General features: G+C 37.3%; 6 protein-coding genes, 2 long non-coding RNA genes and 1 other non-coding gene across 18 annotated transcripts in view; 5 read left to right on the forward strand and 4 right to left on the reverse strand.

Moving 5' to 3' along the window:
- Positions 1–6,117: 6,117 nt before the first annotated feature.
- Positions 6,118–8,131, reverse strand: LOC148874821 (uncharacterized). Its single transcript, XM_088942273.1, has 5 exons — positions 7,910–8,131; positions 7,741–7,822; positions 7,139–7,623; positions 6,463–6,736; positions 6,118–6,368 (listed from the first exon to the last, which is right to left on the reverse strand). The coding sequence occupies exons 1-5, from the start codon at positions 7,913–7,915 to the stop codon at positions 6,349–6,351; spliced, it is 867 nt and encodes a 288-aa protein (XP_088798399.1). The 5' UTR covers positions 7,916–8,131; the 3' UTR covers positions 6,118–6,348.
- Positions 8,132–26,106: 17,975 nt separating this feature from the next.
- On the forward strand, positions 26,107–29,768 carry LOC148874822 (uncharacterized). Its single transcript, XR_016112151.1, has 3 exons — positions 26,107–26,907; positions 27,179–27,257; positions 29,555–29,768. It is a non-coding gene; the product is annotated as an uncharacterized LOC148874822 (long non-coding RNA).
- Positions 29,769–32,166: 2,398 nt separating this feature from the next.
- On the reverse strand, positions 32,167–38,986 carry LOC148874823 (uncharacterized). Of its 5 annotated transcripts, none has more exons than XM_088964731.1 (5): positions 38,701–38,958; positions 37,456–37,705; positions 34,154–34,231; positions 32,606–33,818; positions 32,167–32,509 (listed from the first exon to the last, which is right to left on the reverse strand). In XM_088964731.1, the coding sequence occupies exon 4, from the start codon at positions 33,806–33,808 to the stop codon at positions 32,624–32,626; it is 1,185 nt and encodes a 394-aa protein (XP_088820857.1). In that variant the 5' UTR covers positions 33,809–33,818; positions 34,154–34,231; positions 37,456–37,705; positions 38,701–38,958; the 3' UTR covers positions 32,167–32,509; positions 32,606–32,623. The 5 variants fall into 5 exon arrangements, with proteins under 5 accessions (XP_088820857.1, XP_088820856.1, XP_088820858.1 ...); XM_088964730.1 differs by having other exon boundaries at positions 33,919–34,231; XM_088964732.1 differs by having other exon boundaries at positions 37,456–37,700; positions 38,701–38,905.
- Positions 38,987–59,339: 20,353 nt separating this feature from the next.
- On the forward strand, positions 59,340–60,346 carry LOC148874824 (uncharacterized). Its single transcript, XR_016105477.1, has 2 exons — positions 59,340–59,498; positions 59,568–60,346. It is a non-coding gene; the product is annotated as an uncharacterized LOC148874824 (long non-coding RNA).
- Positions 60,347–68,081: 7,735 nt separating this feature from the next.
- On the reverse strand, positions 68,082–68,168 carry LOC148874825 (small nucleolar RNA snoR14). The gene has a single exon (XR_016105999.1). It is a non-coding gene; the product is annotated as a small nucleolar RNA snoR14 (small nucleolar RNA).
- Positions 68,169–71,121: 2,953 nt separating this feature from the next.
- On the forward strand, positions 71,122–72,121 carry LOC148874826 (18.2 kDa class I heat shock protein-like). Its single transcript, XM_088963784.1, has one exon. It carries the CDS (start codon positions 71,402–71,404, stop codon positions 71,882–71,884), a length of 483 nt encoding a protein of 160 aa, XP_088819910.1. The 5' UTR covers positions 71,122–71,401; the 3' UTR covers positions 71,885–72,121.
- Positions 72,122–80,111: 7,990 nt separating this feature from the next.
- LOC148874827 (uncharacterized) lies at positions 80,112–80,873 on the reverse strand. The gene has a single exon (XM_088962821.1). The coding sequence runs from the start codon at positions 80,871–80,873 to the stop codon at positions 80,112–80,114; it is 762 nt and encodes a 253-aa protein (XP_088818947.1).
- Positions 80,874–95,422: 14,549 nt separating this feature from the next.
- Positions 95,423–104,463, forward strand: LACS8 (AMP-dependent synthetase and ligase family protein). 3 transcript variants are annotated; one of them, XM_088963770.1, is made up of 12 exons: positions 95,423–95,609; positions 97,430–98,016; positions 98,110–98,190; positions 98,324–98,599; positions 98,907–99,038; positions 99,128–99,301; positions 99,639–99,868; positions 101,007–101,124; positions 103,215–103,346; positions 103,428–103,562; positions 103,804–104,010; positions 104,215–104,463. In XM_088963770.1, exons 2-12 carry the CDS (start codon positions 97,483–97,485, stop codon positions 104,377–104,379), a joined length of 2,184 nt encoding a protein of 727 aa, XP_088819896.1. In that variant the 5' UTR covers positions 95,423–95,609; positions 97,430–97,482; the 3' UTR covers positions 104,380–104,463. The 3 variants fall into 3 exon arrangements, with proteins under 3 accessions (XP_088819896.1, XP_088819897.1, XP_088819899.1); XM_088963771.1 differs by having other exon boundaries at positions 95,537–95,717; XM_088963773.1 differs by lacking the exon at positions 95,423–95,609 and adding an exon at positions 96,517–96,668.
- A 33,809-nt stretch (positions 104,464–138,272) lies between these two features.
- Positions 138,273–144,179, forward strand: part of LOC148874829 (serine/threonine-protein kinase D6PKL2-like) — an 8,484-nt gene continuing 2,577 nt past the window's right edge. The window contains exons 1-3 of one of the 4 annotated variants that reach the window (XM_088963775.1): positions 138,663–138,989; positions 139,620–139,710; positions 140,005–141,120. In XM_088963775.1, coding sequence (XP_088819901.1) covers positions 140,144–141,120 — 977 coding nt within the window. In that variant the 5' untranslated portion in view covers positions 138,663–138,989; positions 139,620–139,710; positions 140,005–140,143. Of the gene's footprint in view, positions 138,990–139,292; positions 139,375–139,619; positions 139,711–140,004; positions 141,121–144,179 lie in introns of all 4 variants that reach the window. The other 3 variants (XM_088963776.1, XM_088963777.1, XM_088963774.1) reach the window with 3 other exon arrangements.

Consider the following 144,179-nt stretch of genomic DNA (forward strand, 5'->3'; position numbering starts at 1 on the left):
CAAGCTTGACCCCAATTGGGAAGGCCCCTACAAAGTTAAGGAAGTTGTCTGCCTCAACACATTTAGGCTCGAACACTTAAATTGAAGAACAATCCCTCAACCTATAACAAAATTATGCACTAAAAATAGTCTAAGTACCTCGCAAAGAAGGAAAAGATAGGCCAGGTCGGCCGAGGTATTACACCCCTCGCCCCGGTCTACAGTGACAATAGGCTACCTTGTCTTCATAATACTTAGCGCGATAAAGGTTAGGTGAGAGACAACCCTGAGAACCTCGACGATTCACCTTGACCTCGCCCAACCAATCCTTAAGGGGATAGAGCAGGCGAAGAATGCTGAGGCAACTCCCCTTCCCTCGCTAAGGTAAAGGGTCCTCATCACCTTGGCAACAAGGCTTAGCCTCGGTAACCCCCTTTTTATTTCTTAGGCAAGCGACTAAGTGACAGGCCACCTCGAACTTTAGTTTTTTGCTACTTGTGACCTCTCAAAAGGGGACACTAACCCCCAAGACAAAAAGAGAGAAGAAAAGAATAAAGAAGAAGCAAGATCAAATAATAAAGGCACAAGATTTGCAAAAAGCAATGTTTCATTATATTCACTTTTGACCCTAACAAAATATAAGGCCTTAGGTGGAAGGACTAGGCCTTTTACAAAAAAGATGAACAAAAAAGGGGAAAGAGTAGAAGAGCGAGTCGCCTACACATTGCCCCCAATGGAAGGGGTAATTGAGTCCTCAATTGCAGCAGTGTCGATGGGAGCCTCAGGAGGGACCTTGAGGAGAAGGGTGTCGACATCTAGGAGCACCTTTAGCTCATCCATCTGGAAGCCTGGCATTAGCCTCAGCAACTCCCTTTTTGTATCTAAAAGAATGGTAGGATGCATCGTATGGACACCAAAAAGGTTGCGGAATGGGTGGGCGAATTTTAAATTTTTTTTTACCTTCTTCCAATTGGGAATCATATTCCCTAAATTTAGAATACAATATTCAAGGATCCTATTTGAACCATAATCGAACCAGATCTGAACCAAAAGACAAGAGATGAATTATACATGATCTAGAGAAGCAGTATCTCCCAAAGTTGGTGTTCATGCCCAAAGAGGACACCAAGATCCGCTCCTGCTGAAGATGACACAGCAATATGTGGAATGGAACCAGTACAGTGCATCCTACACACTGAATCCTTCGCAAGAATCCTCTAGAAACTCTGAGCACCAAATCTTTTCAATTCTTTCTACAAAACTGATATCAAGAACTGATTTCTTGATTTCTTTCCTTCAAAGATCCAATCTTTTCAGAGAAATGGTGGCGGCTGGAGGAGAATTCTTGAGATGAAGATGGTGAATATTGCTTCTCTTCTCTCTGGAGAGTTATGAGATCCTATCTCAATTTGCTGCAAGTTTTCTTGCACCAAAAACCTAGGTTCAAATTCTGTTGATATTCTCTTAGGGTTTCTCCTCTTTTCTTCTTGATTAAGAAACCTCATAATGAGGAGTTATCCCAATCCAAATCAATATCTAGATAGGGGATGATCTTAATCCTATTTACAGATTAGGTTAGCTTACTCCTGATCTTATTAGGAGGTTACCAGATTTAAATCTGATTTGAATTTGGTCTCCTAGAGTGGATTAGGTTAAAGGCCCAATCCTTTTTCTAACTTTAATTTCAGATCTGCGCCTTAAGTGGGTGATCATATCTGTCCAGTTTGAAATGGGCTTTTGGCCCATTAAGTGTTCAATGCTTAACTAGTTTTCAATCTGCTGCCTAGTTGGGCTTCTTTGTATGGCGTAGAACCCAAGCATTGATTTACACACCAGCCACATGGGTTCGGCCCAACCTTCATTACAAGGCCTAGCCGAATTCACTGAGAAGCCCAGTGAACCCCTGAGCCCATCACATGGATCCTATGGGCCCAACACTTACATTAAGTGGTCCATGGGCCAAGCCATTTTATAAAAACCCAGGGACTGTGGGCAGGTGCAAGATTAGCCCATTAGGTATTATCCTAAATGGCCTTACACTTAACCTCTCAGCCCATAATGATCAAGCACTGCCCGACAAGAAAGGACCTCTCCCTTGGTTGCAATGAACAATGCTGCACTTTCCACTCACATGGATCCCGAGAATTAAAATCATTTGCAAATGTTTTGAAACTGTACAATATATATATATATATATATATATATATTACATAAATTTTGCAAAACAAAATTCCAACGATTGAAATCAACTGTCGGCAGGCAGTTTGGTTTCCATCAAAGAGAATACATTCCCGATCATTACCTTTGTTCGACAAAGGGGCTGATCCTGTCACTATGATCACCCACTTAGATGAATTCTCAGCCTGCCCCAACATGCCCAGGTTTTGACCCCTGCTAAGGATCTCACTGATTGGTATATCAAAGACAGCCCAATCTGACACCTAGTGAAGTATCATAATCGAGTATAGGGGTCAGGTGTAACTTTCTAGTTTTGCCCATCTGTCTCCAAGGTCTAGGGCAATACTGGAAATCTGGTCCGGTTTAAGGATTCAAGTAATCCCATACTGCATGTGCCTTGGGTCTTACCCTGGTGGCCGAGACAGGCCATCCCAACACTTGGCGGCACACCAGTATCAGCCTTGGTAGGATAAATCTCCCCAGACTTATCCAATGGCTGTGAACATTTAAAACTAACACGAGTCTCAATAAGTGTCCAGTTTTAGGGTCTTACACAGAATTATACCAGACAACATGAATCAAACATGCACTTTATTTATTTACACTAAATATCAAAAGTACATCAAATCAGATTGAAGCTAAGGGCATACAAAACTGTCCAACAACTTCCACTTGCACTTAGGTCCAACCTAGTACAAGTCGGAGTCCCATACTTTCCACGTGTTTCTCAAACACTTTTTGTATCAGTGGCTTAGTCAATGGGTTTGCCACATCATCCGCTGATGCTTCCTTCTGAATTAGGACGTCCCCTCTACCAACGATCTCCCATAGTACGTGGTACTTCCTCTCGATGTGCTTTGACTTCGAGTGGGCCCGAGGCTCTTTAGCTTGGGCGATCGCTCCATTGTTGTCACACAACAACGGGATGGGTGATGTGCTGGACGGAATCACTCCCAATATATTTTAAATTAAATTACTTGTATTTTTTTACTTTATTTAAATTAATATATTTTATATTTTTTAATAATTTATTAATTTTTAAAGAAAACAAGTCGAGTCGGATCGGATCAAATCCGAAGATCCAACTTACCGATAGGATTCAAGAAGATCCTCATGGGCATTATAGTCAGAGATCATGAGGGTTCCTTTGTCTTTGATCGAGCTATTCCATGCAAAGCTTTAATTAATTCCTATTGTATATGAAGCCACTGCACTTTTGGAGAGTATAAAATTTGCTATTTCTTTGGGAATCTCTCACACCATCTTTGAAGGTGACGATGATGTTATTGTCAAGAACTTGTTGGAGGAGTTCTCCTCCTTGGAGTATCTTTACTCTAATAGCCAGTTGCAAGAGGCCTGGATGGTTCCTCAGTTACTTTCACTCCTAGATAAAGCAATCAAGTAGCACATCATCTATCTAGATTTGCCATTTCTTGTAACTTTGTACAAACTTGGTCATTAGCGCTAGTTTTATCTCTTCTCTTCTGATCAAAGATGCAACTCGGTAGTTGAATGAATTTTCCCATGGGCTTTCAAAAAAAAACAAGGATGAGATGGTTGATGGTCACTTAGCATCATTCCAAACATGGAGCCGTGGGATCGAACCTGTGCGACTGCAGTCTCTTTGTGGTAAAGTAAGTGGTCTCAAAGAACCATTCAACCTAAAAGCTTAAGCTGTTAAGTGAGGTCCTTGAATAGGTTTTATTATCTAGCATGCTCCCTCACACGAAAGCTCATTGGGCTTGAAGCGAGGACAACACAGGTCCACCCATACGTTGTGCTGAAACTTAATTAATTATAATGGGGTGACAAGAATCGAACACTAAACCACTTGGTCAAAATGACTCTAATACCATCTCAGAGAACCATTCAAATTTCAACTTAAAAGCTTAAGTTGTTAGGTGAGGTCCTTGAATAGGTTTTACTCTCTAATATATATAATTGGGTATTTTAAATAACAAAATATTTAACATAACTAGATTTTAAATAGTTAAAATAAAGAACTTATGTGATAAATTTAAAAAAATTATGAGAAGTAGAAAAATAATTATGACATAATATTGAAATTAATAATAATTTATTATTTTTACATAATATTGTAAATAACTAATTTCACTTATATCAAGTAATAATTCGAGAAAATGACTTTCAAAAAAATAATATTTATTAATAATTTTAAACTCTTAATTTGTATTTATTATAAAATTATATATACTAAGATTAATATTTAATGTATTTCAGTAATTATTTATTGTTTTTGTGATAAATGTATTTTCAATGATTATGTATAAATTTATTTTGTTTTGTTATTTAATAGAAAACTTTCAATATTTATTGGTGATTAAACTATTATTAGTGAAATTCTTAAATTTAATTTAGTGTACTTATTGTATTTTTGTTATAACTTATTGATTAATATTTATTAGAGATTAAACTATTATTTGAGATTATACTATTTATTGACTAAGTTAATATATTTTTAGTACTTATTGTATTTTTTCATTATCAATATATTTTCAATAATTGTGTATTTTTGCTATAAATTTTCAATAATTATTGGAGATTAAACTATTGTTATTTATCGGAGATGAGACTATTACTTAGCTGAACTTATGAGTGCTCATGAGTTGGTTCGGTTCGGTAGTAGGCTATTTGGCCAACCAAATTGACTTGGTTAGGTTGGGGACTTGGTCAGCTGAAACCGATTGACCTTTTGTGAAAACCGACCCACTCAAATTGTATCGATTTCGGTCAATTTTTTGGTTTGGTCAGCCAATTCAAAAGATTTAAACTTAAAAATTAAATTAAATTTTAAAAAGTATATTGTAATTATTAAAAATAAATTAAAAAAATAGATTTATGATATATATCATTTTAGACTAAGAAATATGGGAAAATTTCCACTTTTTCTTATTAAAAATTATATTTAAAATATAAAATATTAATATATCTCTATGGCTAGGTCGTCTGATTTTGGTTGGTCTACAAATGGCCAAAGTAAAATTAATCCAACTGGTCGAATTGGGAAATTTTTTTAACCAAAGTTGACCTAAAATACTAGAAAACCGACCAATTGGGGTCGAGTTGATCGGGTTGGTCGATTTCATGAGTTTGATGAATAAACCTAACTGAAATTAATTATTGTTATTTTTTTATTATAAAAGAATTATTAAAAGTAGTATATAAAAAATGAATAATTATTAATTATTTAAAATTTTGAAAATATAAAATAATTGTATATTCTTATGTGATTCTATTAGGGTCATTTACTATAACACATCTTATATTTTACATATTTACTTAAACCTATCTTATAGTTTTCATTTTATTAAAACATCTCATATATTTTACAACTTATTTATTTAATCAACCTTTCATTGAGGAGTGTTTGTTTTGCCATTAGGCCCATGCTTTTTTATTCCAAAAATACCCTTAACACTTTTTTTATACAGAAAACAAAATTAACCAAATATAGTCAATAGAGTGGTTGCACGTGTCTAAGGGCAAAAATAGTATTTTTATTTTTTATTTTCTTTTGATTAAATTTATTTAAATGAGCATTTGATTAAATCAATTACAAATTATAAGTGGTGTTCTATATGGTAGATTTTAGTAAATCCATGAAATTATAAGGAGTATTTTAGTAAATGACCATTTCTATTGCTTAACTTTCACTTAATAAATTCGGTGCATAGCATGGGTCCCCGCTAGTATTATACATAAAAACAAGCTTAAAGCAATAAATGTTAGAGGATATATAACAGCTATTAAACTCTTTGTGGGTTAACATTTCTTAGAACAAAGCAACCATAAAAACTATTTTTCTGCCGGTTCTTGATTCTGATGGCTCGACCATATGGTCCGGTCCGAGTTGGACCACATTTTTTTTCCCACTCAGTAACACCTCTCTGTTTTGTTGCAATAACCATCATAACATGGAATGTGCGAAGGGTAAGAATGTTAGAGAAGTAGGCCCATAGTAGCCCTTAATTGGATATTACAGATCTCTGAAACTAAGATTACATCTTTGGTAAGATTAAACAGAACCCATTCAGCAGTAAATGATAGAACAATGTCCAATGGCTTCCCTGATTGTATTAATTCATTGATGCAGACATGACATGGACAGAGAAGTAGTTGATGCAACCATGGACTCCGTCTTCTCTTGGATTCTTCTATTTGCTTCAGAGTTCAGAGTTCTAGCACCACAACTGTATAGACAAAGGAAAAGAGAAAAACTAAGTACAGAGAACAGAGATTGGATTGAACAGGAGATATCATGGAGACAATAGATAAAAATCTTACAATCTTCATCTGTTGTGATCCAGTTTCCTCTTCTGGAGGGCCGCCATTCTTCATCCTGGTTAGCTAATGTTGTTTTCTCCTTGTTGCAATCTGAAGTTGAAATGTCCTCAGATGTGGGACTGATCGATGTCCGACCATTTGTAGAAGATGCCAATGAGAACCCGGAGTAAACAGAGGAAGAGTTTGAACAACTGCCCACCTCCCATCTGAAACTGATCTTGGGAGAGCTTTCATCACCATGTTTGAGGGCGCCTCGGTTGCGGAATAACAGAACCTGTAACATGACAACAGTGAAGAACACCATCAGAAATCACTCTAGGACTAACATCACAGCCTCTGCTAAAGAATAACTCATTTGGGTCTTATTGGTGGGTAAATAATTTCTGTACCCATGAAGATAAACAGGTCAAAGGGAGATTCATGGGTATGGTTAGAAGTTCTGTCCTTGATCTTGAAATTTGCAGATCTCCAGTTGGGGAGGAGGGTCGGGCTAATTTGATAATTCTAACCAACCAACCCAAAGCTGAAGAAAGCAAAATTTTTAATTGGAGGCATTGATATGTCTTGTTGGTCATTTTTTATTTAAAATCGTCATGATCTTTGTGCAACTTCTCATTGGAAACAAAAGATTAAACAAAAGCAGGAACGACTGGAAATCAGGAGAAAGGATGATCACCTTCCGGCTGATGTGCTTTCCTCCTTTCTCAGACTTGGCAGCAGAAGCCCATCTCAGAAGCTCCTTCATTCTAGAGATGGCTCTGGTTCTTTCTCCTTTAGGCTTATCTTTCTTCTCAGACGATCCACATTGGTCATTCATAGTAGTTGAGGCAGATGCAGGAGCATCACAGAATGGTAGAACCTTATTCCCTACATGGGCAGCCAAATCCACCTTGTGACCCATCACAAGTTGGCGAGCAAGTTCTTCTTCTTTCAGTCTCAATGACTGCATCCAATTCTGCCCCTTGCCCAAACTCCCCAGTCTCTTCAAGTTAAGAGTGCTATAAAAGCATGCTTTTGCATTGCCTCTGCTATACAAAATTGTAAACGAATCTGAATCCTTCAGTTCCACCTCATCATCTTGGTATCCTTTTGATGATCTTCTTCTGTAAGCATCACTTCTTTTAACCAAAACCAGATCCTTTGATTCGGTTTTTTTCTTGACTGAAAGTGAAAATGAAAAAAAAAGAAAGAAAGAAAGACATAACAGAGACCAGTCAGAGCTTATGCTTTTATTTAGATATATATTGAGATGGTTTGCGAAGAAATTTTCTTCTTTACCTGTTCCAATTATTTCCTTATCCGTAGGAGTAGTCTCTCTGGGCTGTTGCTCTTGTGTCACCTTGAAGAGCCACTGAAAGATCTGTGGTCATTACATTGAGACATCAGTCTCATCACAAATGCAATAGATAAACCAGATAACCAGGGGTCACGAGATTACAAAGCTCACCTGCATTTTTTATGTGCTATATAGTGTGAGAAGACGGATGACTGATTGGTCAAAGCGCAGACAGCAGACCAAGTGACTCAGTTCTGTCTGTATTCTAAGATTCTTGTGTACTCTTTCAGGCTTGTGAAGGGAGGATGAAGACAGTGGGAAGTTGGACTGAGTCTAACAGAGATGGTGAGATAACCAGGCTGTGAGAATGGGGCCTATGGGGTGGCTGGCCTCTTATTCTCAGTCTCTAAGTGATTATTATATAAGGGTGGCCAAGTGGGGTTTAAGGGACTGAAGATTTAATTAAGGGAAGGAGTTTTTTCAGCCCTGGTGTCATTAATACCTACCATACACTTGTGGGGGTCAGTGGTTCATCCTTCTAGTGGTCCCAATCGATGGACCATGCATCAAATAGATGCACTTGCCCCTAGGTTAGCTTGGAGTTGGATTTCTGGAGTCATCTGATTCAATTGGTCAGCTCTTGGGTGTTAGTAAAGGTATCTAGGGTTAAAAAGATAATAGCAAGTTGATTTGAAAGCTTTTGAATGATTTTCCCAATTGGGTGTTAGTTTTCTTTTCCACACATGGGCATTTACTGAATGATCAAAGATTCATCTATAAGTTCACCATGTGTGGCTACAGTGTTGAATCAGTGGACATGGATAAGCTATATTACAAGCTTTTTAATTATGTACATATTCCCCCATTGTTTAGAGTGAAAGGAATTTTAAATCCTTTTTTGCTCCATGTCTCTTGGTCAAAGCGGATTTGGATCAATCCAAGCTTGAGTATATGGTTTTGTTCCTTGAGCAATGAAAATCTATATTGGTATTAGCAAGATAAATGACATGGCAATGGTTGTCATTTAAATGGTTTCATAATCACATCAGAAATTCAAATTCCTGGGCACTGAATTTGGGCATTTTGTGTTGAATGGTATGGATAGAGACTTCACAAATTACAACCCATGGATCTTATCCTCATTCTATTTGGGTTCCTTCATCTCTGGCCATTATGCCTTGGAAAAATCTGCACCATTAATTATTCCTCTCTCTTTTGCAACTATTTTATCCCTGTTCCCACACATGATTTTGCCCTTGAATGCAAAACGTTAAATCTATTATTCATGTGTTGATCTATAAAAATCATATTAATTGCCGACTAACCAAAATTATTTCCATTATTTTCTGCATATTAATATATTTACACCAAAGTACTTAAAAAAAAATTTAAAACCAAGAGGGTATTTTACCAATTGACCAACACAGAGTGAGTGAGGAATATTGGACCAAGAAATCCTACTACTACTTCATTATGATGCCATGATGGGGTATGTGAGATAAAGAAATCTCCTCAAAAGGCTTATTTATCTTGTGGATTGGATTTGGCTGGGCCATACATTCCTTGGGTTGATGGGTCCGGATGGCACTGCAGCAGATCATACATAGAAGCTTCCATGCATGTGGTCATTCATAAATTGCCAAGTGGGGGCTTTACAAGGAATGTGGCCTAGCACATAGCTACATCATCAGAGCACACAAACTCCTCTCTCTCCTTGTAGATACTATGGGCAGTAGCTTGCCTATGACCGCGGATGATAAAGTGTAAAGTGAGAATTGGGTTTGCAAACAATTTCTCTAGCCCCAAAGTCTGTCCAAGTAGCTATGACCTTTATAGTTTTTTTTTTAGGAAAAATTATAAATCAGTATTTCTAAATTTTCAATTGCAATTAGGGGAAGTGAAACCAAATATTTGCAATTTTCAGACTGTAAATTTCATCATGTAATTAGGAAGAGACTAGAGAGTGTGATAAGGCAGCCCATGTGCTTGCCCATCAAGCTATTCTAATGGGTCAATCCATTGAATGGAGAAGTAGAAGTATTCCTCCTGATTTTGTTGATTGTTTTTTGAAGGAGGATGCTTATATAATAGCATAATTCTTCTTGTTGTTTTTTTTTTTTTGTACAAAAAAATTCCTCCAATGTAAACTTGTTCCAACTTGCCCTTCAGTTTTGGTGAGGTCAAGCTTCAGTTTAGATCCATAAAAGGCTAGACCCAAACCCTAAAATATTCAGGTTAAGATTGACTCATGGGTCAATGGTTCATTTGCCTGGGGCAGCTGCGTTTTTATCAAGTGAATGATTTTTAACAAAAAAAAAAAAATACAGATATAATAATGAAGTTTGATTGTCTAAATCAATGCTGGTTTGAAAACATTGGTGTGAAAAGAGATGACCTGTGACCTGACCCAGCCCGACCCAATACAGATTCTTTTCAGGTCAAGTCAGGTCATGTCTTCTCCTAGTTCAGGTCACTAGATAGGAGACACTAACCTGCTTTTTTTGGGTTGGGTCAGGTTAGGCTCATAGATTGGGTCAATTTTTTGCCAGATCTAACTAGGGGTGATGATGGGCCAAATGACTCTGGCCTTGAAATATAAGCCAGTGGCAAGCCGGGACAAACTGATGGTGGCTCAGTTAGTAAGTATTATGAGTGGCAGAGACTTTGGATTAAATCTTGCTGCCACCAGGGTTGGGGAGTTATGGGTTTGGTGGACGGGCTACCCCCATTGTGTGGACTCACAATCGGTCTAAAAATGATAGTCCCTACTATAGCCAACCATATGAGTATATGACACAAGAAATCATGGTTTTCATAACCGGACCTGACTGGACAGTCAGATCAGAAAAACTGGGAACCGGTCAGGTGACGTTCCATTTTACCACAGAACCGTTATTTCTCCAAAAACCATTGATTTGGTCAAAAACCGCTGACCTGGGTGGTTGAATCGTTTGAACCTTTCAACAATTTGGCCAGTTTTTATTATTATTTTTTTATCTTTTTGTCAGAACGAACTATCTATTTGGTTCAAATGGTTAGATCATTCAACCCAAGACCCCTGACCGATTTGGTTTTAAAAACCTTGCAAGCAACCCATCTTTTATTCTTTGATGGATAGAAACCCTTCTTTTGTGCAGCTATTTAAATTAAAATTTTTGAAACTTCAACTAGTGGTGTCAAGAGGATAGGGCTGCAAAGAAATCGAATTGAATCAGATATCAGTAGATCTAAATTTGATTCGTTTATATTCAAATTCAAATAGTATCTTATTCCTCATATCCAAACCAAATTGGGATTATAACAAATATTTAATAACATAAGTAAATTAAATTAAAATGATCAAAATATTATATATTATTAATTAAATGGATTAAATGCTTTCATACTGTATTCTTTTGAATAAAATGTATTGAAAATTAATTGTATGCAACGTAAACTAATGAAAACTTAGTAAAAATATAAATTCCAACCCATCTTTACTAATAAATACAATATAAATTTTAAGTATATATGATGAGTATTGTATTTAAATCAAATTGGATCGAAATGGGTTTGATTCAATTATAAACAGATGAGATTTGAATCACCCTTAATTGGATCGTTTCGAATTTGAATTCGGACAATCAGATACTAATTGCAGCCGTGAGAGGGAAGAAACTCAGAAATTCCATCCGATACACAGCAGCAATTGCAGCTGATAAGGATAGAAGCATGAAAGATGAATGTCGAACTTGGCGCCCACTTGACAGGTAGTCACCGTCGGCCCCATCATCACTCCACGTGTCAAAACAGATGAATTTAGACAATCCTCTAACTGTCCATCTCTATAATATATATACGAACATCTTTGCGCAATAAATAAAAAATTGATGATCCAAATAAGTAAGTTGAGAGCATGTGGAGGGGATATTTTTGACACTGAGGAGTGCAGTGTAGAGATGGATTTGTGTTGTGGACACAATATGAAAGGCCGTGGGCTCACATGGAAGCCAAAGCATATACACCAGAATCTTTCATATTTTAAGCACCCGAGGCCTAATTTTGCTCAGCCTGTCATGTGTTTGAGCTTGCCTTAACTTTCCCTTTCACAGGTTTTGAGGAGAACCCCTTGTGGTTACGTGGCACTCTATCATCCAGTTTAGTGCATTGCCAACGTGGCTCAATTAGATTCATTGGATCAAGAAAAAGGAAATGCCCTTGTTGAGAGAATTTAGGGAACTGTCTATGCTCTCTGTAACTTATTTATATTGAGCCCTTTGTGGTGGGATTCTATTCCACGTTCAATCTCTTTCTTTCAATAAAATTTAAGGCATTTGTAGCAATTGAAATGGAGAAGAAAAATGGGTAATGAATGAATGTAGGATATAGAATTTAAGGCATTACTTAATTTGCAATTTGGGTTTTTTGAAATATTTCAAACAGTTTTGAAAAGTAGGGGAGATCAGTTAATTTTTCTAAAGCAAAACTGTGTTAGTGTAATTTACCCTATATTTTGTTTATTTAATATAAAGTTCATGAAGTATTCTTTTCCAAAGCTCTAATTAAGCATATCTTTGTTCATTAAGAAGAAAAAAAAAAGTTAATGGTGTTGATTTGGGCACACCCCAGAAGTTAAAATGACCTTAAAATAGTAGTCCAAAAACACTTAATATGGAAAAGGACTTTTATATATCAAGTGTCATCAAGGGTGCCTTCTGTCTTTTCAGAGGGAACATATGTGCCCATTTTAGAACCTCATTGTTGATTGTCAAAACTGAGGGTCCAAACTCTGTTTGGTTTGCAGTTGGAGTCAGAATCAGAATTGGAGTGGTCTATTCTCATAACTTTTTGGTTCAGGCAGGAATTGGAATTGAACTAGGAATCAGCTGGAATGGGATCTCGTTCTTAAGGGAGGGGACCATTCCTTCAAATGAGGAAAAACAATTTTATCAGAAATGAGAATGAGATTCCAATTCCGCCCAACCCAATGGTTAGACTCTAATTCCGATTTCAAACCCCTATTTTTGCAAACCAAACGGGCCTGAATTATAATGAACTAATCCCATACAGTAAGGAAATTTAAAGTAAATACAAGTTAACTAGCCATGACAAGAACAAGCAACCACATTCTCTAGTCCAATTAGGTTAATTAATTGAGGGGATGTGGCAGGTAGAGGAGTTAACTAGGCAAGGATCATCAAGTGAAAAAGACCCTAGTCAGGTTGTTGTAGCAGAGAAGGAGCAAGTTAACCCATATTGTCTTGCTCATGAAACCTTGTTAAGATGAGTTTACATCTGCTCCCCACGAAGGGGTCCCCACAATGCCCTACAGCACATCCCCACCTTATATTGAGAATATTTTCCATTGATGTTTCATCATCTTTCATACTGTTTCTGAGAGATATTCTCAATACATAGTGGGGATGTGCTATGGGGCATTGTGGGGCACCTCCTCGTGAGGCGCAGATGTGAAATCTGTTAAGTTATTAGTTAACCCACACTTGCTCCACCCACTACATAGCTATATAGCCAGTTGAGGTGGTGTGATCGAGAAGGTTAGGATCATTAAATGGTTGGTGAGACCCTTTAGCCAATAGTCCTTATCCCAAGTTGGGATTACTAAAAAGATTATGGGCCTATTAAAGAATACCTCTCAAGGGTAAATTAGACATTTTCATTCTCTTCTTTAATTATCATTTTTTTTCTTGTTCTTGGCTAATGACCAGTGATTAGCATGGGAAGCAACTCTTTTTTTAATATAACCAACCATAATTTTATATTTCTTAGATACATTGAAGGTGTAACATTTGAGCTTTTGTTAGAAAAAAAATGAACTAGAAGGTCATGTTTTTGCACTAAGAAGAGTCAGCTTCTGAGGGAACATCCTGGTGAAACCTAGGGTTGGTGTCAGACAACTAGGTGGGCATGAAGAGTAAAGTATCTTTCTTTCGTTATTTCTTCTTTTAGCTTTTGAAGAAGAAAATTAAGATAAAACTAGTTAGTTATTTTGTTTCTTTCTTAATTAGTGGTTTAGAATATTAGATAAATCAAATCAAATATTAGTTTCCCAAATCTTCTATAAACAATTAGTTTCTTCAAAGCCACAAAATTCCTCTGGTAATCCAACAACCACTGCTGAAATAATCCAACATTTTCCTAAGATTCTATTGGAAAGAACATTGGATTAGGACCTTTTCTAAGAACTAATGAGCTAGCCTCACTGTCCACGTGGCTAGTTATGGTGTCCAAAAAGATAACTTCAGCACATTAATCTTTCTTCCTTTATAATATGCACTTGATAAAAATAATTAAACCTCAACTCATATAGAATTTTCCATCAAAAACTGATTGGCTGAGGGGGAACACAATGATAAGAAGAAAAATGTTGTAACTGTTTAATGGTGCATGGGAGATGAGAAAACAGGAGGAGGCAATGTACTGTACTCCAAAACCATGATGGAATGTCTTCAATGTGCTTTGACCATATATAGCCTTAGTTTGTTTCTTATGGTTACACTAAAATAATTGTGGGAAAGGAAATCATATCTTTCTTATAATTATTTTCTGTGGTTGCAGTAGAGAATCATTGTGCAAGGAATTTACTTTTCAAGAGAGTAAGGATGACACTTCTGCTCTGCACAAAAAAATAAATAAAAAGAGATTGAACTGTCCACTGTTGTGCAACTTTTCAAGATATCAACAAGCTTGTTGTGGGAAGTGGAAGAAAGCATCAAATTCCATCATATCTCTACAGGGAAGCAAATCAATTTGTGGATTTCTTTTAGGTTGTGTTTGTTTTGAAGGAAAAAGTAGGGAAAGGTAGGGAAAGCTTTACAAATGGTTTCCCTACCTTTCCCTACTTTTTCCTTCAAACCAAAGCCTTAGTCAACCAAGGGCATGCCGGTTCAAGTAACTCTCATGATTTCATGTGGGGAGTCCGAAAGAATTAGGTGGCCAGAGGACCTTTGAATTTGAATCTTCCCTTCTTTGTAATTTGTATCACCCTCCTCCAAGAAAATTGTGAAAAACGAAATTGGATGGTATGTGTATGCATGGAGAAGTATTGAAAAAGAAATAAAGAAACAAATGAAACTGATATGAAAGAAAAAAAATCTTTGGACTTTATGTTCTTTTTCTTTCTTTCTATTATTATAATTGTTGTTGTTGTTATTATGAGAGAATAGTTTTTCCAATGTTTGTAATAGAGTATGGTTTGAATAGTAGCATTTAGTATTTGATTGAAACTAGGAAGCTTTATTCAGTGCTAAGAGGTGTTAGGAAAGTGGGAAATTTACAAGGGAGAAACATAGTTCCTTGAGGAGACCCATCTAATGAGAATTACAACATTCACATGGAAACCTTTCAATGATTAAATTAAAATATTTTTTCCTAATAATTAAATTAATAATACTTTTAAATCCTTTTTTTCTTGAGAAAATAGCTATGCATATCTCTGAGCAAAATAACTCCAATAAAAGATTGTGGGAATAACCACCAAAAAGGAGTTTAAAGATAAAGAATAGGATTGTTGAAAGAAAGAAACTATTTTTAATTGGAGAGAGAAAGTAGTAAGAGATTAGAAATGGGAACAAGCTAGCTAGGGAAGAAGAACAGTTGAATGGGAGAAAGAGAAAGGGAATTTAGGAATTGGTAGTGGTTGAAAGAGAGGGTACTTGTATGTCAGTTCTAACAAGGGAGATAGCTAATTAAAGAGAGTTTCAAAACTAAAGTTTAGGACTCTTAACTTCCTCTTTGATAGAGAAAATGTAAAGACTTGGACCCATGTGGAGGAGATTAAAGGGGGAAGGAGAAACAGAATATTCTCTATATAATTTAATAAAAAAGAAAAGAAAAGGAGATTTCTCACACTTAAGTGCCCATGTGTGAGAGAAATTTTAGAAATTTTCTAATTAATAATCCTTGCTTTCCCATGTGGGGACTACAATTTTTGGGATTTTTGGGCAAGGTCCCATCTTTACAGTCCCCTCCATGTGGACAAAACAAACTCCCTTATTTTGGTCATTTTTTAAACTAGTAAACAGTTTGAAACTGAGATTTGAATAGTACCATCACTTTAAACAATTCCAATTCATGGTGAAATGTAAAGATTGTTTTGATGGAGAAAAGGAAAACATGTCTGATCTGTAGGGTTCTTCATTTGATAGCTGAGTTAATATGACCACTATCATCCTTCCACATAGTTGAAAGAAATTAAACAGAAAGGAAACATCTTCTTTTGGGCATCTAAAATCCAACATTTTCTTAGTGTTACTTGATAAGAAATAATACAAGACAAAGGTATAGAGACAAGAGAATTAGATCAATATCTTAGAATTTGTGGTGATAGAAAGGATTTCTAAGGTATACAAGAAGAAAGAATTGATGTGCTTCAGAATTTTTGCTTGGTGGAAGTATGAAAACCCCTTAGTAGTTAGTAGACAAGACACTGAAACTGATGTCTGATCCACATCTTTATAATATGAATATCTACCTAGAAGGGCATTAATTAATTTCTCTCCCTCAAAGTCATCAACGAGAGTAGCTTAATGTTGTGCTTTAATGGCATTCCTTAAACACAAATGACAGGTGGAGGATTCCCAGCTGCTATCAAGTCTTGATTATGCCAACACTTGGAGATATTATCTTGAAGATGCTTCCCATGTTCTTGGCAGACTCGATTTGCACAATTTCTTTGGATAAAATATTTCTTTATTGAAATTCTCATATGGATCTAGAAATCAAAGGAGGAGCTTCTCGAAAAGATTGGAGCTTTAGGTACAGCTATAAAGTGGGTCTTTTTCACGAGGGTTATCTTTGTAAGGATCCCTCAATTGACATGATAGATGGATCCCATCTGTTAGGCCTCAATAATTGTTCATCAAGTGTGTGACATGTTATGTGTTGAACCATTCATTTGTCTTTGTTTTCTTAGCAACAAAATAACATGGAGACAAGATCAATAAATTTTTGTAGAAGCAGTTCGCAAGTATTTGTTTTTGATAGATATTCTAGTTATATAAAGAAATCCCTTATAACAATATAGAAAATCTCAAAACTAGACTTGATCATGGGCCCAGTAGCCCGACGGTCTGGCTTGGCCCGTTATAAGTTGTGTTTGGTCATAATTTTAGGCTTGCGGGCTCGGGCTCGGGCCTAAAACATTGGGCCCAACTTTTTTTCAGGCCAAGTTTGGGCTTTTTCAAGAAAGCCAACTTGAGCCCAAGCTCGACATGATACTATGTATTAAATAATATATATATATATATATATACAATATTGTTTCTTTGTTCTTCTTCTCTTTTTTTCAAGTAATAATGAGATGTTTATTATTTTTGAGTTTTGAAGGTTTTTAATATAAATAAAACACCTTGGAGAGATATTTGTTTTCAAGATTTGAACTTTGGTTACATAGCAACTATTGTGTCAAGACCCACTCTCAATATTGATCAAGGTTTAAAGTATCAGAAATATCAAGTGTATAGGGAAGGAAATTTTAAGAGACATATATATAGGAATAAGCCTTGGACACTCATGTATTGGAGAAAAATTAAGAAACACATGGAAATACTATAAATACTTCAATAAATCATAGAAATACATAAAAAACTAAGTATAAGACCTCAATAAGATATACATATATTAAATTAATACATTATACTAAGTTTTGTAAGGAAATGCATCGTAGTCAATTATATTTTTTGTCAATAACCCTTTGCTTAACTATAATTTATAAATTATAATTCTTAAGTTTTAAGGGATCAGCAAGACACCCAACTATCCTATCCAACCATAAAACAATCATTGGCACAACTTCTAAATGAAAATATAGTCAATAATTATTTCTTATTTAAATAGTTATTATCTATTTTTAATTTAAAAAATTATAAAAAATAAAAAATAAATAAACATTGTACAATATATTAAAAAAATTATTGAAGAAGAAATTTCAATTAATCTATGGATATGATGGACCATTTATAGGTCTACAACATACATAGTCATCATGGGTAATTCACAAGAAAATATAAATAATTAACTTTTACTATTTAATTCTAAAATTACAAAAAAAATAATATATATATATATATATATTATAAAAATTTCAATTTTTGTGGATATGATAGGTCATGCATAGATATAAAACATATGAAGTCTTTATAGGCAAATAAGAAATACATTTTTCAATTTTTTTGTTATTTTATACATTTTCTAATTATTTTATAAAATTTTCATAAATCTATTCATAACACCAAAATAATTGTGGTTTTCAACACAAAAAAAATATAGATAAACATAAATTTAAAAATTTTTAAGCACTTAAGAGAAAAAAACAAGAATTTACAAGATATTATGAGAAACTTGAAATACAACTTACCTAGCTTTGCAATATTTTCTAAAACTTTAGGTTTAGAGTTTTAGAGTCGCAACATATTCATATCCATTGATACGCTATCAATATGTTTGATACACCACCAATATGGGCTAATATGGGTATGATATGGTCGAAAAAGATGATACTACCTATTTCCCAATATATCCCATATCGAGCCTTCAAATATATGATATGGTGCGCCCTGTATCGGGCATATCATGTTGAAATTTAAAACCATGATACTGATATTGTTGAAAAACCTTACTTAGTTTTGTAATTTCTAAAACTTGAAAAATCTTCAAAAACCTTGATGATTTACACTTGTTTCTTATGTTTTTTGTTGATCTAGCACTCTAGGAATAAGGTTTGGAGTTTTAATCATTTGGGAGGGTGAAAGAATGCTTATTTTGGAGAAAAGAAGTTTTTTTTTTTCATTTTCTATTTGTATCTTTTTTTTTTTTTGCACAATGTATACATTGATGCACATCTAATATGCCATTGAGACAAGCTAATATGGCCACAATACGATGGAAAAAGATGATACCACCTATTCTCCATTGCATTCCGTATCAAGGATTCAAAGATATGATATATGATATGTCCCATATTGGATGTATCGTGTCAAAATTTTAAACCTTAATACTAATGGTTGTGTATCAAATGCTTTCTTGTTTTCTTAAAGAAAGAATTGGTGTATTAAAATACTTTTTTTCTTAAACAAAGAATCGGTATAGTAAATATCTATGTACATTAGTCTATGGCAAATTGAATGCTAAGTTGGAGAGTTGGAACAACTTTCCAACCCCAACTCTCCAACCCTAGAGAGAGAGAGAGAGAGAGAGAGAGAGAGAGAGAGAGAGAGAGAGAGATTTTAACCATTGTCTCCTTTGTCACCCCTCAAAAAATGGTTTTTTTTTTTTGTAAAATAAGGAGGAGCTACACAAGATGGAGGGTAGATTTGCCCTAGAAGTTACTCTTACAAATAACAGCTAAATCATTGGGAAGGGAGGAAGTAATAAAAGGAAGAGGATTAAGAGGGAAAGAGAGAGCCTGATGAGCCATCCAATCTGTGTTAGACAGTGTATGCCCTTAGATCCAATCAAATTGATTTATATAAACATTTATCAGTAAATGAATAAAGTACATTATTGTTTAATGTTCTTATTGGCTTGTTTCTGTGAATTACTCTTTAAACTGGACACTTATGAGACTCATGTTAGTTTGGAATATTCTCAGCCATTGGATAGACTTATGGTGTGTTTGGTTTCTAAGAAACGAATGGGAAGAAAAACCTGGAAAAAGAAGGGAAACACTAGGGACGTGGGTTCCCAAAGGTAAGCTTAGATCTGTCTCACAGACATTGTCTATGAGACCTCACTGAGAAAATAGGCACGTGGGTTCCCAAATCTCACCATTTTAGTGCGACCATGCTGAGAAAAGAAAAAATAGGCAAGTTGTGAGAAAATATTGTCAAGAGCCATTCTCATAGACATTGTCTCCTTTCAAGCCATCCAACGGTAACATCTCTAGCATTTTCGTTGAATGGTAAGCTTAGATCTAGCACTATCTCGTCATTTTCATTGATTTTTATACCGTTTTTTACTTGCTCTGTTGGATGGGTTCCCCTCAAAATCTCACTGTCGGCTCCCTCTGTACTTGGTCATCCAGATCTAGCTTTTGGCATGTTTGATCCAGATCTATCTTTTATACAAACGACCATTTGAGTTCGTTTGCCCGGAGCTCCAAATCTGGCTTTTGGAATATGTTTGTTCCAAATCTGGAGTTCCTCTTATCACCAGATCTGATATTTTTGTGCCCAGCTTTTGATTCAAACCATTTTTTGGTTCGATTGATCTCAGATATGATATTTTTGTGTTGTTGTTATTATTATTATTATTATTTTATTATTTATTATTATTTTTTGCTTTAGGCCTTCACAAACTACAAAAACAGGCGATATGTTTCCTATTAAATTTTCTTCAAAACAAACATAGGAAAATGAATTTTGATTATACTATTTCTCGGGAAACAATCACTAGATGCAAAAATGGGAAAAAATATATTCCTTTCTCTTCCCATTCTTTCTCATCCCATTATATGTCGGAAACCAAATGGACCATTAGGAAGTTTATCCTAACAAAGGTGACACTAGCGTACTGCTAAAATGGTGGAGTAGCTTGTCTCAGTTGCTAAGGTTAGACCCCAACCACAGCCAGTGGGTGTTTAGAAGAAACATTGAATGCAGATGAATTTCTAGTTATGCCTTGGACCTTGGAAATAAATGGGCAAAATTAGAAAGTTGTACTTAACCCCAAACTTGATTATGATAGTACACTAGGTTTTGGACTGAGTTGTCTTTGATATGCTAACCAGTGAGATCCATCAAGGGTCAAACACCTAGGCATGTTGGGGCAGTTTAGGAAATTACCTAAGTGATTGATTATAGTGATAGGATCGACCCATTTTCCAAACAAAGTGAATATCGATGTTTATACTCTCTCAGATGGAAACTTAAACTGTCGACAGTGGATTTCAATTGTATTTGAAATTTGATTTGCAAAATATATTTATATGTTATAAAAAAAATTGCAAAAGGTTCTAATCCTAGGATCCATTTGAGTAGATAGTGTGGCACTGCTTTTTGTAGTCAAGGAAGTGGTTCTTTCCTATGGGCAATGCTTTGATGATTATGGGCCGAGAGGTTAAGAGACTATTATATGGCTGATTACCTGATGGGCTTTATTTTACACAAGTCCATTATCTAGGAGTCTTCATAGGGTGGTTGAATTCAATGATCATTTATGTGTAAATATTAGGCCCAAACTGAGCCCAAGTTGATTGGTTCAGGGGTTCCTTGCTCCTAAACAGTGAATTTGGCCTAACCTCTTCCAAAGGTAGGGCCAAACCCTTATGGTCTTGTGTGAGACCTTTGTGAGTCCCACTCCATACAATATTCAAGCCCAAAGTGGCCATACAACACCTTGTAACGTGAACCATTAAAGAATCTAGGCCTAAGGCCCATTATTAATATGATTAGTTAAGAAATCACATGACAACTTAAGTCGTCACGTGATTTGGGTTGAAAATGGAAATGAAGCACCCATTCTCTTAAGAAGATAATGCTTATCAATTAAAGATAAAGTCTTAATCTAAATTTGATTTGGATAAGCTCCTAATTAGATTAGGAGAGTGCTCTATATAAAGGACTAAAAGGGAGAGGCAAATTCACTAGTTCTCTCTAATCTCTTGCTCTTTTTTCTTCTCCCTTACCTCCCAGAAACCCTAATTCGACCCAACTATGATAGGGACTGATTCCCATCAGTTTTCTAATGTGTTTTTGCAAGAAAAAAACATAAGAGGATATCAGTTAAGATGGCCCAAAATGCTCTTATTCCAAACATCAGAGGATATCAGTATTTTTTTGTGTATTGGGAATTAGAGTAATAAAAGTCTCATTAAAGCTTTTGTTTAATTTGCTAGAATGGAAGAATGCTTTCACAGCGTTACAAACATAATCTCCAATAATTGACCAATATTTTTTGAAAAATAATGGATTAAGTCCATCCGGTCCTGGGCTTTTAAATCCTTCATGGACACATGAGCATCCCAAATTTTCTTATTTGTTGTTACTTCAGCGCAGATGGCTCTATTTTGATCAGACGAGATGCAAGGGATAATACTGCTAAACATGGCCTGAGATCAGGCTAAACATGGGTTTTGGTTACAAGTGCTTAGAATTTTGCTACTGGCTGAGGGTCATCGGCTTGGTAGGAAGATTTTACATATAAACCAGATCCACCAGCCCAAGCCCATCTTATATGGTTGGTTATAAAAGGTTGATAGTTCAACTGGGTGGAAGTTCTTATTCTTCTTTTTTCCATCACAGCTCATCAGTGGTGAGCTTGCGATTATGGTATATCAACTCATCTGGTAATTTGGCACCTAAGAAAGCCTAGATACGTAACTGGTGGGCCTAAGAAGGTCCAAGCCCAAATTTGCTCAATTTCGTTAATGCCCAAGCCCAAATCCACTCCCCCAATGGGTCCCAACACCCTCCCCCGGCCCCCCCGCCCGGCGGTTGGCCACCCATTTGCAACGCTAAAAATGATTGAGCAAGTTCAATGAATTGCTTGAGCTGTAACTACCTTTTAGTAAAACCAATGTTGTCAGACTTGGTCCGGACATAAAACCATGTTGGTGATTGGATTTTGGGTCAAACAGTTTGACCATCTATTTATCAATCAAGTTGTTCAAATAAAAAATAAAAAAAAATGAAAATGGTTCTAAATTATCCTTGAATCTTTTTACATTAAAGTAAACATAAAACAATAAATATTAAAAGGGTAATGGCCTTTATAACACCTACTTAAAATATATTAATTGGGTAGATCCCAAAAAAATTACATATAAATAAAATGTGACCAATAAATAAATATTTCTATTAATCAATTAATCAAGGATTAAAATATCAATACGATATATCTTATATCGAGCATATCATATCTCTATCAATGCACCTAGATATGCGTAGATAAATTGATAGCAGGGCTTTTAAAAATTTGAAGTTTGTGATGACAACTCTAATGCCAATACAATAAAAAAACTAAAAGAAAACCAAACCACCGAATTGGCTGCAAGTTCCCAGTTCTGATGGTCCAACCGTTTGGTCCGGTCGAAGTCCAAAAAACACTGGGTTTAAACATTGAAGTGCAAGTGGGAGGACACTAATCACAATGACAATGGGGTCACATTGATAACTGGAATTGAGATCTCATACCTTCCTTCACTATGTCATCACCACCTTTCAGGTGGTGGAAAAGCCTGGACCTTATTCTGAGAAAAGCCTTAATGGCCGCTGTCTTCTAATTCTGATGGATGCTTAGAAGAAAGAAAGCCCAAGACATAGGACATTCTCATCTGAAAGGCTGAAACCATGAAGGTCATTTCTTAATGACACATTATCCCAAAAAAGTAGAAAAGTAAATATTCTTTTGAATCGCCATTGAATGCCATTCGATGTTGTCTGTCATTCAACCTTAAGCTTTCCCAAGTATTCTTAGCTGTTATAGCTAGTTTTATTTATTTTTAGGGAAATTGTCTAAAATTCATCATGAATTTTTAGCATTTCTCTTAAACTCGCCATAACTTTTCAAAATGATCGGGAGCCCCATGTCAGTGAGTTTTTATTTTCCAAATCTCACCATCCCTTAGAGCATCGTTAATGTACATCTACAGAAGTTGTCCACAATTCCACATCAACATAAATACAAATGTCATGACCAAACTGCCCCTGAATGGCAAGTTCGCTTTATTAAACATATTTTTATGATTAAAATGCCATTAAACACCCAACTGCCTTATATATAAGATTTCTACTGGTTGAGAGATGTTTTGCTCTCATTGTGATGCATGAAAGTATTACAAGGAAGCTGAAAAATGGGTTTGGGGTGGAATAATAACAGGGATATTTCTGAAATATTGAAAAACGAGTTGAATATAACAAAGGGTAAAATGGTAATCTACTAACACCCATTAGTCTGTTTAACGTCAAGTTACCAACATGTGGTTCCCTAGACGTTTTGAAAAGTTATGGTAAGTTTAAGATAAATACTAAAAATTCATGGTGAATTTTAGACAATTTCCCTTATTCTTATGCTTTGATAATTGTAAGGCCTATTATCTGGTTCTGTTGAGGATGATGCTGTTGTGCTAGTCTGGGATTATGCCTGATCAACCTCATTTTGAAGTTCCCAACAACTGCTAAAGTATTAGCATATCAGTATAACCTATTGTTGATCTTGCCGGTTGGACTGGTGACCTAGTGGCCCAGTCATGGTTCTGCTTCCAATCAACCCATAACCTACCACTAAGGCCTCATTTATTTTGTGTTATTCGGGCAAGGTGTTTTCCAAGCAAGTGATTCATGGGGAAATGCTACCCAAGTAATCACAAATACAATGTTTGGCTTGGCTAAAATTACCTAGATAAGATGCAAAAAAATAAGGCAATTGACATTTTCGACAAGTAGGTAAGTAACTTATCCACCCTCCAGGAGAATATTGATTATTACCTGGATATAACCAATACTTTATGGGAAAAAAAATTTACAATGGCCTCATTGTAACGGTAGCCAAACACGAGATTATTACATTTCCATGGGACTCATGGTTCGATTAACTGAACCGTGGGCCTATTTTTGAAATTGAACCAGGGTTACCGGTTTCTTGAAAACCGGTAATCAAAACCAAACTGAAGCCAGCTGATTAATCGGTTGACTGGTTTGTGAATCAATTTTTTGATTTTTTTATATTTACAATATATATTATGAAAAATATAAATATATATTTTTATATATAATGCATATTTATTAATTTATAATATATAGAAAATATAAAATATATATAATATACATAAATATATGTAAAATATATAGAAATATATATATACCGGTCGATTTGATTAACCACTGATTTTCTATATTGGTTAACTGAAACCGAACTGGTACCTTCAGTTTTTTAAAAAATATCAAACCGAAATCAAACCGACCAATTCAGTTAACCGGATTTTTAATTCAGTTTCGGTTAATTTTTCGGTTCAATTCGGTTTTTCAGTGCTCACCACTAACGGCTTGGCCAACAACCCATTTGACTGCTCCACCGAGCTAATGGGTTTTTTATATTGTTTTACTTTATTATTTTTTAAATTCTCTTATATTGTTATAATATCATAGCTTAACCCATTGATCTAAACGGTTTAACAATTAGCATTGTATATGAGAATCTTCTCTCTCATTTTTATGGGCTGGGCTACCATTATCGCTGTGGGGCCTCAGTAAGGACAAAAGTTCCAATTAAATGGCTTTGGCCCAAGGACAAACCTTCTCTGTCCACCAATACCATGCATGCATGAGCCTAAGCAAAACTTGAATGACTCATTCCATGTACTCTCTCCCTCTCTACATTGACTATCTATCCATCCATCTACCTACCTAGCTCAGCCTCAGCCCAATCCAAGTGGTAACTGTTGCAGCAGGACAAAGGTTGGCTTTCAAATGGACAAAGAGGTTGGATTAGATGGAATCTTGCATAGACGAGCCTTTTCTCCATTGTCCAATTTATGATTCCCACTGTATCTACATGTTTCTCTCTAATACCAAGAATAATGTTACTGTGACCCTAGGATTGACATGAAAGGTAAACAGTAACCACAAAAGTATTGTTGTTAGAGGAAGTAATAGACTATACACCTTTTGCCATAGTTTAAAGGACAATCTCCTCAGTCCTCAACAGTTTTCTTTTCTTCTTTTTCTTTCCCCAGTTCAACTTTTAACACATAAAGTCTTCCTACACAGTTCTCTTGTTCCTTTCACTGTACCAGCCTATCAGGTTAGATAATCAGACTGTGTTAGATTCTAACCTCTCTACATATAACATTGTAGCCAAATATGTTTGATGGATCAACCAGTACTACCACATAATGTAATGGTACTAGCTAGCCAAAAGTGTTCATGAATATTAACTAATTATGCACATATCTAAACAAATTTTAGGGTCTTTACCAAAATGTTGGCCCTAGCTCTATCTGGGGTGAACTGGGTACAGATCTAACCTTGGGCATTTTCTTGTATGAAGTGGCCGCTCTCAAACTCAAAACCCATGTTTTTTGACTTAGATACATTTGATGGGTGTTGAGCTCAATCATACAACTTGAGGAGAAAGTGATGTAGCAACCGCTTCCCTGCACAGACTGCCTTGGGGAGCCACATATATACAAATTACGAAGTTAAAGTTTCAGACATGATGGCCTCCGCAGCTTTGTTTGAACCATCTCCTTTGCTGCATCACATGGAGGTGGACTAATATAATAGGCAATCTGCTAAAGAAGTAATTAATGACAATACATGGTCGTGTACAGTATTGACAAGTGGAATCCCCTGTCCAACTGGTTGCCAGTGAGCACCATCCACATGTTACAGAACAAGAGGGAGTAGAAGAGATGCCTAGAACTGATGGGTGATGCTGTCATTTACCTAAAGTAAAAGAGCACCCCTATCCTTTTGTTTCACCCAATTCACTTCACTCATGAGTGCTGGGACAAAAGCAAAAGAAAGCAGCTCATAGTGGACAAGCATGAACATGATGCCTATCCTGTTTCCTTTTTTAGCTTTTCATCTTTTCCATCCTACAATCCCACCTCTCAATTGAACCCACTGTCTTAGATGCTAAGCAATTATAATCATTTGGAGTTTGTCCATTTTTATATCATAGGCATCTCTCTCTCTCTCTCTCTCTCTCTCAAGTTGATGGTAGTTTCAAGTTTGAGTTCTGATGAAAATACAGCTCCAACTAGTTCTGATGCAAGTCATGGCATTGTAATTCAGATAGAGCGAGCAGAGAGAGACTATACCCTTATCATCTGTACTCCTGGCGGCGTCGGCGCAATACAATTGCACCTCTTTAGTGTGCTCTTGTTATGCACCGGCAAGGCACCCAAACCACAAGGGTGAGGACCACAGTAGAAGCAAGAATAGCAACAGCAGCAGCAACAGCAACAAGCAGTCCGGTGCAAGAAACAAAGATGGAGTCCTTGAAAAGACCGATGGTAATAATGAATCACAAGATCAAGATAAGAGCAATGGTTGCAGCAACAGTAGTAGCAATGAGCCCCATGGACCTCTCACAGTACCCCATCCTCTCAAGAGTAATCTCAAGAAAACTATAAAGGTGGACAAATCTCAACTGAGTAATGGGAAGAGGAAAGTTAGTTGGCCAGATGCCCATGGAAAGGATCTTGCTCATGTTCAAGAATTTGAGGCCAGGTAGAAGTATTCCCCACATCTTTTTCTTTGCGCATCATGGATACATTTGGGTTGTAATTGTTTCAATCTGATGAAGACTCCAAACACTTTTAGGGGGAGTTTGTTTGGTTTCTAATTCTAAACTCCTCATTGTGTTTGATGATGACTTGAGTTCAGGAAGTACAGTAACATATATCAAACAACCCTTTTATATTTTGTTTGCAAAGTAATTTCAAGATTTTGAGTTTCTCACCTGTTTCTCTTCTAACATCTTTCATTGTGAATATTTTAGTGTATCTGAGGAAGGGGAACTTGAGGGAGTGCAGAATTCTTGCATCTGTGCTATTCAATAAAAAAAGAAGAGGTTTAAGGTATGGTTCCTTTCCATAATTCCATCTCAATGTAATAACTGATGTTATATTTCTTTTTGCACGCACATAGATATGATGGGGTTTCAGACACAGTAGATTTTATTCAGATGTTGATGATTTCACCAAGTTTTCTTGTATATATAAAGCGTATGTGCTTTCAAAAGTGTCAATTTTCTATAAACTGTTACAGCTTTTTCAGTTATTACCAACAGAAATGATTTCTTTTTCTTTGGAGAGGGGTCATCCAGCTATCCTTCCATGGGACATGAGAACAAAATTAGCAAGAATGTAAAGTGATTGGGAAGTTGGTAGAATTGTAATGGTCCAAACATGAAGATCTGATTCAAGCATTCACTTTCACATTGATCAATATTAACTAAGTTGAGTTGTGTTCCCTAGTGGCCACTCGGTCTAATAGGCTGAGCTCATAACAGGATGGAGTCTATGTAGTGATCACTGTTTTCCTGAAAAGTACACAAGAAATGGAGTAACAGAGGGCCCAGAGAACAAACACTTGGCATTTCATTGTTATATATTAAAAAAACCTTAAAAGAACTAGTCTAGTCTCTAGACATTATTATTATACATGCATATTATATTAATAACCAAGGCTTATCTGTTTGTAGTGGTTCTTATTGAGCATAGGAAGGATGAAATGACAACAAAAGTGGCTTTTTTGTTGAAACAATATAGAGTATTCTAGCTAGGTCTTGTTGGTATTTTTGAGTACTACCAACTTCATTTAAAGTCTAAGTACTATTGAGTATTTTAGAGGATGAGGCTCACTGATATTCTTTTGGTGTTGATAGTCAAGGCAACAAATGAGTAAGCATGGCTTTGTGCAGTGATGGAGACAGTTTGGTTGATGTTGGAAGTGAGATTCTCAGAAAAAAAAAATTCATTATAAGCTTTAAAAACAATCCAACTGTAAACTTTTGCAGACCAACTCCAAAGCCCAGTCACTGAACATATTCTTTTGGCACAGCAATTTGTAATGGGGCAATACCCTTATCTAGTTAGACAAAGTACTTAAAGCATTAAATGGTCCTCTCAGTTTATCATATTGGATTTTGGTTGATGTTGGAAGATGGAATTCTGAGAAAACACTTCATCCATTATGGATTTATCAAGAATTTATCTGTAAACTTTTACAGACCAATTCCAAATCCTGGTCACTGAACACATATGGCTTTGAGACAGCAATTTGTAATGAAGCATTATCCTTATCTAGTTAGATCAGTACATGAAACAATGAATGGTCTTTTTAGTTGCTCATATGGGTTTGAAACCATCCATTCAGCGACAGTACGATACCCCCACAAGAATAGGGTGTCAGTAGAAAAGGTCAGACTAAGAATGTAGTTTTCTCTTACACAAGGGTGAAGGGTGTAATATCCTGTACCTGTAGATCTTACACAACCAGAGAGTTCTCTCATCCAAACAAGTCAAAGACTTGGCTTTCCAATATACTATTTAATGCAGGATTAGGGTGGTGTTTGATAAAACTCAAGTCTTATAGCTGAAAAGCATAAAAGATCTTTTTTATAGATTTGATATCTGAAAACAGCAAAAGCTGTTTTCTGCTTTTTAGAGTCTCTGCAATATTAAAAAAGACGGGCATTTTAATCATTATAAGCCATGAAACATGTCTGAATGTGTTCTGTGCATGGGTCACCTCTTACCAAATCAGATCAGACATATTTTCAATTTTGGGAATATGATTCAAATTTTAACACAAACGAGATCCTACCTTGGAAAAGCAAGTTCTCAGATATCACATCCCATTTGTGTTATCAAACGCCACCTAACTTAATTTGGTCCCAGAGGCAATTGTGGACTTATTTGGTTTATGTCCTTGGTTCTGTAATTTGTTTCAACTTTTATATACTTACATTTTATTCTTTGTATAACCCCCTCAAAAATTCCTTCTGTACTCTGTTTCTTACATTTTATAGATTTCTTCGCTAACACTTTCACTCATTCTCCACAAGGGTCCCCGTGTCCTCTGCCATGGGCCCCTATTTTAGGGCCTAGTGGATTCCCACAAGAACAGCTAGCCCTAAAATTTACTCCATTTCTGTTATGAGGCCTTTCAGCAGAAAGGATGAACTCAGGGCATGAAAATTTGGAAATTTTTAACACAAGCACACTCCACACAGACTCCAAACATAGTTTCAGAATATTCATATTTTGCAGCATGTGTATCTGCAAATCTATCAAATTTAAATACTTAAGTACCTAATTGTTTCCTCTCCTCAAACAATCAGAGATCAAACTAACTGGTCATTCACTTGCAGGTGACAGTCATTTAGGTCCAATCTCAAACATCTCTGTGAAGATCTCTACTTACAGATGTGATACAGATCCATCTCAACCATGTAGAATCCTTTAGTTTTATTTTATTTTTTTTCATCCAATTGAGAATTACATAAAAGTTCAATCAGGCAAACAGCCATGTAATAGAAAATGAATGCATTTATTCTATTAAAGGCAATCAATCAATTGAAACAACCAGAAGGCATGTGCAACAGCCAACAGTTTTGTTTTGACAGCCTGTTTGGGAGGGCTGAAGCGCAGCGACTTCTAGCTTTCGAAGGTGGGACTCACACCAACAGCCTATAAGCTAGGTTTGGTGAAAAATCTGGAGAACCCAAATCAGCTGTCTGTTCAAAGCATTCCTCCAAAAGAAGCTTTGCAAATCCATTTGATAACGACTGAAGTGGCTAAAATGAATGACTTGTTGCCTTGTATTTTAGTGAATAAATTGTTAAAGGGGTTGTGAGCTCCTTAGTGACTAATAATCGACTAAAAGAGAAAGCAATGAGTCAGTCAGTTCAGCCATTTCAGCCTTTACAACTTGTTTGTAGTTTGGCCACCAACCTCTGGTAGGATAGTAGTCACTGGCCAGCTAGATGCTTGACTTAAATAATAAGCAGACTAAATGCGACTTATTCAAAGGAGGTCACATCACATGAATACCAACCAATGAGAAGGTAGGAAATTGGATTCACTCAAAAAAACAAGCATGGACCTTGTGAATCACCTACAAACTAAGGGAGTGTTTAATTTATAGTGTGGCTGTAACTAGACCTGTTCATGGGCGGTGTGGCTGTAACTAGACCTGTTCATGGGCCGGGTAGCCCGATGGCCCAGCCCCCCGGCCTGACCCACACTTCGGTCGGGTTTGGTCATGTAATTAGGCCCGCAGGCCTGACCTCGGGCCTAACATAGTAAGTCCGACTGTGTAACAAGCCGAGCTCGAGATTTGTCAAAAAAACCCGGCCCAACCCGACTCAACATTATGTATTTTATATATTATATAAAATATTAAAATAATATAATATTTATTAAAATATATATATTTATAATTTAATATATACATTTTTTCTTTATAATATCTCTCTCTCTTTCTCTCTCTATTCGGCCACTTCAGCCGTGTAAATACAGAGTGAAAACCCGGCCCAAACCCAGCCCGACCCGGCCCATGAACAGGTCTAACTGTAACCAATTTTGCTTGGTTCTAGAACGCACCACATAAACATTCTTTTACGCTGTAGGATATTTTGGGCTGAATTACAATGTGTTTTAGAGCTGAATGTATCGTAATATTTTCATCAAACCAAAATCTCGTGTTCTAGAACCCATCACACCTTGAAACACTCGTCGAACAATATTTGAAATATTATTTAAAATAATAATAATAATTTATGCATTTCAAATCTCAAGTCTTTGGATTACACCACATAACCACAATACAGAATGCTTGTTGTGGCAAGGTGTATTTTAAAATATCATTTCAAACTAACCATGATCCATGATGGAGCCCACCAACTTCGGCTGCAAAATAAATCGAATCACATCGGATTCGAATTGATAAGAGCCAAATTCAAATATCTCCATTGATCCTATCGGATGGTTGTGAAATATTGTGTTACATAAATAATATAATATATCATAAAAATTTCCATTACAATTCTAATCTGATTGGACATCCCATAAGATATTCGAATTCGAATTCGAATCCAACCAACGGATTCGGATCAATCCGATTCTACCGAATCCGATCCGAAATGTAACAATCATTAATTATTAGCATTCATGAACCAATCTGGCATCTGCCACTTTATCAATCATTACAGAAACAGTTAATAAATAAAAATATGATTTTAATACTGAAAAAGAATTACTTATCGATCACTGGGTCGTGGGCTCTGACGAGAAGTATATATTATTTGCTCGATGCTCATTAATCATCATTGCCATGAATCCATTTTGAAATGACAACGGATTCATCCAAACGCTGTATACATACAACAAATTACTTTTGGTTTTCCATTTGGTTTCTAAAATCTCCTTAACATCAGCCTATTCTGGTCTAGACAATCTAAACGATCTGTCCTTGTTATGTGCCATGTAAAGAAGAAAACCAATGGTAGTATCCAAGTTCCCCCAAGAAACAATTTCTCTGAATTCCCTTCCTAATTAATTTGACAATGACTCTCGGCAGCTTGTTTCATCTCCAGTTTTGCAACACCATATAAATCGAACTGAAGGGTAACAGGAAGCTACAGCTCAGAATTCATTCTAAAATGGGGGAGGGGATAAATGGGATTATGGGAATGATGAAGGGTCTAGGCTCCTCTTAAGAATTGCAGTCAAATGTGCACCCGTCTCCTGGCAACAGACAAGACAATTACTCCCCAGATTGGCAACCATGAACCAACCCACCAAGAAGCAAAGTCTTGACATGGCGCCCAACTCCACCAAGAACGGACCCGTTAGCTCATCCTTTTTACAGCTGCACTACTGCTTTTAATGATGGGCATCTCCCATCAACCTGCGTCCATGAAGGTTCCCCAGCCCAAACCAGACAGGTTCTTACAATTCAGGACAACCAGTAAAATACCACTGCCGTCATAATTCTGTACATTGATTATAATGCAAACAATTTGAAGAAATAATGTTTTGACTGCAATCAGCAGATTGCTTTGGGAGTGTAACATCCAGACTGAATTGAGACCAGAACCAAACTGCAATAAAGCACACCATTATATTGGATTCCCTTCACCCACTTTTGTAGGAAGGAACTCTAATATGGTGCAAAATGCAAACACACGTCAAATTCCAAATCCAACACATCAGCTTCTTTTTTCTGCTTTTGATACCTCAAAGCACAGTTCTTCATGGGGTAGGTGCACCTGTGGACAATCTTTTTCATTCGGGGCAAATCTGAACAGTTGTTCTGCAGAGTACTGAAACAATAACAGGGGAAAAATAACAATTTAGTCTATCATAAGTAATTGTAAAAGCAATCCCTTTGAGGTTAGTAGGTGATAAGCTTAAATTACCAGAACTATTGGCGGTTCTCATACTTGATCTTCATCTGGCCTGGACCTTGTGAACCTCCTACGCCTCCTTGGAACTGGAGATAAATCCTCACCCATGTCACTAGTCAGGTTCCAATCATCATCATCTTGCATACCAAACAGGTTCTCGCCCCACATGTTTCGACGACTGGAGAATGTCCCAGTTGAACGACGATGCCTAGTCAAAGACCTTGAAAGGCCCCTTGACTCAGAAACAGGTGACGTAATCATCTGTAGCAGAAAAAATCTAGTCAGCCATATGCTATTGCCTCCTTCACCTGAGCTGCTTTCCCTGTCAATTGAGATCCCACCATCTCCATTCTCAATGACATAGTCTCCAACTACAATAGCACCTGGTATAGCTGAACGGATTGCACTGACAATATCGCCATATTCCCTCTGGTGTTCAAGGTGACGCCATGCCCGTTGCCTTGATGGGTCAATAACAGAAGGTCTTGTGGTTGGGTGAACCCTCCTAGCATGCCTACGAAGCTCCCTGTAATTACCAACGAAGGAGCATGCCTCCCGTGAGCAGCTTCTCTGTTTCAGATCAAGATATTGTCTAGCCTCCTTGACAATCTTCCAGCCTGAGACAGTTCCTCGGCAAAGGGGGCATTTCAAGTTCAAGCTTGGATTTGATATACTCTCTACTCCAAACTCTTCAAAAGCAATCCTCTCCCTGAACGTTCCAGGGCCACTAGTTTCTGTAATGTTGTCAACCTGTGTTTCCGAATACCTATCTGGTTCTTGGTTGTTATTGTCTCCTAATGCATCCAATAATCCAGCTGGGGTTCCATTGTTGTTTTCATCTAAACTGAAGCCTTCATGAGTATCTTCAATGCCATTTGTCATTCTCAGATCTCCCAAGTTAGGTTCGGATGTATTACCATGTAAGGACCTCTGATCAGGTATTAAATTATTTGGGTTTTCAGTAAAAGATGATCTGGGTTGTGAGGGGCTGTTCCTATGTTCAATTCTCATCTTTTTAAAACGATCTAAGCAATTTGAGTGCCTGTAACTTGTGTCACAGATATAAGACCTGCAGCCCTTGTCATGTGAACTGCAGAGGAGGAGAACAGCATTATGTGGATGGTCCATGCAGATTGGGCACAAAGCCTCATCCCATTCCTTGTGCAAAGCAAGGATATCTGTGCCAGTGGAGGTGCTCCCTTTCATATCTGACATCTTGGGTCAACTGTATTAAGTTGTTTGAAACATTAAACTGGTCAGAATGCCAGTTGCTTCTCTTGAAACAAAGAAAACATGATCAGAGAATGAAATGATTATGGAGTAACCTTTTCACAGAAATATAGGGAGTTGTACCACATCAGTTATTGGTCAACAAGAATGCCAGGGAGAAAACTTGCATTCTCAACAAGCAAACAGGATCATCAGTCAACCCAATCGGGCTAACATGGTGAGAAGATAGGAAACAAGTTCCCAGCTAAGCTGCTTTCCAGCAAAAGAGTTGATAACATTCCACATCTCTAACAGTTATGATTATGAGAAGATATAGGGCACCAGTCTTACGTAAAAAGAAAGGAGAATCATATGCTCCAGTTCCCATCCTCAATTATGTGGCTTGTGTGAGGTCAGACATTTGGAGACCTACCATTTCAGGATTATAAAGGTGGACTATGAGAATGAAATCAACAAAAGGAGGATTCATGTTCTCTACATGTTGACAAAAAGACCTTCACAATGGACCAAAGATAATGACCACTTGATCTACATGCCAGTTAAAAAAAAAAAAAAAAACGACATCCTGGATTAAAATGTTATCATGACCCCCACCTTCATCATTATCATAATCATCAGTGAAGCCTTGTCCATACAACTTGGTATGTTGCCATATGACCTTAATCCAAAGCCTCAAATCAGGGAAAACCTACTGCTAATATGATGACCACTAACAAGTAATAACTTCTAATAATATTGAAGTCATCAGTTTGAAGTGTTTATGGATGTATGGGTGGAAGACAATTGGAAGCACAGTAATGCAATTAGGAACTCCATTTTTCTTTTTGTGGAGTATCTTGCACCAACATCATAGATATACATGGACAGCAAATCCCTGAGAAATTAAGATCTCAAATGGACTTTCTGGAAAAGGCATTGGCAACATAAATTGCTCTGGAGGATATGACTGAAAATCAATTCTATATAAATATCTAGAAAAGCCCCAAACTTCACCAAGGATGTTTGGATAGAAGATCTCCAAGATTTCTTACCCTTTGTCATAGAAATTTCACCTTTCACTGCTAATGCGGAATTTGAGTACCCTTCACCAACCACCAATGTATTAGAAGACAACAGCAAAGGTGAGGCAGTTGGGCCTAAAGAGGCAAGGATTAAGAAAGCCTTGATGCATATCAAAGCATAAGCTTATGAAATCTTTCAAGAAAACATGGAAAGATTTATAAATCATAAAACAACGTAAAAAATAAGCACTTCAAAAAAAAAACATAAAAAAAGAAGCTAATAATTAAACTGATAATGTAATCCTGCCAATCCACTACACAGCTTCTCAGTTTTTGTAAACCCTTCAATTTCTATGCTATACTTCAGTGAAGCTCTCTACAAGACCCATCTTGTCCTTCATTGTCATCAACAAGATTATTAAAAAACAGAAAAAACTTACATTTCTCATCTACTAATGTACACACCTTCAGTAACAATACTTTATTGAAAATTTTCAATATGATTATTCGCTGAAACCATTTCATATGACACCTTTTGATCTTCAATCAAATTAAAAATAAAATAAAATAATGGGTCAACACAGAAATCTTCAACAATCAATCTAGCAAATACTGATGCTAGAAATCTAGAACACAAACAAAAACTAACATTTCTTTTATGGTAGACCATGAAGGACTAGCAAGATCATTTCAAACCAATATTACAAAGAAAATAAGCAAATAAATTGAAGGAAATAGAGATTAAAATTTGGTAGATTAATAAAGAAAGAATAACCACATCCCACAGATTTAAGGTTTCTCTAGTGTGTAGAATCCATTGCAAGAAACCCAATTTGATCAGAGGAGAACAATTGAGGAGTCAATTGCAGGTTTCACAAGCCTTCTATCATGTAAAGAGAAGAAAAGAGAGAACTAGTTTATAGCTCCTGAAGTCTGTGCTACGGGCATCCTTTGACCTCAATCAAAAGGGCCACCATCAAAACATTAATTTATGAAGTAACAGTTCATAAGTCTAAAACTAACCATACTTCTAGTTTCATCGTGATTAATGCAACAACAACAGCCACTTTTTTCAACTGAGTTATAATCCGACTATTGAAAGTATTCATTTACTCTGGCATAATTGAGGTACCCACAAACTCTAAGCTAAGTAGGTAATACCTGAAAAATGTGCCCATGAGTATAACCCTAGGATCTAGATCGTACTCATTCTACAAACCCAATAAAAATCACCACTTCTTGAAAATTCCTCTCCACTGCTCAGATTTACTAAGCATTTGCACCCAAGAAACAACAATATAGTAAGTGGATAGATAGGTTGATAGCAAACCCTCTAGTTTATTTGTTGAATGCCTTGCAGCGTTCATAACTTCGAAGGACATGAACAAATCCTCCATAGTGAGGCGTACACTCCAGAATCCAGATATCTACACAACTTAAAGTGATGTTGCAAGTCCTACAGGCCCTCACCACAATCTCTTATCCAACTAATCTCCATCTAAGAGTGACCTTCAATCTCCACCAAGAGAAACCCTAAATAATACCTCAACCTTAGTCCCTGAAGAATTGCCAATACTTCTAAAACTTGTTCTTCTACAAGCTCCTTTTCATAATGCAACGAAAAGAAAAATGTGTTAAAGGAATTAATAGTCCATAAAAAATTGGCATACTAAAACAAGGCATCATTACTAAAATCTGATCATACCCAAGAAAAGAATCACTGCATCCAGAAAACACAAGGGAACAACTACAAGTCTGGAATGCAAGAATAACTGTAAGCAGAAAGCAGAAGTCTCTCCACCACCAGGAACACTGCTGTCATTGTACATCAATTACTTTTCACCCATCAAATGCCCAATGTTGGAACTTGACTGGTAGTAGTTTTTTTTTTTTTGTAAATTTGTAAATTTGGAATAAAGGCTGCACATTGAACTCCAACTCATGGCAACAAATTTCCTAACTTATTAAAGGCAGGTTTCTTAAAAGCATTCCCCAATGAAAAGATGATAAAATTACTTCATCTTACCCAATTAATCAAGACATACTACTTCCAGCTGACAATTTTTTTTTTCCAACCACTTGCACAAATGCATGGGATGCACATCTTTGACTTACTGCAAAAATCTTGGCAGCACCAAATGCACGTATTGAAAGAATGACAGGCATTTAAACATCCCATTTGCTTCAAATGGGAACAAGTTGTGGAAAGAAGAATTAGCATGATTAAGATACCATTACATGGTTTAATGGTAAAATCTTGGGATGGCAAGTGTAAGAAAGCAGGTTCAAGTCTGAGAGCAGTCACTTTATGCTAAAAATACAAAGATTAGGACCGTAGACAGTCTACCCCTCCCAAGACCCCAGATAGCTGCAACCAACAATGGGTAATGGCCTTTTAAGGTAACATAGGGAGATGATCCTTTGCAGGAAAAAAATAAAAACTTAATCAGTTTACTCAACAGAAAATTTAAAAAGAAAAATAACAACTGAAGAACAAAAGTTTTGGCATATTGACATATGAGGGAGACAGTCAGTTCATAGCAAGCCAAGCCAAATTTGAATTAACACAAAAGAGACATGGTTGGATATTAAAATACAATGCCGAATTTCTTCAACAACACCAATACTCACCCAGAGATTGAACTCGAACTTTATTCCCTTACTTGTAGCTTCTGAATCTTTACGACAATAATCAGCTTTTATATGTGATAAAGATGGAAATCTTGTTGGAGTAAATTACATACAAGCCAATCTTCAAATAGTGCTCCAAAGAATGTAAGAAATAATCCAGTCCTAGAAATCTTGAAGGAATTACAGCCTTTTGACTAAAGCATTAAGCACTATTTCACGAGCCGCACAGGAATCAGTCCTAAGACCTGCACTTATGTGGTGGAATAAAGATGACTGTCATATACATACCACCAAATGCTGAATACAAAAGGAAAAACAGGAATACACCTTACGCATATTGTCTCAAAACAGAATGTAGCAACAAAAGAAATAATTCAGAGCCCCTTTATGCATAAATTCAAAAGCCACCAATGCATAAAATGGGCATTACGAAATCAAATTAAGCACCCCTTTGGAAAGCATAGTTTACCATCAGATCAAGGAGAAACTAATCTATTATGACATGTTGATAAGAAAGATACTCAAAGAAAAGGAGTATCTTCATACTTATAACACATCTATCGCCTGGAAAATCCTAAATATGGTAAAGATAAAGCATCCAAAACCCAATCGCCAAATTATCACAGATGCACCAGTTTCAATAATTTCATTTCACGCAAAAGATTATAAACAGCCATTAAAAACCAGAAATAAAAAGATCCTAAAGAACCATTACCACCCGTAAATAAATTTAAGAATTATTTACCTTTTAGCTAGAATGAGAATTACAAATTAATGGAAAAAAAAGTAGAAACCCCTTCTTGAGAAAGATTTGAAATCGGGCACCTTGAGGCAGGATAATCAGCTAACCCTTAAAAGGATGAATCTTTAGAACCCCAGCAAGATACCATTTCCTTGAACCCAACAAAAAAGATTCCAAATCCAAATCTAAACCCTAAGTTTAAACAGATACCCAACAATTCTATACGGAAAAGAAATCAAAAACTTGCAGGCTCTCAAGGAACCTGCGTTTATCCAGGGAAAAGAAAAGAAGAGAAAAAACCATAGAGATGGCAGATCAAAATAGAAAAAGAATCCATTGTTGGCAAAATCAGGAGGTATAGAAACAAAATATATCAACAGAGATGCATACGATTAGCAAGATGAATCAACCAATAAATTCAATTGACCAGTTAAGTCCTTGCAACCCAAAAAAAAAAATCTGGAGATTGAAGAAGAAAAGTAGAAAAAAGGTACGGGTTTTACAGTATTGGAATCGGTGGTGCAGAATCCTTCCCCCTTGGTTTTTGATGGGTTTTTTTTCGTGTTCATGTATATTTTGTAATTTTCTTTCTTTTTTTTAATATGAAAAAATAAATGGTGGTCTTCTTCCTCTGTTCTTCTCTTCTGGTTCTTGGGTTCTGGTTGGGGAAGGATGAAAACAAAAAGTAAAATGTGAGAAATGAAGATCACATCCACATCTCAAAGACTTTATATATATTCCCATGCTCAGTTGCCCACCCACATCCACATGCGAGATGCAGAGGAACCTGAAAATTAAAAAGAAATAAAAAAAAAAGAGAGAGAGAGAGAGAGCAAGCACAACCGTTCGGGTCGTTCGGGTTTATGGGTGACCCGTTAAAAACCCGATTCTTGACAATGTAACCTTTTCATTCCCATGTTAAACCCGATCCGGCCCGTGTTAAATCCAATTCGTAATCAGAATGGAATGGAAATCGGCTGGAATGGATTGATTGGATTCTCATTCCTGAGGGAGTAGGAGGGTGGCCATTCCTTCAAATGAGAAAGTACCATTTCCCAGGAATATGAATCATATTCCAATTTCACCCAACTAAGGATTTCAATTCCAATTACAAACTCCTATTTCTATGGACCATAAAATATTGGTATTATAGTCAAGGCCATGCACGGGCTGTGTATTAATATAAAATTAATTATTTAAATTAATTTAATAATAAATTCAATTTTTAAATATATTAATTATTTGTTAGTAATAATTAAATTTTGATTACTTTTTAATTAATTTTAATATATTTATTTTTCAATAAAATCAAATTTATTCAGTTTTTTTTGTTATTGATATATAAACTTATAAATTGCTAAAAATCTCCCTAAAATTTTTTACCATTGCTGAAACTAGGGTTATTCACAAACATTGCCAAACCGATCAAACTGGCCCAACCCAACCCGATTTAGTCATTTTTTTTTCACCACCGATCGGTTTCGGGTTGTGAAGAGGGATAAATTGATAATTCAGTTCAATTTTAGTTTTCATAAACCGAGTTAGTTTCTGATTTCCTAGTCTTTCCTTAACTAGGTAATCCCTATCCTAGTTTTTTTCTTTCTAGTTAGTTACTTATTTTTAACATTAAAGAACAATAAAAAATTAGTTAAATGGGAATTACTTTTGTCTTTAGGATTGTTTTCCTTTTTTAGAGTAGGAAATTTTACACTAAAATAGGGCTATTCACAAACAATGCCAAACTGACCCTTCATGTTCGGGTTAGTTTTGCTTAATGGCACGGTGGTTCCAATTTGCTCTTTAAGTAACCCAACCAGGTCGGGGCGTTGAAAAAAAACTATTAAGCCAATCCAACCCGACCCGTAAACAACCCTAGCTGAAACCTCTCCTAAAGTCTGATAATTACAATCACCTCCCTTGAATTTTACAGTTGCAAGTAGACCCCCTTTATTAGAATCCATTAACAAAGACATGAAAAATGTCCAAAGTACTCATACAATTACTATTTAGACTATTCAGGCTGGTTTGTATAATAAAAAAATAATAACAATACAAAAAAAAAGAGAATTTAAAGTTGTAACTTTACCTTTGAGTAATTGATACGATGGACAAAGTTGGAAAATAAGTCAATTTCATGATTCTTTTTAGAGGGTTTACTAAAGGAGGGTTTTGTCAAAAAATTCAGAAGAGATGATTACAATTATCAAACTTCAACAGAAATTTCAACAACAACTACAAACTTCAGGGGGTTTTAGTAATTTGTCCTTAGATATTATTATTTTCAAATTTTAAATAGAGTTTCAATTAATACAAATCAATTTTAAAATTAATAATATTATTACTTGTAAATGGAATTTAATGTGATAGTTTTAAATGAATTGTGCTGATTCGGTTCTGAATTGGCCTAAATACATTGAATGGAACAAAGTATGGCAGGGTAAAAGAAATTTAGATCAGCTGAACGTGGAAACCAATGATAATGCCACACGTCAGTGAGAAATTAAAAGATGGTGGGTCCCAATGTGAAAAATTATCATTGGTCATATAGCCCACTAAATTGATCCTTACTCCAACAAAAACGACCCGTGTAGGGCATGAGTGGTTGGAACCCATGGATCAAACCGAACCCATATTATGGGACTCGCATAAACCCGATAATTACAATTTGTGTACTATATGGTTGCACGAAAATGGATCGCAAAAAACACCCGATTAGACCGTCTGGTTGGCGTACAGGTGAAGAAGACGGTCCAAAACCAACGACAGTTTGAATCTGAAATTGGCCGGTGTTTGTTCTAAAAAATTATTCCATACGCTTTCTAAAAACCCAACAGTTTCGTGCACGGAAATGATCAAAACGATGACGGTATTAACTTTATTTGTGAGATTAAAAATGCATTAAAAAATAAAACAGAATGAATTTAATAGCGATTTGGTACAAAATTCTTTTCAACCAGTAGATAGGTGAAAGGATAAGTTTGGGAGTGCTTAAAAATAAGTGATTATTGGAATAAATACTTATTTTAGGCTCTAATCACACCAATAAACATTTATTTGCATTTGAAAAATAGGTTCAAATAAATATTTATTTAAAGTATTTATTGATCAATAAGTATTTCTTTTATATATATATATATATATATGAATAAGTATTTTCAAGGAGTTCTCAAATACTCAAAGTTAGTAACCATTGTAACTTTGTAAGTGATGGTCGGCTAGGTTGGCTGTGGAAAAGAGTTAAGCAGGATATGTGAGTTAAGAGTTATGTTTGTGTCATGGTTGAATTGGTCTTAAGAGACATGTGGCTGCTCAGTCATCACCCAGCCACGTCAGTATAGCTCGATCGATCTATGCCATTATTGTGCCCCCCCCTCATCTTATCCTTTCAGCTACATCAGCTACACGTCACACGGATGAACACAATTACGGATAAAGAAGAGTAAGGAATACGACTCCGCTGGGGAATAGGATTCTATCTTGAATACCTCGGTGGCTAACCTCATTCCAACAACCCCGGAAGCCCAATCCGACCAGGACATGGATCTTCGGCTATAAAAATGTACTCCATGCTCAAGGTAAGGGACCCAACTTCTGATACCAGTACTGCTACTTAGCTCGGACTAGCATCCTTATAAACTTGGCCTGATCATCTACCACCTCCTACTGACTTGAGCATTGGAGTACTTACCTGGGGATAACTCCTCAGGCCTCTGACTTCTCCTTTCTTGATCATAGGTCTTGAAACGCGGTCTCCTCCTTGTAGCTCAGCCCCGCCCAGCCATCAAGGACTATCTGGTTGCTCTCCCCAGTTTGTGCACCACCTTGGATTGAGCAGCATCAGATTGGCATTGTCTATGACAAACACACAAAAAGTCTTTCTCGAAAATCCTCCATTCCTCACCGCGCAATCAAGAAATCGATCAAGATGCCCAAGAACCAGCCCAAACGATCAATAGGCCGATCCCCATCTCGGGAGTCTTGGCACTATAGCCCTCCGCATCAAGAAATTCCACATCCTCTAGCCACGGTCGATCCTATGTAGTTCCGAGCAATGCAAGAAAAGGTTGATAAGATCTTTAAAATGATGCAAAACCTAGGATTCGCAACACCGCCCAGTAAGACTGTCCCCCCTTATGCCCTGACGCGTACGAAGGATGATCATCACCTTGAGGACACCAAAGCGAGCCGAGCAAACAAGGGTGTAGCACGATCCAACTAAGAAAAGCAAGATACAACAAGAAGGTCAACCCCCTCCACCCACTCTCACAGTAGAACACACCAAACCACACGGATCCCCGCCAAGGAAAGGCTCGACAGATGAACGCCACCTCACGTGGTCTCCATTGCCGAATCCAGCTCCATGAAAGACCGCATTGCGTGCCCCAAGAAGGAAAGGGCAACGCACACCGCAGTCCCAGACCATAGGGATAGCGAGATTTAGGAACTTCAGTAGCACTTGAAAGAGCTAGAGCGCAGCCAAGACTAGAGAAGCACAACGCCAGTTGTAGATCAGCCTGCGCAACCAGCTGCACCCACTACCAAGGAACCACCTTTCACCAAGGAGATTGTGTACTAGGTACCTCCCACAAGATGGCGGGCACCTCAGCTTGACAAGTACGATGGAAACACTGATCCCATCAACCACATCGAGGCACTAAAAGCTCATTTAATGTTGCACAGATCTTTAGAGGGCCTGATGTGCAAAGCCTTGGTAGCCACCCTTATAGGTCCAACCCTAACCTAGTATTCCTCTCTGTCTCCACGCTCAATAGCGTCATGGGAGCAGTTGGAAACTCAACTCTGTGCACAATTCACAACAAGTCAAAAGCATTGGAAGACCTTGGCCAATCTCATGCAGGTACAATAGAGGAAAAACGAACCTCTTAGGGACTACCTAGCGAGATTCAACAAAGAGGCACTACAGGTTAGAAACCCAAACCAGTTCGTGGCTGTCACCGCTATTCAACACGGCCTCCGTCCATCGCCATTCAACTTCTCCATCTCCAAGAACCCTCACAAACCATGGCTGCACTAATGAGCCACGCGTAGAAGTATATCAATGCAAAAGAAGTGCAGACAAAGTTGTGGGACGAGGAAGAGAGGCCCGAAAAGAAGAGGAGAGATACTGAGGAGCGAAAATCAGAAAGATCAGACTAGGACCATAAGAGATAAGACTGCCGACCCGACCATAGACTATAGGCACCCCTAGCGACCTATTGGAACTTCACATCACTCAATATGCTGCGATCTGAAGTCTTGATGCAAATCCATGATCACAACTACGTTTGTTGGCCCGAGAAGATGAAAATGCAAAGCAACAAAAGTAACCACGATAAGTATTGCGAGTTCCATAGAGACCATGGCCATGACATAAAGAACTACTTTGACCTGCATAACCACATTGAAGACCTAATCAGGAGTGGATACCTTGGTTGATTCGTTGACAAGAGCGAGAAGCTGGCATAGAAGGAACAATGCATGGAGAATGCTCAACCACCACCCTGAGCCCTCTACTGGTGTGATCCATGTCATATCAGGAGGAATCGCCGCAGGAGGGGAAAGTAGATCGGGAAGCAAGAAGTATGGATGACTATGCAAGATCGACAACCGGGGGCATAAGAAGAAGCACGACCAATCCATTACATTCACTAACGATGATCTCCGGGGGGTTCAAACCCCGCATGACGATGCCCTGGTGATCACAGCCGAGGTTGCCAACTTTGAGATAAGGCGGATCCTAGTTGATACAAGTAGTTCTGCCAATGTATTCTTCGAGGACGCATTTGAGAGGCTCGACATCGACAAAGAGCACCTCACCCTCGTCAACACTCCTCTGATGGGCTTCTCTAGGGAGTCTCTCCTGCCCATTGGGAGAATAACCCTTCCCCTATTGATCGGAGATGGTGACATTACTGCAATGACTATGGTCTCCACATTCCACCTTGCCATGAAGTTCCCCACCGAATTGGCATAGAGGTAGCATGTGGGGACCAAAGAACTGCACGACAGTGCTATTTGCTCTCCTGCCAAGGACCACACCCAACTACGAAAACATTAATGGTAGAAGCTTATGATCTAAGGGATGAGGTGAGGGCACAACGCGGCCAACCTGTCGAAGACCTCATCCGAGTGCTGCTCAACGAAGAAGACCCCGAGAGGACAGTCCAGGTCGGCTCTCTCCTAGATAGACCTGTTCATGGGTCGGGTCGGGCTTTTACTATGTATTAACAGTTTTTTCTAAGGCCCGAGCCCAAGCCCGGCTTAACCATTGGGCCTACAACTTGGGCCCGAGCCCGGCCCTCATAAAAAGCTCGAAGCCCGAGCCTAGGCCCGAGCCCAAAATTTAGCCTATACTATTACTATTATTAATGTTGAAGCACTTGAATAGAGAGAGAGATTAAAATTATAAAGAAAAGAATAAAATATGTATATATATATATTAAATTATAAATATATATTTTAATAAATATTATATTATTTTTATATTTTATATAATATATAAAATACATATTATATATTTTATAAAATATATAATACTGAGTTGGGCCGGGCTTTTTTGACAAATCCCGAGCTGGCTCGAGGTCAAGCCCGTGGGCCTAATTATATGACCAAGCCCGGAAGGGGTGCGGGCGGGGCCATCGGGCTACCCGGCCCATGAACAAGTCCTAGATGACCGCCTCTAGGAAGAGCTTGTGCAGCTGTTGAGGGACCATGCCGACGTGTTCGCCTAGTCGATGGTGGATATGCTGGGAATCGACCCCAAAGTCATCACACACCACTTGAACGCCGACCCCCGCTAGCGACCTATCAAGTAGAAGAAAAGGAGCTTCGCAATAGAACGATGGCAAGTGATCAAAAACAAAGTGAAAAAGTTGCTCGACCCCGCCTTCATTCAGGAAGTCAAATACCTTGACTGGCTAGCCAATGTGGTAATGGTGAAGAAAGCCAATGGGAAGTGGAGTATATGCATCGACTTCACTGACCTAAACAAAGCCTGCCCCAAAGACAACTTTCCTCTACCAAGGATCGACCAATTCATTGACGCAACGGCAGACCATGAACTCCTCAGCTTTATGGATGCCTTCTCAGGGTATGATCAAATCCGAATGCACCCCAACGACCAGGAGAAAACAACTTTCATCACTGACTACAACTTATATTGCTACAAAATGATGCCCTTCGGCCTCAAGAATGTCGATGCCACTTACCAACGGCTGGTGAATGAGATGTTCAAGAATTAGCTCGAACGAAACGTAGAAGCGTACGTCGATGACATGCTAGTGAAGAGCATAAAAGCCGAGCATCACCTTACTGACCTAAAAGAAGTCTTTGGTACCCTTAGGAAGTATAAGATGAAGCTGAACCCAACCAAATGCACCTTCGGGGTTGGCTTGGGTAAATTCCTAGGGTTCATGGTGGCACAAAGGGGGATTGAGGTGAATCTAGAGAAAATACAGGCCATCCTCGACATGCAATCGCCCCAAACTCACAAAGATGTACAACGACTCACCGGTAGAGTAGCCGCCCTTAGCAGGTCATGTCCAAATCCACGGACTGGTGTCTGCCCTTCTTCAAAGCCCTTAAGAGACCAAAGGACTTCCAATGGACCAAGGAATGCAAACGATCCTTTCAAGAACTAAAGCGATACGTAAGCTCGATATCTCTCCTCACCAAGCTAAGCCCAAGGGATGAGCCATTGCTCTACCTCTCGGCCGAGGATGAGGTCGTCAGCTCGGTACTAGTTAAGGAGGAAGACCGGGTACAAAGGCTGATCTACTACACCAGCAAAGTCTTTAGTGGCGCGGAAACCTGGTACTCCAACTTGGAGAAAATGGCTCTAGCTTTGGTCACCTCGGCCAGAAAGCTCAGGCCATACTTTTAGGCCCATAGTATTCGAGTGTTCACCGACCAGCCACTCAAACAACTTCTCCAAAGGCCGGAAGCATTTGGCCACTTGATCAAATGGAGCGTAGAGCTAAGTGAGACAAGAATGCCCAGTTGGCTCGGAGAATAGAAGCCTTCAGTGATTCTCAGTTGGTAGTCAACCATATCCACAAATAGTTTGAGACACGAACGCCCACAATGGCAAGTTATTTGCAGAAGGTGCAAGAGCTCATCCAACGACTTAAGCACTTGAACATCCAGCAGATTCCTCGAGTCGAGAACATACGAGCTGATGCGCTATCCAAGTTAGCTAGCTCTCCGAAAACTGACCTCGACAAGACAGCTTGGTTGGACACATTGGCCCAGCCGAGCATCGCACCGATAGCTCTCCTCTTCCTCCCGGTACAGCACAACCCATTATGGATGGACCCCATCGCACAATACCTCTGAGAAGGTACACTCCCAAAAGATCGGACAAAAGCGAAGAGACTCCAGCATAGGTCAGGTCGGTACTGCCTTATCCAAGGTCAGCTCTACCTCTCCCCATCTGAAGCAGACTACGTCCTCAGGGAGATCCACGAAAGTATCTGCGGAGACCATCCTAGCACACGCATCCTAGCACACAAGGCACTCCAGAAAGGGTACTTCTGGCCGACGATGAAGCAAGACGCAACCCAGTTAGTTTGGAAATATGACAATTGTCAACGATACTCCAATCTCCATCACCAACCTACAGTCCCCCTGAAGCCGATCACTAGCCCATGCCCATTCGCACAGTGGAGGATGGACATCCTCGGCTCCTTCCCCACCATGGTTGCTCGAAAAAGTTCCTCCTAGTGGTGATAGATTATTTCACCAAATGGGTGGAAGCTAAAAGTCTAGCACGCATTACTGCACACAATGCCTGGAACTTTTTCTGACAAAGTATTGTCTGTCGATTTGGTATTCTGCGCATACTCATCATAAACAACAAGACATAGTTCACCGATCGAAAGTTCAAGGACCTCTGCTTCAACCTGAAGATCGATCATCGAACCACTATTGTACACTGACCTCAGAGCAATGGGCAAACAAAGGTAACCAACCGAACCTTATTGCATGGCCTGAAGACTCGGTTAGACCAGGCCAAGGGAAGGTGGGTTGAGGAACTACCGAGCATACTTTGGGCATACAAGACTACTCTGTGGACAACCACCAGAGAGACACCCTTCAGCCTAACCTACAGAGCCGAAGCTATGGTACCTGTAGAGATTGGCTGTCCAACCCTCCGGACTGCGTTCTTCAATGAAGGCCAAAATGATGAGGACCTCTACACAGAGTTGGACCTGATCAAAGAAGCCCGGGACCGAGCACATGTCAAGATGGTAGCACAGCCACAAAGGATGGAAAAATACTATGACACCAAAGTTAGAAGACGTGAGTTCAAGATAGGTGACCTCATCCTCTGAAAAGTCATAGTGCCCGTGCTCGGAGAGGGCAAGCTCAGACCAAATTGGGAAGGGCCATATAGAGTCACCAAAGTTCTTGGTCTGGGCACCTATAGGCTCGAAGACCTTGATGGCCGACCAATATTGAGGAGTTGAAACATAGGAAACCTTCGGATGTACTATCAATGATTCGATGATAATAAAGAGCACCTTGTTCAAGCAAAGTGTTGATTGCCTGACACAGCACACACACGCACACCACACACACACACACACACACACACACACACACACACCACTGCACAAGCACTGCGTTGCACAACTGAGCTGCAAAACTGGGCTACACGATTGAGCTGCAAAACTGAGCTACACGACTGCGCTACGCGACCACACAACACATGTGTAGCTCGGTACAACTCATCGACTCGGCTGGCCTCCGAATGGCCTGAGCCCACATTGTATAGCTCGACAGCATATTTTCGACCAACCTGACTCAGTTGATGTCCGAACGGCCTGAGCCCACAATGTATAGCTCGACAGCGTATTGCCAACCAACCTGACTCGGCTGACCTCCAAACGGCCCAAGCCAACAATGCATAGCTTAGCAGCATATTGCCAACCAACTTGACTCAGCTGCCTACGACCTGAGCCTAAAGTGGAGAAGAACGCCCCTGCCCATCAAGGCTTGAGGACAGTCAATCAAACTCCGCTCACCTACTAACTAAGTCGGTCAAAGCTAGTTGAGCAATGGCTAGCCCTCGAAGGGCCCCAAAGGCTTCCGAGACTGGAAACTGAGCATCCCAAAGATGAGAGCTCGGAATACACTCCCGCTTCACCAGTCGGAGGTTGAAGTCAGCCAACTCAAACCTTGGCCAAGACAAGGCCGAGGAACCCAAAGAATAAAAAAAGAAAAAAATGATTATACAAATTTAGAACCAAAAAATTTCATTAAGTTAAATAGCAAATATAGCAGGTGAAAGCTTGGCATACCGAGCCATTACAAGAACAAAAAAAGAGAGAAAGGAACCTGCAACAGTTCAATCCACGGAAAGGAGATTTGCAGCCTCGTCACCACCATCTTCATCATCATCACCGCCTCCGCCCTCCTCATCAACAAGTTCATCCGAGGTTGGGGATGTTTCGTCGTCATTGGCCTCCCAAGTCTATGCAACATTCGCTAGCTTGGAACAGTGAAGTAGTACTCTCCGTTGGAAGACGTTGAAACCAGCCTCGAAGGAAGCGGAAGCATACTGATCTATGTCCTACCGAAGCTCTACTGAGACCTTGTACCACGCCACTGCCTCCTCGGTGACCTCTTGCTTTAGTCGTTCCCTTTCTGCCCTCAGTTCGGTGATCTCATGCTTCAAGCCACAGACCAACTCCACTTGCTCGACCAACCGAGCCTTCTGCTCGGCCACCTCCTTCTCCAGTGTACCAGTTCTCTCCCCAGCTGCCTAAAACTCAGCCAATTGTTCCTTCAGTTGCAGGTACTCAGAATGCTCCTTCTCGTACCAGTGCCACAACTCACGAAGGCAATCAACTACAACAATGGTTGAGCATACATTCTATAGACACAAGAAACATTGTTAGTATGAGGAAACATACTAAACACAATGAAGGCACTTAAGTACAAACTTACCTGAGACATAACCCGAATGAGTGAGCACTCTAAGGTGCTACTCCCGATATCCCAACCTCTTCGGTGATGTAGGCCGTCATCATCCTGTAGAGTAGCTGCTTGGGAACCCTAGGGGTCTCCAGCTCATCCCGGTTGCGGATCGTTCAGTGTGGCACATGAATATCGGAGTTACTGCTCCCCACCTCAACTCGTGAAGGGAAGGCAGCCTGACGAGCTTCCCCAACATCCACAACCACAACATCCTCATTGTCATTCCCCTACTTTCGAGCCCTTTTCTGGCGATGAGGCACCCTCTCGGAAGACCTCGGAGGAGGAACTACCTTGAGACGAACTTGCGATGCCATGCTAGCCCAGTTCTGCCTCTGGCAATTCTCCTTCATCCGACGTACGATTTCCTCTTCACTTGCCATTTCTACACCTGCATCGCAAAAGCATGATAATAAGTACAAGATCATATAAGAAAAGACAGTACGGGAAAATAAAACAACGAAAAGGACAGACCGACCACCCTACGCATCAGCCCCCCAAGCATCAACATCTCCGAGCATGTATACGTAGCTACGTCTATCTCGTGGATCTTGCTCAGAGCCGACCTTTCCTCCCAAGTAAGTGCATACCATTGAGGTTGGGGCACTCTTGTTCTTGGCTTTTGTAGTGTGGCCAGAAGGGGAGGTCCATGGGATAGTGCACAAAGAAGAAAGTTTCCTTCTAGTGCTTCATAGAAGAGGGGGCCCCGACCAACGCTTTGATGTTCTTCCTAGTCGGGAAGTAGTAGTAGCCCTGTTGGTGATGTTTGAGCTGAAGAAGGAAGCCCACCATACCCAGGGTCAACTCGATATCACGAACGACACAATAGGACAGAAGGATGACCAAAAACCTAAAGGAGTTCAGCATCAGCTGCACCAACAGTACTCGGTACCATGCAAGTACCTCGACAACCCCTTCATTCAGAGGAAACCTCAGCTCGACTTCTAGAATACTCTTGTACACACAAATTTCACTGAGCCAAGCATCAATTGCCATCTCACCGTGTTGCAGGCACCTCATTCGGAATTCCTTGGGGATGTCGTACATAGCTCGGATTTGAGCCATGTCCTCGAGGTCCAACATGCAGGGTGTGGTCCTAAACTGACGACTAGCCCACAATGGAAGCTCAGCTTCTACCCTAGAGGGACCAACCTCAGCCTCCTCAACCTTGGCATCCTTGAAAGCCCCAACCTCAAACTCATAATCAGACTCACTAGAACTAGAAGAGCTAGAAGTGGAAGAAGAATGGGAAGATGAGGAAGACATCTTACTGAGTTTGAAGCCGAGGAATAAAAACAAAATGTCGAGCAACGCAAACAACACCCTATTGAGCTATCCAAGCAACTCCTCTTGCAAATGGCAAAGGGGAAATGCCCATTCACCCTTTCTTATAACTCACAGGAACACGAATCAACACCAGATCTGTGGTGAGGATCAAGTGCCGCCCTAAAAAAGCTTAGGAAAACCAATCGACGTGACTATTGCCTCAGGAATCGAAGCAATGACCTTGACAAGTAATAGTCAAGGCATTAATTGCCTTGGTCCACCCTATAGTAGCAGCCCAACCAACGACATAGATGCTCAAGGTTCGCCTAGTCCCATTGGGTTAACTAGCTCTTCTGGTTTCTTCGGGATGCCCAACAGTAAATTCCAACCAAAGGAGTCCTTGCTATGCCTCAACTGAGCACCCCTCTCTTTGACTTCAGAATTGGGGAAGTGGTGCTCAGAATTCAAAATTTCATGTGCAAGTTCCTCAGTAGAAGAGCAGAGACCCCGACTTCGTAGCTCGGTGCACCATAGCCGAGCATCACAATAGCTCAGAACCTGCGAGGCCCCTAACTTTGAAGCTTGGCATACCATAGGCAAGCATCACAATAGCTCGGCACCTCTAAAGCCCCCATCTTCAAAGCTTGGCATACCATGGCCGAGCATCACAATCGCCTCAGCTCTATAGATCGACACCTCTAAGGTCCCCAACTTTGTAGCTTGGTGCACCATGGTCGAGTATCACAACGACCTCAACTCCGAAGCTTGGCCTCCCACCGGCTGTAGAAACCCCTTCCTCGGCACCCGATCGAGATAAGCCCCAACTTCGGAGCTCGGCACATCATGGCTGAGCATCACAGTGATCTCAACACCGGAGCTCAACTTCCGCTATGAATCAGAGCCATTCCTCAGCCCCACCAGGAAGACAGACCTCAAAGCTCAGTTCGACACCTCGGTGCTCTGTCGAGCTACGCGACTGTGCAACACTTCAGGCCAAGCATTCCCCATCCTCGGCTCTAGAACTGGGGGAGTGGTGTTTGGATTCTGAAGTCAAAGTTCTTGGAGTTCTACAGTCGATGATGGAAAGATTCCTCAGCCATGTTCCATATTGCCCATATCCCAAGTTTACGGTAGTCGCCAAGGAACAAATTGGGACTACTTCATTCATCGACTTCAGAATTGGGGGAGTGGTGTTCGGGTCATGGCTAAGCTGGTCCTAAGAAACACGTGGCCGCCCAGTCATTGCCCGGCCATGTTGGCATAGCTTGGCAACATTGGCATATCTCGGTCGAGCTATGCTATTATTGTGGGCCCCCCATCTTATCATTTCAGCCACATCAGCCATACGTCACACAGATGAGCACAACTATAGATAAAAGAGGAGTAAGGAAGACGACTCCGCTGGGGAATGAGACTCTATCCCGAATACCTCAGCAGCTAACCTCATCCCGATAATCCCGGAAACCCAATCCGACCAGGACACGGATCTTCGGCTATAAAATGGTACTCCATGCTCAAGGTAAGGGACCCAACTTCTAACACTAGTACTGCTACTTAGCTCGGACCAGCATCCTTATAAGCTCAACCCGACCATCTACCACCTCCTATTGACTTGAGCGTCAGAGTACTTACACAAGGATAACTCTTCGGGCCTCTGACTTCTCCTTTCTTGATCACAAGTCTTGAAGCGCAGTCTCATCCTTGTAGCTCGGACCCACCCTGCCAACAAGGACTATTTGGTTACTCTCCTCAATTTGTGCACCACCTCAGATTGAGCAACATCAAGTTATAAGTACAAGAAGGTTTGGGGAATCAAAATGGATAGAGTGTTATTTAGGGCATGGTTTAAACTATTGATACGCCTTTATGTATCGTTAAAGGTGTATTCATACTTTAATCATATATATACATATATATGATATCGAAAATACTTGTATCAGAAAAGATTTGACCAAACAAAGCACCCTCGTGAATTTATTGAATACCACCTAATTGGGCACCTCTTTTATGATACCAGTTGATTGGTTGTAAGTTTATCCAATATGATGTCTTTTTGGTATCATAGTCGGACCCTATATATTATTTGAGTTTATAAAAACACCACTAAATAGGTGTATCAAAGCCCAAAGATACAATATGATACACCCCATACCAGGCATATCATATCAATACTTTGCCTAGTGATCTAGAGCAGTGTGCCCTTATATAGGTGTTTGATGATCAGCCCACTGAGTCTCCCACTTGTGGGCTACAAGAAATATGACCTTTAGCTACGGACAAAACCGTGGCTAAAGGTCAAAAAATCCGTAGCTATAGACCTATAGCTACGGTTTAGCTACAGATAGAAAACCGTAGCCCATGTTTGCATGGCTATAGCCTACGACTACGATTCAACTAATCCGTGACTATAACCTATATATAGCTACCGTATTTGTCCGTAGCTAAAGGGCTAATGCAAACTAGATGAACCTTTAGCCATGGGCTAAACTGTAGCCAAAAGATGTATATAGCTACGATTTTTAAATTGTCCATAGATATATACCCAAATCTATAACCACGATTTTTTTTAAAACCATAGCTATAATTCTTCTATTTATAGCTACGGTTTGCTACAAAACCATAGCTAAATGTACTAACCTATAACCACAGTTTTTTTGCTAAAACTGAAGTTAAATACTCTAACCCATAGCTATGGTTTTTTGACAAACTATGGTTAAAAGATGCAATATATGGCCACAATTTCTTGGAAAACTATAGCTAATTGTTTCAATCTATAGAAAAATTGTGGCCATATTCCAAATAAAATAGTAAAATAATGACAATTAGGACTTCCACATTAAAGCAACACCTATTTTATTCATACATCACATAAAAATTATATAATAACTTCTAGAAAATACTTATATTATTGTTATAATTCAATATGTGTCACATATAATTTGAATATATCCATTGTTCTACCAAAACAAATACATCCATAGTTTAAAACGTATTACAAATGTCAAATTTCTCTCAATGAATAAAGTCTACATGAATTTCAAAAAAAAAAAGGACATTTTTTAAATATAAAAGAATTATCAATTGCCTTCAACTATGCTTTAAGAATCACTCGTTGCATCTTTAACCTACAAAGAAAAACAAAAAAAAAAAAGAAATTAGAACAATGTTTACTTTGATGATCTAATTAAATATGCAATATACAATGAAAAAATGTGAAGAAAGATTGGTAACAAAATCTCTGATAGACCCACCTATAGGATGTTCCCCTAGATTCTCCAAATTGTATCCATTAATGATCAACTTAAATTCACCAAAAAAGGGTGGAGAGACGGGGACCACCTCAAATATATTAAATCTCTTTGGATAGGTGCTTGGTATTAATGTATTATACCCCAACTCTTTGGCAGATCATTACTAGAAAAGTCATCAATTTCATATAATCATTTTATTCTTTAATGGAAGAATGCATCAAAGGTGAAGTGGAGGGAGATAAAATGTATCATTAAAGGACAAAAATAAGCAAGGGTAAAAGAAAATGAAAATGATAGACAAGGATCCACACAATGTTGGAATCCAACACTTGCTTGATAGATGCTTCATCCAAATAGAGGAGAACATGTGAAACAACTTAAAAAAATTAAGTAATTTACTCTCCATTAGAACCACCCTTCTCTAATATGTTCAAAGAACATCCTTACAATCTCTTTTTTGCTAACACTAATTCCTTGTATGCATCTCTACTTAAATTGATGCAACAGAGGAAAACACCAAACTTCAGCTTTCCATTACTCTATCATATTCTTGGTTAAAGTTCTAATTTCAAATAAAGGAGCCTTCTTTTGGATTATTGAAACTTCTATTAGGGTAAAAGGGAAAAGGAAAACGAAAAAACGATGAGAAGACCAACAAAAATGAAAAAGAGTTGAGAACCAAGAATTTCAATAGACTTAACATGAGTAAACAAAAACCCTAAGTAACGTGTAATCAGGAGCAATTCCAAATCATTTAAACCACGGGGAGGCCATGGAAAGCGTAGGAGTAGATAATCTGTTTATGAGAAAAACAATGCCTCAAAAGCATCATACCACCTGTTTTGTAGAGCAGAAGTCGTAGCCATGAGAGATAGGCCTGTCTCCACAATAATATGATGTTGACAATCTACAACACCATTCTGTTGGTGCGTATGAGGACAGGAACGCCGATGAAAAATTCCCATAGAATGAAAAGCATCAGTAAGAGGCTTGATTTTACAGTCCAAAAAATTTTCAACATGATTTTGAATGAAAGAAATAAGGATGGCGCTTGAGATTTAGCAATCATAGGAAATATCCAAATAAATTTACTAAAAGCATCCACAAAAGATAAGTAGTATTTAAATCCTTCAACCAAAGTAGTGGGTGCAGGACTCCAAACATCAGAAAAAATCAACTCTAATGGTTTCATAATGATTGAAGTACTAGAAGAAAAATGAAGAGAATGAGCTTTCCCTCTAGGACAGGCCGTAGAGAAGGAAAATTTTTTATTGGAAATAGGTAAATCATATTTGGAAATAATGTGAGATGTAATCCTATGACTGGGATGCCCCAAATGCAAGTGCCAAACATCCTTAGAGGTGCGTTCTCCAATTAAAGCTGTAGGACTGCTACAAGAAATGGATTACACCTTGTATAAGCCATCTTTAATTGGTCCTCTGAAGAGAGTCTTCTCCATCATTTGATCCTTTACAAGAAAACCACAAGCATCAAATATAAACACTGCATCATTATCCTTGCAGAATTGGCTCACTAACAATAGATTCCTAGTGATTCAAGGTACATACAAGATATTATGTAAATCAAAGGATCCAGATGAGGTGTGAATAGTGGAAGAACCAATGTGAGAGATATGTAAATGCATACCATTACTGACAATGATTTCCTCAAAACCATTGTATTGATTATGTAAGGACAAGTTATTGAGATTTGCAATAAAGTGATTCGTGGTGCTAAAATTTGGATACCAGTCTGAATCATGAGAAGACCCTACATAAGAGGTAGTGCAAGAAGCCACATTGGCATTCTTGTTTGAAAATTTCTTCACCCCTAGAAGCTCCAGATATTTCTTGCAAGTGGCAGCAGTGTGTCCAACATGTCCACAAATCTTACAAACAATAGAAGTATCCTTACCATTGGGTCGTTTAGAACCATTGTTGGGATGTTTCTTGTTGTCCGAAGAAGAGAACTTCTGAGGTTTGTTTAAATAATGCTATTGTGAGTGGCCAGAGGTATTCTCCCCCTTCTTGCTTGCAATATTAGTAGAGGGAGAATCAATAGACATAGCATGGCGAATTAAGAACTTTTCAAAAGTAAGAAGTAAGCTCTGCACTTCTGGCATGGTCAAATCATCCAAAAAAAGCAGTAATAGTGATAACAAAAGTGTCATACTCTGGTAGCAAACCACCAAGAAGATAGTGAATGAGATTTGAATCTGATATAAAGTAATTAGACGCAACAAGAGCATCAGAAATCCCTTTAATTTTCTGAATGTAATCTGCAACTGACAGATCGCCTTTTTTAATATGTGCTAACTCCAGCTTCAAATCATGGATCCTGGATTTGTTAGTGGAACAAAATAAATGGCTTAGCAGGTCCTATACTTCATTAGAAGTTTTGCATCCTACCACTTGAACAAGAACATGCTCTATGAGAGAGGAAAGGAGCCAACTCAATATGAGCTGATCTTGTTCATATTAGGAGATGAATTTAGGGTTGATCTGTTGATCATTAGTGTCAGGAAGAAATTTCGATGGACATGGTAGTGATCCATTGATATAACCAATGAGTCGATACCCATTGAGTGTAGGGAGAATTTGCATAGAGCATAAGAGATAATTGTATCTATGTAGGCATACAGTGCTGACATTCACGAAATTGGACAGAGTAACCGATCCATTATTTATGGAAGAGGACTCACATTGAGAGTTGATCGAAGAACTTTGAGAAGACATGACGTTAGTCTTCAGGCTCTGATACCATACAAGAGTCAATGAAAGTGGCTAATTCTCATTGATTAAATTGCAGAAGTTACATGAGTTTATATAGGTGAAGATACAGATTTTGAAATTCATAATTAAATGTACAGATAAAGTGATAAGTACAACAAGATAATGATTATCATAAGCTATAATAGGATAATTGTTATCTGGGATTGATAAGTCCACAAATAATAAACTATTGTTGTTGTCTAACTGATGACGTGGCTGATGGAGTGGAAAGTGTGGATTTATTACAGTCTCTCCATGGATGTCTCAAGTGAGTTGAAACTGAAATGGGAAAGCAATGTCAATTACTGGGTTGGTGGGAGTACTTCTCTTTCAGCTGTTCAAGCCATCCTCACCTCTGATGGAGCCCTGCAACTTCTTGACAGAAGATCTAGATCAGTGTGGTCACTGCTTGGAAAAGATCACAATGATTTATCGATTGGTGCGTTTTTGTTTTCTGAGACTAGATATAGATGGAAATTTCCAAATATATTCATGGGTTGAAGCATTAGGGTCATGGCAATTAGTATGATTTGGGCTTCAACAGTGCAACGCCCGTTCAAACAGCCTTTACAGCCTTGCATTGGGAACATCTTTGTATTTATGTGCTTTATTTCATAGGAAGATATTTCCAATGCAAGGTTGCATGAAGCTGTTGGAACAGTATGAGCTCGGACTTGCACTGAGCAAGATGGTCTGTATGGCATCTGTGTTTTCATATATAGTAGCAGGGATCATTGACTGCAAATGCCCTTTGCTGGGCTGATTTTAATTCCAAATGTGTGGCACCATATAAACAGAAGTGTGAATCTGGTACCACCATGCTCATGCTTGATCACACTTGCATGCTATGGTGGAATTAAAGCAAAAAAACTTCCTCTCTTCTTCACTCATGGAGTTTAGGTGACTGAGTGCTTCCTCTCTTTTTGACTCGATGGAGTTGAGTTTTAGGGGTGAGAGATTGAAAGAAGACGGTTAATGAGGTATTCTAAGTTAAAGTTTCAGAATTATTTAAGTAAAATTCTTTGTGAAATTATATACACAAGGGTAAGATGGGTATTTTAAAAAAATAATGCATAAGTGGAATGTTTTCTGTCTAGGTTAGTAATGGAAGGGAGGTTTGTGTTGAGTTTTCCAAAAAGGGGACGTTTTTCTTGAAGTGAAATTTGAGGGGAGGTTTTTATGATTGACAGAAACCTAAGGGGAGGTTTTTATATTAAGTAAATCATTTTTTTTTTTCAACAGAAACTTTTGATTAAAATGGAAAAAGAATTCGAGGAATTGGGTCCTCGATGGAGAGAACCCATCACCAATGGGGATCGGGGATGGGATTCAATTTTCTCCCCAACGATCAAGGTTAGGAATGGGAAGTTACTTAGAAATCGAGGATGGGGAGTATAATCCCTACCCCAAACCTAATTGCCATTGCTAAAGGAAGTTACTTACTTTTATTTTTAACTTAAATTAACTTCACTTACATAGATTAAACCTCCACGCTTTGATCAACCTTCCCCTCTACTTATTTGTCCTATGCAACTACCTCTCCTAAACTAACATAATTAATTTTAAGTTACTAATATATTAATTTTAATTAGTGTGTTCTTTTCTTTATATAAATTGCATCATTAGGTAGGTTTTTTAGTCAAATAAGTTCTTAAATTACTTAAAACTTCCCTATAGTTTTACATCTACGAAAATTGCCTCATATTTGTGGTGCAAATGCCCTTATTAATTATTAAAATCATTGAATAAAAATTTTAAAATTAAGGCTGCATTTGTTTGAGGTGTAAATTCAAAATTTACACCATAGAAAAATGTGAACCGGTTTAGTGATTGATGGAAATTGGGACTGGTTGATTTTGAAAATTTACATCGATCATGTTTGGTTTTTTATGGTGTAAATTTTCAAACTGGGTCTCGACGGAAAAAGGTGAACAAGCAATGCTTATGCAGTGCTTTAATGCGTACACCGGCAAGATTTGCACTGTTACGCCACTCGCTGCCGCCGAAACTAGATTTGATACATCGGAACTGGGTCTAGACGGAACTCTAATATGCCACTCGCCGCTCACTAATACGCTGGAGCTGGTTCACTTTCTTCTTTGATCGAACTCTGATACGCCGCTGCCGCTCACAACTCATACGCTCACCGCTCACTGATACTTTCTTCTTCGATCGAACTCCGATACGCTCATTGATATGTCGACGTTCACTGATACACCGGAGCTTGTTCACTCTTTGGACAGAACTCTGATATGCCACTGTTGCCGCACTGGTTCACTCTCTTCTTAGGTCGAACTCTGATACGCCGTTGCCACTCACCGCTCACTGATACTCTCTTCTTCGATCAAGCTCTGATACGCTCACCGCTCACTGATACGCCGCCGCTCATTGACACACTAGAGCTAGTTCACTCTCTGGACGAAACTCTTATATGCCACCGCCGTCGCACTGGTTCACTCTCTTCTTCAGTCGAACAAAGATATGCAGCTATTGGACAGAGGAGACGCGAGGTAACTATTGGGCAGAGGAAGAGGAAGGTAAAGTCTTACATCAATTTTATCGATGTAAACTTTCCACTGATTTTCGATGAATATACTGACAAGAATGGACTTTTTCACCCATTGATGAAGTATATTAACACCTCTACCAAATGTCTGCAAAATCGAACAGGGATGTAAAGTTTACCCCAATTCTCATTTACACCTCTACCAAACGCAGCCTAAATGGAAAGCTTAGTTCATAAAATTACAAAATCCGTGCATTGCACGATTAGTTTGACAATAATTCAAGAAAGAATTAGGTAAATCTATGTGTGGCTATTGCATTGGTGTTTGCTAATTAAATTAATATATATGTGTGTGACGTATCATTTAAATCGAACTGCTAAGAAACGCATCAATGCCAACACCTTTTTTTTTTTCATTCTCTTCTCAGAAATCCATATATAAGTGATGATTTGGGTTTGGTAGGAGATCTATTCCACTCTCCCTTTAGTTAATTTTTTTTCTTCCAAAGCACTAAGTGAATCTCTGTAAGGTATGTTCTTATCCATCTTTCACGTACATCTATGTTCTTGCACGTTGTTTAATTTCTTCAATCTTTCAGGGCCATAGCGCAGTCCGTGGAATAATGGACAGCCAATATGATTCATCAGGAGCAAGCAGCAGCAGCGAATCTGATCATCACTCAGAAGGAAGCAACGGTGAAGAAGAAATGAAGATCATGGAGGCCCAGATGAGGCTAGAAGTAGAGGGCGCCAACCACAACACCAGGCTGGTACCACGCGTCCTACTTCACTGGAGCTCCAGCGTCGTCCCTCAGCAGCCATCAACACCACCTGGCTACCATCCCGACGTCACCGTTCGCTACGCCGAGGCCCACTGCTGGGTCTCCTACGGGAGCCTTCTGTCCATGATCCGGCAGATGATGCTGGCCCATTTCAAGGATGACACCAGCGTGGCATTGCTTCGGCTCCAGCTCCAAGACCTGATGCGCACACCGTGTCCCTTCTCTTCCACCAGTCGGTTTCCCGTCGGCGAGGTGTACGTCTGCTTGGACAGGCTGCCTCTCAGCGGTGTAATGTCGAAACTCATGGAAGCCATGGCCAAGAGCATGGTTTCGTCTTTTGATAACAGCTACATCATGGCCTATCACAAGGCAATTCGTGAGGCGATACGCCTTTTGTCGATAGATGCTGAGGGACCTTTTCCCTTGTTGTATTCCCGCGACATATTTGAATCAGCCTTTTTGCTGCAATGGATTGATTAATGTGTTGAACGACTGGTAGTTGTGGAATTCGATCGAAATCTGCATTCATTATCTTAATGCTGTATTAATTTGAAGTTGAATAAAATTTCAGAATGCTCTGTTGAAATTTCACTGCATTATGGCCATAACAAAATTTCAGTATATATGAAAAGTTATGATTGGATTATCACGTCGAAATTGTTAAGTGTTCGACTATGGTCCCGGAAAATTTTCATCGTCGACTAAGAGTTCAGAATATGTTCGATATTTAGAACCCTAGAAATCCCCCAAAAATAATGAAACAGAATCATGGAAAGCAGAAGCTTGAAGCAAGGCATAAGTACATAAGGCATCACTTTGACAACTGACAAAAAATGGCAACTTTACTTCTTCGTTTGTCTTCTTTTAATGGAGAGGGTGTGTTTGGGTTGATGGAAAACAAGACATAAAAAGAAATATAATTGATGGAAAGTATTTTAAAGAATTTTTTGTTTTGAAAATTCTTCCCCCAACTTTTGTTCTTCTCTTATTTAATATCAGAGAAGGTTTTGTACATTCTAGACCCTATTCACCTCCTTATACCTCCTAACTTTACCCTCAAAATTTGTAGTGGGTTGGATTTTCAAAATCCAAACACCCCCCCTCCTCCCAATATTTCCCATTAAATATAAGCAATAAATAAGTAAAATAACATGAACAATAATAAAAGATTCTTATTATTTGATTAAAACATGTAGAAAACGCAGAAGCTATCAATTATTATTCACATAAAACTCAAAATATTATTATAGTAAATTCCTTATTAGTACCCTATACTTTGAGTCTATTGCCATTTTGGTCCCCCAAACTTTAAAATGCGACAATTTAGTACCCAGACTTTCAAAACGTGACAATCCAGTACCTGTTGTTAACTTGCTATTAACCAGCTGTTAAGTGGCATTGGAAAAAGACACAAATGCCTTTGAGTGTCATCTAATTTTCTTTATCAACATTCCAAACATTGACAAAAGATTAATAGTCCCAAATCCTTGCCAAATCTATTGAAAAAGTTGGGGTCACCAAAATGCCCACACAAACATGACCCCAACTTGTTTGCATGGAACATGCAAGGATTTGAGACTATTAATTTTTTATCAATGTTTGGATGGTTGATAAAGAAAATTAGATGACACTAAAAGGGAATTTGTGTCTTTTTCAAATGCCACTTAACGGTTGGTTAATAACTAAAGCTGCAAGTCGAGTCGGGTTAAGTCGGGTTGAGGCCAACCCTAAGTTCTAAACCCCTACCCGACCTTCAACCCGACCAACCAACCCTCACTAAATTCCTTCAACCCTAACCCAACCCAACCCAACCCATAGTCAATTTCGGGTTGGGTTGGGCCCAACCCAACCTTCTTCCCATCCCTTAAAAGCTCATAGAATTTCTCAATTTTAGATCTTAACTCAACTTTTACTACATATATTAATCCTATATTTCATTAGTATTTATTTGTTGATGTTTTTTTTTTGTTCTTTTGGTACAAAATTCAGATAAAAAAGTGTTAGAAATGACAATAGTTTATTATGAGTTATGACTTACGGTAGATCTTTCTTGGGTGACAAACAACATAGAGGAGATAAAGAATAAAATTTTCAAAAAAAAAAAACAAAAAATAATGTTATTAAGGTTTTAGTCTTTTTGATTAGGATTAAGTGAAGTGATTATCTTAAAAGAAATACATGATACTATGTGGTGGGGGCTATACAAATATCATGCATATAAACAAATCAATGTAAATTATATATTACATGTACTATAGAGTCGGGTTTGGGTTGGATCAGGTTGGCTAAGGGGTCAACCCAACCCAACCCAAAGTAAAGTTGGGTTCATGAATTTCAACCCTAATTAACCCTAACCCGAACATCAACCCGACCCAATCCAACTCGAAACCCAACTTTTTCGGATTGGGTTAGGGTTGGATTTGGGCCAACTTGGCCCAAGTTGTAGCCTTATTAACAACTAATTAACGACAGGTACTGGATTGTCACGTTTTGAAAGTTCAGGTACTGAATTGTCGCATTTTAAAGTTTGGGGACCAAAGTGGCACTAGACTCAAGGTACAAGGTACTAATTGGGAATTTTTCTATATTATTAAATTCAATACCTAATACATAAGTTCACATGCCTTCCAACAAAATGCGGGCTGGGGAGGTTCAAGGTTTAGCCTAATAATGTACTCTATCTATACCCATGCGGGTTATAAAATCTCAAAAAAATGTACTCACCCCAAAATTTATTTTAAAGCAAAAAAAAAAAAAAAGCCCCATTGAGGCACTTAAGAGTAGGGTGTCAATGGTATTCGAAAACCCAATTTTGATTTCGATGTTCGACATAATCAAATCGAATTCGGATAATTCAAATATCTAGTCAGTCGAATTTGGATATGACCTGATTCGATTTGATAAATATCTAAATTTGACTGATTATTTAATTTTTACATATAATATATAAACTATTTTATATAATTTATACATATAATTAAGTTATTTAAATAATTTATATATTTATATACTTTATATCAATAAAAATATTTATTTTATATATTTATTAATTATCTAAAATAATTAATTAATCAAATTCAAATCAAATCGAATATTCAAATATTTAATTGGATTCGAATTCAGATATTACCTGATCCGATTCGAATTCAATCCTGATTTTGATTTGTTTATGATTGGATTAAATATAGATCCACCGCTATCCGATCCAATTTAAGTTGATTGAATTTGATTTACATATATATATATATATATATACATGCTTATATATACTTTATATGGTATCTACAAGTAAAGTTGATTTGAATGTCATATTACTATTCTACTATTTCCATAATTGACAAATTGTACCCTTACTATTTAACTATTATCTTAAACCACCATTACTATTTTTGACAATTGTCATTGCCATTAAATTGTACCCTTACTATTTTCTTCTTCTTTTTCAACCTTTTTCGTCATTTTTCTTCCTTTCCCTCAGTTTTTCGCTCATCCTTCTCTCCCCCTCTTCTCCTTCCTCTCTCCCTCATCTATGCACCCTGTTCATTGCCCCCACCATCCCTGCCGCTGCAAGCAGCATTTTCTCCCTTCTTTCTCCGCTACCTTTCTTTCCCTCTTGTCTCCTTATCTCTCGTTCTCTCTTTCCCGTTATCTCTCTTTCTTTCTCTTTTCCCTCCTCTTTCACTTCCCTTGTTCCACAACCGCCGCTGCAAATTGTAGTAGGCACTAAGGTTTGCTCAAGCATTGGATCTGTTCAAGAACTGGATTTGCTCAAGCACTTAATAAAGGAACCGACAACACTCCAATGACCTAATCTTCTCTCTCTTTTCTTTATTTGCCCTTCAAAATTTGCATCAACTTTCTGATGTCGTTAGTGATCTAAATGATATCAATCACCGATGACAGAAAAAGTAGAGATTGACAAAAAAGATGACAGTCTAGCACTACGTTTATGGAGGAGATTTATCTACTGACTGTTATATGGTGTTAAGAAGCCGATTTGGAAGTCTGGCACAGTTTTCGTCACTGACGTCTTTGTCTTTGATGCTGGGGCTGGGTTTGGGTGAGCTAAAACCATTGTTTATGACACTCTACTGCTTTATAATCTAGTGTGGGTTTTCCTTTTTAATTATATGGAGATTTCATCAAGATCTCTACTTCTGACTCGCCTTCGAACTCTAGGGACCGTGTTGGGAGTGTTGATTAGAGTGGTAGCACGCCCATAGCTGATGCTGGTTTTGGTGGTGTTGCTAGTGGTTATGTCCATTTCGCTCGGCCGAAACAACTCAGTCACGCTCGATTTCTTCCATTAATTCTACGCTTACTTCTCTTCCTCGGTCGAATTAGAGAAGCCTTCTCCTCCCCAAGGTAATGTGTCTCACCTTAACGTGCCTTTACTCAGTCTCATGGTCTCAATTTCTATTAATACAAAGAAAATCATTATTAACACCCGATTTTTTGCTTGATTTGCCACCCGAACTCCCAAATTGCCCCGGAATTCTTGATCAGACCCTTTCAATCCCTCTGAAACACTAAAATACCTAAAAAGCCCAATTTTTAATCCAAAAGCCTTCAAATCCATCATTAAACCTACCCGGTACCAATGTGATGGCCCCGATTACACCTCAACCCTTGGATCAGACACCACCAGACCTCCCAAAATACCTACACAGCAAACCTCAACTCAAAATACCTTATTTACGCCTTCATAGCATCTAGATTTCATTTCGAAGCCCAAAATTGACTGAATCAATACCCTTCTAGATCTGTCCGATTCAAGCTTAGTTGGGCCAATCTAACCCCACCATTCAACCCGGAATGCTCAAAAACCCCATCCTGTCAAATTTCAACCAAATATACTCCTGTTTACCCATCATTTTAAAAAGATTTCATTTCAACTAATCTTATTAACTCATATATACAAAACCCCTCCATGCGGTCAGACCCATATCAGCCCATTGATCTTTGACCCAAAAATCCCAGCCATTCAATTAATAACCCCAGTTTGACCGCTTAGACCTGATTGAACCAAAGTCCGTCTCGGCTTGGTTAAAACTAGTAAATTACCCCATGATATGAAAAGAGTTTTGACCGATCAAAATCCACTATTGAATTTTGATAAATAACACCTTACCCAACTTTCTTATTCCAGGGAGGAATTCTGAGTATTCATCGTCTCCTTCCTTGAGACGAAGAACAGAGTGGCGGCAAAGAGAAAAACCCCTCTTCCCCGTTTTTCCGATTTCCTTACATTGCTCACCCACTCTCCTTTCGATCTTCCACTTCTACCATCAGTTCCCCATCCACCTTCCCCTCTAACGAAGGTGGAAGAGCTGCACATCTGGTAAGCCAACCGAAATCTAGAACGGTCGAGTCTCTACATCTCCTCGTCCATCGAACCAAACCGGCGCTCGGACAAGCAATCTGAAAGGTGAAACTAACAACCTAGACGTATTCCCTTCTTGTTGCAGCGTTCGTTTTTCGGGCCAAAAATAAGATCAGGTAAGCCTGATTATCACCACGTCTTCGTTGTGATTTTGTGTTTCATTTAGTTATTCAAAGAGAAAATCGGTGTTCTCCATGTTGTTCAATTAAAGATATTGTCGAAGATAATACTATTAGCTTCATTATGTCAGTATTCCTTGATCATTGAATGCAGTATCCTGTTAGAATGAGGTAGTTAGTGAGTCAGGTAGTTTATTGCCGCCTTCCCTTTCAACAATTTCATTGCAAAAATATTTATGTTTGCTTTGTTTGGAGATTGATCTGAGGTTGGGAGTTACTATGTTTATATTTTGCTAGTCGGTATTCTAAATTAGTATTTTGATACATTGATACTTCATCTCTGTTCAGTCAGTGCCAGGATTGATTTGTCTCTCTAATTAGGTTTCAACTTTCACGATGATGTGATGAAGTATTACTGACCATGCTGTTACTCTTGTCCCCTGAGCTGAGAAGACTACCAAGTTATTAAGCAGTTTGATCCTCATGGTCTAAAAAGATAATGAAAGAAAAGAGAGTGAGGAATGAAGATGAGATATTAGAGCTTAAACAATTCTCAGGACTGAATTGACCTAAAAATAAACAAAAATAAATAACAATTAATGAATAGGTAAAAAATAGAATAATAAATAAATTGGGGAAAGGTGAAATGGGGGAGGTTAGTTCGCTAGGCTCGGACACTTGGGAGACATGGAGGAGATAAACGGTCGAAAGGGAAAAGTAATAAAAAATAAAATGTAAAATAAATGTGAAAATAAAAAAGTAGAAAATGTAAAAATATTGGAAAACAAAAAGCAAAAAAAAAAAAAGAAAAACTATATATATATATATATATATATATATATATATTAAAATTAAAAAAGAAATCAAATGAGGTTCCGTGAGAAAATAATGTCAATAATTAATAAAATTAAATTCAAAACAAAAATAATAATAATAATATATAACAAAACGGAAAAAAGAAAATAAACAAAAATAAATAAAACATGATTAGAGTAGAATTCTTATGATGTGTTATTCTTTTTTTGTTTCGCTAGGTTGGATAATTGTTTATCTTTTTATTTGGCTATTGGACCTGGGAGAGAGGGGTAGTTAACCCCTTCCCTCTCTCCATCCAAGTCTTGTTTGGACTGGTTTTAGCTAGTGCATCGGGCTTATTAAGACAAAAACGTTTTGGAAGTTCATTTGTGAAGGTTCCATCACTTCCATTTCTTAAACTAATGGGTGGTGATTCCAAACCAGCCTAGGTGAGTCACTTTCGGACGCTCGCAACCATGTTTGCTCTTATATCTTCATTTTTTATGAATAAGTTTGTGCTTGATTAGATGATATTGTTTCGTTATGATTGAAAGATATGGATTGACTTTGTTTTAGTTTATTTTTGTAATTTGGTTTTGTATGCATAGACTGGTGCGGTGGTGCCATCTGCTACATCAAGGACACCCAAAGCCATTCGGTCGCAGAGGCAGACATGAGCCACAACGGGAAGAGCCCAAAACTAGACTTGAAGCTGAACCTATCACTACCAAGAGCCAATCCGCAAGTTGAGTCACCTGATTGGTCATCATCACCATCTCCACCAAGCTCCAGTGTGTCATCCGAGCAAAGTCCAAGACAGACCCACTCCCTGCTACTCTTTCTGAAACAAGGAAAGATTTTTGTTTAGCCCAAGCTAAAACTAGATCTTCGATCCATTGGAGCAAAACCCATTGTCTTGATGACTGAGATGAACGCTAAGCCCCTTGTCTTAACGATCCTAGTCTAGGATTCGAGCGGAGGAAAGAAAGAGAGACCTTTAGGACAGGGGTTCTCTTTGGGGATATAGAAGAAGTATAGTAGTTGGACGATTGGTTATTGTTTATGATGATGATGCTGAACCTTTGTGGCCATTATATAATGAGAGAGAGAAAGAGATAGAGAGAGTGAGAGAGAGATTGGAGGAAGGGGGTGCTGGTGTTATGCGTTACGTTGAGAGGAAGAGAATGATGATAATATTAGGTTTTAAACAAATTTTAAATGTCACATGGTGTCACTTGTTTATGGATTTTGATGGAATATTAACAGATGCTAACGAGATGGGTAGAATTAGTCAGTTATTAGAAATAGTAGGGGTAGTTTAAGACAATAAGGATATAGTTTGTCAATTAACTAAATAGGGATAATTTAAAAAATTTGCCCTTTACTAAATTGTTGTAAGTTCAAGTTTCATACAAGTAATTTTTAATTCATCTTGTTCATGAAATATAATATCAAAGTCAATTTTCATTCATTTTATCGACAATATATAATCTTTTTTATCATTTTTTAGTTTAACTTATCTATTGTATCTTTCAATATTGAATTGCAATTCAAATCTAATATAATTCCAAATAATAATATTCAATTTTAATTTGAACAGAAGCAAATCAAATTTGGATTTAGAAATATCCAATTCGATTTGATCTATTCGCAAGCATGTGGAGAGCCTTTAACAAAAGGAATCTAGAGCAAAATTTGAATTACTTTTAGGGTAAATTACAAAGACTCCCCCTGTACTATGGAGTCTGTGACAAAGACCCCCTTGTACTTTGTTTTGCGACAAAGACCTCCTATACTATGATTGTGAGACAAAGACTCCCCTTGAACCATTAAGCCAGATGACAAAATGCATTAAATTACCAAAATACCCCATTAAATTTTTCCCCTCCATCACCATCCAAAATACGAAAAAAGAAGGAAAAACTACAAATTAAAGAAAATCAAACCCCAAGTAAATAAATTAAAAGGAAAAAGAAACAAAACCTCCAATGGCGTGTTGGAAATGAATTCAAGGTATTAGTTGTTGTAGAGAAAACGATCAGGGCTTGTTGGGATTCATGATTAACATCACACTAATAATTTCAGTGGATTGACAGACCATGAATTTCATCGTCACCTCGTCTTCCCCCAACATCCATCAACACACCATTAACCAACGTTTTGAAATAAAGAAACTAAAGAGAGTGGAGAACAATCAGAAGGTAACCTTTTGCGGAGAAGGTTTATTTGACTGAAGCAATTGCCAAAGTTTATTATGAAGGTTAGATTAGCCATCGTGTTTTCCTACCAAATTGTTTTTTCTTTTATTTGGAAACTTCTACCAAAACATTCTCCCTCACTCTAACCTTCAATCAACTTCTGCAATTGATTGAAGCAATTGTCAATGGTGCCAGCTTCTACTATGAAGGTTCTCCACTCTCTTCGGTCATGATGGCGCCAACTTCTACTATGTATGTTAAGAAGAGTACCCATCTCCCGAATGTTGCCAACTTCTGCTATGAAGGAATGGCTATCTGGGTCGTGCTTGGAGATGAAACAAACTCAAAAATCACCTCGGTTTGTTCTGAAACGGAAGTCAGCCTCTGCATCAGAGAAAAATGGGAAGGGGAAGAAGAGAAAGAGGGAAAGAGAGAAAGGACTTCCGAAGTCTGCCGTCATTGCTGTTCGTGTATCGTGAGATCTAAGAAGATGAACAATGTTTTTCTCCCAAAGGTAGTATGGGGATTAAAAAATATTGTAACGGCATATTTCGACGGAAGGCTAATAGAAGGGGGTCTTTTTCACAAAATAAAGTACAAGTGGGTCTTTGTCACAGACCCCATAGTATAGGGGGGTCTTTATAATTTACCCTTATTTTTATTTTTGAGTTTTTACTACAATATATAGATATCATTAAGGTAATGATCATGTAAGAACGTGCTCTAATTAAATTGTTGGGTTAGGATAAGGATTCAATGGGATGTGTGAACTTAGGGCTGCAGCTTGGACCAGGTAAGGATTTGTTGGGTTGGATTAGGATGAAGTTTGGGTTAAGGTTGAAAATTATGAAGGATTAACTTTAAGTTGGGTTAGGGTTGTGGTCATGACCAACCTGACCCAGAACAAATCCAACTTAACTTCATTTGCATGTACAAATATTAGCGGTGAGCATAGGTTGGTTCAGTTCAGATTTACCTTTAACTTCATTTTTGGAATTGGAATCTACCTTATACTGAGGTCTACTGCATAACCTATTTGTTCATTACATCTGGCCCCCTCCCAAAAAAACAGAAAAATGTTCTTTAAAAACTTGATTTTCAATAATAATAATAATAATAATAATAATAATAATAAAATAATAATAATAATAATAATAAATATTACCTTTAAGTTTTGTAAATATTACCTTTTACATTACTTATTATACATATTTGTTAAATATTGAATTGAAGAAAAATGATATTATCGCTTAAGTGACTTAATGGTCAAGTGATACAATGGTCTTTATAACCGCATAAGTGCTTGCATTCAAATCTTTACATCCTCAAAGTATTTTGAAATTTATTTCAAGGCAAATTCAGTTCGAAAATCAATTGCACCAAGGTCATGAACGAAGTCCCCTTCCACCAAAGTCAATTCTTCAGGTTGGTTTGTGTAGGGTAAACCTCTAGACCCTAGAATTGAACTAGGTGGAGGCAATTCCAAGAATTTTAAATCAAACCCTACCAAGTAACAAATTGGATAGGGTCATTTCAAGGTCAATATGAGGTTAGTTTTGGGTAAAACTACCCATTTGCTCACCCCTAATAAATGTTTTATATATATATATATATATATAGTATTTATGCATGTAAATACTATTTTTATACGTAAAAAGATGCATGTAAGTACTGCTTGCATTCAAATCTTTACATCCTCAAAGTATTTTGAAATTTATTTCAAGGCAAATTCAGTTCGAAAATCAATTGCACCAAGGTCATGAACGAAGTCCCCTTCCACCAAAGTCAATTCTTCAGGTTGGTTTGTGTAGGGTAAATCTCTAGACCCATTTGCTCACCCCTAATAAATGTATATATATATATATAGTATTTATGCATGTAAATACTATTTTTATACGTAAAAGGATGCATGTAAGTACTGCTATATATGTATATTCACTATGTATTTTTGTCCCAGTAAATATTTATATATGCATCTATTATATTTGTATTTATCTACTTATACATCTATGTGTATTGCATGTCAAAAATTTTAAGTTTAATGGCATTTTTTTTCTAAAATATGATAGCTATGTTTTTTAAGAATCATGCTAATATTGAATTAACATGAACTTTAAAGTCTAGGAAATAATAGGATGCAAATGGTCAGATTGAATTTGAACCAAGGTATATTCAAATCTGATCCAATAACACCTATCTTAGGTCAGGTTTGATCTCATCTCAAACATGTCAATTTGAATCCAAATCCGTTAAGGTTATCAGATATTGAATCTTATCCGATCTGAGTTAGTTTCTGAAAATTTTAATAAATTGTTAAAATAAAAAAGCATAACAGTTTATATAAAGAAAACAAAAAATACAAATACTTCTGAAATATTTTCATCATATTTATTAATATATACATGTCTTTTAAAAAATTACAAAAAAGTAATATAAATATATTTATATATAATATAATATAAACATATTTATATATATCGGATAGGGGTTATTCGAATTTGACAAAAAGAAAATCGTATTTGGATTGGATTAAATCATAGTCTGGTCCATTTACACCCGTAGCTAGAGAATAAGTACTTTGGTCTTCAAAATCGACCCAAACTCAGCCATAAGTTTTAGGGTTGGGTTAAGGTTTACGTCAACCCGAATTAACCCAGTCCGTCTTGCACCTCCAGTGGGCTCGATGGTTGTTTCTCAAACTCCTACACAACGTGACACGACCCATATCCGCCTTCTACACGTCCAAATAGGATAAACGACGGAGCTGAACAATTCAAAAGGAAGATTCCAATCTAATGTGAGGAAGACCTCACAGCACAGTAAAAGAGGATTCTAGCGATTTCCCGAGAGAGAAAATAGTTCAGTTGAATTTGTTCCCGGAAAAATCTAAAACAATCTCAAATCTTCTACCGTCTTCCACTGCCTCCGTCGTCGCGGCAGCTGTGCTTTCCTTTCAAAAGAATGTCGGTGGAACGAAGTCCTAAAAATCTAGAATCCTCTTTCCCATTTCCCCATCTCTATAAATAACCAGTCTCCCGCCTTGGTTCTTTGCATAATCAGATTGATAGATACAGAACCGTCGTTTGCTAAGCGTCTTTCAGCAGCCAAAGTTCCCAATTTGTGATTGATTGAGTACCCTCCAGAGACCCAATTAAGATGTCGATCATCCCGAGCATCTTCGGTGGCCGGCGAAGCAACATCTTCGATCCCTTCTCTCTGGACATCTGGGACCCCTTCGATGGGCTCCCGTTCAACACCAGTAGTGTGGCCTCTGTGCCCGGTTCGACGCGAGACACTTCTGCTTTGGTGAACACCCAAATTGATTGGAAGGAAACTCCGGAAGCCCACGTCTTCAAAGCAGACCTTCCTGGGGTGAGGAAGGAGGAGTTGAAGGTGGAAGTGGAGGAGGGAAGGGTGCTACAGATAAGTGGGGAGAGGAGCAGAGAGCAGGAAGAGAAGAACGACAAGTGGCACAGGGTGGAGAGGAGCAGCGGCAGGTTCCTGAGGAGGTTTAGACTGCCTGAGAATGCTAAGATGGATCAGGTGAAGGCCTCCATGGAGGATGGTGTGCTTACCGTCACTATCCCCAAGCAGGAGGAGAAGAAACCTGAGGTTAAGAGCATCGAAATTTCTGGGTAAAGCTATCTAAAAGCGAAAGATGAGATGAAGTTAGAATCAAAATAAGAATACATGCGTGTGAAGTGTTTGTTGTTTGCTTTGATAATAATAAGAGTTTGTGTGTAACTGTGGCTGTTAATGTCATTATGTCATCTCTGATATATCCAAGCAAAGTGTAGTAGATGTACATTTGCCTTGTACCGTCATTCTCTCTGATTTTGGGAATAAAGTTCAGTTAAGATCATTTGCTTCAACCAACTATTAATGTGCCAGCACTGTAGGAGTTTGTGCTGCTACAGATCTAAACAGGACATGAACTCTTCCTCTGGAATTTGCTTGATCAGCTCTTAGCTGGGGCAAGGTTGTTTGTATGAAAACCACCGAGTTCTTCACTGGAAGAGTGGATCAAATGTAATCCAATGGTAGTTGTTGTGTGGATCTCCAATTAGTTAGAAAAGGAATTCCATCATAGAGTTGCTTTCATTGAATCCACCTCTGAGATTTGGATTTGCAGAAAGATTCAGACAATGTGATATTCCATGCATATATCAGTTGAAATGTGATCGGTGGCAGCTTATTTTACACGACTGAAAAGCTCTTTGGAATGAGCTCGCCTCAATCACTGTGGAGGGGTTATGAAATACTTCTCAACTGAATGTGAGAGAAGATTCTTCAGCTTTTCATGGGACTAGGAAACCCGTTCAATATGATTCGTTCTAACATTCTTGGATCAAATCCTCTTCCCAGCCTTGATTTATGCACTAATCGTCCAGGAAGAGCGTTTGGGATTTCTATTTCTCTAAGAGTTCCACTCAGTCTTGAAGCCATATCTCTCTCTCAATGTTTCTTCTCGATCCAATGTCCATTCTGTGATCATAGTAAGCACCATGGTCACACCAAGAAGAAATGTTTCAAACTCACAACTTATCCACCTGGTTGAAATCAGCGATCACAGTCTAAATCTAATAAATCTGAGAAGGCTGCTTCATTCACTGTGGTTGTTCCATCATCCTTCACTCAAACTTCCCCTATGGCAGACGGACGACAACTGATCTTGATTGATACAAACCAGCAAATCTCTCTTCTCTGCAAAGAACCACCAAACAGTGTTGGATATTTGACGATAGAGATAGTTGCTTCACCATAACCCCCTTCCCATTCATAAATTTGTAGACTTACCTAATGGCATTGGTGCTGTTAAATTCGACGTAGTGCAAGAACTGAGGAAGGCGATAAGATAGTATTTGTTGGTAGTGCCTGCGTAGGCTACGAGGATGAGGTTGCGTTTCAACACGTGTGACTAAGGAAACAAAAGTCGAGGAGTTATTCCTAGGTAAGAACTACGCTCAAGTTAATAGGTGATGGTGGGATAGTCGGGTCGAGTTATAAGGATGTTGGTCCGGGCTAAGTGGCTATATGGGTCTCAGAAGTTGGATTTTTTACCTTGAGCATGGAGTATTTTTTACCAAAGATCTGAATCCTAATCAGATTGGGTTTCGGAGGTTATCGGGATGAGGTTTACCGCTGAGGTATTTCGGATAGTTTCATTCCCTGGTGGAGTTGTTTTCCCTGTTCTTCTTCATCCATGTGATGCGTAGTTGATGTGGCTGAAATGAAAAAATGGGGGGCCACCACACTAGTGTAGTTCGGCTGAGCTAGGATGATGTGGCAAGGCGATAGTTGGGCGGCCACATATCTTGTAGGGCTAGCTTAGCTATGATCCGATCACCACTCCTTTAGTTCTGAAGTCGATAAATAAAGTCTCCTAGGTTCATTGCCCGATTGAGAAAATTTTGAGCATGTGTATCATTCGTGCCGTGTTGATTGTTGTCGAGGAGTCCTCTGATTGTCACCTGCAGAACTTAAATAAGAACCAAAATTTCAGTTCATAAACCATTCCCCCAGTTCTGCTGCCAAGGAGGGGGAGTGCTCGACCAGGCCATTGCGTAGCCAGCCGAGGATTTGCGTTGAAGGCTGGACCAGTATAGCGAGTCTCTACGTCGAAGGTTGGGTCAGTGCAATGGCTGAATCGACACAATTAATAAGTGAAACCATTGCCTTTCGAGGTGTTGCTTCGGTTTTCAAGGCTTCCTTATGCACATTATTGTTTTTCAAGGCTTCCGAGGGGTGCTTCATCTGTACTGTTGATCTCTCCTCGGTTTGTGCCCCTGATGGCTATAAAAGGGAGAAGGGGTCCCCCGCTTTCTATCCTTAGTGCCAGTTACAGGAGTTTGGCATCCACTACTCGGCAGATTCATTAGTCACATAGCTCGGTAGATAGCTCGACAAATAGCTTGGTAAGTAGCTTGACAAGTAGCTCTATAGCTTTTGCTCTTTAGCTCTGTAAATTGCCTGGTATGTCTTTCTCATCTCATCGGTCCTCTCCCTCGTCTGGTTCCTCCAGTAGTTCTGGTTCCAGCTCTTCTCGTGGTTTGACCTATGAGTCTGAGTTGAGAGACTTCGTGGTTGCCAAAATCGAGGAAGCCGGGACTGGTCCCCGATGTGCAACATTGATATGACCCCGGGGATGGTGAGCTTTATGCTCCAGCTGAAACACCACCAGTAGGGCTACTACTATTTCTCTACTCAACGAAACATTCAGTCATTGGTCGGAGCCCCTTCTTCAATAAAGCACTGGAAGAAGTCTTTTTCTTCTTTGTGCGAATCCCCGGGGGTCTCCCATTTCCTACTGGGCTACAGAGACTGAGGACGTCTTTACCGTAGCCCCAATGGTCGGTGCTTACTTGGGAGGAGAGGTTGGCCCTAAGCATGATCCATGAAATCGACATTATAGCGTACACATGGTCGGAGATGTTGATGCTCGTTGGGTTGATGGAGGGGGTGGCCAGTCTGTTTCCTTTCACTTTTGCTTGCCAATCTAATTTTATCTTGCCAACTTCGTACTTATCATAGACTTTCTGTGTTACAGGTGCGAGCATGGCTAGCGTGGAACATTGTTTGTCGGATGAGGGCTCTTCAACAAAGGCATGAATGGGTCGGTGTGCCATTGGTGGCTCGCCCCGAGGCGGATGAGCGGCTACAACTCAAAGATAGGGTGGCTTGTCGACGAAGAAGGGTTCAATAACAAGAGGTCGAGGAGGACAACATTATCGTGGTTGACCCTCAAGGGGTCTGTCGTCCTGTAGGTACATCGGTGACCAAGGTAGGAAGTAGTTTAGGTCTACATGTGCCGAGGTGGTTGGTTCGTATGGATGACAGTGTAGAGACCCCCAGGGTTCTCGAATAGTTTTGTGAGGGATTATGACCATGTCTATAGCTCAGGAGTCGGTTGGGGTTGGTAGTGGAGCTTTGGAGTGTGCTCTGCTTCGGTCTACCGCGCAAGTAAATCATCTTCTTTTGTTCCTTGTGCGTTGCTTTCCTTTCCGATGAACTTATCACATTATTTTTGTTTATAGAATGCTTGCACGGCGGTTGCTCTGGTTGATTGTCTTTGGGATGTTCGATCGACGTACGAACGGGAACATTCGGAGTACCTATGGCAAAAGGCCTAACTGGCCGAGCTCCGGGCTGTTGGGGAATAATTGGCCACACTGGAGAGGGAAGTGGCTGAGTTGAAGGCACAACTGGCTGAGCAGGTTGGTCTTGTCCAAGAGTTGAAGCGGGAGATTGCCGAGCTCAAGGCTGAACGAGGCAGGCTAAGGCAGGAGGTTGCCGAGGAAGCCATCACTGAGTATTAAGGCATTTGAGGAGACGTAGCTGCATATGGATGAGTACACTGAGGCCTCCATTGCAGTCGGGTCTTCGTCGTTACCTGGAATTGGTCAAGAAATCACAAGGCTGCGACACTTTCGACCAAACTTCTCTGCAAGGATCCGTTGAGGAAGCTGAGGATGAGGCTGAAACCACCGTTGACACTGTTGATTCTACCGCCGAGGACTAATCGTCCGCCTTAAATGTCCATTATTCTTGTTTTGGTGTTGTGTTGCTTCTCTCTTTTTTAGTTGGCTTGGTACGTCGGGCTTTTAAACAAATGTAATGGATTGTTTTCAAGTTAAATGACAACTCTTTTTCCCATGCCTCTTCTCGTTGCTGCTATATTTGTGAATGTGCCTCTTTCTTTTTTCATATCTAACATGCCTAGTTGGGCTATTATAGCCGAGCTACGCCGAGGCCTCTTGTACCATTTTTCTATTGTTGGCCTGGGTGAGGTCGGCTGGGTTGCTGTGCGGGCTGAGCCGGGCTGTTCTTCGATTGAAGTATGGCCAATGGAGGAGTAGTAGTCTAGGCTACGCCTTGGTGTCGCCATTCTTGTGATGATCAAGGTTGTCGTTAGTCGGGCTATACTTTGGTGTCATTGTCCAAGATCTTTTGGTTCCCGAACCATGACCGAGGTTGTTGTTGACCGAGGTGCAACCATCCGGGCTATGCCTCAGCGTCCCCAGTCCTGTGTTGGCCGAGGTGCGGGTTGGTCGAGCTATGCCTTGGTGTCGTTGTCTGAGATCTTTCGATTTTCGAGCTCTCAGCAATGGGATGCTCAATTTCTGGTCTCGGAAGCCTTTGGGGCCCTTCTAGGGTTAAGCATTTCTCAGCTAGCTCAGCCGTTAAGTTGACGGTAGTGCAGAGTTCCTAGACTGTCCTCAGGCCTTGATGGGCAAGGGCATTCTTCCTCCACGTTTAGGCTCTTAGCAGCTGAGTCAAGTAGTTTGCTTGGTAATGCACTGCTGAGCTGGGAGTAATAGGCTCATCCATTTCGGGGATTGGTGGAGTCAGCTCGGCTAGTAGTGTGACTTAGCATGTGTATGTAGTGTGTGAGGTTGGCCATGGGCATGCCTCTGGATCGAAGAAGTAACGTAAAAGAAGACTTGCATTGCTTATGGGTCTATTGGTAGTACATCCTAAGGTTTTCCGAGTTCTAACTCCTCGGAATTGGTCGGCCTTCGAGGTCTTCAAGTCTATAAGTGCTCGGTCCAATGGCCATGTATACGGTCCTTCCCAGTTTGGTTCGAGCTTCCCTTCTCCTAGCGTGGGTATGATGACTTTATGAAAAACAAAGTCGCATGTCTTTTATTTGTGCCTTTTCACCCTAGACACGTAATGCTGTGCCATCTTCTGCTATTGTGCCACCATCTTCACATGTGCTCGGTCTCGAGCTTCTTCTACCAGGTCTAACTCCGCACGTAGATCTTCATCATTTTGTCTTTCATCAAAGAACTTGGTCCAAAGAGTTGGGGATCCTATCTCCACGGGGATGATGGCTTCGGCCCCATAGGCTAGACTGAAAGGGGTCTCTCCAGTGGCAGTCCATGGGGTCGTCCTGTAAACCCAGAGAATGCTCGACAGCTCTTCAGCCCATCTTCCCTTGGCTTGATCTAGGCATCTTTTTCAGGCCATGTAGTAGGATGCAGTTAGTTACCTTGGTGTGCCCATTGCTTTATGGTCGGTGTACCGTAGTAGTCTGGTGATTGATCCTTAGGTAAGCACATAAGACCTCAAACTTCTTTTCAATGAACTAGGTTCCGTTGTCTGTGATGAGCATGCGCGGGATGCCGAAGTGGCAGATGATTCCCTGCCAAAGGAAGTTCCAGGCATTGTAGGCGGTGATGCGCGATATGGCTTCATCTTCTACCCAATTTGTGAAGTAGTCCATGACTACGAGGAGGAACTTATTCTATAAAACTGCAATGGGGAAGAGGCCAAGGATGTCCATTTCCCACTAGGCAAATGGCAATGGGTTGGCGATTGGTCTCAAAGGGGTTGTAGGCTAATGATGTAGGTTAGAGTGATGTTGGCAACTATCACACCACTGAACTAGTTGGGCGGCATCCTGCTTCATCGTCGGCTAGAAATACCCCCGTCGGAGCGCCTTATGGGCCAGTGTGTGTATGTTGAGGTGATCTCCGCAGATGCCCTCATGTTTTTCCCTAAGGACGTAGTCTGCGTCGGCTGGGGAGAGGCACTTTAAGTAGGGAGGCGTGTGGGAATGGCGGTACAACTGGCCCTGTATCAAACAATACCTGGTTGCTCTATGTTGGAGTTTCTCACTTCTCTCTGATCTTTCAAGGAGCTGCCCTCTCGAAGATACTCGATTGGGTCCATCTAGGATGAGCCATGTTGCATTGGAAGGATGAGGATGTTTGATGGCACGATGCTTGGCTAGGCCAGTGTGTCTAATCGGATGGTTGAATCAATGTTGGATTGCGGCGAGTTGACGAGCTTTGAAAGGGCGTTGGCTTGAGCATTCTCGGTCGAGGGGATCTGCTGGATGTCGAAGTGCTCAAACTACTGAATGAGCTCCTGTACTTTCTGTAAGTAGCTCACCATAGAGGGAGTCCAACCTTTGAATTGACCATGAATTTGGTTGACTACGAGTTGAGAGTTGCTGAAGGCCTCGACCCGTTGTGCCCCAAAGATCTAAGGCAAGGTGGAGCCCAACAATCAAGGCCTTATACTCAGACTCATTGTTAGATGCCTTGAATTCAAATCTAAGGGTGTGTTCCAATACCACGTTGTCTGGGTCGAGGGGGATAAGGTCGACGTCGCTAGCTTGCTTGTTTGGCAAGCCATCAATGTGGAGCATCCATGCTGGAGGCAATGGGGCCGGTTCCTCCATGACAAACGTACATTCCGCGATGAAGTCTACCAAGGCTTGGGCTTTAATTGTTGGTCGGGGGTGTACGTGACCTCAAACTCACTCAGTTCTACGCTCCATTTGACTAGGTGGCCCGACACTTTCAGTCTTTGTAGCACTTTCTTGAGAGGCTGGCTAGTGAGTATTGGGACGCTGTGGGCTTGAAAGTAGGGTCTGAGTTTCCTGGCCGCGGTGATGAGAGCTAAAGCTAACTTTTCGAGAATGGAGTATCGGGTTTCTACGCCATTGAAGACCTTACTGGTGTAATAGATTGGCTTCTATACTCAGTCTTCTTCTTTAACTAACACCAAGCTGACGACCTCATCCCCGATCGAGAGGTAGAGCAATAGCTCGTTCCCTGGGCTCAGATTAGTCAAGAGGGGCGGCAAGCTCAAATATTGCTTTAGTTCATAGAAAGACTGCTTACATTTCTCCATCCATTGGAAGTCCTTTGGTCATTTAAGCGCTTTGAAAAAGGGGAGGCACCGGTCTGCGGATTTGGACATAAACCTACCAAGGGCGATTATTCTCCTGGTGAGCCGCTGTACTTCTTTGTGAGTCTGGGGGGATGGCATGTCAAGGATGACTTTTATCTTCTTTGGGTTTGCTTTGATTCCTCTCTATGTTACCATGGATCTCAAAAACTTGTCGGAGCCAACCCCGAAGGCATACTTGGTTGGGTTCAACTTCATCTTGTACTTTCTAAGTGTGTTGAAGACTTCACAAGAGGTCAGCTAGGTGGTGCTTGGCCGTTTTTCTTTTTACGAGCATATCGTTGACATACGCCTCCACATTTCTATCGAATTGCTCCTTGAATACCTCGTTCACCATTCGATGATAGGTAGCGCTGGCGTTTTTGAAGCCAAAGGGCATTACCTTATAGCAGTACAAGCCTCGTTCAGTGATGAAGGCCATTCGCTCTTGATCGTATGGGTCCATTCAGATCTGGTTGTAACTTGAGAAGGAATCCATGAAGCTTAGGAGCTCATGCCCTGCTATTGCGTCGACGAGTTGGTCGATCCGGAGAAGGAAAAAGTTGTCTTTGGGACAAACCTTATTTAGGTCAATGAAGTTGATGCAAATTCTCCACTTTCCATTGGCCTTCTTCACTATTACCACATTGGCCAACCAGTTAGGGTATTTGACTTTCCTAATGAAGTTGGCGTCGAGCAACTTCTATACTTCCTCGGTGATTATTTGCCACCTGTCCGGAGCAAAGTTTCTCTTCTTCTGCTTCACAGGTTGGTAATGAGGGTCAACGTTCAACTGATGTGTGATAAATTCGGGATCGATTCCAAGCATGTCCTACGTCGACCAAGCAAACACGTTGGCATTGTTCCTTAGTAATCGAACAAGTTCCTCTCAGAGATGGTCGCCTAGTAGGGAACCAACTTAGACCATCTTTTCAGGGTCATCCTCAACCAAGGGGACCTGGATGAGGTCTTCCACAGGTTGGTTGCACTGTGCCTTTACCTCATCGTGCAAGCCATATGCTTCCGTCATCAATGTCTCGGCCACTATACGTGGTCCTCAGTAGGATAACTAGTAGCAATGTCATGTTGTTTTCTGACCCCCGCACACCACCCCTATGCCATACTTAGTTGGAAATTTCATGGCGAGGTGGTACATTGAAACTACTGCTTGTAAGGCGTTAAGGGTTCACCTGCCGAGGATCACGTTGTAAGAGGAGGGGCAGCATATCACGATGAAATCTACCATGGCTGTCGCTGTTACATCGCCATCCCCGATCAAGAGGGGAAGAGTTATCCTCCCCGTTGGCTGGAGGAACTCTATGGAAAATCCCATAAAAGGAGTGTTAGCTGGTGCAAATCGATTTCTGTCGATGCCAAGCTTTTTGAATGCATCTTCAAACAACACGTCGGTGGAGCTCCCTGTGTCAATTAGGATCCGCCATAGCTTGAAATTGGCCACTTTGGCGGTTATGACCAAGGCGTTGTCGTGTGGTGTCTTTACTCCTCGGAGGTCATTGTTAGTGAAGGTAATAGACGTGTTGCGCCTCCTCCCGTGGCATTGGTTGTCTATCTCATACATTCGAGCACATCTCTTTCGTCCTGACGTTCTTTCCCCTCCAGAAGCGCTTCCACCCGATATCACATGGATAACATCGGTTGGGTGGCCACGGAACAGAGGTTGTCGAACTTCGTCTGCTCTTTTTTCCTCTTGGGCCAACTTCTTTGCTCTATCTATGAAGCTGCTGAGATAACCGTGCCTGATTAGATCTTCGATATGGTTGCATAGGTCGAAGCAGTTCTCTGTTTCGTAGACATGGTCCTTGTGGAACTTGCAATATTTGTCTCGATTTCTCTTGTTGCTTTGTGTCTTCATCTTTTCAGGCCACCTGACATAGTTGCAGTCACGGATTTGCATCAGGGCTTCAAACCGCGGAACATTAAGTGGCATGAAATTTCGATAGGTTGGGGGAGGGGTGTGAAGCCTATGGTCGGCCCGATGATCTTGCCTCTTGGGATCTCTATCTGCTCTCTCTGACTTTTGCTCGTCGTTCTCTCTCCTTTTTCTATCGAGCTTCTCATCTTAGTCTCTGAGCTGCGCCTAGGCCTCTTCAGCGTTGATATAATTCTACGTGTGGCTCATTAGTAAGGCCAATGTTTGAGGAGGGTTCTTGGACATGGAGAAGTTGAACAAAGAAGGGTGGAGTTTGTATTGTATGGTTGTCACCGCGATTGACTGATTTAAGTTTCTGACTTGAAGCGCTTCTTTGTTAAATCTTGCCAAGTAGTCCCTAAGGGACTCCGCCTTCCTCTATTGGATTTGCATGAGGTTGGTCGAGGTCTTCTAGTGCTTTTGACTTTCTATGAACTGTGCCAGGAACTGGGTCTCCAGTTGTGCCCAAGACACTATAGACCTCGGCAGCAAGGAGGAGTACCATGCCAAGGTCGGGCCTTGCAATGCAGTTACAAGGGCTTTGCACATCATTCCCTCCGACGCACCATGTAGCATCATCTGGGCTTGGAGTGCCGCGATGTGGTCAAAAGGGTCGGAATTTCCATCATACTTGTCGAGTTGGGGGGCTCGCTATTTGGCACGGGGTACCTCGTCCACGATATCCTAGATGAAGGGCGGCTCCTTGGTGATATGCGCAATGGCCTGCACAGGTTAATCTACAGCGGGGATTACACTCTTAGGGGCAGACGTACGCTCCAACTCTTCCAAACGTTGTCGTAGTTCCTTAAACTCAGCACCTCTGCTACCCGGGGTTGTAGTGCATGCGACCTCCCTTTTGGGTCGTGTGGGGTGATCCTTGACTAAACTTGACTCGACGATGGAGATCACGAAGGGCGGTGTCCTTTTGCTGAGCCTTTCTTTGGCAGGGGTGCATACTAATTGGTGTGTCTAGCTATGGCAGTCTCGTCCACGAGAACGGGCCGTGGCGGTGGGCCTCCGGGTCGTGTCCTACCTCATGTGCTCAGACTGTTCTCCCTTTACGTTTGTCCAGCACGCTTTGGGGTCCTCGGCCTGAGGATCGTCTTTTGTGCGCATTGGGGCATGAGGGGCAGCCCGATTGAGCGGTGCAGTAGATCTTAGTGTTTGCATAAATTCAAAGATCCTGTCAACCTTTTCTTGCATGGCTCGGAACTACGCTTGATCTACTGTGGCTGAATGCTATGAGACTTCTTGGTGCGGGCAGTGCCAGTTCTCCCAAGTCGGGGAATAGTCAGTTGATCGCTCAGGCTTGTTTTTAGGTAGCTTGATTACCTCCTTGATTGTGCGGTGAGGAATGAAATTTTCGGAAAAGGCTTTTTGTGTTGTTCCCATAGACGGCGCCAATCTGATGCTGCTCAATCCGAGGTAGTGCATGAACCAAGGAAGGCGATTAGGTAGTCTTTGTTGGCAGGGCGGGGCTGGGCTACAAGGACGAGACTGCGCTTCAAGATTTGTAATCAAGAAAACAAAAATCAGATGCCCGATAAGTTATACCCGGGTAAGAACTCCGACACTGAAGTCAATAGGTGGTGGTGGGATGGTTGGGCCAAGCTATAAGGATGCTGGTCTGGGTTAAGTGGCTATATGGGTTTCAGAAGTCGGATCCCTAATCTCGAGCATGGAGTACGTTTTTATAGCCAAAGATTCATGTCTTGGTCGAATTGGGTTTCCGGGGTAAGGTCTGCTGTTGAGGTATTCGGGATAGAGTCCCATTCCTCGTTGGAGTCGTCTTCCCTGTTCCTCTTCATCCTTGGTTGTGCTCATCCACGTGATGTATAGTTGATGTGGCTGAAAGGAAAAAATGGGGGGCCACTACACTAGCACAGCTTGGCCGAGTTAGGATGACGTGGTAGGGCGATAGTTGGGCAGCTACATATCTTGTAGGGCCCACTCAGCTATGACCCAATCAGACAACATAGTCAATGTGTCAAACCATGACACTATATCCCTCACATCTAAAATTTCACTTGAATGTTGCAATGTGTTATCTATTCGCAAATTGACTTAATAGTTGTAATGTGTTATTTATATATTTATTTTTTGTTTTGTTTTCTACTAATGGGTGAGCTTCGAAATGGTCTCTATTATCTTTGTTTTTCTACTTTTTCATCTATGTTGCTAGTTCTTCAATTAGTTACAATCTATGGCATTAGCGCCTTGGCCATGCCTCTAAGTCTCGTATGTCTCTCATTATTGAAGTTTTTTTTTCCCATTTTTGATATTTGTTGTGATTCTTGTCATCATGCTAAGTTGTCACGGAGTTCTTTCCCGGTCAACCACATTCAAAGCACATCTCCATTTCAGTAAGTTTACTATGACATATGGGGAGGTTATAGGACCCATTCTTACGCCAATGCTCATTTCTTCTTACCTAATAGACAATTGTTCAAGATATACTTAAGAACAAATCTACAATTTACATTTTTTTGTTTTATTCAATGGTTGAGACATAATGTCAACAAACTAAATGCCATGTCTAGTTTAATAATGGGCTTGAATTCCTCTTTGGGCCCATACAAAACTTCTTTGCCCATTATGGCATTGTTCACCATCGATCTTTTGTTGACGTGCCCCAATAGAATTGCATAGGTGAACGCAAACACCAACATCACTCCTAGTCACCTTTTGGGGTGAGTACCTTCTCATAGCTATGTATCTTATCAACATCACTCCAACTCCTTTGTTATCAGGCAAGTCACCATACAAGATGTTGCATTGCAAGCTACTTGCTTACAACCATCTCCAAGTGTTTGTTTGCTTATGCTATGTTCAAATTCAGCCACAATCTCATGATAAATTTACAGCTTGGATTGTTTGTTGCATTGCATAAAGAAGAATTCCCCTTTTTAGTCCAACATTTTGCTAAGGATTCTGTGGTAACTCCCAATGATTATGCTGATGATACGGCTTTGGTTGATTCCTATCCTGATTCTGTTGATGACTCTGTGATGTTTAGTATGAGCCTAATACCACAGGCCCTCATACATCATATGATCCAAGTGATGGACCTCTAGTGTTGTGCCCAGTACAAGTGATTCCCCTCATGTATACTTAGACAGGCCTAATGAACCTCCTAATTCTTGATAGGTCAACTAGTACTCACTAAATACCATTCCATCTATATGATTTTGTCTGTAACATTCAATCATCCATTTCTTCTCAACAAGCATTGACCATATCCACCACATTACCACCCAAACCCTCTTACCATTAATTTATTCATACAAGATCCTCTTTGACAACAATCTATCTCAAAAGAATTGGTTGCCTTGGATGGCAATGGCACTTGGACACTTGTAAACTCACCGGTTGGTAAGTGACCCATTAGATTTAAATGGGTTTACAAAATCAAACTAAAAGTTGATGACCCAATTGATAGATACAAAACCCACCTTGTAGCTAAAGGCTACACCCAAGTTGTGGGCTTGAATTATTATGATACATTCACCTCAGTTGTGAAAATGGTCACTATGTGGTGCTTACTTGCAATAGTTGTTGTTAGGTGATGGGATTTACATCAATAATGCCTTCTCACATAGGGACCTTCATAAGGAGGTATACATGGCCCCACTTCCTGGTTTGCTCTCACATGGGGACCATCACAATTTTAATTACACAAATCTCCATATAGCCTCAACCAAACTTATTGGCAATGGTTTGCCAATTTTACTTAAGCATTCGTTGCCATTGGATTTAAGCAATCAGTTGTTGACTATTCATTATTCACTGTTAAGTAACCCAACAATTACATTGTTGTTCTCGTCTATGTTGATGACTTATCATTATTGGGGATGATCTAGCCCGCATACCATCTCTAAAAAACTGAAATAATGATTGTTTCAAAACCAAAGACCTTGGGCCCTTAGGTTCTTTCTTGGCATTGAAATTTCTTAATCTAATGAAGACATATTTCTCTTCCAACATAAGTATATGATGGACATAATGATTGAGACTGGCATGCAAGATTGCAAGCTATGTTCAGCCCCAATTGTGCAACAAAAGCACCTAACTGATGTTTAGTCCACCTATCCAGTCCATTATAGACGATTGGTGGGCCATCTTGTTTATCTTATTGTCACTAAGCCTAAGTTAAGTTTTGTTATCCACTCTCTTAACCAATTCTTGCATGAACCATGTGAAGAACATCTTGATAATGCTCTTCATGTGGTACAATACCTCAAGGCCACACCAACACATGGTTTATTATTGCCATCCACAAATGATTTCATTCTTAGAGGCTTCTGTTATTCAATTGGACTAGTTATCCTCTAATTCATCAAACTACTACTGGATATACTACCATGCTAAGGACTTTTCCCATCTCATGGAAGACTAAGAAGTGGCACACAGTCTCTCGGTCTTCTGTTGAAGCTGAATATCAAGTAATGGTTGTCCCCACTATCAAATTACTATGGCTTAATAGAGTCTTTATTGACCTTACATTCACTCTCTCTTGCCCAATGCAATTTCATTGTTACAATAAAGTTGTCATTCACATTGTAACAAAACCGGTTTTCTATGAAAGAACAAAGCACTTTGACATTGACTCATTTTGTACATGAACATATTCAACGACAAGAGATTCAAACGTTCCACATTTTTGGACTTAAATAGCCTATTGATCTCTTCACCAAGAAATTAGGATCTGATCGCTATCACCAATTACTATTCAAGTTGGGTTTTGTTCCATCCCACGTCCAACTTGAGGGGGGGGGTTAGCCAAGACTGTGGTAGTCAGTTGTAACAAACCTTCTTGCAGTTAAGCCCCACGGTCCCAGTTGTTTGAACTAGTTATATACTTGTACTTGTCTATAAATAGTCATTAGTTATCAAAATAAACATTTGCTACCACATGGTTGCAGCCCTTACTATATAGTAACAAACAAGGCTATGTGTCTATTCAAACTCTAATGAGTATAAACTAGTGGATCAACATGCTTGTTAGCAAAGCAACAAATTTTTGTGAAATTGAAATACCTCTCTTGTTGGCACCTTTGAGACCATGTATAATGATCATAATAGCATTCATTTCTTCGGTAACAGAAACCACGATTAAGAGAACAAAACTTTTCTCTTCACCTAAAAGAATCTTTTTTATCTCTCCTAAAAGCACATGTTTGACTAATTTGGAGGGAGATATGAGTCCCCAACTAGACATCAACTTCTCGATTGTAATGGTTGGTGGTTGTCAACCTTAAAACAGAGGTTCGTTTTTGTAGGATGGTGAAGTAGTACCACAAGTTGTGTTGTGAAGGGTCAACTTTTGGTGTTTGTTTCAAGAAAGGACATCCTACAGTTGCCTTTATTTTTAGAGACCTAGAACTAATGTTTTAAAAACCGATTCAGAGTTGGGATTGCATTGGCCACTAGTTTTCAGGTTAACAGTTCAATCGTTTGGTTTAAAGGGATGGTTTGTTCCAATTTAGAAAATAAAAAAATAAATAAAATGAAAAATAGCCAAAAATTGTTGTTTGGGTCAAACAATAGATGGTTCGACTGCCCAAGTCAACAGTTTTTGCAAAGGAATAGATTAAGGGTGAAACAGAACCGATTGTCCAAATGGTTTTCGAGTAGAACAGTCTGACCATTCAGGTCAACGATGGTTCGAAAACCATGCCCAAAACTGTCCAATTCTTGAGACACAAAGATAGAATAGTAGAACAAGGACAAAGATAAAAATCAATAAATATATGAATAAGAGAAAGAATAACCAATTATCCCATCTTTGAAATATTGGAATAGTAAGTTCTTGGGTGGAAGGAAAAAGGGTGGTTATGGTCTTTGTTTCTATGAAGTTGTTTGTGTATTTGTGGTAGTTGGGAAGAAAATAACAAATGGTAAGCTAATGCTTTCTTTATGGGTCATTTTTCTTATGAAAGAGATATCACCATTTTGAGAAGGGTAAATCCTTAAAAACCTCCCTTTGGGTTTTTTGAAATGGCCTTAAACCTCCCCTCGACTTTGACATGTCCTTAGAAAATTTTCCCTTATATAATATCATCAAATATTTGATGATTGAAATGTCCAGAAACCTTTAATTAAAAAAACCTTAAATCCTTACAAAAAGAAAAAACAACCCTTAAAACCTATTAATTTAATTAGAGGAATTAGTATTAACATAACAGACATTTAATGTTTATGTCTCCGCACACTTAAAAGTAATGGAAGGGGTCTATAAATCCCTTTATTCCCAAAAGTTTGGGGAGGTCAAAGGGAAAGTCAAAGTTGAGGTGAAGTTTAAGGCTATTTTAGAAAACCAACGGAGGGTTAATAGATTTAAGGTCTAAAGAGGATTTTTGATATCTCTAATAGGGAGGTCTTAGTCCATTTAGAAAAGAGAATGGAGATTTATTTATTTGAAATCCCAAGTGATGTTTTAAGTCTTTTACCCCAAAAAACAAGTACTCTCAAACAAAGCTAATTATTGCATATCTATAGCTTAGGGTCTATTTGGTTCATGGGAATAAGAGTCTAAAATCAGTTCCAACTATTTGGTTTGGTGGAATTGGAATCTCATTTCCATTTATGATGAAATAGCATTCCCCTATTCTAGGGAATGAGCATTCCCTACCCCTCCTTTTTGACTAAGAATCTATTACAATTGGTTCTGATTTAATCCTTATCTAAATCAAACAAGGAATAGACCATTCCAATTCCATTTCCTATGCAAAATAAAGGATCCTTAGGCTCAGTTTGGAAAGAGTACAATTACATATATGTATAGTGTTGTGAAGGCTCCAAATCTCTCCATTTGCCCTTTTTTTCTTTATTTCTTTTGATGAAAAGTAAATCAGGTCTCACAAAAGAACAAGGGAAAATGTGAGTGTTTGTTACAAGTTTTGTATGGGTTTAAGGGCTGAAACTTTTGGGTTCTTGGATGAATTCTCCCTTGTAACTTTTATGCAATTGATAATGAGAAAAAAAAAAACCTCTCACCTTCTTGCCCATGGATGTAGGGATATAAATTCTTTTTTATTTTTCTTTTTACTTTTTGTAGAAATGTAAGTGAGATACAAACTCTTTTTTTTTTTAATTCTTCTTTTTTTTCCAATGAGGAACACCATTTAATTCTCTTGTCGTGAGTAGGATCCAAGAATGCAATATGATTCTACAAATTGTTTGCACTTTGAGGATTTCAAATGAAGCAGATTTCAAGATGCAAAATGCAACCCTGTATAATAGCTTTGGGCCAAATCTTATAAAGGTATATGCATTGAGATTTTTAACTTACTGTAACTTGCAGCCATGGGTGAAAATTGATATTGGATTTTGAGTAGAGGGGTTTTCTCAATTCATAATCAATTGATGGGTTAAGAAATGAATCAATGTGCGACAATAAGTTTGTTTGGCAAGTGAAAATGATCCTAATTGTTAACTTGAAACTACTTCAACTTGGATTGATGGCAAATCTTGTTGTAATCACTTGATCTGGACATTCATTTCTAATCATAAATGAATGCAACCTTGAATTCTTAGCGTGCTCCTTACTAATCATAGACGACGGCAAATCTCTCTCTCCATCCAAAAAAAAACTCTATTTCTTTCTCCACTTCCCCCATCTTATAGTGGTTTTGCTCATTACAAGGGCCCGCCCATCTTTAATTTTGAATTTCATGTTATAAAATGAAATTGCAATCTATTTATTAGATTTGATCATTTTCAATTAATCTGATAGCCAATCGTAGTTTCCAATTATATAGTCATCCTTTAACCACCATTAATTTCCATACAAATGGGTCCCACTAGATTGAATTAATAAAAAATATCTAACTAACAATATGTTTCCCTTTGTCATTTTTGCCGATCAAATTTTGTTATGATAGGTGGGCCCTTCTTATCAACAATTAACATTGGTTGGGAGCCTTTGTGAAGAGACCAGTTGTAGGTGCATGGTGGTCACTAAGACCATCATAGTACAGAAGGTGTCAAACCAATACTACACAGATGCCTGCGATGAATTCATGATCCATTGCACGTTTATGAAGAGTTCATAACTCATCACACATCTGTGATGAACTCATAACCGAAACAGGTTGTGATGAACTTTGGCCTACATGAATCTGTGATGAATTTTGGACATGCGCAAACCTATGATGGGCTTTGGACGCACACGGATCTGCGATGAAATTCAAAGCCACTACAGAACCGTGACAAGCATAGAATTACTACAGAATAGGAATAAATATCAGAAACATGTGTCTTTAAATTACTCGCGTAACGGGATGCCCTGTGGGCCTAATAAAAGCGAGCAATGCAAATAATGATGTCACATGCACCATGTCGGTTTAAAAAAGGGTCACGAAAGGAAATAGCTTACGTGGATTATGAGAATCCTCGGGTAAAAGGAAGGTTTGTCCTTGAGATATCTCATGAGACAAATAATGATGTCACATACACCACGTCAGTTTAAAAAAGGGTCACGAAAAGGAAGTAGCATACGTGGATTATGAGAATCCTCGGGTGAAAGGAAGGTTTGTCCTTGAGATATCTCATGAGACAAATAATGGCGTCACATGCACCACGTCAGTTTAAAAAAGGGTCATGAAAGGAAGTAGCATACGTGGATTATGAGAATCCTCGGGTGAAATGAAGGTTTGTCCTTGAGATATCTCATGAGACACGTGGCGAAACCCCAATGATACTCCCTTAATAGTCAACATAAAGAAATGATCCCATTTTCTAATAGGAAATGCCTCTTTTTAAATTATTTTCCTTATAGGTTTAGGTTTCTCTCTATAAAAAGGAGGAACAACTCTCCCCCAAGGAAGGTCAATATATCAGATAATTTGGACCTAAGGTTTCTCAGAAAGGGACTTTCCCCTCTCTCCTCTCTTCTTCTCTCTTCCCCATGTCCTCTCTCTTTCCCGTCGCCTTCTCCGGACCTTTAGAGACTTGACCAACCTCACTAACCTTACCATGGCACCAACACCAGTTGGCAAGAGGCTAAGCCTTGTATGGAAAAAAAACCCCAATTACTCATTTAGCTTGATTTTCCCATTATAGTTTCCTTAAACATATATGCCACCTAGGCACCATTGTATATTAATAAAGGACCCACCAAATTTATTTGAGATCCAATTATCACCGTTAATTGTAGGATTCACCGGGTGTCTCAATAAATGTTTTGTATTGATATGTAGTAGACCCCACTCAACACCTCATTCTTTTTCATTTGTCTTCTTTAATTTACATTTGGTGCCAGTCAGTTCTTCTTGGATAATACACTAAGGGGTCTGTTTTTTAATTAGACTTCACATTGGATCCCATCCAACATCTTTCTTGGGCCCAAATTCTTATATTCTTTTTCTTAGTGGGCCAATAGCTTCTTTTCATTCAATCTCATGTTGGCCATAGATGGAATTATGTAAAATCTTCATCTTTGTTTTCCTTATTGATTTTATTATGTTTGTGTGTATGTGATCGTGGTCTACGACTGATGACAACAAGTGGTATCAGAAATACATTCAAGGAGACCACTTGAACAAGAGAAGATGGCAACTACGAAGTAGGAGATTGAAAAATTTAATGGAAAGAACAAATTTTCTCTATGGCAAAGGAGGATGAAGGATCTATTGATCCAACAAGGAGTTTCGAAGGTTCTTTCTAAGGAGAAGACTAAAGGGATCACTAATGATCTGATCCATAATGTCATCAATGAGGAGAAGACCTATGACATCTTGAAGAAACACAAAATTTGTATATGGCGAAAAATTTGACGAACAAGTTATATGTGAAGAAACAACTCTATAGTCTCTAAATGAGAGAAGATTCAAATTTATTGGAGCACTTTAGTATGCTGGTCATCCAACTTTTTGGCTTCAAAGTGAAGTTTGATGAAGAAGACAAGGCAATCTCTTACTTCTAGCATCTCCTCCTCCCTCTTATGACAATCTCGTGGCCACCTTAATGTATGGTAAGTACACTCTTGATGTTGAAGAAGTTAGTGGTGTTTTACTTTCACATGAAATACATAGGAAATCTATCGAGGAGGAATCCATTGAAGGACTTATTGCAAAGATAGAAAAGCATGAATTTAAACAACACTTGGAAGATGCCAAGAACCAGAAGCAGAGATCCAAGTTAGATGCCAAGTCAAAGAGTTGCATTTTCCTTGGATATGTGAGGCACGTGAAAGGTTATGTACTTTGGGATCCTATCACCAAGAAGAATATCATCAGTAGAGATGTGGTATTTGATGAGAAATCTATGCTAAAGAACATAGCAAGAGATGAATCTACTAAGATCCAGGGCAGAAGCATAATGTTGAGATGGAGCTAGAGAACACTTCACAAGAAAAAAAAGATGAAGGATCCCGAGCCAAACCATATAGGACCACCAAAGGTAGAGAGAAGAAAACCCACAAGGCACCATAGAGGTATGGTTTTGAAGACATGATTTCATTTGCTTTGGTAACGAGTATTGGTGATCCATTCTCCTTTAAGGATGCCATGCAACATAAGGATAAGGACAAGTGGCTATTGACAATGTCGGAGGAGATGGAGTCACTACACGAGAATCATACATGGGAACTTGTGAATTTGTTAAAGGGAAAAAAGGTGATTTGATGCAAGTGGGTGTTTAGAAAAAGGAAGATATGTTAGAAAATGAACATGTAAAATTCAAGGCTCGACTGTTTGCAAAAGGATATTCACAAAGGAATGATTGATTATAATGAGATTTTCTCACTAGTGGTAAAGCGCACATTCATCAGAGTATTGTTTAGTATTGTAACATTGTTTGATATGGAGTTGGAACAATTAGATGTAAAGACAACATTTTTGCATGGTGAGGTAGAAGAGGATATTTACATGCAGCAACCAGAAGGGTTTCAGAAACCTAGAAAGGAAGATTATGTCTGCAAATTGAAGAAATCATTGTATGGTTTGGAGGAATCACCTAGACAATGGTAGAAATGAATTGATGGGTTTATGACCATGGATGGCTTTGCCAGGTGCAAATATGATGCTTGTTTTATTTTAAATCACTTTCCAATGGTACTTTTGTGCTTTTAACTTTATATGTAGATGATGATATGTTAATAGCTACAAAGAATAAGTTTGAAATTTATAATGTCAAGATGTTAAGACTTGGGACCAGTGAAGAAGATGTTGGGCATGGAAATAGTCAAAAACAGGGGAGCTGCAAAGTTGTGGGTACACCAAAAGAAATATATTGAAAGGATACTAAAAAGGTTTGGTGTGTCTGAAGCCAAGCCTGTGAAGACACCACTAGCAGCTCATTTTAAGCTCTCTTTGCAATTGAGTCCAAGCACCAAAGAAGAGGTGGATTATATGGCAGATGCATCATCTTATGCAAATGCGGTTAGGATGTTTGATGTATGCAATGATGTATACCAGGCTAGACATCTCTTATGCAGTTAGTGTGATGAATAAATTTACGAGTAATCTAAGAAAAGGCATTGGAGTGTTGTGAAGTGAATCTTACGATACCTAACTAGATCAAAGGATCATTCCATCGTATTTGACAGAGCAGAAGCCTCAATGCACATTGTTGGTTATATTTGTATTTATATTCCTTTCAAACTGAGCATTAGTTTCTTAAATCTTCCTTCAGGCTTAAAGAAACAAAACAAAACCTATCTGTAGAAAGATGCAAAGGGCATTTAAGCATCTAAAAATTAATTACTTATCGCAGAAGATATGCTCGCACAGAGGGAAGAGGTAAGATTGGGGTTTAGAATAAATCAACGTTCTCTTCTCAGTTCTCACGGAATTTTGCTTTCTCTCCAAGCAATAATTCTGACTTAATTATTATAGTTTACATCTATTGCGTATATGGAACATGAATGATGAAGCATAAACAAAATATATTTAGATATTATAAACGAATAACCAAAATCAGAGATCTTGTCTAGTTCTCTGCGCATCAAAAAACAATTGAATCCCTCAAGTTTTCATATGTTATTAATTTATAAACACAGAGGTGGGCAATGGATTAATTGTTTCAATGGGATTGGTGTCTACTGTCAAGAAGAAAGTTATAAAAATAAGGTGTTGTCTAAATGACGTATATAAGAATGTGGGTAAATCCTAACCGTCCATTGGTGCTGATCTACATCATATTCATATATTATAAAAGGGGAATATCTTTTATAATTAAAAACAATAATTTAATTCACACGAAAGATTAGGTTATCTGTTATTCTTTTTTAATTAATAATCAAAATTTTGTATACCCTCATGTGCTAATTCAGCACTTTGCTCCTAACCCGCTAGCAGGGTAAACGGTGAAAGTAAAATTACTAAATTGTCCATTTAAGGTTTTATTAATTGTCATTGACGAATATCAAAATGATGATAAGTAAGAATTTTAGGAAATAAAACTAAGAAGTTTCATAAGATAACATTTAAGGGTAGTTGGATTTTAAAATTAACATTTGAGGGGTCAAAGCTGAGGAGGCCAAAGTGTCACCACCCCTAAGATAAATACTAAGTGAGAGAGTGAATGGTTGTGGGCCAAATGTATTTTATGACTGGTGTGAAGCATTATCATCGGTTTCCTAACCCACAAGGTGGTTGTCTCTAATATATCTCTAACATATACTTTATATGTAAATCCCCAAAAATCAGCAAAACAAATGTAATTAAGGTTTCACAACAAAGTAGAATTTCCTCGGCCTCATTTTGACAATAGTACAAATACAAATATGTACCATGCAAATTTTGAGATGAGTACAAAATTTGCAGTGTATATATTTGTATTTGCACTCTTTCCAAAGCTGATCCTAAGTTTGGAATGAATGCAAATACAAATATTTATGCTGCAAAACCTTGTTTTAAACCTTATATTTGTATTTACACTCTTCCCAAACAGAGCATAGGAAACCATATTTGTATATGAGGTTTTGGTACGGGTTTATATGTGCTACCCACAAGCTGTTCCTACATACCTATCCACGGGATATTACAGTTGCACATTGGGAATATCTCCCTTGTCATCCATGGGGAGAGTTCTCTATACATGGCGATGGTGTTCTGTGGACAAGGATTTGGGAACTATTTGTGTGGTTTTGCACTATACATATTTGTATTCACATTCTTCTCAAACAGATTTAAGAAACCATCTAGACCTTTATTTGCTAGCTAGGCAACTGCTTGGTTAGTTTCTCTGAAGAAGTGGTTATAATTGATATGAATTCTTTTGTTAGAGATTATTTTCTTGCACTAGTCCATGATGGCTCTATTTGTTGCATATTTTCGACAGTTGATGATGAGTTATAAATCCCCTTCAATGATGATTCTATTTGCATTACTCAGTTTGGAGGGAGTGCAAATGCAAACATGTAGAATGTAACACCTTTTATTTTGTATTGTTTCGTATGTATTTGTATTTGTATTCTTTCCCTAAAAGCTTAATTTTAAAAGAGTACACATACATATAAAATAGAGAAAATTCCCGTTTAGTATCTTGTACTTTGAGCCTAGTGCCACTTTGGTCTTCAAATTTTAAAATGTGACAATTCAGTACCCAAACTTTCAAAACATGGCAACCCAATACATACTGTTAATTAGTTGTTTACCGGCCATTAAGTAGCATTTGAAAAAGACACAAATGCCCTTTGAATGTCATTTAATTTTCTTTATTAACCATTCAAACATTGACAAAAAATTAACAGTCTCAAATCCTTGCCTCTTCTATTCAATAAAGTTGGGGTGGGTCACCAGAATGCCCACTCAAATGTGACCCAACTTTCATGAATGGAAAAGATAAAGATTTGGGACTGTTAATTTTTTGTCAACGTTTAATAGTTGATAAAGAAAATTAAATAACACTTGAAGGGCATTTGTGCCTTTTTCAAATGCTACTTAAGAGTTGGTTAACAACTACTTAACAACAGGTACTAGATTGTCATGTTTTAAAACTTTGGATACTGAATTGTCGCATTTTAAAGTTTGGGGACAAAGTGCCATTATGCCCAAAGTACATGATACTAATCGAGAAATTTTCCTATAAAATAATATGAAGTACAAAATTTTGCGCTCTACACATTTGTATTCGTACTCTTTGAACCCAATCACACATCTACCGTCGACTCTTTTTGGAAGCATCAAGAGAGATATTCCCCATATGCAACTGTAATGTCTCATAGAGAGAGATGCTGGAACAACTCGTGAGTAGCATATCCGAACCCTGTTTCGAGTGCATGGTTGGAATGTAATGTGGGATGCTTTGAGAATAACATCGCATGCTTGCGGTGATGGTAGCCCTTTCTCTCATTGTCACATTTGATTAGAGAGAGAAAAAACCATGAAAATATCATGGCGTTTGACTATGATATAAAAAAGATATGATATTTGATAAACTTCTATCAATCAAGTGGAATCATAAACGTGGTAGCCAATGATGTGTTATTTATCAAAATTTTTCCCATACCATATCTTTTCCGCATAGATTTTCGCTATATCATGATATATCGAAAATACCCCTTCAAGGCCCAAAAATAATTTCCAAAATGTAGATAAATACAATACCACCATTGATCAGTCATTGATAAATGAGAACCAATCATTTATAAATACAATAATTTCCACTTTCGTAATTTCGTTAAGTGATAGACTGGGATCCCCTGCTTTTACGAGCAGAAAATAGCAGAAACAGAAACGCCCTCTTTCTCTCTCCATCTTCCGAATCACTCTCCTTCGGAGGAAAGAGGAAAATATTTTCCGATCTGGGGTTTGTTTTTCCTCTCTCATCATCAGATCTCTGGTTTTAAATTTGAATTATCTGTTACCTATTTTCTTTGTCTGACTCTGTTGAGATTCTGTTTGCTATCATTCAAAGGTTGGTTTTACTCGCGTAGCAGTAGAGTTTCATGGTTCTGGATGAATCCTGGTTAAGATTGAATTCATTGAATTAATATTTGATGAATTTAAGATGATGATGAATTTCATATTTGCTTTATCCCTGTTTTAGACGTTTAACCAGTTTGAAGTTAGCTTTATTTCTTTCAGATGATTACCTTAAATCTATGATCTATCATATGGAATCTGGTTGTTCTTTTGAATTTCCTGCGTCGTTTTTTCTCTCTGTCTTTCCGTTTATGTTTTATTGGCTTCTATGCATCTTGTCTGGGATTTAATGTTATGCATTGTTCTCCTTAGTTGAAATTTCAATCCTCTAAAATGGGTTTATAGCAGATTAATGCTGCGGGGTTATTTTTCTTATCTAGAACTTTTGACTACGCCTGGTTTTGCCAATTCAACCCAGTTAAGAGATGGAAAATTTTGCACAGCATTGTAAGTAATTAAGGATGACATCTGAAGAGGCTGAACTGGTTAGGTTATCTTCAGTTCTACCACATCAGCTGTTATCAATTGGCCTCACCGGATGGTCGAAGACACCTAGTACAGTACTCAGCTGGGCTCGGATTCAGACAATCTAAAATCAATATGAATACAATAAAGACAATACATTGTCAGAACTCTCACTTAAAACCAACATGTGTATTACATGAGTTGCATCCCAGTGTCCTTGTTTATTATACTACACCATTTGAACATGCATCCTGGCCATATTCTGTCTAGAGAACACGTTTCACCATCGTCCAGTACTTTGCCAAAAGTTTCCATGCCTTACCACCATTCCCCATGTCTCCTGTCATGGATTAGGATGACGGTGACCACCCATCATCCCAGTAGTCAAATTCCGTTATCTTGTGCTTAGGGCCTCCTGTCCAAAGAATGGGCTTCAACCACTTCGCCGGCAGTTGGCCTATACCACTGAGACTAGCAAGTAAGAGTCCAACATTTAGCAGCTTCTTTATTGACATTGGTTTCTTTCTTTCTTTCTATTCTTCTCCAACTGCCTTATTTGAATTCCATAAATTCCTCTAAATTCACAATCCCGGCACCTTTGAGGTGTCTACTCTGAAATTCTTTTTTATGGATACCTCTTTGCATTTTGCAACTGACGTAGTGTTGGCTGGGCACTTTTGGCCTTCAATACAAGCTAGCTAGATATAAAGCAAGTTCAATTGAACAGTTGATTTCGTCATAGGTGTTTTTCTTTAATGGTGTTCGTTTTACAGAAACCCAAACTTTTAGGTGGATGGGCAGCCGGCGCCCAGATCTCCCAATAGGGATTTTAAGTGACTTCATTTGATATTTCTTTCAATTGCATTCATCCAAACATAGTGCTTCTCTAGAGATTGATTTATATAATAAATATGCTTGATTGGTGGTGCTGATGCACAGGTTCTGTGAGTGTGGAACAAAAGGTATTATCAAAATCCAATCCTTATTTGGATTGCTAACTTGCTGATAAATGGATTCTTGAACCTTTGATGGAATTTGCTCGTGCATTCGTACGGGTTTGTTGAATAAATTTTTGTTTTGATGAGGCCTTAACTATAATTCCGACGGTTTACCTATCACTTCATTCTCATGCGGATAATACATGGTTTCCATTATGATTTTCTATTCCTTCAATGTCTATGAACTGAATTTGGTTGAATTTTGATTTAATCCACCGTCAATCTTGGTTGTTTATTTCAGATAATCATCTTGTTATACTCTTGGAGGGATATGGTATATATCCATAATACACCATGGAAGCTTATAAGGACAGAATTTTGACTTGGCTGGAACGCTTGGCCCAAGGTGATTATTTCATGGGTGGAAATAACTATGGGATTCTGGGTGCAATTACTCTGGGTATTGTCATACCATTTCTGCTTTCTACTGTATTCTTAGTGAAGAAAAAGGGTAAACAAAGAGGGGTACAGGTAGAGGTTGGTGGTGAGCCAGGTTTTGCGATGCGTAATCGTAGATTTGATAAATTAGTTGAGGTTCCATGGGAAGGGGCCACAACCATGGCGGCTCTGTTTGAACAATCTTGTAAAAAGAATGCCCGTGATAGGTTTCTTGGAACAAGAAAGCTTATCGGCAAAGAATTAATCACAGCCAATGATGGGAGGAAGTTTGAGAAGTTACACCTGGGGGATTATGAATGGATAACTTATAGAGAAGCATTTGACCGTGCCTGCAACTTTGCTTCTGGTCTAGTTAAGTTGGGTCATAGTCCTGGGAATCCTGCTGCAATTTTTTCTGAAACACGGGCAGAGTGGCTTCTTGCTTTTGAGGTAGCCTAGAAGGGCATGCTTTGTTTTAATGCCTTATCATTTTTACTTCTTCCTGGAGAAATGACAGCAGATTTTCCTGTTTCCTGATGCCAGGGATGCTTCCGTCAGAATATTACAATTGTTACCATTTATGCGTCTCTAGGCGAGGATGCTCTCATTCACTCGCTCAACCAGGTGGGTAACAGTGCTCTTTGGTAGCTGATCAGCATGCAGATTGTGTTATGCTTGGGCTGTTTATAATGAATTGATGTCTTATTTCACATGGAGATTTCTTTTCACTTCTCTTGTATATTGTTTTGGATGTCAGGCCCAAGTATCGACCTTGATCTGTGATTCCAAGCAATTGAAAAAGTTGGCTGCAATAAGCTCAAGCTTGGAAACTATTAAGCGCATTATTTACTTTGAAGAGGAGGATGGAGCTACAATTGATTCTGGTTTATTTGGGGATACGAGTAATTGGACAGCTTCATCTTTCTCTGAAATTCAGAAACTGGGAAAAGAGAGTCCTGTGAATCCAAGATTACCTTCCAAAACTGATGTTGCTGTCATCATGTATACAAGTGGCAGTACAGGTCTACCAAAGGTTTGTTCAGTTGTTTCTTTCTAATAAATTTCACCAGTTGTTGCTTATATGCCACAGACAATGACATTGTTACAAACTAAGGTAGCATCTTTTGTTTATTAACCATTACTCAAAAGAAAATAATCTTGAATGCTTCTGAAACATGAATTGAATTTATGCCTCTTCTTGCATGGAAAACCCAGAAGAACAGGAAGGTTTTCTCTTATTTATTCATTTTCTTTGCTACTACCTCAAGTAAATATTATTTTATGGATTAATTTCTTGCTTTATTCTGCTGTCTTAAATGATGTTCTTATTGGTACTGAAGGGAGTTATGATGACTCATGGCAACATTGTAGCAACTGCAGCAGCAGTTACAACAGTCTTTCCTGGAATAGGCAAAAGTGATGTGTACTTGGCATACTTGCCCCTTGCTCATGTTTTTGAACTGGCAGCTGAGGTTCTCATATATTAGCCCTTCTTGTGTGTCTCTAGACAATGTATTCTATTTTTTCTATATTAACTCCGTATATACATGTGGTTGTCCAGACTTTGATGTTGTCTGTAGGTTGTCCAATTGGGTACGGTTCAACATTAACATTAACAGATACCTCAAATAAAATTAAGAAAGGGACATTGGGAGATGCTTCTGTGTTGAAGCCAACACTTATGACAGCTGTTCCAGCTATTTTAGACCGTGTTCGGGATGGAGTGCAGAAAAAGGTCTGAACTATCTTGCTATGGGTTAATAAATCATATAAGTAATCATTTATTTTGCCAACTGTCTTGAATTATTATTATTATTATTATTATTATTATTATTATTATTATTATTATCATTTTATTTTACTTTTGGCTTCGTGGGGGCTACACAACGGGGGATAGCCCATCCCCCATACCCACAACCCCCCAACGCAGGTGAAGGCAGGAATTGATCCCAAGTCTCTGCTACCAGTCAAAGACCTTACCAACTGAGCCAGTTGGTACCTTCATGTAGCATCTTTCCTTGATTTGATTATATAGGTTTGCTATTTACATTAGGTTTCCAATCTATTTGAAGGTTGGGGAGAAGGGTGGGTTGGCAAAGAAATTGTTCAACTTGGCTTTTAAGCGCAGACTAGCAGCAGTTGAAGGAAGCTGGCTTGGGGCTTGGGGACTAGAAAGAATTATATGGGATGCTATTGTTTTCAAAAAAATACGATCTATTCTTGGGGGACATGTCCGCTTCATGCTCTGTGGTGGAGCTCCATTGTCTGGTGATACTCAACGATTCATCAATGTCTGCCTAGGGTAATGCCCTTTTTCTCATCCCTAAATAATCATAAATAGCTAACATGTATTCTTAATTTCTTATTGTGTTATATTAGGTTTTGATTTTAGAAGTATATTTTTGGAAGGCAACATGTAAACTTAAACTGATATAGTTAGTACTTAGTAGAAGGAAACCTATACATAAACTTTGCAGCAATGCCTGTAGTTATTATAGCACATTATAAAATCATACTGTCCATTTTTAGATAAATCAGCATATTACTTTCGCAGTTGATAAATAACTTTCATAGGCTTGAAACCTGTCAAATTGGTAAAGTGAAGATCAAATCTAGGGGAAACTCAAAAGAATCTATACTTTGTAAAAACTGGTGTTGATAGAAAGGAGAAATGAATTAAAAAGGATACCAAGGCCTTACAACCCATACTTGCAGTCCACGCACAAGACAGCCCCTGAACTGGACCAATTCTAGCAGAGTTGGCCTGCTCAAGTGGAACCCATGGAATCAAATTAATTAAGGATTTGATTAACCAGTTGTTCAAGAATAGAGCCCCCAAGGTAGGAAGAGGAACTAAATTTTGATGGTTATTCATTAGGAAAAACCTATGTGATAAGTTTAAGAAACAAAGTACTCACTAATAGCTGTACTGGATGGATTGGCATTTAAAGAGTATCCATAAAAATTTGACTCTTGTTGGCATATCTTTTGTTTATGCCCAAATTTTTTCAGGCTTTGATGTATTTTTCTTTTTTCTGAGATGGAAGATAACAGAACTTCATTAAAAATAAAACTGGTACATGAGATGATGTACAAGAGGAGCAAACAATTAAACAAGGGAAATCTCAAAGAAAGAATGAGGGCACCAAATCTTTTTATAAGGGAAGTTTGAAATGAGATCCTTTGAAATAAGGGCCCTGAAAAAGGATTTGATGGAGAACTTTCTGGCAGGGTTGAGTTTCCAGGCTTTGATGTAATTTCTCAAAATGTCAACATATGGAATGTTTTGGTAGAAATGTTACCAATATTTTTTCAAATTATGTAATTTTGGATGTTATTTCCGTATATAATTTTTTAGACCAATTTCATGGGAAATATCAACAAATTTTAGGGAAACTGTAACCATGCTTATGATTTTCTGACATGGTTTCCTTCTTCAGAGCTCCTATAGGTCAAGGATATGGTTTGACTGAAACATGTGCTGGAGCAGCTTTTTCTGAAAGTGATGACATGACTGTGGGTCGTGTGGGTCCACCACTTCCTTGCTGCTACATTAAGGTATGTGCATCTTAACTTATTTTCCTGGTTTGTAAACAACATTTTAGTCAGTTAGATAAAATTGCAGATTAGTACTCTGTATTTTGGGCCTAGTATCACTTTGGTCCCCAAACTTCAAAACGTGCCAATTTAGTACCTACAGTTAACCAGCCATCAGTTATGTGTATCACACGACATCATGTGCGATTTAAAACTTTTGAAAATGGCAAAACTACCCTTCAAAATAAAACAATGTTCATCATCTTTTTCCTTCAGATGAAATAGAGGTGCAAAGCACTAAGTCACATAAGCCTGGTTCATCTATATCACACTCATGATCACAATCCACAATATTGGCCGATAATATGATTTGGTATCAGAGCTCTATGCCTCCCAGTTTGGGTCAGAGAAACGGCCATCATGGAGATTCTGCCGCTACTGAAAAATGCCAAAGATTGAGAACTGCTGGTGGAGGTAATGTTATATAGTTTTCCATCAAACCTAGGGCCTTCGGCCTATACAGTGTCTTTTTTTTTCCGTCTCTTCGTTTAGCATATTTCTACTCTGTACTTGTGAATCAGAAAGCCTCCATTTCAGTGCCTTGATTTCTAATATATCCACACCGAAAATGGTGGTAACAAGTAGCAATCACAACAGATAGACAGGCAACCACAGAAGACAGAACATCCTTTGGGGAAGCACGGATAGATAAATTGGCATTCCTGTCAGTGTTTATTATCAAGGGAAGAAAAGTTTCAATCGTACAATCGAAATTTGATAAATCTAATTGAATAATGCCAAGTGCTTCTCATTCTTCAATGTTTGCAATGCTCTTCCTAGGTTCAGCTGCATTGTCTCTGGAAAAGGCTTAATTTCTAGCCTTCCTCCCAGCCAGAACCACCGTCTACATTGACTTGGTGGTTTGGAGTTGTATCAATCTCTATGTTAACTGATTAAGAGCACCCCTCATATCCATAGTTGGGGACAAAACAATTTGGTTTTCCTCTCTCTCATTTGTAGCCATCTGAAATTTGTTGTCTTATGCCTTTTCGAGCTCTCTCTTACTTCTAATTAAGATCATGAGCCTCTTTTTACTTGAGGAATTCTATGGCCCAAGCCTAATTTTAGGATTGTTTGGTGTCAACCAAGCTGGCTTAAGGATTGGATTGCCAATCTCATTAGTTCTGGTCTCATCAAAGCATGGTTACTTCGTCCAACAACATATTTGTCATGTCTTTTTGGACCCATGCACATTGATCACCCAATACTGGGTGAATATTTGAGGTGAATCACTCTGGGATCATGCACCTGTGTCGTAGTGGTGCACAGTGCATTGCTACTTGTCCTGAGTGTCAATTGGGGGTGGTGGGGAGTAATGGTTCTCGATTCCCAAATCACCTCAATGCTCCCTGAAGCGCCACCTATACTTGAACCGACAATGCTATTGTAGCCTTTCAGAGAAAAGTGAGAGGCTCATTACCATTGACCAGTGCCACTATGGTATGTAGAACGACAAGCTACAGCAGCACGACAGAGCTTCTCGATGAGAACGAATGACTTAGGAAGGAGAATGTGCACCTGCCAAGTATGCAAATAGCCAGCAAGAAAACGCTAGCTTCCTAGTGGCAAAGCCATCGTTGCCGCTGGAATTATAAGTGCTGAGTGAAGATGGATCTGAAACAGTAGTTTCTTTCAGGAATCATGTGCCTTCGAGAACTTGAGAAGGTCGTTGTTTATTAAATCAAGTGCTGTTACGGTTGCCAGAGGAAGTGGTTTGATGGATGGAGTGGTTAGTTCATCTTGGCTATCAAAAATAAGGTAACTTCAATATGGTTTGGTTGATAAAGAAAATTAGATGACATTTGAAGGGCATTTGTGTCCTTTCACATTCCACTTAACAGCTGGTTAACAGTAGGTATTAAGCTATGAGTTGTAAGCATATATTTCTTATTTGATTGTCAACCATAAATAACTTCAAGGTACAACAATCATTCAAAGCACAACAATTATTCTTTTCATTAAGCTATGAGTAAATGTTTTGCGATTGTCAACCATAAATTCGTAAGTTGTAAGCATATATTTCTTATTTGATTGTTGTTTTCCTTTTCCAGCTTGTCTCTTGGGAAGAGGGAGGATATACAATTTCTGACAAACCAATGCCTCGAGGAGAGATTGTAGTTGGAGGACCCAGTATAACCTTGGGTTACTTCAAAAATGATGACAAAACCAAAGAGGTGTACAAAGTGAGTTCTCCCACCTTGTCATTTATTCACATTCTGAAGTTGGACCCTGTTACTATTCTGATGGTTTTGTAAATGTAACAGGTTGATGAGAAGGGTTTGCGCTGGTTCTACACTGGTGATATAGGACAGTTCCACCCAGATGGATGCCTTGAAATTATTGATAGGAAGAAGGATATTGTCAAACTTCAACACGGAGAATACGTCTCCCTTGGGAAGGTGCATAGGAAATTTTCGGCTGTTCTCTTTTCTTTTGACATACATATACTGAAACTTTGAACCATCTAAACATAAACCTAGGAGAATTAGGTATTAACATTTGGATTTTCCCAACAATCTTACGATGGTCTATTCATAGACTTCTGCAACCTAAGAGATCATACGGGCCCTACTAAATCAAGGCTCTCTCTTGATATTCTTAGAGTAATCAAATTTAGTTGACTGAAATCTTTGTTTTCAGGTTGAGGCAGCTTTGATATCAAGCAACTACGTGGAAAATATCATGGTCCATGCAGATCCCTTCCATAGCTACTGTGTAGCATTGGTAGTGCCTCCACAGAAGGTCATTGAAAACTGGGCCCAGAGTGCTGGCATTGAGTACAAAGATTTTCCAGATTTGTGCCTGAAAGAAGAAACAGTTCGTGAAGTTCAGCAATCCCTTTCCAAGGTTAGTTAATTATTCTTGTTTTATTTGAAGATTTTAGTGGAAATAATCTACATATGCAGATAACCTTGTCAACTTAAATGGATGCAAGAGAATACTAATTGTACTAGACAGTAATTTGTGGGTGATACACGAAGTTTATGCATGTGGCACACCTTTTTCTGTTAATTCTGAAGTAGATTTTGAGAATTCTATTGCTTTATACAGGTAGCGAAAGCTGCAAAGCTTGAAAAGTTTGAAATTCCAGCAAAGATTAGGTTGTTGCCGGATCTATGGACACCAGAATCTGGATTAGTAACTGCTGCTCTGAAGTTGAAGAGGGAGCAGCTGAAAGCCAAGTTCAAAGATGAGCTTCAGAAGTTGTACGAGTGAATTATTAAATGTTAATTCTAGCTTACTTTTTCTCATAGCTTATACTTTACCAAGGAACAATGAAGGATCTATAAGTTTTCCCAACTTTCATCTTTCACTGTATTTGAATGTGGCTGTACAAGGTCATGCCTTTGACTCGGTACGAGTCGCACATTAAGAGTATATACTCTTAATCTCAATGCTAGGTCGCTAATGACTATTTAGAGCCCGTTTGGGAGGGATAAAAAACCAATTGAAAATTTGAACCGAGAAAATGAACCGAAAAATGCGTTTAACCAAATCAATCGGATTGATTTCGGTTTTTTATTTTTTGAAAAACCAAAGGATTGGTTCAGATTTCAGTTAACCTAAAAAAACAATTGTTAATCGAACTGATCAGTGTTAACCAGTGGTATCGGTTTGGTTTCGCTTAAGAGAATTGCAAAAGTTGGTGACATCGGTTCAGCTTTAAAACAGAGTAAATGGTCAGCAACCAAATTCTGCATTGACCAAGACTGAGTGGCTTCGGCTACCAAAATTAGCTCCAATGGCGAGTTGAGGTTACATCCCAACGACATTATGTTTCTCGCTTGCTGGGGTTTTCAGTTTTCACCAAATATGGCTTATTGACATTTTGTGTGGGGGGGGCCTATATATCTTGCAATGTTAGAACTTAGAAGCCATTCAGGAAAGCCCTCCCAAACGGGCACTTAGTTCCTCCCCTGTGTTTGTGAAGAACCGAGTAGACTGCAGTTCTCCGCATTTGACACATTGTGTATTCTTAGTGTACACTGCACCCATGCCAACTGCAACTCCAGATCTACTAGAAACAGGATAAATTAGCAATTTATTTGTTTTTTTTTTTCTGTGATCGGGTGTATAGTTTGCATCAAGGTTGAAAATATCGATATGTCTGATACACCGGTAGAGGTGTATTGGGCAGTATCAGTAGTTTTTTTAGTTTTTTTTAGTTTTTTTTCAAATCCGGTTCAAAGGGGCCGGTTTAAAGTCCGTCCATTCCCTGAATTGGTCAAAACCCAGATACACCCTGTAAGGGCATATCAGAAAATACGATACATATCAATTGATACTTATCGATACTTTAAATCTTGGTTTGCACACAATCTTTTCTTAGTAGATTAAAGTCACTTGCAGCCCTAACCAGGCTACTTAAATACAGGGTTAGCATATGACCTCACCCTTAAGAGGACAATAAAATGCAAGATCTCATAAGTGTCCATTTGGAAGGCTATTAGTAAGGCAATGTGATATACCTAATTAAATTATATCCTATAACTAAGGTTTCATAATGTTCACAAGGGGTCTCCAATTAATGTGTGGAATTTAGCTTGGAATAGGCAATGTGATCAATGTTTTGTGCGAAACCTAATTGATCAGAATAGTAGAGAATAGAACATGGAAAAAAACTAAAGGAGGTTTCTTCTGTGGATTGGCCGGGGTTTAGATCAAATGCTAAAGATTTCTCCTCAAGTTTACCTATTGGCATATTCACCCCTAGAAATTGTGAATTATTGCACCCTTCCACCACTAACATGCCACCAATGTTGTGGAACTTGATAACTAGCTCATGGGTCAAAAGGCCCAACCAATGGATTGATTCAATGACCTATCTATGAGCACTCTTAAGGAGTGTTCGCCAATGTGAATGTTTTGTTTTCTAAAACAAAAATAGCTGCAATGTCAACAAAAATAATATATCTTTCCTGATGCAAAAGTTGTTTTTATTAAAAATAACAAATCAAAATAAAACAATTCGCATTGATAAACACCCCCTAATTATTATGAAAAACATTAATAAGTTTAAGCATTAGCTTAATTTGAGAAAATATCTCTTCTCCCTACTTTTTGTGGTCAAAGGTAGGGCAGTTAATGGAATTCGAAAGTCTGATACCCAATTTGACACTGTATGTAGTTAACCTGCATTTAAATGTTAGAACTTGCATTCAATTAATAATCAGATCACATGTGGATTTAACCTCATCATATCTAATTAAAATTCATGTTTGATTAAAATTTATTATTTTCTATATGTATATATGTAATATATTTATGCAAATAGATAGATATTATATACAATTATTCTAAATTCATAACTGATAATTTTAATATGTTATATTTATATACATTTATTAAATATGTATAAGTTAAAAGTAGGGGTTAGCATAGGTTAATATGGTGTGATTTAAGACCCAAAATCTATTAATTTAAGAGGAAATTCTTTTATAGATTATGAAGTGTCACTTTTTCCCTTTTTTTTAAAGAAGAAAACCAAAATCAACATGTAAATAAATCTTAAACTTTAAGACTATAGAGTTAGAAGTCAAAAAGTTACAAGAATACTTTGTATATATGGAGGATATCATGGCCCAACAGGTTGGGCCAACCAAAACCCAAACCCAACCTGAACACAACTCAGGTTGAAGAATCAATACCCTAACCCAACCCTAAAGCCAAATACTCTGACCTTGAAACTTGATTTACCATTTAACCTGACCCATTGACATCCCTATGCATGACCATTCTACTATTTTAAACTAGCCTAGAATTGAATTTATCTTGCTTAGGGCCATTTGGGAGGGCTTCTACATTGACTAAGCTACTTTGGATAAACTATTTGGTATTTCACCAGTTTCTCAACTCATGTATTGCTATAAGCTATTATGTAAAAGCCCTCCCAAATTTGCACTTATTCTTTGTGTTAAAGAATATTTTCATTCTATTATAAGTCTAATATACTCACCATTAGACCTGTTCATGGGCCAAGTAGCCCAACAGCTCGACCCGACTACGATTGGGCTTGGACAATATTATTATGCCCGTGGACCCGGGCCTGGGCCCTATTGTCTAAGCCCAACTCAATTTCAGGTCGGGCTCAGGATTTCACATAAAAGCCTGGCCTGGCAATATTATATATATATATATATATATATATTAATAATATATTATCAAAAATATAATAATACACATTATTTTCTTCCTAACCCTAATTCTTCCCCTTTGATAGTCTCCCTCCCTTAACTTGGAAGAACTTGGAAGTTTCTTCTCTTCCACATCAGCGTTGGTGGTACCTTTTGGATCATCTCCTTCCACAAGCGGCAACTAGAGACTGACGACCAGCAAGCGGTAGACGGTATCATCTCTCTGGCAAGGTCCCGCTCTCTGTCTCTTTGGTTCTCCCTAATCTCAGTGTATTCATACCAAAGGTAGTGTCCCTAATCCCCATTCTACAACAGCTCCGACAACATCTACAACAGCACTCTGACAACTAGAAACAACTCTCTCTCTCTTTCTCTTTCTCTCTCCCTCCCTCCAACAACCAGAGTGGCACTCTAGCACCCCTATTCATAATCCTAGTTTACCTTTTATTATTCATGTAAGGCTTTAAGCCCCGGGCTTTTGTGACGGTCCGGCTCAGGCCTAAGATCTAGGCCCAATGGTTGGGCCTGAATATATTATGTTGATACAAGTGAAAGCTCGGCCCATGAACAAGTATACTTACCAGACAATGAGAACCTTACATATTTAGAAGGCTAGTCTGACTAGAATACTCCTTATTTTTCTTATAACTAAGCAAAGAGAATGTTCAAGGGATTGGAATTCATTCTTCTATTTTCTTTATTTTTTTGTATTTTAATGCAACAAACTTATAACTCTTAGGGTAGGTGGTAACAGGTAGTGGGACTTAAATCTACATTTCCACTAGTACTACACAGCTAACAAAATAGCAGACTTACAACTCTTAGCTCCTTTTTTTTTGTGCTGAGAAATTGTTGAACCAAAGTCAATTGGAAATACTAGAAAAATTGACCAACTTGGATCGAGTTGGGCCGCATTGGTCAACTTCATCAGTTTGATGAACAACTCTAGATGAAATTAATTATTGTTATTTTTGTTTTGTAAAAAAAGTATTAAAGGTAGTATAGAAAATATGAATAATTATTAATTATTTAAAAGTTAAAATATAAAAAAAAAATTATATACTCTTATGTGTTTCTATTGTTTAGCTTTCACTTAACAAAGCTCGTGCATTGCACGGGTCCCTGCTAGTTATTACAATAAAATACAAGATTTTTGGCTGGACTTGGAAAGGATGGAACACCTATTGATGAAGATTGAACACAAATAATTGTTTTTCTTTGTCACTCTTTAGTTTTTTATTTTTCTTCATTTATACTAATAAAGTGAATGTTTACCATGTCACAATCACAACTTAATGAGTATGCAACTCAACAAAAAGAGGCCTTACAAAATGAAAATATAAGAAATGATGTTTTCTCCTAAGTTATGGAAAAACAAAGTAATAGTCATGTGCATATGTTTGGCTTGGATCATTCTCCTTCTAACATATGGGGCACAACACTTGGCAAAGTAGAGTCTTCAAAAATGACATCCATTGTCAAAATGAAAGTTGATGAAGAAATGCAACATATGTCGAAAAAGGTGGAGAGTATACAATTTATTATAACACAATTGGAAGATGTTCTAAATAAATTCATATATACCTTCTCACAAGGTCATAATCATTGTTATCAAGTAGTTAGTAAAATATTAAATCATTTTAATGTCATACAATTAATATCATGTTTGATAGTTGTATTTAATCCTATTAGAATTTATTGAACAAATCTTCTTTATGTCAATATTTAATCCTAAGAATGTTAATGCACATGAGGTATCTAACAGTCAAAACAAGGTTTCCTTTTCAGTAGGTCATTTAACATCAAAGCCCCAAGTATGATGATCATTAGCTTACTCATTAATTGTATAAGGTTTCTTGAAAAATTATTTAGTTATAAATTATATAATATCATTGATAGCATTATTAAGTAACAAATATCTTCAAGTTATCATTCATTTGCTCAAGTAACTTTGGCAACAATGCACAAAAGAATGAATTCTGGAGGTAAGGAATAAGTACATATAAAATAACTACTATTACGATTATATAATTATTATATGTAAATTGATGATATTTTATTATTTGTATACTTTATTTACTAGAAAAGAGAACAGTATTTACAATCATAGGCCCAATGTAGTTTAACAAAATTGATTTGATATTTTTGTTTAAATATATTTTTAGGGTATTGTTCAACTAACAATAGGATGTCATAATAGGGTGTAACAAAAAGTTCTCTTAAGAAGTTTGAGGAAAACAAGTATTTGTGGCTAAAGTAACTATTGTTAGCAAAGATTCATAAAAAAAAAAAAAAAAAAAAAAAATTGGTGATGTAAAATTAGGAGAAGAATTTTGGAAGATATATATTGAGGAATCAATATTTTGTGAAAAGACTTTTATAAGACCATGTGAACGTCTTAAAACAATTGGTACATTTGTTGGAATAACCATTGATTGGCCTTCATTTTTGGTAATGTAACATTTAGTGATTTTTATTTTGACATTTATAACTACATTTAATTATATAGTTAAAATTTTCTCTTTTGAAAAGCTATAATTACTAATTTAATTTAAATCTTTTTTGTATTATTTTTTTCTTATAAATTGTTGAATAAAAGGAAAACAAATTATGATGAGTATAAAATGCTTATAAATTGCTTCATGCTAGATTTTATAAACTACAAAGAAAAGCTTTGACTAATGTGGTCTTGTATTATAATAAAAGTTCATTTCTTTTCATTAATTAGGAGAAATAAAATTGTACATCGCTAATTTAATGCATTCTTATTTTCAAAGAGAAAAAAGTTGCAAAAGTCAAATGCATTCTTGTGCATGTGATGTGGTCTTATATGCATTCTTGTTTTCATCAATGGTGTCAAGATGAACTACTTTTTTTCTTTTCTTAGAGTAGAAAGTGAATTGTTTTTTTGTATTTTTTATTTTATATGTTTTTGTAGATGGATTGCTCTTTTTTTTTGAATTTATATAAATTAATATGAAATAATATTCAAAAATAATTTATATATTTTAATAAATATATCAATGAATTGTTTTAAATAGCAAATTAAATGTTTTTATATAAGTTTGCATAAGCTTTACAAATGATAAAATAGTTTTTTTATATAGAAATAAATGATTTTCAAAAGCAATCATAAGTGTCTCTAAATAAGAGCAATAGGTACTTTTAGTGGCAATTATTAGTGGTATTATAAAGCATAACTATGATTCTTAAAATTACTTTTAGAGGCAAATAATTTACCTCAAATTTAATTAAAATTCCACTAAAAATGTACATTTGGCGGCATTCATACATGCCTCTATATAATGCTTTTTAGCGACAATGTTTTAGAGGCATAATTATGTACCTCAATATTGTATTTTTTGAGGCATTTATCAAATATGCCTCTAATCATCAATCAAGTGCCTCTATAACATTTATAGGCAATCACCTGAATGCCTCTAATTCTTTTTAAAGATCTTTTGCTTTTGAAAAATTATAGTCACTAATTTGACTTTTTTTTTTACTTTTTTTTATTATTTTTTCTTATAGATGATGTCAAGATGAAATACATTTTTTTCTTTCCTTAGAATAGGAAGTGAATTGTTTTTTGTATCTTTTATTCCATATGTTTCTGTAGATGGATTGCTCTTTTTTCTTTGAATTTGTATTAATTAATATGAAACAATATTTAGAAACAATGGTTATCTTTTAATAGATATGTGACGAATTGTTTTAGATAGAAAATTAAATGTTTGTAAATAGGTTTACAATATCTTTGTATATGACAAAATAACTTTTCAAAATACAAATAAATGATCTTTACAGGCAGTCATAAGTGTTTCTAAATAAGACCAAATAATACTTTAGTATCAGTTTTAAGTGTTGCTATAAAACTTAAACATGATTCTTAAAATTACGTTTAGAGGAAAATAAATTTGCCTCAAATTTAATTAAAATTCTCTTAAAAATATATATTTCGTGGCATTCTTACATGCATCTATAAAATGCTTTTAGCGTTAGTGTTTTAGAGACAAGATTATGTGCCTCAATATCTCATTTTTTGAGGCACTTATTAGATGTGCCTCTAATTATCAATTAAGTGCCTCTATAACATTTAAAGACTAGAAATTTAGAGGTAATCACTTGAGTGCCTTTAATTTTTTTTAGAGGCACTTTTTATAATAGGTGATTTTTCTAAAAGTGTCAAAAAGGATAATAGTTTTTGTTTAAAAAAAGGAAAATATGTTGATTTTTAGGTTGACTTTCAATTTTGTATTACATTTTTATCATTGATAAAATTAATTTTTATGTATAATATTTATTTTTGTTCAATATAATGAATGTATAATATTATAGATATACATAATATTTTATTTTTTATAAATATATAACATTAGATATGTGCCCAAAATTTTGTATAGTTTTCTAATTTTTGTGATAATTTTTATTTTCTGCTTTTAAAAATATTATTATTTGACCATTCATTTATAAGTTGATTTTACATTTGACATTCCATTTTCATCATTAATAAGAATACTTCTTATATTTCATACTTATTTTTGTTTAGTATAATGAACATACAATATTAGAGATATGCTTAATTCTATTTATTTTTCTATATTTTATATTTTATTTATTTTAATTTTTTATTATTAAAGTATGACATTGTTGACTAAACCATCTAACCCCAAATGATTGAATTGCTTATCCACCACCGGGAGAGAAAGAAAATGGTATTGTTTTCAAATAATTTTTCAAAATATGTATTTTCATGGTAATAAAGTTAATGTTGTCGATTTAATTAGTGGAATTTATTAATGAGAAAAATATATGTCCAATATAGAATTTAATAAGAGAATTATTATTTTCATCATTTATAAAAATAATTATTATTTTTCACACTTATTATTATTTAATATGTTAAATATATGATGTTAAAAGTGTTCCAATTTTTTCTTTAACTTTTATTTTTTGCATTCTATCTATTTTTTAATTTTATATTATTTAATTGTGGCAACATTATTTTTGGTATTTAACACAACACATTAAATTTTCAACAAGTGAATAATTTTGGCAACATGAGTTGGACCATTTAACCCAAAATGGTTTAATTTTTTACCACCACCTAGATGAAAATACTATTTTTTCCATGTTTAAAAGTATAAAATTTTATGTTATGTGAATTATTAATTTATTATGTATGGATTTAATTAGAGGAATTTAGTGATGAAAATAAAAAAAGATGTTTTAAATATATGATTCAATGAGGATGAATGAGAATTAATACCTTAAATGTGTGATTTATGAGAGGGAATTGAATGCATTGAATAATAACATTTAAATTACATTTTCTACCCTCACAATACTGGGATCATATTTCAAAAGGGGGGCATTTTAGTTAAGAAAAAATTTAGAAATTTAGAGACTATTTGTACTTTTTATATGACGCTTTATGTCGCCATCACCATAACTCCTTTTTTTTTGTTGTATAGCTACATGACATACATAGAACTCCAATTCATTACAGATGGCAACTATGGATATGGATTGAACTATAGGTTGCATTATAGTTAAATCTTTTTTTTTTTTTTTGTGAAAATTATAATGTTACAATTTTGACAAAATTGAAGGCTATCACAGGTTTTATCAATTTAAAACATGTTATCACAAGTTAGTTTCTTTCCAGTTAAAGTATTGGATATTGGTTGAATTTTTTAGATTGGATATGCTGGTTGAATTTACAGTTCTACTCCCATACTTTCCCGTATACATTTGATTAAGTTAGTGAGTGTTATTTTTTTATTGCTTTTCTTATTGATGTATGATGTTGTAGAATGTACAAGTAAAAATGAAGCCACTTTAACTGAAAATGAATCTCAATGTTCTTCAAATATGAACTAGTAAAACTAGATAGTTACATTTAGTTTCCTGATAATACGAAACTAAACAACAAAAATTGGTGCAAGAAAGAGCAAGATTCCAAGGAAATTGCAATGTGAGAAATACTAATTCGTTATGTTTGTTAAGATTGTTAGATTGTCTTAGGGATATATGTTGTGTATATGGCCTGATGGCCTCCATTACAAAAAATAGCCATTTAAAATTCTGAAATAAAGAGGAATATAGGATGTCTTCCACGCTTGTAATAGATAGTTGGGAGATTCAGAAGAAATTTTGGAGAACCATAGTTTTTGTTTGTATAGTTATTTATCTCCTTATTGATGGCCTAGAGTTAATATTCATATAGGTGATTAACACTCATTTTTTCTTGGTGGGGGGGTTGTTCTACACTTCTATTTCACAATGTTCGTAGAATAGGAAGACACACAAAAAGGCTTTTCTATCCACCAATTTAATCATATGTTAGTTTTACCAAATATTTACAAGGATGAAAATTGTTGAAACTTCCCATGGTTCTTGCCGATACATGGAACTCTTTGATAACAATCTTTAATGCTTGGACTTCTAAACACATTTAGAGGGCATGCCACTTGTACTAATCAAATAAGGATAGTGACAAGGATTCCCAGTGCCATCTCAAAGGAAAATAAATTATTAAGGCAAACAATAATGAGCTCTTCATATTAAATGATCATATAGCAGAAAATGGCTCCAAAAAAGCAAGCAATGCTTTAATATTTTTTCTTCGCAACACATTAAAGCATGTTATTCTTACAAGGTGTCCTTGAAGGATTCTCAGATTTCAATTTTAAGTAATGAGATGCTTACTTTTGTAGTTTTTATGTTTGCTTGAGACTGTATGCTTTGAGGCAATTTTTTTTTTTTTTTTATGGATTATTTTACATGAAAAAAAAAATATAGTGTCTTGATTAAATAAGGCCATTGTTGGACCCACAAGTCAGGGTATTCTTAAACTAGGGGATGTGGCTTGAAGGCCATTAATGGGCCCAAAAGTCAAGGTATTAGGTTATTGATTAAATATTCTTGTTTTGATTTGTTTAAATCTAGGTCTCATGATATTTATGATCAAACCTTTTTCTCTAAATAAAGGCTAGTACAAGTGTTGTATATTTTTGGTTCAAAACTAGTGATTCTTACATCAAACATTTGTTCTCTAAATAAAGACTACTACAAGTGTTGTATATTTGGTTGAAAACTAAGGATTCCTTAGTCTTGTATATTAGGTTCCTTTGACTGAATAAGCATTTTTAAGTTGATTGACATTTTGTTGGAATTGGCCTTTAACATTTCCCATATGCTTAGATATGACTTGGTATTTAAAGAATATAGTTTAACATTAATTTCACCAATATATCCAATTTGTAGTTTCATTTATGACATTTGAAGGATCAATTATTTGTAGTTGGAGCCCTCTTGTAAGGATCAGGTGGAGAACTTTTTAAGTGGAAGAAGTAATTGGGCTCAACTGTTTGAAGGCTCATTTATGACAACCAACTCATTCATTTCAAATAATGAATAGAGTCTTTCCTAGGCTTACCTAGTGCCAACAATTTAAAGTTATATTAATGAATTGGTAGAATCAAAGCTTTAACTTAATCACATCCCAATAGTTTAATAAAGGATAACAACAAAGTTACACTAATGGTCGTCCTAGCGATAGCAAAGCCAAGTTAGTAGTACTACAAGCACATTCATAAAATAAAGGGTATTATTCAACTTTAATGTGCATTTTTTGTATACAATTCAACACCTTGTCACCCAATTGAGACATACTATCAGATTTGTCCTTCTTGGATTGTATTATTGATTCAATTTCTTCTAATGTATCTTTAGGACATTTGAGATTGGCCTCGTTATATAAGATGTATCTAAGTAAATAATAAACATATATAAGTTCATATATTATCTCTGGCTTGGCATAAATCCAAAAACATTTACCATATGAACCAAGTTGTTTAGATGAAAACACTCGGCAAACACCAAGCCCACATGAACACAACTTTGCTTCATCTATCCATAAGAAGAAATTGCAATTAATGTCCCTTTTATGATACGATAATCCAACAATCATTATCAATACCAACTCATATCCATGTGAAATTGCACACATACAATTCATAAAATTCATTTACATAATAAGGGCATGTATAATACTTGTGCTCATTATTCTCCAACTTCTCATTTATAAACTCTACTGTGATGCAAAGACAAAAACATTCTTTGGGACATTTCATTAAACATATTGTAGACGGATTGGATGGGCATGTGGCTAAGCAGGGTAGACGCATTGCTGGGCATGAAAACTAGGCAGGCTACTTAGGTGGGTGGGCGGTGTGGCTAGGTGAGCTACAAGGTGTAAGGGCTAGGTAGGGTAGGGTAGGTGGGCATGTGTGAGGAGCAGATCCGGTCTCATGGGTGGGCAAAGTGGTTGGGGGGGCTGTTGGTGAGGCTGCTATACAATTGGGCTAGGTAAGGTGGGTGGGGTGGTTGGGTAGACAGGCAGCGAGGTAGTGTAGGCAGGCCCAGGCACATGTGCAAGCGCCACGGGCAGGAAGGGAATGCCATGTACAGCCGGCATGTGCATGGCATGCCCCGTGCGTTCGGCATAGGTTGGGCGGGGTGGTCAGGCATTTTCTCAAACAAGTGCAATGCAATGTTTTGCAGTTGTTCTTCCCCATTCAGAATGGAATGGGCAATAATGCTTGATAAGTCCGGTGAATGGACATTGCCAACCTTGATAGGCATGGTGAATGCATGGTCGTTGCCCACCTTGATCCATTTTTTTCTTTCCCTATTTCTTGGCTTTTTCATCCATTTTATAACTATCTAACTTAGAGCATTTTCTTTTGGTGGGGGATTAGAGAAAATCATGAGATTTGAATTAACTAGAAGTGATGATGGTAGGATCTTGGCCAAATTTAAAGACCATTCACTCTATCTATGTTCTATGAGGCTTCACTTAAATATTGGATTGAACATTCAGTTGGGCACTCTTCTATGCCTAGCTTTTGATATGAGCATTTAAAATGTGCATGGGTTTTTAGGGAAGGTTGCTTTCCCATCGATGGACAATAAAGATTTGCATCCATCCACCATGGTCTGTTTTGGTCATCGTGGGCAGGTTAGAAAGCTGATCTGATGCTTTTGTAACAATGTAGAATGCAATTTAATCAAGTCACCTTGCTGGTTCTTGTTACTACCTACATCACTTTGTTTACATTCATAATAATCAAAGCTGTCATTATGATTCAGTGTTCAAAGTAGTTCTAACTTAAGAAAATTCTTCTTCAACTTAAGTGTGAACTGTGGAGTACATTAGAAGATGTTTATTTATTTTTTGTTGAAAATTGAACTTGAAGCACATGCTGTGAAAAGCTGTTGAGAGCTCTATACAACTAAAGGTTGTTAGTCGAGTATACACAAATTAAGAGGCCACATCAGCAAAACCAAAAAGCAATAAGTTGAACAATTTGTTGTAATAGAGCAAAAACAAGTATCTTTGTCTCATTAATTCTATCTCATGAAAATATATATATATATATATATATATGTCAAAACATTTGTTCCAACGAACTCATCACCACCCCCTGCATCGAAACTGCAACCAAGAAACTTCTATGTAACCGTTGGTGGCTAGGAGGGGCATAGCAAATAGCAATACTCAGCCTTATAACCCGGTTAAAATTTAGCCCAGTTGGATTTTAATCTCATAAGAGATTAAATCCAATGGGTTTGATTGGTCAATTATATGAGAAATTTTACCTGCAAACTTGATTGAAAAATTAGCTTTTTTCTTGCAAAATTCAGTTTTGAATTTGTCTCACATTGGAAAATTACTGGTAGAGCAATTGCATAACTTGAGTATGCTAGTGCAGTAGAAAGCTTGATGTATGTTATGCTTTGTACCAGACTTGGTATTGCGTTTGCAGTAAATAAATTCAGTCGGTTTACAAGTAATCCCGGTGTAGAGCATTGGAAGGCAATTGGAAGAGTTCGTGGGTATCTCAAGAGAACCTTGGAACTTGGCTTGTTTTATTGTGATTATCCAGTTGTACTAAAAGGGTACACTGATGCAAGTTGGATTACCGGTAATAGAGATAATAAATCCACCTCTGGATGGATTTTTGTCCTTGGTGGGGGTGCGATCTCTTGGTCATTCAAGAGATAAACTTGTATATCTCACTCAACCATGGAATCCGAATTCATAGCCTTAGCGGCTGTTGGATAAAATGCTAAATGGATTAGGAATTTATTATTGGATATAAAATTTTGGCCTAGTCTTATGCCTCCAATTTTCATTTACTGTGATAGTGAGGCAATTCTATTAAGAGCCTATAGTGATACCTATAATGGTAAGTCCAGACATATAAATCTGAGACATGAATTTGTTAGCAGCCCATTCAAGATGGAATCATCACTATAACCTATGTAAGGTCAAGTAAAAACTTTGTTGATCCTCTTACCAAGGGCTTGGCCAGAGATTTGGTAAGAATGACAACCAAAGAGATGAGATTAAAACCCTTTACTTAGTCACTTGTAATGGTAACCCAACCTGAACTAAAAAACCATCAGTATTGGGTTTAATGAGTAACAACAAGTTACAACAATGTGACTGTTAGCACTGACATTGAGAAATTTCTCATCACAACATAAACAGTGATGTCCGTTATGATGAGAGGTTGAGTTAAACTCTTAATGAAGTTTTGAAATATGTCAAATAACGGAACACATTGTAGAACTTTACCTATGTGAACATAGAAGTGGTGCCGTTTCTCATGAGAGTTGGGGTTTGCTCTCGGGATTGTTTATAAAATCAGGAAAGAAGCACATGGCCATAACAGGAAAGAAGCACATTGTAGAGACTGGACATTTTTGTGTATATGGGTGTCTCCAGTCTATCTTGAAAGTAATTGGTTTAAGGTCTTTCCACCAATAACTTTGACAAGGCTCTGAGATATCTATACTAACAAAATGTTTATGTTGATAAACACATTTTGTATGCATAACTGTGTCATAGTAGTTTGGATTGAGAGAGAACTATGTAATTAATCAATCAATGTGGGGAATTGTTGGATTTTAATCTCATAAAAGATTAAATCCAATGGGTTTGATTGGTCAATTACATGAGAAATTGCACCTACACACTTGATTGAAAAATTAGCTTTTCTCTTGCAAAACCCAGTTTTGAACTTGTTCCACATTAGAAAATTATAAACTTTGTTTTCAGTATTTTAATAAGAGCTGATTTACACTCCTTAGAATTAGTAGAGGAGAGTATGGGGGTTCGATATCGCGCAACGTGTGCACGCGTGTGTGTGGCGCAATGAGGCGTTTTAGATGTGCACTTTGCTCGCACTTCGCGCACACCCGCATAGCTCACGAAGGACGGCTTTAGTTTTGGTGCGATGCTGACCATTGATTACCGTTGATGAAATCAACATCAATGGTCACGATTCGATCGGATGTAATCAAGACGCACAATTCAAACATTGTGACTATTCAAAGTTAGATTGACCCCATTTTCCCAACAAACCCAAATCAAAACAAGGCCCTCTAAGAAGAAAACCAGATGTTTTTGTTTTTACTACCGGCGACCAACAGATACTATTATAATGTATATGAGATCGCCGATAACCAGTGATCAGTTATGGCTTGCCGCCGGTGGCCGGGAGGATCATGTGAAGGTAGAATACGGCGGCTCTGTTTACTGTAATTGCAAACCCCTGCCTGAGAAGAAAGTGGTAAAATCTGAGCTGTTTTTTTTTAATACAGACGAATACCGGTTGTTCTTTAACGTTACATGAGATCGTCGGCCATGGGCAATTGCTTATGGGTGGTCGTTGGTGGCCGGGAAGTTCATACGACTAGTGTACAAGAAGCCAGGAAGCCAGATACAGGTGTTTTTTTATTTTTAAATACAGGCGACCACTGTCTCTTCTTTAAGGCTAGATGAGATCATCGACCACCGGCGATCATTTATGGGTGGCCTCCAGCGGCCGGGAAGGTCATACCATCGTTGTTGATGACGCCTCTTATGGTCGAGTTTCGCACGAACCGTTGCCTGGGAAGACAACGGTTCGATTGAAAATGCTGGGTCCCACTACTTCTTTTGTACACATTAATTAGTAATCAATATTTATAAATAATAATTAATAATATTAATAATAATCGTTAATGATTATTCATAAATGCAAAATAATAATTTAAATAGAAGAAATAATTATTATACTTGGTTGGAAATCAATTTGCTTTACAATAATAATCACTATTAATAAGAACAATAATAACAATTATAAAAATCACTAATTAAAAATAATAGTATTCTTTAAATAATTAATTAAGTCAATATTTTAAAGGAATAATCTTAAATAAATATTTCATTGATTACTAAAATAGTTAATAATATTATTAAATAACAAAAAAGATTAATTAATTACTAAAATAGATTAAAAATTCGTAAATGTGCTTAAACTATTACAAATTTATTAAATAATGAATAGCTTAAAATGATTAAAAATTAAGAAAGGAATTATGATTGAAAATAATAGAAATTAATAAAAATGACTAAACAATTAATACAAATGTTGGGAATCAAACTTGAGTGAATTTTCCCATACTTAATATGGGGCCATTCACTAGCTAAATCTTTGAAACTCAATTTCATAATTCAAATATAAATATAACTATTAAATAAATAGTGAAACTCAAATAAAATAATATTACTGTAATAAACAAAAAAGCGTAAAAACCAAATGATACATACATGTGATTGCCCCGTAACGGGCCAAACACTAGATAAAATATGATAAGTTTCTTAAATCAAATAAAAATTTATCAAAAAGTCAAATGAAAAACCTAACCTAAAATTTTAATATAGTTGATTTAAAATTTTAAAATTTAAAATTTTAAATAGTTCATATTAATGACCCTCTACTAAGTAAGTATGGGGTGGGGTCATGCCTAGTTATAATCAATTGTAACCATCAAAATGAAAATATAATAAATATAACCACGAAAAGAAGAAGAGGCATCGAAGAATTTCGAAATCAATCCTCTCTCTCTCTCTTACAATTGGAGGTTGGCTCCCCCAAAGAAGCCCTGAGTTAGGCAAGTTTCTAACATTTTAGTGTTAGAACCAGAATGCATGCCCAATACAAGGATGACGTGGGTGGATGTTCAAGTAGATTAGGTGGAGGTGTAAATCCAACGGATGTCTACAAACATCAAAGAAATCAAAGAAAGCTTTGCCACACTTCTGAGCAAGATTGATCGATCATGTAGAATGAAAATAGGAAAGATCCAGAAGAACACAACAATGGAAACAACCATCGGAGTGGAACTAGAACAATATGATGAATGTCAAAAATGGATTTTTCGGCAAGGTTTAAAATTTCGATATGATGCACCCAATACAGGGTGTATCATATCATATCTTTTAAAATCTGATACAGGATACACATGAAAATCATATATTTCGTCTTTTTTCATACTTATCGGGGGCGTATCGGGGTGTGTCGACGGTGTATCGGGGCATATTAGTAGCGTATCGACGAAAAAGATATGGCCAAAAACTAAAAAAAAAACATTAAAGGGGGAAACCAAGCTTCTTTTCCCCGAAATAAGCCTTCTTTCACTCCCAAATGACTCTAAAACTCCAAACTTCATTTCTAAAGTGCTAGATTTGCAAAATTTTGCAAGATATAAGTGTGAATCATTAATTTATTTTAAAGATTTTTCGAAATTTGAAAAAAAAAATATGACAAAAATAGGTAAATTTTTTCAATCTTTTGTAATATCTTGTGATTTCTTTTTTTTTTTCTTGAATGTTTAAATTTATGTTGATTTGCATTTCTTACATTCAAAACCACAATTTTTTGTGCCATTAGTAGATTTATGGAAATTTCCTGAAGATATTTGGGAAAAATATAAATTAACAAAAAAATTGAATATGTAAGTTTTTTCTCAGCCTATAAAGACTAAATATGTTTTAGATCTATGGATTTATCTATCATATCCATAGAGCAATTGAAAATTTTTCTTTAATAACTATTTTTTAGTTTTAGAATTAAAAAATAATTAATTAATTAATTAATCATATTTTATCATTTGATCACAATTATTGACTATATTATAATTCTATGGATGATCTATCATATCCACAATTGAAATTTCTTCTTTAATAACTATTTTTTGAATATATTATATAATTTTTATTTATTTTTTATAATTTTTGGAAATGAATAATAAATACTAATTATTTAAACATTAAATAATTATTAATTATATTTTCACATAGAAGTTGTGCCCATGCATGCTTTATGGTTGGATAGGAGAGTTGGGTTTTTCCCATCCCATAAAACATTAAAACTTAAGAATATAATTTATAAATTATAGTTAAGCATAGGTTTTTTAATGAAATTATAATTAGCTATAATATATTTCTTCATAAAACCATTAAAATATATGAATTTAATTTAATGTATATACATCTCATTGAGATCTTATATTTAGTGTTGTTGATTTATTTTTATGATTTATTAAAGTATTTATAATATTTCCAAGCGTATCTATGTGTATCTTAGTTTTTCTCCGATATGCATGCGTATCCAAGGCGTATCCCGATACATATCTTAAAATTGTCTTTCCGATACATTTGGCGTTTCCGATACTTTGAACCTTATTTCCCAGTTTTCTCAAGAATAGATCCCACCTCATGATTGAGTCCAAGTTTTGGGAAGGCTTAATATGTTAGGCCTAAGTAGTCCAAACTTTCCATTCAAAAAATCGAAATGCAAGCCCGCTGATACAAAGGCTCTTCTATAATATAATTGAGATGAAAACTTTTGGCTAGTCCATGTCTATAAGACCCAATAAGCCTTTTTTCTCCAAACTGAAAATTAAGAATATGGGGAAATTCCAACAATGAGTAAACAATTAGAAATCAAGGTAAATTACAAGCTCTCATAGGCCTTGCTTCTACCCAAACAATGAGAGTGGGAAGGACTAATCTAGGGCCACCACTTTTCAATCTATACCCACTGCAATTCAGCGGGCTGATGTGGTTCTAGGAATTAATTATTCATGGGTGAGGCAATTAGGACTTGTTCTTTGCGATTGGGATTGTCTCACTATCGATTTGCACATGGGTGGTTCAGCAATTCGAGTTGAAATAAGCCCCCATAAGATAGTTTCCCACAACACCCCACATCACATCTCCGCCTTGTATTGAAAGTATCTCCAGATGATGTCTTATTATTTTTTGTACTTATCATCGGAAGATGTTCTCAATACACGGCGGAGATGTGCTGTGGGACGTTGTGGGCAACTATCTTATGGGGGGCTGATTTGAACTCCAGCAATTCATCTACAAGGTCAGATTGCAAAAGTGCCTGGACCCATTAGTTTGGCCACATTGTCCAAAAAGGTTGGGGATTTTAGCCAGCCCATCTTTATGCAGCTCAATTCTAGTTGGACCAACACAACTAGTTGGAACCAACCAGGCCAAGGAACCCGAGGATTACCATAACCCGCTCCAACAACTCCTTAAACAATACATGAGTATCTTCAAAGATCCAACAATGATTGCCCCCACAACGTCAACAGGAACATTAACACCAACAAATGTAAGGACATATCATTATACCCACATTTGCATAAATTAGAAATTCAAGGAAACCAAACAAACCTATATAAGGTTTGTAAAGGTTTCCTTACCTTTTCCTTCAAACCAAACAAACCTTAAAGAAATGCTTTTCTTGATAGGAACATAATTCAACCCAGTCATAGTCCTTTTCCTCCCCATTATTATCAATTAAAAAGAAAGATGGGACATGGTGGTTTTGTATTGACTATAGAGCCCTTAACAACACTATCATGAAAAACCAATTTAATTTCCCATACTGGTTATTGATGAGTTGCTAGATGAACTGAGCCAAGCCACAATATTTTCTAAGGTGTACATATCACCAAATATGGATCCATGATGATGACGTCCATAAGATTGCTCTTAGAACATGTGGTGGACACTATGAGTTCTTGGTCATGCCATTTGGGCTAACAAATGCCTTGGCCATATTTCAAATATTGATAAACGATGTATTCCGTCCATATTTGTGCAAATTCATCCTAATTTTCTTTGATGATATTATGGTGTACAACCCAAATTGGGAAACACACTTGACACTCTCAAGGCCCATCAACTCTATGCTAAAGAATCCAAGTGTGCCTTTGGCCAAACTCAAGTCTTTTACTTGGAACATATAGTGGAGAGTGGGTCAATCAGTGACAACAGACCCAAACAAAGTTTCTTATATGTTAAAGTGGTCTCCACCTCAAAATATGAAGGATTTATGGGCCTTTCCAGGCCTTAATTAAGGGATATTATCGCCATTTCATTAAGCATTACAACTTGATTGTTGCCCCAATAATGCATTTATAACTCGTTTAAAACTGAATACTTGAAGCCCAACAAGCCTTTAAACAATTGAAGAAAGCAGTATCATCTCCACCAGCATTAGCATTACTCAACTTCTCAAAGAGTGTGATGCTTCCAGCCAAAGAGTAAGGGTCATCCTCATGCAAGAAGGACGCCCATTGGTCTTATTTAGGCCTTGTTTGGTTCGCAGGAATAGCGGTCTGGAATTGGAATTAGAATGGACTATTTTGATTCAAACTGCTTGGTTGGAAGGAATCGAAATCTCATTCTCATTCTTAATGGAATTGTATTCCCCCATTTGAGGGAATGGCCATTCCCTACCTCTCTCTTGGGAATGAAATCTCATTCTTGCTGATTTTAATTTGCATTCCCATTCCTGTTTAATTCAAACAAACTATAAGAATGGACCATTCCAATTCCGATTCCAGAGAATTTCGACTCCGATTCCGATTCCGACTACAAATCAAACCCTTAGTAAAGTATTATTGTCTCAAAAGTGGACACCAACTGCATATATGAACGAGAATTCATAGCAGTGGTACTTGCAATTTAGTGTTGGAGGTCTTATTTGTTGGGCTGGGGATTCATTATATGGACCAACCACCAAAGTCTAAATATTTATGGGAGCAGCCAATTCTCTTGCCAAAACAACAACGCTGGATATTCAAGTTACTAGGATATGATTACACCATTGAATACAAGGCGGGTATTGCCAATAAAGTTGTCAATTGGGCCAACTACTTGTTTTTTCTCCTATCAGTCCACTCATGGACCAATTACGGGCTGAAGCTTGTTTTGATAAAGGCCTACAAGACATCAAAGCAAAGATATTATTGGCTGAACCATTGAGTCATCTAGGGTACTCAAGATTATCTATTTGTATTACAAAAAAAAAACATGTTATATATACCAATCTATTCATCTCATTTGAGCCAGCTTTTGGATCTATTCCATGCTGCTTCTTTAGGTAGAGGTGTAAATTAGGCCATGCCACTTGTGACTTGGCATAATTTTGGACTACGCCAGTACGATCGTACATATCATATCGTGCCTGGAATTTTAGGTCCATGAACTGGCACAACATGACATGACTATGCATGTCATGCTGCCTACGACGTGACTAATTTGAATTTGATTGCAGGTATAACCATTTTTTTTTGGATGTGGTCGCCTATATGGAGACTCAAAACATGGTTGTCTGTAAGCATGCCACTTAATGAAACCTATTTTGAGTGATAGAAAATTATGTAACCGAAGAAGAGAAAGAAGAAAGGAATGATATCCAAGCAGGTTGAGATTGGAGAGGGAGATTGCTGTGGGGGAACCCATTGAAAATTAGATATTTTATAATCTGTAATTTGCCAAAGTAGTTTCTGCTTTTCCATACATAGTCTTTGAAATCTATTTTTAGAAATTACTACTTGGAAGTAGATTAGTCCTTATTTTTCCAACTTTGATGCATGCAAAATTTCTTTCTTTTTAAATTTTTTTAGCTAATAAGAGAAATAACATTGTTGGCCACAATACATTGTGTTCATCTAGCCACACATCAGGAATAACTGTTATAAAATGATAAAGAAAGTAGAATGGAACTTATCGATAATTGCTATCCAAACCAGAACTTGCAGGAGTTTGTTATTGCAGAATCTCGAAACGGTGAATTGCAGAGAGGAGGACTGAGTCATGCCACTTGGTCACTCTCCTTAAAATCGCATTTGCCCCCTACGATGCATCCAAGTGATCTCAAATTGGTCGCCAAGATAAAACAGCCCACATGTCACTGTTAGGTGTGCACTCGCTTACTAGACCTCCACAAACCACAAAAGACTGATGCTTAGATTTACAGAGAATACAGAGAGCCAAAAATGTTGTGTGAAGACTAGATCGGCCAACACTCCTCTTATAGAGTGTTCTCAGACCCAAATGGACACAGAGGTGTCTGTTCAGACAGGAGCTTCTTCAGAAACAATGCACCTGTTCGAAGAGGCACAGGAAGGAAGAAAACATTTTAATTTAAAAAATAAATTTGAATTCAAAGAGACACGTTTTAAATTTGAAAAGGTTTAATCTGGTTAAAACAAAACAATTCAGTGCATCGCTCGGCTCGGCACGCACGTGAAAAGCACCCCAACTGCCCCCCCCCTCACATGCATGGAATATGTATAATGCTCTCCTCCTATAGGTCCCATAAAGAGAGCAAAATTACAAATATACTTTACTTCCACTCCCTTCCCAAGCAATGTGAGACAAGGAGTTTTCCCATGCACTCAAGGATGGGGAGAGGAAAAGACAAAAAACAAGAGAGGGAGGAGAGATATTCTTGAAATTTTGAATCTCCCTCCAACAATCCCCCACAAGATTCAAAATTACAAGAAGATCGAACAATCTGAGCATCGTAGTGAGAAAAGTATTCATGGTGATGTCTTTTGGACTTCAATCAACACTTAGGTATGACAGGCTATGTTACAAAGTACGGGTGGAGTTAGACTCTTTCAACATTTTCTCTTTGTCATAACTAGCTAACCGACCAAACAACTCAACTCATTAGTTCTTTAATGGTTTTTTTTGTTTTGGAACATTTCGGCCTTGTTCCCCTCTTGCAATGATGAATGTTTTAGAGAGTTAGCCCTAGATCTCTCTTGGAAGTGACCATACTTCACACTCACTTAGGTCAGTTATTAACATGCACTACACACACCATTCTTCACTGATTAAGAGCCTTATGCTCAACCTCCTCAAACTGTAGTGAACACTATCTTACCTCGGCATCTGAAATGGGACACAAATGATAATGCTTTCCCAAGTCATCTAGCGACTCGTTTTTACCCATTCAACCTAATTCAAGGGATCTCCTTTCACATAGGTTGGATGTCCATCACTAATGACTTATGTAATGGGCTTCAGCCCCATTCCTACCAATGCCTCATAAATCACCTTAGAAGTTTGTGGTTTGATTAATGAATCTGCAAGGTTCTTTTCAGACCTTACAGAATCTAAAGCGATTGTAGCTTCGCTAAGGTATTGTCTTACTAGGTTATGCCTTAAGCAGATGTGCCTTCTTTTACCGTTGTACATCCGGTTCTTAGCTCTGGCTATTGTTGTTTGGCTATCACAATGGAGATATATGGATGGAACCGGCCATGGCCAAAGTGGTATATTTGCCAATAAGTTCCTTAGCCACTCTGCCTCGGACCCCGCTATATCTAGTGTAATAAATTTGGCCTACATTGTTGAACTTGTATTGCATGACTACTTTACCGATTTCCACGATACTGCTCCTTTACCTAGAGTAAACGCATATCCACTGGTGAAAGTACTATCCTTTGAATCTGAAATCCAATTTGCATCAGTAAAACCTTCTAAAACAGGAGGAAAACTTGAGTAATGTAAACCAAAATTTATGATTCTTTTTAAATATTTTAATAATCTTACTAGAGCTTCCCAATGTTCATTTTCGGGATTATGAGTATGCTAACTTAATTTTCCCACAGCTATAGCTATGTCTGGTCTTGTATAATTTATTAAATAAGAGACAGATCCAATTATACTTGCATACTCCTTTTGTGAAACAAGTTCTCCTACATGTTTTTTTAAGTGAATATTATAGTCAAGAGGTTTTTTAACCGTCTTATAGTCATAATGTTCAAATTTCCTAAGAATACTCTTTACATAATGTGATTGGGAGATAATAAAGTTTCTTTGTTGTTTATAAATTTTAATTCCCAAGATTACATCAGCCTCACCCATGCAAGTCCTTTGTATCAAATTTGGATATTAGAAATTGTTTTGTTTTTTTTACTACCTCTAGACTTGTTCCCATTATTAGCATATCATCAACATATAAATAGATCATGACTCCTTTATCATTTTAAATTTGCTATAAACATATCTATCAGAATCATTTCTGTTATATCCATTAGTTACTAACACATTATCAAATTTTTCATGCCATCGTTTAGGTGCTTGTTTTAAGCCATACAGAGACTTAATTAATTTACATACTTTATTTTTTTGCCTTGGCATTATGAAGCCTTCAGGTTGCTTAATATATATTTTTTCCTATAATTCCCCATTTAAAAAAGCTATTTTTACATCAATTTGATGAATTACTAATTTGTAAATGGATGCTATGGCAAATAAGACTCTAATGGTAATTAACCTTGCAACTAGGGAGTAGGTATTAAAGAAGTCTATATCTTTCTTTTGTCTGAACCCTTAAACAAATAACTTGGCCTTGAATTTATCTATTATACCATCTAGTTTTAGTTTTTTCTTAAAAATCCACTTTCGTTCTAGTGACTTAGTTCCAGGTGGGAGATCTACAAGTTCCCAAGCGTGATTAGTGACTAAAGAGTCTATTTCACTTTTTGTGATTTTTTTTTTTCAAAATAATGCATCAAGTGAAGTTACGGCTTCTTGATAGGTTATTAGGTCTCTGTCCACTAGAAAAGTGAACATTCCGTCACTCAAGTTTGTTTCTTTTCTTTACTTTTACTTCTCCTTAAGTCAGGTTCCTGCTTAAGTGAAGTATTAACTCCTTGAGCACTTGATTGTTCTTGGTTTTTGGTTTGGTTTTGGGAAGGTTCCCTATTTGTTGTTTCCTTTCTCCAAGGAAATATGTGCTCAAAGAACTCTACATCTTGGAACTCTATTATTGTTTTACTTTCGACAACATTATCAATTGTTTTAATTACAATGAATCGATAAGTCACACTATTTTGTGCATATCCAATGAACACACTGTCATAGGTTTTTGGTCTTAATTTCTTTCTTTTAGGTTCAAGTATTCCAACCTTTGCTAGGCAGCCCCAAACTTTTAGATAGTTCAAAATAAGTTTTCTGTTATACCAAAGTTCAAAAGGTATTTGTCATTTTATAAGTGACAAGCCGTTAGGATTGCTTCCCCCCACAAATTTAGATGTGTACCTGAACTAAATAGCATTACATTCATCATCTCTTTTAGTGTTTTGTTAAGTCTTTTTGCAACTTCATTAGATTCAGGTTGATAGGGCGCTATGGTTTCATGTATGATTCCATTTTCTTCAAAGAATTTTCTAATGGTTTGTCCATCATATTCAGTCCCTCTGTCTGTTCTAAGTCTTTTTATTTTCTTTCCTAACCGATTTTCTACTTCAGTTTTGTAGTTTATAAAAACTTGATTGGTCTCATCCTTTGATCTAAGTTGAACTACTTTTAAATATCTAGAGAAGTCATGTGTAAATGTTATATAGTATCTTTTTCCTCCTCTAGCTTTATGGCATTTAAGGTCTCTTAGATCACTGTGTATAAGTTGTAAAACTTCAGTTTCTCTTTCTACACTTTTATGAGGTTTCTTAGTGAATTTTGTTTATGCACATACTTGGCATTTTTCATTTATAAAAGTAATAGGAACATTTAAAACTCATAATTTACATAAGCGGTTTAAACAAGGACCACTATGATGTCCTAATCCAGCATGCCAAATATCAAAAGATTCAACGATATAAATAGAATAAGCAATAATTTTATTCATAACAATATCAGAAATATTCAGTACAAATAGTCCTCCAACATTCTATCATTTTTCAATAAAAACATTATTTTTAGTTAACATGGCCTTGTCTACTTCAAATGTGAGCTTCAGTCCTACTTTGTTGATGAGTGCTCTTGATACCAAGTTCGGTTGGATCTCTAGCACATGTAGCATATCATTCAACATTAGAAATTTTCTTGAAGTCAGTTTTCAGGGGCACATTTCCTTTGCCGATGACCTTCAAAGTTTATGAGTTTCCCATGAAAACTTGCTTTCCTTCAAATTGAGTTGTATACTCATAGAAGGAATTACAGTCCCCACATATGTGCTTGGTAGCACCAATGTCCAGTACCCATTCCTTCAGCTTATCAACTAAGTTTACTTCAGTTATCATGGTTGTGATAACATCCCCAGTCAAATTGACTTTCAATTTCCCAGAGTCCTTCTTTCAGTACCGATAGTATTTCTTGTAATGCCCGGGCTTGCCACCTACATAGCAATTTCCTTTCTTTTGTTGTTTCTTGAATTTTTTATCATTTTTCACATTTAGATTCTTTTTGAATTTTGTAGTCTTTTCCTCCACTAGATTGGTTTTGGAAAATTGGTCATCATCTTTCTTTCTATTTGTTTTTTCTATCTTAATTCGGACTACTACTTGGTCCAAAGTAGTGTCATTCCTCTTATGATTCATACTAGTCTTGAAATCATTCCATGTATGTGGTAGTTTCTCTATGAGAGAACCGACAATGAATTCATCTAACAGTATCATGTCTTCTTTTGCTAATTCCCCCATAAGAACTCGAAACTCATCTATTTGAGCAGACACGTCTATGTCTTCTTTCATGGTGAAGTGCAGGAAGTTGGCAATTACATATTTCTTATTTCCAGCATTTTCTAGAGAATACTTATTGTCCAAAGCATTCCAAATGTCATAGGCATAATTGTAGGAAGAGTAGACATTATAAAACTCATTTGACAGACAGTTGAGGATATGGTTGGTGCAGAGGTGATTGGCTGTAGTCCAGTGTTCTGCAACAATAGAATGGGTTGGTTTCTCCATGTTTGATGGGTTTGGTTCAATCAAAGCAAAGGTTGCCCCTAACTATTCTAAGGCAAAAAGCAGGCGTTGTCTCCAATGCTTGTAGTTGGTTCCATTGAACTGTTCAATCTTAGAGAAGTTCATGAAGGGGTTAGCAGTGATAGGTTCCACAAATGTAGTTTTAAGATTGTTGTAAAATGATTAAGAAAGTAGAATGGAACTTATTGGTAATCGCTATCCAAATTGGAAATTACAAGAGTTTGTTGTTGTAGAATCTCAAAACGATGAATTGCAAGAGAAGGATGGCTAAATTGTACCACTTGGTCACTCTCCTTAAAACCACATTTGCCCCCTACGGTGCAGTAGGTGATTACAAATCAGTCGCCAAGATAAAACAGCCCACAGACCACTAGTAAGTGTGTACTTGCTTACTAGACCTCTGCGAACCACAAAAGACTGTGCTCAGATTTACAGACACTCCTCTTATAGAGTGTTCTCAGACCTGAATGTACATAGATGTGTCTGTTTAGACATAAGCCTCTTCAGAACAATGAACCTGTTTGAAGAGACAGGGAGGAAGAAAACATTTTAATTTAAAAAATAAATTCGAATTTGAAGAGACACATTTTAAAGTTGAAAAGGTTTAATCCGGTTAAAACAAAACGATTCAGTGCATCGTGCGCACACACACCTGCACCCGGCTCGGCTTGGCTCGACGCGCAAGTGTGAAAAGCATCCCCATTGCAATTTTATTGGGGCCAACCAAAGTAAGTAGTGAGAGCTTACACTTAATTTAGTTAAAACTATTGCAATTTTATTGGTCAATGTAAGTAGTGAGAGCTTACACTACATGTTTTTTTTTTGGCTGAAGAGAGAGAGGATGAATTACACAAAATGGGTGGTATATTTCCTCAAGCATCACAAAAACAAATAAAATCGAAAGAGGAATTAGGACAATAGGACCTATCCTATTTAGGCCAATTTGAGGAGTGCTTATTTGAAAAATAAGTGTTTATTGAATAAGTGGTTAAAAACAAGTGCTTATTCTAATAACTGTTTATGAGCATTTGGTGAAAAAGCACTTATTTTAAATAGGAGTACTATAGGAATTTTTTTAAATGACATGGTGGGCCAAGATAGGCCACAAAGGAATAAGCACTTAAAAATAAACCCAAAATTTGGGTTTATCCAATAAGCACTTATTTTGGGCTTATTTCCCAAACACAAATAAGTGCTTATTGGTGTGGTCTCGACCCAAAATAAGTGTTTATATTCAAATAAGCACTTTTTAAGCACTCCCAAACTTGGCCTTAAACTATTTTTGGCATGATTAGCATTCACCAACCAATCCGCTATTGCATTTCCTTCACAGTAGATGTGTATGTAAGCAACATTGGGGTGGAACCAACCACAAATATCATGACAATCATCAATGATCAACTTGATGCTCTAGATATTTCAACTCTGACCTTGCAAACAATCAATCACTAACCTCGAATCTCCTTCAATAATGACCGTTGCAAACAATCAAGGTTGTCCATGTCACCATGTCTCTACTTGGTCCAAACCCCTTCCTAATTTCTTTTTATTTTATTTATTTTATTTTTTAATTCCACATAATTGCTCATTAAACCAATAAGGAAATAACATAGGTTAAATTATCTCTAACAACCAATAGATAAAGAAAGAAGGATTTGTTTTTCTAATGTCTAGCCGAGTGGCACCACTATCCCCCACTTTCTCCTAAATTATCTTTAATTCCTATTTATCCTCTCCCAACTTTTTATTTATATCTATCTAAAGAATGTTCGAATTAATAAATTTAAGAAGTATTTAAATACTATAATGAAATTATATAATAACTTTAAAGTATTTATTAAAAATAAAAAAATAATTACCATAGATTTAATAATATTCATATTATTAATAAATTTGTATTTTTAGAAAATTCATCACAAAGTTATGTACTAACAATATAAATTATAATATTCATATTAGTACAAAGTTATGTACTAACAATATAAATTATCAAAAATAGCTAAATAATTATATAGAAAAATATTTAACATTTTGTAATAACTTAAAAAAAATAAAATTCAAATAACGAAAAATTTTAAATATTTTACATATTATTTAAATATTTAAATAATTAAATATTTAACATAAATAAAATTTAAATAGTTAAAATAACAATATTATCCAATAAATTTAAAATATCTCTTAAAAGTAGAAAAATATTTATAATAGATTTCATAAAATTCAAATTAATAATAATTTAATATTTTACATAATTAATAAAAGAATTATGTAATAATAGTATAATTATAATTTTATTGATTATTAAATTCAATAAATAACTAATATTTCAAAATTTTAAATACTGATATTATTTAAATAACTAAATAATATTGTAAACTAATTTCACTTATATCAATTAATAATTCTATAAAATAACTTTGAAAAAAATTAATATTTTTTAATAATAATTTTAAGATCTTAATCTGTATTTACTATATATTTATATATACTAAAGTTAATATTTAGTTTATTTTCAGTGATTATTTTTTGTGATAAATATATTTTCAATAGTTATATATAAATCTATTTTAGTTTTGTTGTTTAACAGAAAATTTTCAATAATTATTGGGGATTAAAATATTGTTATTTAAATTTTTAAATTTAATCTATTGTACTTATTGTATTTATTATATTTTTGTTATAAATTTATTATTAGTAATTATGTATTTTTCTTATAATTTATTGATTAATATGTATTATAGATTAAACTATTATTTGAGATTATACTATTTATTAACTAATATAATATAATGTTAATATTTATTGTATTTTTATTAGTTCTTTATTGTATTTTCATTATAAACTTATTTTCAATAATTGTGTATTTTTGCTATAAATTTTCAATATTTATTGGATATTAAACTATTGTTATTTATTAGAGATTAGATTATTAATTCAGGTGAAATTAAGAGTGTACACAGGTTGGTTCGGTTTGGTTGCAGGTTGTTTGACCAACCAAATTAACTTGGTCAAGTTGGGGAGTTGGTCACCCGAAACTGACTGACCATTAGTGAAAATCAACCAACTTAGGTTGTATTAGTTTGGTCGATCAGTTCAAAATATTTAAACTTAAAAATTAAACTTTAATTTTAAAAATTATAGTGATATTATTAAAACTTAAATTAAAAAAAAATAAATTTATGATACAAAATATTTTATACTAAGAAATATGTGAATTTGAATTATCCCATTTTCATGTTTTTAAAATATAAAATATATATATGATTATGATTAGATTAGTTTGGTTTACAAATGGCCAAACTGAAATTGTTCCAATCTAGTAGGGTTAGGAAATTGTTGAACCAAAGCGAATCAGAAATACTAGAAACTGACCTACTCGGGTCAAGTAAATTGGTTGGTTGGTTTCATCGGTTTGATAAACAATCTCTAACTGAAATTAATTATTGTTAATTTTTATATTATAAAAATTATTAAAAATAGTATAAAAATATAAATAATTATTAATTATTAAAAAAAAACAAAACATAAAACAATTATATGGGATGGAATCATCGAATTTGATTTTTGCTTCATCCATGGGGGTTTTCCAGTGGTTCCACTAATAATCCAAACTATAATTGCTCATTTATATAATCCATGGAGAGGTAATGTATATAACCTGGCTAAAATCCCTACAGCCATAGATGTAAGATGGCAACACAACACTGTAGGTGTTGGATATTCAAATAATCCCCATTGGCATTTTCTCTGTCTTGAAGTGGGAAGGTTGTCGGAATCACAGCTCACAGGCACAACGTTGTCCCTCCACCCAATGAATCATGCATGAATTATTTAGACACAAGCACAACTAGCAGCTGTAACCTGTTCATTAGAAAACGTTTGTTAATGTTCTTCTTCTTCTTCATCTTAGAATTTGGAATGAGTAGTGGAGACAGCAATCTTCCATTGTACGAGGTTAATTGAGATATTAGATAATGGAATCGACGTGTCCAGGTGGATATGAGGGGGGCCGTATCGATTGCACTCTGTTATTTTTTTTGTCTTCAATTCGTTTGGAATAACGTGTACCAGACTACCTACCAGGCTACCAGCGTATCCACCGAGAACCAGAAGCATCTCATCACTACAGTATGACTACTATTACGGTGCCCAAGAAGGAATCTCTTTTCTTTCATAAAAATCTGATTTTTTTGAAGAAAAATATTGTCTTGGCAAATAACAGATGGAGAATTGGAGATGGAGATCGTCCCTCTCTTAATTAATTAATTAATTTATTTATTTTTTTGAGATAGAGAGAATGAGAAATGCAAATGCAATGGATTGATGGTGAGTAGTCAGATCCCCAAGGCCCCCCTCCTCCTGATACCCTATGATTTTGGTACTGTTAGGAAATATATATCTGGAGACATTTCACCTACCCCATCCTTCGCTGTATAATTGGGAAATTTGTATTTTAGATGAGGGTTTTGAAAGATTATATATATATATATATATATATACCATTTCTGCTGGGGTGTAAACGGATCAAATTCGAATCGGATCAAGTAATATCCAAATTCGAATATGATTAAATATTTGATTCAAATCAGAATTCGATTAATTAATTATTTAGGTAATTAATAAACATTTAAAATAAATATTTTATTTATATAAAGTATATAAATGATTTATATATTTTTAATTATTATATATAAATTATGTAAGACATTTAAATATTTTACATATTATATATAAGAATTAAATAATTGGTCAAATTCGAATATTTATTGAATTGAATCAGGTCATATCCGAATTCGAATATGATTAATAATTTGATAAGAATAAATATCCAAATTTGACCGATTAAATATTTGAGTTATCCAAATTCAATTCAATTATGTCAAATCTCAAATTTGAAATCGGATTTTCGAATACCATTGACACCCCTAATTTTCTCTGACCTTACCTCTATTTCTTTTCAAAGTGCCCGTTTGAAAGGGCTTTCATGTAATGACTTCTAAATTGCATGAGGGAAGAAATCTGAAAAGTCCTCAAGCAGTGTTTGGTAAAGAATTAAAAAAAAAAAAAAGGCAAGGTGCCAACTGACTGGTTGGTCTCTGGCTGGTTGTAACAATCTTGCTTGCACTTGGGTTGGGGATAGATTACCCCTGTTGTGTAGACTTGTGGATAGCTTACATGAGTAAAAAAATTGACATTTCCAATGAAACTATCAAAAATAACTTCTCACAAGTGACTCGATTAATGTAGATTAATCACCACAAAAGTCTTCTCATAAGGGTTTTAAAAATTATAATCCGTTTGGTTTGTGGTAATAGGGGTCTGGAATCCGAAGTGGAATGGGCTATTCCAATTCCAACTGTTTGGTTGGGTAGAATCGGAATCCTATTCCTATTTTTGTTGGAATGACATTCCCCCATTTAAGGGAGGAGCCATAACTTACCCCTTGCAAATGAAATCTCATTCCTACTCACTCTTATTTCCATTTCCATTCACATTCCTGTCTGAACCAAACAAACTATGGGAATAAACCATTCTGATTCTGATTTGGATTTCAACTGTAACCAAATAGACCCTAAAATCAAGTATGGCTCACCCCACTTGCCCGATGGATCACCACAAGCTCAAGCATTGATTAATGATCGAAGTTAATCCTAGGATTTTGATCGGTTAAACTTAAGGCCCATGGGAGTGACAGAGATATGTTGGCAATTGCCACATCATCATCAAATTAGCCACGTCAAATTTCCAAGTCGCTAAACCTAAAACAGGGTCGGTGAACAAGCAAGAATAATAAAAAAACATGTTTGTGTAGAGTTTGTCAAAAGGAAGAATTAAAGAGATTGGTGGTGGCGGCAAGGAAAGGTTTTGTTAGGAGGAAGCTTGTAATGACTTTGGTCAGTGGTGTAAGCAAAATGAGAAAAAGAATCTGTCGTCCCTTTCCCTTCTTCCACCTCTGCCGTAATTCAACCTGCAATTTCTCTATCGCGACCTTCGGGGCTGGACCTCACTATTGACCGGTCAAGTTGATGGAAACTTAAAAAAATATCAAGAAAGTGAAAGAAGGGACAGATGGGGAGGGAGGACTCTATAACAACAGGGGAATTGGGATTGGGTTGGCGCCTTGGGGGAGCGGAATTCAGCCGAGAGTCCCTAAAAAGATTCACTTGGGATCTTTTGCCCTTTAAACACCTTCCAACACTCTACCAACTTGATCTAACACCGTACATCTCACTATGATACTGGGACCATCATAAAAGTGGATCTACCCTATATGAGATCATATTGGTAATAGAGGGTTGGAACGTGTTTTATTAACAAGTGATTCAGTTTTTGCCTTTAGTCATGGGTTATCAGTTCGAACATGTTAGATCATGCCATGTTATGTATAAACACGTATTTTATCAATACATAATATATAATAATATTCTATATATAATATATGCATTATTTTTTATTTAATTTATATTTATATTTTTTATTTATAAAAAATGCTAAAAAATGAGATCTCAATTCAAAAGGGTTTTTTTTTTTGACAAAAATATTAAGGCACACATAGATTTCAAATAAAAAAGATAACACTAATTACACATTTAAGTGTAAAGTTATGGCCTCACGAAGTTTGCACATATTTAATGTGCCACATTAGTATCATGTTGGAAAAAATGGTGCTCTAGAAAATGAGCATTTGTTTGGAACCGTTTTTCTATAAAAAAATGGTGCTCCAAGCCATGCCTCAAAAATCTAGAAGGCATGGTTTGGACAATGATGTGGCATTGGATAATCCATAAGTACCAAACAGAAAAAGTTGTTGCTCAAAGAAACGTCTTACTTGGTAACAAAAAGGAAAAAAAACAGAAGACACAATTTTCTTAGAAAATAATACTGCATCTGCAGCATTGGTGCCAAACATATACATAATCAAATGATAGTTCGAACAGTTCAATCAGAGACATTTTAACTACAAAAAAGAAGACAAGTCTTTAAAATGCCAAATACAGCCTTAAATCAACAATGAATTGAAAACACTGCTAAGCCTTCAGCCTGAGCTGAAAAGCCTGAAATATTAACTATGATCGCTATTGCTAACAGTGTAGCTATCGCCAGTCGTGTTTGAATCAATGTTGTCCATTGGTTTGGATTAGTTAGTAGAGTTGAGTGGTGTAGATTTTATAGCAAACAAAAGAGAGATGAGTTTTTTGTTTAATGTGTTTAATGGATATTGCTATAAATGTCTCTCGAATCTTGTCTGGTCTTCTTTTCCTGAACTCACACGCTGTTCCAATAAATTACCGCAACAAGAAACAAGGAAGAAGATGATGATTTAATTGCTCCCGTGCAGGAGGTAGATAACTTGAACGATTGGTACAGAGGCTAATAAAAGAGACCCAAATCTGAAGAAACCTTGGCATCTTTGACCCACATCTGGATCGGTCCCAAATTTGCAAATCAGATCCAAACCCATTTATCAGCAGTGTCAAAAAGGCCAATCCATGTTGCCAAACGCCATAAATACATTATTTCGGTTGATTGACCAACTTAGTTGATTATAAGTCATTCGTTCTTAATTTGGTTTATGAAAAATTCAATTTGGTTTGGTTTAAATTAAGTTTAGCATTTAAAAAATACATAAAATTAATAATTTCAAATTTTTATCTTTTCTGTTAAAAAAAGTTAGGATCACGTTTGAATGGACATTCTGATAACTCCAACTTTTTTAAATAGAAGAGACAAAGATTTGAGATTGTTAATTTTTTGTCAATATTTAAACGATTGATAAGGAAAATTACATTTATATCTTTTTCAAATGCCACTTGACGATTATTTAAAATCTAGTTAAGAAGGCTCAAATTACAGGATACTATTCTAGGGTTCAAATTGGTCCCAGGTAAGAAAGTCATCATGAATTGTATGCTATATTGTGGACCCACATACAAAAACACCATGTGACATGAAAACCTGCCAAGTACCAGCTTTAAAAAAAAAAAAAAAAAGATGGACGTGTAAAGTTGATACCAGAAAAACACGGGTGCTTTGTATTTGCAATGAATGCACATTCCAATGGACCACCTCTTTGCCTCATGAAGACTTTGGACGAGCAGTCTAGCACCGCTGAACAACTCTATCCATTGAATTGAAGTCACTGCACACACGATCCTATATTCATATATTTCTTCCTTTCTTTCTGTAAGATTCTATTTTACAGCAAAAAAGAAGAGGTAGTTGATTCCATGGATCCATCCCTTGTTCCTTGTCAATTCAATTGCAGAAAAGGAAAAGAGAACAAATGGATGAGATGAGATTATGAGGAGTGAGACCCCCCCCCCTCTGTTCTCTCTGTTCTCAACTTCTCATCAACCGTGGAGAGGAAAAGGGTATCCTTGTCATTAATGAGGAAGTGAAGGCTAGAAGGTGGGTAGAGGAAAACTGAACAAAGGTGACTGGGTTTCGGAGTTTCGGACCCTTTGTTTCGGGGGAAGAAAAACAATGAAATAAAATTGAACGAAAAAAAAACCCAACTTTAGCTTTCACCCCCATCACTTCCCCTCTGTCTCTCTGCATCCTCTCTCTCTATCTTTCTCTAGAGCACAAACAATAATCCTTCACATCCATCCCATCTGACGCTTAAGCATTCTTTCTTCCTCATTGTTTCTTTTTCTCTTACTCCAATCTCACTCTTCTTCTTCTTTCTCTCACTACAGCAGTACTGCTCTTTTCTCTGTCTCTGCTAAAGCAAAACCCTAAAGTTCTGATCTTTGAAACCAGGTAATCTCTTTTTGAGCTTCTTTTCTCTTTACTTTTTTACTTTTAGTGGTCTTGGGTTTCTCTCGATGGGCATGGATCTCTTTACCCTTTGCTTTGCTTTCTTCTTTTTTCTTAGCTTCTGGGTCTTTGTGGGGTTTTGGATCTCTGGTAGGGCTTGATCACAGCTGTGGGTCTGCGATCAGGATCTATATGTTTCTGTACCACTCTCCTTGTTTACCGATTAGCTTACTTGATGTACTTGCTTTTTTTTTTTTTTTTTTTTTTTTAATTTCTCTTAAATTTGGCGCTTGGGATTGTTGACAGATCTCGAAGAACTGCATTTCTTAGAGGCTGTCCTCATTCCTTTCTTTTGGAAGTTCGTCTATCCTTCAATTTCGCCGGAAAAGTTGGGTTTTGGATCATTTATCCCTGTTTTTGTTTGTTTCAGCGGGTTGTCTGTGTTCGTGTGTTGATGTTGGAAAAGAATAATGCATTTTGAGTTCAATCTCCTTTACAAACTTTCATAATCTCATCTTTTCTTGATAGCCTGTTATCGTTTACAGGAAGTGTTCGATCAGGGCTTTCATGCAATGATTTCGTTGCTCTTCCCTTTATCTCTTTAAAATGACGGCGTCTGTTTGTTGGCTGTAGGTTGTGTTCTTATTTATTCGTGACAACTTGGGTTTTGATTCGTAAGAGCAAGGATTGCAGTAGTTTGGAACTTTGGGTTCTTTGATCTCTGGTTCTTATTGGATACCTTGTTATTTGTATTCATTTATTTGAAAACAGCTGCCGTTTTGATCTGAAGATATGTCATCCGGTTTGGGTTATGGGGACAGAAGAGTTATTCGCAACAACTATTGCATAATTTTTTTGTTTCTTTTAAAAGTCAAATGTTTTTCTTTGATTATATTTTCTAGTTGAATATGATGAACATTGAAGGGGGTCAAACTAGTAAAATATCTAGGGCTACCCTAAGGTTATTTCTAGATATGTTTTGACTTTATTTTGATTTTGCCAATTTGATTAATTTCAGATATAATCTTCTGAAGCTGTTCATTGTGAAGTTAGTGAGGAAATATTTGGGTCTGTTGATGGGGGCCACTGCGAGATTGAAACTTAGGGACAAGTGATGGGTTTCCTTAATTTGCTCTACTTAAGGAGTCTATATTCTTATGATGGCCTCCAAAATTAGTGCCAAAGGTTCTTCAGAGCAGCAGCAGAAGGTGGCTGGTAGTCAAACAGAAGCAACCCCTCATAGACCTTCACCTTTGCAGATTTCAAAAACAAGCAAATCAGAGCTTCTTACCCCAAAAAAACTACCAAGAAGTGTACAACCTATATCATCCAAGCAGGTCAATTCAGAATCTTCAGGGGATCAAAAATCTCCAAATCCTTGTCAAAAGGGGCCTGATGACTTGTTGCCATATAAAACTGATCCAAATCACTCCTTGGGAGATCATACAGTAACAGAATCTTTAAGGAAGGTAGGTCCTCCACCTGCGGTAAATGTGACTAGGGGCTCACTGGAAGTTGGTGATGATCAAGAAAAGAAATTATCTGAGCAAAGTGTAAAAGACAGCTCAGCTTCTACCAAAGCTAGTAATGGAACTAGCATTCTCACCAAGACCAGTGGAAGTGCCAAGGTTAGTGATCGTGTTGATTTTGTTGAGAGTGGCAAGAGCAGCATGTGTAGAGGAAGCACAAGCAGCGATGTGAGTGATGAGAGTACATGTAGCAGCATTAGTAGCAGTGTCAGCAAGCCTCACAAAGCAAATGATTCAAGATGGGAAGCTATTCAGGCTGTCCGAGCAAAAGATGGGGTCTTGGGTTTTAGCCATTTCAGACTGCTGAAGAGGTTGGGGTGTGGGGACATTGGGAGTGTCTACTTATCAGAGTTGAGTGGGACAAAGTGTTATTTTGCAATGAAGATTATGGACAAGGGTTCTCTAGCAAGCCGTAAAAAGCTGCTTCGGGCTCAGACGGAACGAGAGATACTGCAGTCCTTGGACCATCCATTTCTTCCAACATTATATACTCACTTTGAGACTGACAAGTTCTCATGTTTGGTTATGGAGTTCTGTCCTGGAGGAGATTTGCACACCCTTCGGCAGAGGCAGCCGGGGAAACATTTTTCTGAACAAGCAGTGAAGTATGACCCTTGCTCCTTCTCATATGCCTATTTAATTGAGAGCATAACAGTTAATGGAATATAGTCTCTTCAATGTTGTTAAAATGCATACTCTGGTTGTTGTTATATATATATAGATAGATAGATAGATAAGAATTTAATGCTAGTTTTGAAACTTTGGTTTAAATATTTGTCATGATATAGTTATTATGTTATTTTGGATGATCAACATTAGAAAGCACTAAAAGTTCCACTCGAGAGTGCCTCCTGGACCATTTCTTTTTTAATGTGCATGTCTTTTTCTTTTTCACTGATTAAAGGAACAAAATAAATAAATGAGCAATCCAATTAAAAGCAATCTGGTTTTTGAGTTAGAATCCTACTACTAATCCTTGAGAGGCCCACCAATAACAACAACGACAACAATAAATTGTCGGGGTATGCTAGAATTTTTCTGCTTTGATGGATGCTATAAAATTTGAACTGAATAAGATTGAGTTCTGGATAAAATGAAGTGTGGACTCTGGAAATGTCATATATGGATCAACTAAACAGCCTAGTGAGGTTTATTTAATACCCATTTCATAGACAACCTGAGTGGACCTCAAAAGTATTAATTGTTACATTCTGTTACCTTCAAGCAGCACTCCTATTGGGATAAAAATATTATTTGCTACGGGTTAGTTTTAAACTTCTCCATTTCCTTACTTCTAAGGGCATGTAATGTTATCTTTATCAAATACTTTTTTTTAAGAAATTCAAGAAACAAAAAACTTCCTTTTCTTTGTAAAGTTGAAGTAATGTTTGGCTCCCAACTAGGGGCCATCGCTTGGTGAAATGGTAAAATCTTGGATCGACAAGCATGAGAATGTGAGTTTGAGTCTGATAGCAGCTTCATGCGAGAAAATGTCAAAGGTTAGGTCTGTATTTGGTCCACCCCTCCCAAGACCATGGATAGCCAGGACTAACATTAGGTAATGGCCCCCTTTTTTGGCTTCTATCTGTTTTATTTTGTCTCTTTCCTTTCATTTATTTATAGATGAGCCTTTCTTTTTGTCTTTTCCTTTTGTATCTAATAAAGTTTGAGAATCTGGCTGAGTTCACATAATTGCTAATTCATGAGTTTTTGAAGTGATAAAAAAATACTAGAGAATTTTTCTTTTTTAAAATGTTGAAATGATAAGAATAGGGATAGGCTATATTTTCCAGGGCTTGTAGTTGTAGAGGGTATAATTTATGGACAAGGACAGAGATGGATCTGGTACACCAGATTGTTGATGGTTTTGGGAAAGCATGAATATAGTTTGCTTCTTTTTAAAGTCAGCAATTTCTATGAGTAAGGTGGTGTTTGATAACACTTTTAAGAGGTCTGAAATCTGAAAACGCTACTTTTCAGACTCCAGAAGTGTTTGGGTATGCATCTGAAAGTTCATCTGAGATTGTATTTCAGATCTGAAATGGCCAGACCGTGGGCCATCACTGAATGCGCTCAGATGTGTTTCAGATATGTCCAAAAGTCTAAAATGCCCCCGATAATATTCAAATGGACAATGCATGTCCCTTTTAAACCCAAATTTCTTTTCATTTGAACACTTTTTCTTGGACAATGAAGGGAGCTGCCACACTGCTTCTGCTGCTACCTCGTTGAACGCACCATGCTATGAGTCCTCTCTCCCATAACCATGTCTTTTTCTCTCTCTCTGATTATCCAAATCCATCCGAAATCCCTTGCTTCTTTCCTCCAACCTCCCGAACTCAAACCAGGCCCAGATACGACAGAATAAGGGAGGTGGAAGCTTTTCTTCCTTCTATTCTCTACTCTACTCTCTCTCTCTCTCTCTCTCTCTCTCTCACCCCTCTGAACCCCCAAACCATTCATCGTTCCTCTCGTCCTTGTCTTCTTTGTTGATTGAACAGGATCGGCAGAGTTAGGTGATGAAATGGGGGTCTGAGGAGGTCATCAGAGTCCGGTTTGGTTCCTCCGGTTTGGTTATTTCATTATCTTTTCTTTTATTTCTTTTCCATGATTTTTATTACATAACAATGGGGTCTGAGGAGGTCATCAGAGTCAGGTGATGAAACTTCTGCCAAGCTGGTTTCTGTAGAACTGTCCACCATAAGATACATGGCCGATGATGAATGCGGTGATGAGAGGGGCTGCTATATGTGTTTGCCACTATCACTGTTCGTTTTTGTTTCAAACTCTTCTTCAATGTTTTAAATTCTCTGGTTCCTGTTATTTGTTGTTAGATTGATCCTTCGTTTGTTTAGAATCAGTAATGGTTAAATCTGCATCTGTTCTAGGGGTGAAGTAGTAAAATCAGGCATTTTCAGATGTTGAAGGATTCATCCAACACAAATAACCTTGTCTATTTAGAGCCTCTAAAAAGTAGAAAATCATGTGCTTCTTTTCAGATTTTAGACACAAATAATATCTTTTTAACTTTTCAGATTTATCAAACGCCACCTAAGTTTTATGCATGTTTTAGTATCTATCGGTACAACCTGGTGGAGTGTTCTCGGCTTCTCACATTCCTTTACAGATAGTGCTTTTCAGATTAAGCAAGGGCTAGATATTATTTTGATAAATGGTCCCTAGATGTATGATTCTATAACTTTTGGTATGATCCTATACAATCTCAGGCTAGCCAGTGCAAGAACATTGGATTCAAGTGCGAGGGTGGCCACTTTGTGTAAAACAATGCGCAAGGTTAGGACTGTACCCATTCTACCCCTTCCAAGACCCCAGATATCTAGGACTGACATTGGGTAATGACTTTTTACATACAACCTACAAAATAGACCAATATATACAAATTGCCAAGTCTCTACACATGTGATCTTTGTACTTGTAAAAGTAGCAGTTACAATTTAGGTTTCTGCATGATATTTAATCCAGTTTGATAAACTGGACTCCACTTTTAATCATCTACTTCCATCTTTCAATAAATAAATAATCTATTTGAATGGACTACAATTTAATTGAACTTGAGCTTAAATGCATCTTAAATCACTCTAGCATGGTTCAGTATATCGAATCTTAACTGAGGTTGTCTGACATTTTGTTTAGACGTTCTCTG

Source organism: Nelumbo lutea, chromosome 1, assembly GCF_056320005.1.
Source record: "Nelumbo lutea isolate HS-2025 chromosome 1, American lotus-T2T, whole genome shotgun sequence".
Taxonomy (NCBI): Eukaryota; Viridiplantae; Streptophyta; class Magnoliopsida; order Proteales; family Nelumbonaceae; genus Nelumbo; species Nelumbo lutea.

Excerpts from the sequence above, each read along its gene's own strand:
- LOC148874821 (XM_088942273.1), bottom strand. Across the intron at positions 7,624-7,740 it reads TAAGGAAATAATTGGAACAG|TCAAGAAAAAAACCGAATCA; the intron begins GTAAAGAAGAAA and ends TTTCACTTTCAG. Across the intron at positions 6,737-7,138 it reads GAAAGCACATCAGCCGGAAG|GTTCTGTTATTCCGCAACCG; the intron begins GTGATCATCCTT and ends GTCATGTTACAG.
- LOC148874823 (XM_088964728.1), bottom strand. The coding sequence starts at position 33,808 with ATGTCAGATATGAAAGGGAGCACCTCCACTGGCACAGATATCCTTGCT.
- LOC148874826 (XM_088963784.1), top strand. The coding sequence starts at position 71,402 with ATGTCGATCATCCCGAGCATCTTCGGTGGCCGGCGAAGCAACATCTTC.
- LOC148874827 (XM_088962821.1), bottom strand. The coding sequence starts at position 80,873 with ATGCCACTTAATGTTCCGCGGTTTGAAGCCCTGATGCAAATCCGTGAC.
- LACS8 (XM_088963770.1), top strand. The coding sequence starts at position 97,483 with ATGGAAGCTTATAAGGACAGAATTTTGACTTGGCTGGAACGCTTGGCC. Across the intron at positions 99,869-101,006 it reads TTCATCAATGTCTGCCTAGG|AGCTCCTATAGGTCAAGGAT; the intron begins GTAATGCCCTTT and ends TTCCTTCTTCAG. Across the intron at positions 103,347-103,427 it reads AAACCAAAGAGGTGTACAAA|GTTGATGAGAAGGGTTTGCG; the intron begins GTGAGTTCTCCC and ends TAAATGTAACAG.